The following is a 121896-nucleotide window of genomic DNA, read 5'->3' as shown; positions in this document are numbered from 1 at the left end:
GACGTCATGTTTGTAACCACACCTGCACACACCTGTATTGTTATTCTTTTGTGTATTTAAACCCTTGTTGTGTGCAGTGTTGTCGGTTATTGTTGGCATAATGTGTGAATGTAATGTGTTAATGTAAGATGTATTCTTGTTTATCGTGTCTGTTTAACATTAACCATTTCATGTTGTTTGAAATATGTGAGTGCCGTTGTGTTTGTATGGTAATAAATGTTCGTCCACATCACTGGAGCCTGTGTGTCCTACCCCTCGCCCTTCAGTACTTGGGCCACATGCGTTACAAGGGATAAAAAGGAAGAGCAATTGAGTGTGTTTGTTTGGATATCTGTTGTTTGTGCTCCATTATGGATTAACCTGTTAGAGAGAGCACCCAGCTATAGTTTTCTCTGTAAAATGATGACTGGTGTGCTGGGAGTGGTTTGCTGGTGAGAGCATGACAGACACAAAGCATGACTTAGTCACTGTCATAGTCAAATTTATTTATAATAGCACTTTTTACAACAGCTGTTTGCAGCTTTACACATGTCTAAGTCAAAGTCCCCAGTGAGCAAGTCCAGGGAGAAAGAGAGGTGAAGTGACAGCATGATAACCTCCCAGTTTACCATAACTCTAAATGCCCATGGACCCTCAGATCTACACCTTTACCTAAGATGGGAAGTAGTTAATAAAATGCTTGACTATACAGTCTTCTACCTAGGAACTGTTGATATATCTTACACATCATCGTTAACTGCTAATATATCTTAACACAACATCAATAAACTGCTAATGTAACTTGTGAAAAATCACTAAATTGTGCTAGATAAAACATAGATTGGAAAAAGTGTCCAAAGCAGCATGCAGTAATAAATTAGTAAATTGGACACTGAATTTACAAGGTCTTGTTATGAAAGGGACTTTATTAATGTATTATTTTTTGAATTTATCCTTGGTTTCAAACTACATGCTCTTCGTGTAAACGCTTAAAAAAAGTTAACAAGCACCATACTGGTTATCTTTCTGTCCATGCATTAGTGTGGCTTCTGTTCTGTGCTTGCAGTAATTCACCCACTTTACTATTGTAACCTTGCACCTAATAAAGTTCACCTAATAATTCAAATTTGGTGTTAGAAAAGACCCATAGCTACAACCCCATAGCCAGATCCTGTGCATGCCACTGCTGCCTGTTGAATTCACTGAATGTGTCACACATGCTTTTTGTAGGCTGTCCGTGCCTATGAGTAAAATAATTTGACTGCTCCTGCCCAAAGTGTTATCTAACCAGCTGAGCAAGCTAGCAACATAACAACACAGTTGTGCAAATCAGGGCTGACGACTAATGCGACATCTTGCTGGCTCGTCGTGCCGTAGTAGATCAGTTTGAACTCATCGCTTTTGTCTTTTCCACCATGTTTCCTGTAGGCAGGCAATATCCATGTGACGCCATTTGAGTATTTTGGCAAGCTCATGGCTGCGTGCAGTTAGTGTTCCGATGTTGATCATGGCAATTTAGATTAACTTCGGTTTCATTTTCAGTTGGGCTAGCGTCTTTGGCTGATTTCGGTAACCCTTGCATATTTCTCACAACTGGTCGGGCGGGGCCAGCGCGCGTCGCCTCCGGGGGATGCCCTAGCATTCGACGGTGATTTTACAATTTGATGTTTTGACATTTTGATCCTTTGTGTTGCGATGAAAGTTGACCGACTTGTCGCCACAGCCTGACATCGGGTCCGTGTTCGGCTCAGCACCACCTTGTAGGTGAGCCGTCTCCAGCGGCCCCACTAGGAGAAATGGATGCCACCGCCACCTATTTACTGATATAAAAGATAAAACTTTCTGCTTTTTAAAATTGATAATATTGATCTGTACTTTTTATAGTGTCAAGTTAGATTTTATACCTTCACCAGGAGTTTCCCAAGTTAATTACATTTTATTTAATGTGAATATGGGTTCTATAGATCCTCCCATGACATTATTTAAATCCTTATAATTATGAGTTTAGCCTGCTTAAGCTCATACTGATCATTTCTATTTAGCCTGTCTAGTTATTTTCTTGGTTTTTGTGTTTTTCCTTCATCATATATACTGGATCTATCCATGCTGGCTCCGGGACTGGGCTAACGACTTTGATTATGGATTTGCCTCAAATAAATCTTCTCTGTGTATGCGTCCGCCTCCCATTCACTCTACGTTACAGAATGACCAACCTACTAAGGACTCAGCAAGTGAGCAAGACTAAGTGTGGTATGTCGGTGTTCTGCTGGGACAAACTCTGGCTGTTTCTACACATTCCGAATCCGCCCCGTCTCAGCACCAAAAAGATAGAGATAGCAAATCCAATGTCTCTGCGGGTTCAAGTGCATCTTGTCGATCGCATAAGGCACCATAGGTAATTTAGTTATTCACATAGGAGCTAAAGATATACGCCTTTGTCAGTCAGAGATTACTAAAAATAATAAGTGTCTATTAGCAAAGGCGATGTCTGATGCTGTAGTATGCTCGTCCTATCTCAATGCGGCATGGCGATATAACGTACAGCCGGTTATCTTTGCTGAACTGCTGGATGTCCAAGTGTTGCTCACAAAACAATGTGCCATTTATAGATAATTGGAATACATTTGAGGGCAAGCCTGGCCTTTTAGGTATGCATCCTACTAGGGAGGGTGGCTGCTCTCCTTTCTTGTAACATAAGACAGTCTCATGACAGACGAAGTTAATCTATGACAATCCAGAGAGAAGCCAGGCAGCAGACAAAGAGGCTAAACCAACCGTCTGCTGGTCGCTACTTAACGTCACCCGAGGTTCATATATTGACACTATGTCTGTTCCCTGAGCTAATCAGAAATACAAAAAAAAAACAAAGAAAAACAGGCCTTAATAACATAATTAGTATTAAAATAACTGATTCACAGAACACTGCCTGCAACTTTTATCTAAAGCTGGGTTTACTAAATGTTATATCTCTAACATCTAATGCACTCATGATAAATGGAATCCTAACAGAAACTTGGATCAAGCCAAATGAGTACATAGCTTTAAATGAAGTATGTCTTTCTGGCTACAGCTATGTACACCACCCTTGTTTAACTGGCTTTGGAGACGACATTGCAGTTATTTATATTGACACACTAGGTATAAATCAGAAAGCTGGTTATGATTTTGAGGCCTTAGAAATTATTTTTATTAGCATAAATGATGTAGCCAACTGTAACGGTGAGTGGTAAGTGGTAAGTGGCATGGGTGGAGAAAAGCAAGACTTATTGGGGGCAAATCTAGAGTCATAGTCATTGGAGTAGTCCTGGGTCATAGAGCCAATACGTAGAGTACTTGATGAAATAAAAACAAAAGTACATGAAGGCAAACAGGGGAAGCAGACTATAAGAAAGAAGCTAGGAAAAAACACATAGGTAAGGAAAAGCAAATGGCTAGAATCACAAAACAAACAAAGGCTTCAAAATACAGACATTCAGACAATCAAACATCCATTCAAACAAACATTCAATGAACAGCCAAGACAAAGGGAACAACACAACGTTTAAATACATGAACTTAACAAGACTAGAAACGAGGAACAGGTGAAAGTAATGATGGGCGTGGAAAACCAAATGAGGGCTGGAGAAAATGAAACTAAGGAATGGAAACAAGACACACAATACAGGGGACTAACCATGACAGTATCTCCCCCCCCCCCCAATGTTTGCAACACTGGGGCACACAAAAACAGGAACCACCAAAACCAAAAAAACAGGACCAGGACAAGACACAAACAGGAACAGAACGGGAAAGACGAGGAGCAGGGACAGGACCCAGATGATACACAGGAACAGACAGGCCAGAATCAGGGGCAGAATATTGGACTCGACGAGGAGCAGGCACTGGAAGAGAATACCCAACAGAAGCAGACAAGGGAACAGACACAGAAACAAGAGACACAACAGGAGTGGACAGAACAGGACAAAAACCAGGAAAAGAAGAGGGAACAGACAGAAACCGAAGGAACAGGACAAGAACCAGAAGCGGACGCAGAAGCGGGAGCAGGAACAAAACCCACAACAGAAACAGACCAAGGACGAAAAAAGAGCCAGGAGGGAGGCCAAGAAGACACAACAAAAGATGACAAACAACGAGGTACAACCGAAGGCACGAAAGGTCGAAGAAAACAAAAATACAAAACAGACTAGGCAAGGGACAAAAGTACGGGAACAAAAACAGACACATGGACGGGCACAGGGACAGAAACAAAGGCAGACACAGAAACTGGAACAGGCACAGAAATGGGCAAAGGGACAGACAACATAACATGAGCAAAAACAAAACCAGGCAACGGAGAAGGCAAAAACAACAGCGCAGCAGGAGCAGGCAACAATGGAGACGCAGGAGGCACATGTGAACAGGAGACACCGGCCAGGGTGGGATGGGCGGGAACCCAGGGGCAGAGGTAGCAGGAGACACAGGCCAGGGTGGGATGGGCGGGAACCCAGGGGCAGAGGTAGCAGGAGACACAGGCCAGGGTGGGATGGGCGGGAACCCAGGGGCAGAGGTAGCAGGAGACACAGGCCAGGGTGGGATGGGCGGGAACCCAGGGGCAGAGGTAGCATGAGACACAGGCCAGGGTGGGATGGGTGGGAACCCAGGGGCAGAGGTAGCAGGAGACACAGGCCAGGGTGGGATGGGCGGGAACCCAGGGGCAGAGGTAGTAGGAGACACAGGCCAGGGCGGAACAGGCAGGGAACATGAAGTCTGGGAGTCAGAAGGCAGGTCCAAGGACTTGGAGGAGACCGGTGATGAATCCAGGGTGCTGGGAGGTGTGGCTATGGCATTCAGCAGTGGGTCCAGGGGCACAGCTGCAACATTCAGTGGCACGTTAGCCACTGCATCTAGATTTATTGTGAATCTCCCAGATTTATCATTTGTGACTAGGATACCCTCAAAACCCATGGAACTCGATTAAAGAACTGAATCTATTAGAATCAATATTCCACTGCACACTGCTCCCCTTAAGAATAAAAAATTAGGGACAAAAAATTAGTACCTTGGTATAATGATCATGTTTGCAATTTAAAACAAAACACTCAAAAAAATAGAACGTAATTGATGCCACAGTAAGCTTGTAGTCTTCCAGCTTGCATGGAAGGAGAGCCTTCTCATTTATAGAAACACGCTTATTACCGCTCAAACAGCTTCTCTCTCGACCCTAACAGAAATTATTTTTTTGGTTAAAACACTATTTGCAATTATTTATGTTTTTTAAAAAAGTGTACAAAATTACCTATAAAAACAGATTTCCAGTGCCAACCAAGACATTTTGGATAATTGACTGTAAATGTTTGGCAGGCTATTAGCTACAGATATACAGCAAGCTACCCCCTAAGTGCACATCCAGTTTACTTGTTCACTTTAAGACTAGTTATCTGAAATTATATAGCACAATGATCAATGACTGCAGATGAATTAGACACTTGGGCCAAGATATTCATTCACATCCAGGTTTATTTTTCCATCATTTAGGTTCCATTTGAGCTCATCTAATACAGAAAAAATGTTTCTTGTATATATTGTCCTGTGTGTAGTTAGACACTCTTGGTAGGGAGTGGCTGCCATTTTGTTTGGGTGTGGGTTGATCTCTGTTTATAACAGTATAGTCATTGTATGTTTCTTTTTGTTAACCTAGTCACTTAGCCTAGTCTTTTTGTTTGTTGTGTTTGCTTGGGATGCTCCTGATGCTATTGCATGAGTTGCTTGCCTTTCAACACCAAAACTTGTAAATACACTTGACCTTTTGCTGTCAACATTTGTCTTGTTTGCATTCCATTACTAATTTCTATCACTGTTACACTCAAACCCCATGTTACAGCCTCCCAGCCTAGAGGGTCTTGCATGGTATCATAGCTGTTCCCAGGACTGCACTCTTCTAGACAGAGATCTCAAATGTTCCTGGGATCTCCTGGAGCCATTCTGCCAGTTTGAGGGACACAGCTCCTAGTACTCCACAAGACCACTGTTGCCTTCACCTTCCATATCTTTTCTAGCTCTCCTCTCAGCTCTTGATATTTCTTGAGCTTTTTCCTTGGTCTGGAGGTCTATTGCTATGGCCCTGTTCTGCTGTTTATCCACCACCAATATGTCTGGTTGGTCAGTCAATACCATTTTGTCTGTCTGTAGCATAGTCATTCTCCATCACCTTTGGGGGTGTATCCCACTTTGACATTTGAACTTTCATCTTATACTTGGCACAGATGTTTCTGTATACTACGCCAGCCTCTTGGTTATGGTGTTCCATGTATGTGCTGAATGCTTGCATCCCACTGTTATGTGCTGGATTGTCTCAGCCTGCATCTGGTGTCCTGCCTGGTGTGGTAGACCCCAGACTCTATTGATTTCAAACTCAGAGCTATTTCCTGTGCTGTCAGGATTAGTGCCTCTGTACTGTTAATCCAACCTTTTCCAGCCATTGGTAAGATTTATCCATTTCTTCCCCTATTTGCCAGTGGTGCATACCATGCACAGATTTATCCTCCCATGATGCTGTAGTTCCTGCTCCTCCTCATTTCCTTCATTCTGGAAAGTAGCTCTAATGCTCACTAGTCCTTGGCCCCCTCCTTCTGCTTACCATATAGTCTGAGTGCTAGATTTGGGATGAAATATCCAGCATTTCATGCATTGTGAGGACTTTCTTTGTCTTGATGTCAGTGGCTTTTATTTCCTCCTTAGGACAGCTTATTTTGCTAGTGAGGTATTTGATGACAGGCAGAGCATAGGTGTTGATGGTTCTGATCTTTTTTCTCCCATTCAGCTGACTTCTCAGGACTTGCCTCATTCTTTGTAGGTATTTGGCTGTAGCTGCTTTCATTGTGGTCTCTTCATATTTCCCATTTGCCTGTGGGATTCCATGGTACTTCTAGCTGCCCTCAACACCTGTGATATTACCTTCTGGTAGTACACTCCCCTCTGCTCTAGCTACATTTTCTCTCTTTGCCACCATCCAACCACACTTATCCTTTCACAGTGACATTCCAATGTCATTGCTGTATATCCTGGTAAAATGTATTATTGAGTCAATCTCTCATTCACTTCTGGCATACAGCTTGATGTCAGCAATGTAGAGGAGGTGGCTGCTGGTTGCTCCATTCCATAGCCAGTATCTGTAGCCACTCTTGGTGATCTCACTGAGGGGGTTCTGGCAGGGACAGGGTATCTCCTTAGTAAATCCCATACTTGATGGTGACTTATGTTATTGGCCTGTAGTTGGCCTCTAGAGTTGTCTATCACAGCCTTGTTGAGTATGTGATGAAGGCTTTTAGAGTCCTGTTGATGTTATAAAGCCTCAAGCATTCCAGGATCCATGTGTTGGGTATTGAATCATAGGCTTTCTTGTAGTCGATCCAGGCGGTACATAAATTGGTCTGTCTGGTCTAACAATCTCATGATGGTGCTTGGCTCCTCTGGCATACTTGCCAATACCTTTCTGGGCCCCGCCAAGTATTGAGCTATGTGCCTACTCATCTTAGGAGCTTCCATGTTGTGCAGATGCAGGTTAACGGCCAGTAGTTGGATGGAACGTCCCCTTTCTTGGGTTCTTCAGGATCAATTCAGTCTGCCATTTAGTTAACCATTTGGGATGTGTTCCATCTATTATCAGCTGGTTCATTTGTGCTTTGTGCTGTCAGGTGCTCATAGAGAGTGGTCAGCTTATTCAGCCAGTAGGTGTGGATGATGTGAGGGCCATAGTCTGTCCATCTCTTTAGGCTTGAGACCCTTTCTTGGACATCTGCTAGTGTGAATCCTGGATTCTGTTCAGAGAGCTTGCTGTGGTCTGCTATCAGGTTCACTAACCACTGGGCATTGTTGTGCTTTGCCTCCTTCTCCCATATGCTTTTTCCAGTATTTTGGTGGGTCTGTTCTTATGCTGTTACCCTGCAACTGAGAGTACTTTGGATGACTCATAGAAAAGCATCCAGTTTATTTTCCTGGTTTCTGCTTCTCTTGTGTACCTCTTCAGGCAGGCAGTCAGAGATGTTAAGCTTTGCTTTGCAGTCTCCAAGGCCTCAGGGATAGATGGCTTATTGTACTTCTCAGGTACCTTTATGCCTTTCTGCATTTCTGATAGCTGGCTGATTTCTCTACACGTGGCCTTTTATCTTGGCCTCCAGCCTCCTTCTCCATGGAGGATACTCCTTGATGTTCATCTTGTAGCCAACAACCTTAAAATGTTAATGTACCATCCCAGTCGAGTGCTGATCCTACAGTTTGCACCTGACTAATTCATACGCACCGGTGCTGACGAATGCGTGGCATTCCTGTGCTACAGGATGGAAACAAATTAAGTATCACTTTTTTGCTGTGCCATATCAGCTTGTTGCTTTCAGTAGTGGTCACAGTAGTGATTGTCTGTAGTGCTGCATTCACATCTTCCAGCAGCCTTTCAGGTACTTCACTTGGATTTGGTAATTTTCTATGGGTTCATCCTGGTATCATCTTGCCATAATATTTGTAATATGTACCTCAATCAATCTCAGATAGACAGATGGACATACAATTACACATTCTTATTAAATATCTTGGCTAAAACAACCTTGAATGCCCATACCATTTGGCATTCTCCCAAAATGTGGTTTCCTGTCACAAAGCTCAACACCAGAGCTGCTGCCATGAGATTGAATATCATGGCTAAGCTGGACAGACTATCAAGATGTAAAAAAAACAAAAAACAAAAAAACACAAATCCAAGTGAAGTACCTGAAAGGCTACTGAAAGATGTGAATGCTGCACTATAGAAAACCACCACTGAAAACAAGCTGATATATCACACAGCAACAGTGATTAAGGTGGTTGGCTACAAGATGAACATCATCAAGCAGTATCCTCCATGGAGACCACATGTAGAGAAGGCAGCCAGCTATCAGAAATGCAGAAAGGCATGGTGAAGGTCCCTGAGAAGTACAACAAGAGATGGCAGTCTCCATCCCTCAGGCCTTAGAGACTGCCAAGCAAAGCTTAACATCTCTGACTGCTTGCCTGAAGAGGTACACAAGGGGAAGTAGAAACCAGGAAAATAAACAAGATGTTCTCCCATGAGTCATCCAAAGTACTCTCGGTGGTAGGCTAATAACATAAGAACAAACCCACCACCAGAATACTGAAATAACCTGCATCTGCACATCATGGAAGCTCCTACGATGAGTAGGCACATGGATCAATACAGGAGTGGGGCCCAGAAAGGGATTGGCAAGAATGCCAGAGGAGCCAAGCACATTAATTTGAAATGAGAATATTTGGCATGAGATTCGTCTGGGGGTATGACTGTATGAGACAATTTAATAAATGTATTATATGAAAAATAAAATAATTGTACAGTGAGTCATAACACCAGATCTCCTATCAGACTACAACACCCAGCAACTGGTTCTTCTCCCTGCCAACAACTCCACCAATCAGAGATGCTTAATCAGATCAGCATCACCAGAGTATTGAACTCACCTGTAGATCATTAGTATCAGTGTATTATAAGACTGAGAACTACCGTTCACTGCAAAGTATTGCTGTAAGTTTTCTGAAAGCGTACCGAGCGTTATTTCTTGATTGGATTATTGTGTACCGTACCTTGAGTTGTTTTTTTCCGATATTGAATTTTTGCCTGCTGCCTTTTTTGGATATTCTGTCTGGTTTGTTTGCGCTATTCTGTTTTTTTGACTCAGACTGTTTGATTCTTTATGATTTGGATTCTCCCATTACATTTTCATTTGATCATAATTCTGCATTCTTCTACTCTTGGATTAAGAATAAAGACACCTACTATTTCATTTCCGCAAGCGTCTGATTTTGATCACCACCTAACACAGTGTAATAATCCCCACACTTAACTGAACAGATGGGCACTGCTGTGTGGTATGTTGTATGGAATCTTAAGATTATACCACAAGTCAAGTCTCCTTGATGGACAAATATTACCCTTATGCAAAAACCTGTAAAAACTACGAATATTCACAGAAGCAAAACTTAATTTAATATGTGGAAAAGAAGTAGTGTGTAAATTTCATACTAAAATTAAAATAGTTACTAACAGATATGGTGACTGTGAATTCTATGCCTATGCATAAGGTGACAGGTAGCCTAGTTTGTTGAGTCCCAAGACTGACTGGGTACTTCTGGTGAGTGACTTGACTGCAAACTGGAGGACTTTTAGTACAACTGGTCAATATAGTACTGTTGTGCTACTGTGCTCTTGAAAAAGCACTAATATTCTATTGGCCAAAGCTCTTAAGCCTTATTGCTCCAGACATTGATACCTTATACTGTTTTTCTCCAACTTGAACATTAGGCAGAAAAGGTCAAAATCCTGTTGTGTAAATTGACAGTATAGTGTGACTTAATAATAAAGGAGCAGGAAAGGGGAAACCTTTAATGATGATGGTAATAAACATTGACAGCTCTTGTCCAGAGTAAAATAGTGCTTTGTTTCTATCGAAGAAATATTTATATTAATGCATTAGGCCAGAGTCTAAGGATACCACTGAGTAATACAATGAAGAACATTACACATTTTTGCTGACTAAGGATCAAATGGTTTTAAAGAGTCTATGTATGAAAACAGGAATTGGATGTTCATGGGACTGTCTGGGTACTAGTAGAGAGAAGAGTCTTGAGGCAGGTTTTCTCTTGAGGGGCAGTGGTTCAAGTTGTACTTGAATCACAAAGGATGAAATATACAATTTGAGGTATTTTTATTTATAGAACATATTAGTCAATCTTATTTTAAATAGGCAGCAAATATGAGTTGACTATGGTACATTAATAAAACATTAAAAAAAAGAAATTATAAATGGCTTAAAGATATATTTTAGAACAGGGTAAGACACAGGCATCATAGCCAACAATGTTCAATGCATCAAAAAGAAGATCTCTGTCATTTATGGTGTATAGCCTGTAGGCAAGTTAGTGTGGCTGGAAATGAGGTTTTGCACTGGCACTTTACTGATACTGCTATAATCAGGACACATGGCACATTACAAAAAAAATCCATTTTGAAGTCAAATATAGATCTTTGGCAACTCTGAGCACTCTGTTTAAAATACCTAAACAGTGACATTCATGTGAAACATCACTGCAGCTTCAAGAGTCTTCTATGATAGGGTCTGGAGAAGAAAAAACTATCATTAAATTAATAATTTATGGGTTTCCCATTTTTATTAACACTAAATAAACATGACAATAAGTAGGATAAATTACTTGTTATTAACTACATATACATTTAAAAAATCTGGAACACATCTTTGCTGTTTCTGGAAATATACAATGGCGGAATAACATGAAACATAGGCTATATGAAAACACATGAAACTTGTGTTTTGTTATTTTTATTAGATTTTACTAGTGATCTCAGAAGTTTTAATCATTAGCTATTAGTTTTGAGTTTAGACATGTTGAACAATAGTCTGAGGCTGCACTGAGCACTAACCACTTTAAGCGTTGTACTATATGGTTACTGTATGGCAGAACAGGAAAGTTTACCCTCACCCATGTTGCAACTGGAATGTCTCCCTTTGGCCATGCCGCCATCCCATGTATGTGTTATCTAAAGAGGGTAGTTGCTTATCACTCCTCCTTGAAACCAGTGTAAAACTATAGAGAAATTTAATACAAAATTCAGTTAAAATAAATGTGTTAGTAGATAATTAACTAGATCAACTATATACTTGATCACTTATGCAAATTAATGGTGGTGTAATTATTAACTGAATCAAATCAAGCAGCCTCAAGCAAAAGCAGTTTATGTAGACCTAGACCTAATTATGGAGTGATAGGAATGAATGAAATGTAAACTATTTAACAATTAAATTTGTGCTCAAAAAACAAAAAAAAAAAATTAGCTTGTTGTGTATTTAATAGTGTCATGGTCTGCCCTCTCGCATCACGGAATTGTTCAGTTTTGTCTTTGCTTCTGTTATGCGGTTGTGTTCCTTGTGCCTCACATTCTCCATCTTCTGGGCTTAGGAACGTGTCATCTTGTTTTGAAATATATGTTGGCTGAGACCCATCAGGCTGCAAATGAAAAAAAGTTGCAAATACACATATTATATTTGTCAAAATCACAACATATGCGCTACATTTTGGCAATTTCAGAAAGCATATGCAATTAGATATTTAGACAGTTATACTGGATTTTGTACAGTTATTTAAGTCTGCATTCTGTACAAGTAACGGTAAATACACAAGAATGCAGAGCATGAATAGGTCACTTGTTCATTCTGTATCATATAGCATACCTGTTATAAAACCATGGTAATTGCAAAGATAACGTGGTAATGTGTATCACGATTGGTCTTTGGAGCACAATAGGGGTAGAAGTGGTTAATAGTTGCAGATGTATTAGCATATATAATATTATTTCCCATTGCTCTGGGCAATGCCACCTTTGGCCACCAGAGGTCGATCTCACCCAAGTTCTTATTCCCCTTCCCCAGTGTGTCTTCTCCTCGTCTTTTCCATGTTTTGTCATTATTCTGTGTGTAATTCCCAATTACACTTTGTTTTAAAATCTTGCCTCTATTTTGTATTAATCTATTCTGGGGTTTTCATGTGTTTTTTTGTATAGAGGTTTTGACCATTGCTTTGTTATTTGTTGTTGGATTTTTTTGGTTGCCTGTTTAAGCTCACTTTTGACCTACACTTTTACCCTGCACTATCCCAGCATTTGTGCTCTGGATCTAATGTCTCCCTTATCAACATTAAATATTGTAATTGGTCCTCAAACTCCTGTCTGATCTTGTGAGTGTTGCAATCTCAAGCACAGGCTCTACTGATCATTACTGTTTATACTGATAAATACTCAAGTCCTGGATTTTCAAAATAATTAATCCAATATTTAGTCTTAGGAGGAAAGCAAGAATGTGGTTGGAATTAAATATTAAGTTAATTAAAGTTAATTAAAATATATTTTTAAAAGGTATTTATAAGTAATTAAAAGTAACCATTTATTAATATTTATCAGACAATATAATGAAGATATAATTGTAATACAATTTTATTATTGTAAGAAATGCACTGCAATATACCTAATCAACAATTGTTTAAACATTTATAACGCATTGAGAATAACAGCAGCAGCAGCAACAACAATAATAATAATAATGATAATAAAGTTTTATTTATAGTGAACTTTTTTCCAAAAGTGATGAGTTAAAATTCATGTTATTGACATCTGATAGTAGGAATTTTATGCATTAGATTTTATTATTAGAGATATAAGAGTAAATAGTGTATAAAACTCTAAACTGTAAGCCATATTTATACAATATCAAGAGTACATACATTAAAATTGAAGGTTCAGTTAGGTGTTATTAAGCTCATTTGTCAGTCACCATACATCAAGATTTTTTTGCTAATGACAACTTACTAAAAGACAATATTAGCTTCATTGCTAAAAGGCTAAAGGATATTAACTTCATTGCTATTAGCTTCATTGCTAATAGGCTAAAAGGTTATGCTCGGGAAAATACTGTAATATTGTAAACACTGTAATACTGCAACGAAATAGTATGCTTTCTCTTATGCTCTACTTACGATTTGTAGCAGGAAATATTATGAATTTTTTTCCAGCAGGAAGCCTTTGTGATGGCAACATAGTAAAGTTCTTTATTTGCTTTCTCATGTCTTTGCACAAATACATGTGTTCATTCCCTTTGCAAACTAACACAAAATAAGTAAGCCTTTAGCTACCACACAATGCACATTTGTCACAATGCGAATAGGTCTCTCTGCTGAAAATGTAGACAGCTCACTTGTCTTGTTTGTTCACACACTTAGTGAGCGTGAGCATGAGCAAGGAATAGGAACCTGCTGCGCTCTAGCTAGATCTGGAGCGCTTGCTTGTGACACAGGCTAAACAGCTGCAATCATGGATATTTTTAGTGGATACTTTGATCAATACTTTTGGACATCATGGAAAGGTAGAGACTTACTATAGGTGAAGTTTATGTGGAGTTGTTTGGGTGCAATTATGACCTGGAAGCTGAGATTGATGGTTCAGTGATGTCCAGCATGGTCTACAATGTTTCCATTTTGTGGTGTTTCCTGATGAAAAAAAAACTGTAGTGCATCCTACTAGAAATTTCATGTCTAAATGAATGTTTCTTTACAGTATTACATTATTACAGTATTTTCCCCAGTATAAAATGTTAGCCTATTATCAACAAAGCTAATAACAATGAAGTTAATATTGTTTAGCCTTTTAGCAATTAAGCTATTAACAATGAAGGCACTATTGTCCTTTAGCAAATATTGTTGTGATGTTTTGGCAAAAAAAAAAACTTGCACACTCTTGATGACAGATGACTTTGTGTACATTTGGAGAGTTCTTTAGGCACTTTGCAAATGTTTAGGACACCTAGTGGAAAAGATTGCGTCGCTCCTGAATACTTATATTTATATGCTCCAAATTGTTGACAAGACCCTGGTGAATTAGGTCATGTAGAGCATGACTGAAATTTCATCTCCATCATCCACTTACAGATTTTAAACCCTCAAAATAAAGGTGTTTTTGTTTGTTTGTTTGTTTGTTTGTTTGTTTGTTTGTTTTTTAAATTTTCTTTTTATTAGATAAGCTTATATGGTACCTAAATGGTTGGAAAAAAGTCTGGATGTGAATAAATGTCTTGGCCCAAGTGTCTACTTCAATTTGAATCCTGAATGATCATGGTGCTACATGTACAATTTCAGATAACTAGTGCTAAATAACAAGTACAAGAAGTACAAATCATTTAAAAATGAACTTAAAATTGGATTTGTGCACAGATTTTAACCAGAATGTTCACTATACATTACAATAGACTTTCAGTGACAAACTCTACACATAAATTGAACGAACATCTTTTTTTCCCCTATTTAAAATGTATAATTTTTATTGGTGCTACAAATAAATAGATAAATAATCTTCACTTTTCACTGATGCAAAAGGGGTAAGCTAACTTCCCGGAGAGAGGGGAGGGGAGGCTAGTTTTTAAATATTTAATTCTTTCCTTTTTTATCTGACAAAAAACACCTGGGTCATTGTCTATAATACTTATTGACAAACTAAACCAGACTTTCAGCATTACTTACTACCCCTCACTGTGCTGCAGGAGGGGTCACGATTAAAGTTACATGCATCTTTCTTTCCGCTTGTTAATGCATCTCACCATCTCAGGTTCCCCTTGTGGTATACTTTGCATTGGCAGTTGTTGCTGACTGGGATGCAGTTACAAGCAGCTGCTTCTCTTCCTTTGCCCAGCAGAGGGAAGTAAAAGTGGATCCAAAGCATGTGCTGGTGACAGGGGGCAGCAGTCTGGTGGGGAAGGCCATCGAGTGAATAGTGATGGAGGAAGGGGGTGCTAGAGAAGGATATTAGGGACACTGACATTAGGCTAAAAGGTTCTGCTGGAGAAAATACTGTAATTCTGTAACTGCTGTAATACTGTAAAGAAATAGTATGCTTTCTCATTTATGCTTAGAATTTGTAGCAGGATTATGAATGCGAATGGAAACATCCAGTGATTTGCAATGTAAACATTGTCGCTAGTCCATGCTAGAATTCACTGAACCAGGAGGTTAACAACACTTTTCATTTTAGTTAAAACAATCAGTTTAGGTTCACAAACTGATTTCCATGAGACAGAATACATTTTAGAGTTTATGATGACAATTTTCTAAATTAACACAGTACAAGAAACAAAAAGTAGTTAGTGAATAGGCTACCAAACGTTTACAGTCAATTGTCCAAATGTCTTGGCTAGAACTAGAAGTTCTAATTTCATACACAGATGTTTTTTTAAAACAACAATGATTGCATATAGTTTGTTAACCCATAAGATAAATTGAATGGTTGACATCCTGGAGTCTCATCTGGGTGAGAAAGAGAAAGTTATGAAAACATATTTAGAAAGTATCATGTAGAGTCAGCATTAATTTTATTTTGGAAATGTTTCTTAAAAAAATGTGCAGCTTTAAAGATTTGTTTTAGGACTCAAATAATATATTAGCATCAATGGTGACACCAAGGTCTTTTTTGTAACTTTAGTTGCACATAAACAAATAAAAAACATAGGGTTTAGGTTACAAATGAGCAATATTATTTTAGAATATCACATTTTCTGTTATTGTTGTTTTAAATGGAGAATGATAAGGGGCTTTTTACTCTAAATAGATGATGCACTGTAAGGGGAGAATGATAGAATCTTTGCTAAGATTCTTTTGGAAACCATACTGAAACAGTGCTTGTTATTCCTTAAAAAAGCAGAACTGTTGCGGGATGGTTTATTTTAAGATCAAAACTGGGGTAATCGGAGAGATCCAGGGATGCAGATGCTTTTTTCTTAAGGAGTGCCTAACAATTACTTGGGAGCTGCTGGTGAACTGGAGCTGGAGCTGTTGGTGAATTGTGATTCATATGATTTCTAATTTCTCCTAATAAAACTAGAGTAATCTGAGATCTATGAATGTCCTGGTTATTGGTTAATTTAGATACTGTATGAAAGAAGAATTTTATATAGTTGTATTTTCATATTAAAAAGCAAGTAGCTCTAGTTATAATGACACCTAATAAAACCTTTGTTAAAAATAGTTTGTGCAGACAAAACTTCATCGTACCAAAAACTGATTGACAAAAACGTCTTGGCCCCGCTGACACAGGTCTTCAGATTGCAGTATTCTCCTTTTTGGAGCAGTTGTCTTGAACTGTCTTAAAACTGATGTCACATTCACTTCCCACAACAATGAACTGGAATCTAATTTCCAATTAGAGTCATCCCTAACTAAGTGTTAATGGAATTAATTTTAGTCTAAATACATTGACATTATATTGTGTCTATTGACTGGCTTGTCGTGTGTGTCCCTGTGATGAAAACTGGAGGTTTTCTCAGAGCGTTACACTGCTGCCTCTTGTTTTAGAAACGTGGCTGAGACAAGGGCTATTTTCGACAAGCATCATCCCACGCATGTAATCCATCTTCTTCTGGCACTTGAGACATAACCTGGATTTCTGGGTAACACACTGGATACATAAACAGACACGTATATATGCATGTTTTTTTAGTGTGTTTTGACTGCATTTTAATTTTTCAGAGAGAAAATGTTTCAGAGACAATGATAATGTGCTGCACACAGCTCATGAATTTGGTGTGGTCAAAGTCATCTCCTGTCTGTCCACGTGCATCTTCCCAGACAAAACCACCTACCCCATTGATGAGACTATGGTAAACACCCTCAACATTGTCCTCAACATCCTGACCTTGTGTGGGAATGTTCACCTAGCAAACACACAAAAAGGTAACACATTAAGTAACACATAATACACCCAACTGTTCATCATTCTCCCTCAGATCCACAGTGATCCTCCCCATGGGTCTAATTCCGGTTAGGCTTATGCTAAATGGATTGGTTGATGTCCACATCAGGTGAGTAGTTGTATACAGACACTCTTGTTGCCCTATGATCAGTAGTTACTAGTTACTAGTTTGTTTATAGCAGGGCTGTCAACCTGTTATCTGAAGGAATCCAGAATGATACTTCCTACAATCAATCCTTATACAACACATTTTTATTATGATTGCAAATGCAATTATGCTACTACTATTAATCCAATGTATACTGGGATATGTTGCAGTCAGGAAAGCACTAAACTCTACAGTGATAATGTGCTGTATTGTAATGTGTTTGGGGAACAGAGATGTCTTGGAGGTACACTGCTATAATCCTCTATAATCCTCACAAATATATTCAGTTCCCATGACAACTTCAACATAGAAGATGGCCATGTTCTGCCAGCACTTGTCCACAAGGCCTATAAAGCAAAACATAGGGAATACACACACAGCCACCCTCTCGACACACTCTGTACTTTCAATTTGTAGAGAGGAACATTACCACTCTCTAATGTTTCCCAGGTTTGTCAGGTTTTGTGCTTCAGAGCAAGTCCAAAACAAAGGAGTATGCATGAAGCAAAATGGCTAAAAATGGCTAAAAATTTAAATAGTTTTCCACCACTTACTTTCATTTTGGAAAGTAGCAGTAGGTATTATTGTGACAGTAGTAACGGCACAGAGGAAGCAAGAAAGCAAAGGAAGCAAAGTCGAGCTAAAGAGCTCTTTATTTTCTATGATCTAAAAAAATCAACTCTCAAAATCCACAAAAAAACAAGTATCCTAAATCCAAGGATCTTGGTTAGCGATGCACGGGATGAGTATTCCATTTGGCATAGTCAGCTAATGTGCAGCGCCTACTCCAGAGACCTGTAGGTTTAAATAACAAAGATAAGTATGAACAGGTGTACTTGATTAAAAACTCCTGTGATTGGAAACAAGGTAGGGGTGTAGGATGGTCCCTGTCTAAAGTGGGTGTGTCCCTTCTGGCGGATGACTGGCCAACCGTGACAATTACACTAAAAATAGCTAAGAAAGCTTTTGAAACCCTTTATTCTGGTTGTCTTCTTGTCATGGAATGCTCCTCCCCTCACAAGTCATGTGGTATGGCCCGCCATATGCAAGGAGGATTCATGAATACTGATTTGTAACTACACCCCCCAGGATTGCACACACCTGCACAGGGTTTACTGTTGAATGTTTGTCTGTCTATTTAAACCCATGTCAGTGTGTGCACCCTCGTTGGTCATAGTTGCTACTTTGTGTAACTGCCGATATTTGTAAATGACGCTGCCGCCGTAACATCTGTTTGTGTTATCACCATTTCATGTGTATGTGTTAGTCGTCAAATGTTCAACGTGTTATCATGTTCATCGTAGATGTTGTATGTGAGTGCCACCTTTTGTCATCTATGTTTAATGTTTATAAACGTCTTACACCATCGAGGAAGTCTGTGTATCCTGCTCCGTGCCCTGCGGCTCTTAGTAGAGGCGCTTAGATAAAAACATAGATACCTCACTTGCCATATTTTGGCAGCCATTGTATGAGTTACAATATTGTGTTGATACTGCATAGGTAGAAGGTTTTGGGTACCGCAGGTACTATACTGGCTATACTGGCCAAGGTTTGTCATACTCCACCCAGCTGTATAGTTTAATGTTTATGAGGAATTTTCAAAATATTTAAGGGTATAAATATTTCTTACTCTTTCACATTTATCTAATTATCAAAACTTGATATTCTGATGTTTAGTTCTAAGGTAAAACAATATTCACTTTGCACTTTTCCAGGTGGTCTTCATTCCTTCATTCTAGTGTCACAGCATGGCCCCTTCCTCATATTTTCCTCAAGACAGAAAATAGTTTCAATGCTTGTCTTCCATGAGACCTGAAGCATGGTATTTCAAGCGGAGCCGTACTTGAGGTTCAAAGTACTTGAGGTATGGATTGGGCTTTGACCATTGACTTCATGTATGAATGGGCTGGTCCATTTTTGGCTTTGCAAGCAAGAATCAAGGTTTTAAATCTGATGCGGGCAGCAACTGGAAGCTAATAGGATATACATATTACAGTCAGGTTTTAATTTATCACTGCTGGCACACCTAATGTACTCTAAACTCAGCTGTCTGACTGCACCCAGGGTCCTTTACCTTGTGTACATTATTTGTACAAATAGTCTGGTTTTGACCAAAGGAACTTTCTGTATGACATTATTAATGCTCTTGAAAACTTACACCAAGTCACTGTATTTATTGTTGTTTAGTTCAAAAGGGCACACCTGAAAAAAATCTCTGTGCCAAGTCTTTTTTTTTCCCATTCAGGCTGAGCAAATGCTGGATTACTATTGCATGACAAACAAACACAGCTACAAATCCCCCCCCTGCCCTGACTTCAAACACACCTCCATTCTTCTTCTGCCTGCATAAACAAAACCACATACAAGATAAACAAGTTCTCAGGTCAATATTATCAAAGGAGTGAGGAGGCCATCCTCATTTTTCAGGAATGTTTCTAATCCACAGATATTCAGTTTGTCAGCAGGGCAGCAGACTTGGAAATTGATGCATATAGATACTGTGACTGATTACATCAGTATGTGCACTGACAACATTGTCACACAAATCCTCATCAAATCCCAAACCTGAAACCCTGGGTAAACCGCAGATGTCAAGCTGAGATCTTTAAGTCCAGTCTACAACTCTGTTAACCTGGTGGCATTCTGGAAAGCCAGGTACATTTACATTTACATTTATGGCATTTAGCAGATGTTCTTATCCAGAGCAACTTGAAAAGTTCTTTGATGTTTACTCATAAAATATATCCTAGTACAGAACAGTAGGTTAGAATCAGACATACCAATGAACTAGAATACTGTAGAATACAGGGATTAATGCTGATACCTAGAAGTACAAAATACATAAGGTCTTTCTTAAACAATGATACGTGCTATAAACAATAAGAGCTAGAGTTTGTTAAACAACATAAACGATACTCTACAATAAGACGAGCCATACTTGAGGTTCAAAGTACTTGAGATACAGATCAGGCTTTGACCATTGACTTCATGTATGAAGGGGCTTTTCCATTTTTGGCTTTGTAGGCAAGCATCAAGGTTTTACATCTGATGCGTGCAGCTACAGAGACCCAATGAAGGGAGCACAGCAGTGGAGTAACATGTTTGAACTTCGGAGGATTAAAGACCAGTCATGTTGCTGCATTCTGGACAAGTTGTAGAGGTTTGATGGCTCTTAGAGGAAGACCAGCAAGTAGCGAGTTGCACTAGTCTAGCTTTGAGATCACAAGAGATTGTAGTCAATCTAACTGTTCTGCACACAGGCCCACCATTGTTGGAGCATGGTTGCTCACCCAGTAGGCAGTTGGTGTCATCACCTAGCTGACCTAAGTTTAAGCCCACCTTACATATAGAAACAAGTCAAGGAAATTGAGACACGTGAAAAACCATAGTTTGAGCTGAGAGGAGATGCGAGGGGATGCCGTCCCCCAGTAAAGAGACACAAAAGCATCCCCATTGTAAAACTGCTGTCTCCTCTTTTCATACATTTTTATATGATATCAGATGCCTAGTGTTGGTATTGTAATATATCCCTCCTGTCCTAGTTACTGCATCATGCAGTTTTCATGCAGTTTTCCACCAACCCAAACAGTTTCTCCCTCTTTCATCAAAATCAAACCTGTGTGGGAATAGACCAGAAACAGAAGTAGAGTAGTTGGCAACAGAAGTAGAGATGTTTGCCATTGATCTAGTGTTGATCCGATTTCTTTAACAGTTAAATCAATTAATAAAATATTTTTTTTAATTTAAACTTGGCTGAAATTGTGAGCAAGCAGATGTTAGTAAAACCACTTGACAGCAACATAATCAACAGCTAATGTGCCCTTTCATTATAACCAACATAAATAAAGAACTTAAGAAAAGACGAAGAGTACGAGGAAACATGGGACAAGGGCTAGGGTACACAAACAACTAATAAACACAAACAGCAGCTAGAAGGAAACACACCCAGGGTTGAATAAACAAAGGCTAGACTTAACATACAGGCTGGGATAAATAAACACAACTCTACACACATGGAATACATACAGAGGTTAGACTTGGATAAACAATGAACCTACATACATACAATGAACAGCAGAGAGACAGGGGATCAGACAGGGTTTAGACATATCACCAAATCAACTGCAAACCAAACACAGGTGAAAGTAATGACAGGTGTGGAAAAACAGACAAGGGGGCAGAAAAAACTAAGCCAAGGAACGGAACAAAGAAGCAAAGGAAAACAGACACGACAAGGAAACTATGGAAACAGAGATGCCAGGAGGGTGGCCATTCATGACAGTTGCCTTATAAAAAAATTAGGCTGCCCATTTCTCTCCCCTTATCCTACTATGGAAGACCTGTACACTAATTTCAAATAGTAAGTTTAAAATGATTAAAATGTTTAAAATGCTAAAACTCACCTTTATTACACCTTACATTCTTTTCAGTACACTCACCTACTTTTCAAGCAAATATACTGTGATAACAGCAAGACTGAGGCTTGGTTTAAATATTAAAAAGATTAAGTGTTTTTATCTGATGAGGGCAGTTTTGCTGGTCTGTCAGGTCTTGCATGGTTGTTAGGAGTCCTGATTTCTCTGTAACTTTGAATTATAATCTGAACTTTAGTTCTGAAAACTCCACTTGTTTTTCCACAAAAGATTCCTCATGAAAGATTGTCTTACATCTAATCTAAGAAAATCTGAAAAATTAGTAACTTGTACTTAATTACAGTTTTGATTGGAAATTAAATTAAATGAGGGTGGTTTATGACATTTGTACAGCACTGTGTGCTTATGTAAGGTAAAGGGAGACTAACCAGTGAAAATGTTATTGATTTTTTGCCATGTTTGTATAAGTAAACAGATGTAGCTAAGCCTGCTATTTCTTTAAGAGCCAGTGTGAATGTATTTGGTATATCTATTGTTAGAGTTCTACATGCAGGAGTAGGTTGTAACAATTAAGCAAAAGAAAGAAAAACACTGGCCATACCATTCCATATGTTTCTAAAAGAGGTTTATTGAAATAAAAGAATAATCCAGAACAATGTCTCTCACTGTGTGTGTGTGTGTGTGTGTATTCGTAATCGGAGTTACAATGGTGACAAATGAATGTTGGTAATCCTGGAGTGCAGGCTTGGTGGACCCAGAGACTGCATAGGGCATATTTCACCCACCCTTTGGTTTTGAACTGCCAAATGGCTCCATACAAACAACACAAAAGTTTTCATCATTGGTCAGGGGGGTCTCAGAATCCTCAGCATTAGCTTTCAACTTTTTCTTGGTGGGCTTTCTCTTGGCTTTATTCTTTCCTAACATAGTCTTGCCAAGTGAGCAGTATTGGGGCTCAAACCCAAGACCCTAGTGCTGAGAGGAAAATGTGCTAACCATCAAGTCTACATGGCCACAGCCAGCTTTTGTTAGTTGGTTGCTAAACCTGTCCCTCTATAGAGTCATAGTTAACATGTATACTTAAGTCCTTGTGTTTGTCGGTGTTTGACCTTGTGCATGCTACTGTTCAGCTGTCCCATTGTGTTCTGAGTCCATTCTATTGCCTTTTGTCTTGTTTTTGCTTAGTATTGTTCGTGTTTTGGTTCCAGTTCAGTTACTTATCAAAATAAATATCTGTGTCTGTTTTAAATGATGGCTTGTCTCTGCATCCTGCCTCACCTCCCGTCGCACAGAAACAGCAACCACTGAGGGATCCCATGAGCTAAATCAAGAGGGAAGGAAGCGTCCCAACCTAACCCGTGTGGAGGAAACCTTCATCCTGGACAAAATTAGCAGTACCCATTTCTCTAATTAACTGCTACATTCCTGCAATTTCACCCATCTTCCCTATAACAAGAATATGATTTAAGGATGATTTCACTTTAGTTTCATGATTTCTTCATTTCCTGGAAATAAAAATACAAATGGAAATGAGTTAATTTTGTCATTTTTCTTTAGTACGATAAAATTTTTATGACACCCACAGCACCTAAAAATGAGATACTTTCTAACATCATCTTGTAACAATGATTTATTTTATTACGAAAAGGGTATTCAAACCCCTTAGTCAGTCTTATCCCTAATGGGTTGATAATAATAATAATAATAATAATAATAATTTATATAGTGCCTTGATGTTGATGTTTAATAATTGTCATTTACAAACTGTTGAATTCTTTGTAATTGAATTCCCATGTTGATTTAACTGCCAGATCGACATTCTCTTTGGGGGCTGAGCCGCCCTAAGGGTGAAACTTTGGACTCACCCAAAGGGTTTGTAACCAGCCAAAACATAATGTAATGAACTGTGCTCAAACAGGGTGTGACCATAGGCTTAGCAGGACTGCTGAAGCTCAGAACAAACACAGAAAGCACTAACAAAAAGTCACCACTTTGTTTCTAGCTCTTAATGACTCAGTAACACTGGTAGGTATTATTACGTATAATTGAAAACAGGGTGCCATGTATTGTTTTAAGGGTTGGCACCAGTCATGCAATTGTCATGCAAATAATACATGCAGTAAAATATTTTTTAAATGTTAATATAACATTGCTGAACACAGAAACAGGTGCTCTGCAAATTTAGCTAAAAGATGAGGAAAATGTAATTATTTGCTGATTAATAGCATTATTCACTCCTCTCCAAATGTCTTCCTAATGCTGAGATTTGTTATTCATGCTCACATTTTCACACAAGGATTCCTTTCCATACCACTGTAGCCATTTTTCTTCTCATAGTTTGTCTTTCCATTGTGTTCAGTGTGAACCCGCATCATTGAGAAATACAGAATCAACACATTTCACCCCTCCCCTAACTTGCCTGTTGTCATTCACAGTTTGTCATTCACTCCTGGCACACCTAAAAGTGATGCAGGCGGCTCAGAGAAAGGCGGCTCTATCACGAGTGGGTGTCCCCTTCCTGCTGGCAGGCTGGCTGGCCTCCTGTGACAGAACCCCCCCTCCAAAGACCCCGCTAGCCTCCTGACACGCGGCCAGCCTGGTTTTCACAGAGCAGGCTTCCCCGGGTTCTGAAGTCTCTTCCCACTCTGACGTGAATCTAGCAGTGCCCTAAACCTGTACACTGGCCCTCCTTCAGTGTCGATGGGGGGAGGTGGAGGATGGGCACCGAGCATGGCCGTACTGTGTGTGTATGGCAGCCTGGAGTTGCTACCCTGGAAAGGGACAGCGTCAGGAACCACGCTGTCATTGGGGAATGTCTCCCCCCCCGCATGTTGCTAAGAGTTTGCCAGACTACCCTAAGGGAGGCAGAGATCCTGACTCACTTCCTCCTGTTGAGAGGTCTCCCGGACTTCCGGTTCCTAGCCCGCCTTATGTTGGGTAGGCACTGGGCATTGCCGTGTAGTATGTTTATGTTTGTACACGGCAGCCTGGGGTTCGCTGTCCTGGGATGGATGCGTCGGGAGGTGTGCCCCTTGACAGGGGGTTCTGTCACGGGACACTCCCTCCCACGGGTCATGTGGTATGGCCTGCTGCATACATTGTTTGTGGCCATGCCTTTTGTGATTATGCGCAGCTGCACGGGTTTAATGTCGTGTCTATTTAAATCTCAGCTAGTGTGTGTATGGTGTTGGTCATTGTTAGTCTGCTGTTATATGTTAAACACGTATGTAGTCATTGTTAAGTGTTATTGTGTAATGTGTTGTGTTGACTATGGAAGTCATGTCTTTTGTTAGTATTGTGTATCAGTGCCACCAATGTTGCTTGTGTCTTTCATTAATAAATGTTTCATCATATCGAGGGATTCTGTGCATCCTGCTCCACGCCCATTGGCACTCAGGCCAGCAGATTCAATTCAGTACATTGTTCCCAATCTCCTCACAAATGCCCAGTACATCAAGTTCCCTGCTGCCCCTAAGTCAACAAGGGCTGAGATGGATAAGATACATCCCTGGTGTTTTAACCTGGACCTCACACATCGAGAGCGCACGAGAACCAAAATAACTGGCAGTAACGGCTTGTAGCATAGCCATGCAAACAAGCAGCCTCCAAATTTGGCATGTCTTGTAGGTGCTATACTAGCAAGCAATACACAGCAACCAAGGCTCTACTTAAGGCTCTGCCCAGCGCAAGGCGGTCTAGGGGGAAACCCCCACCGCTCCGCTTGACATCACGGTCTTCGAGGACGATGAGCCCCCAGCACCGAAGGCTCCACCTAAGGCTCAGCTCAGAGCTAGGCTCTCTGGAGCCAGCAAGCAGCAGACAACTCCATCTCCTCCCCCCAGGGTGAGGACCACCAAAGCGCAAACACCTACGCCTAAGCCTCGGGGAAGTAAAAAAGCAGCGGCACTGGGGTCTGCTCCGCCAGCAGACAACACAACTTGTGTGCCTACCCAAGCACATGCGCCCTCCACAAACATCTTGGTGTGTGTGTGTGTGTGTGTGTGTGTGTGTGTGTGTGTGTGTGTGTGTGTGTGTGTGTGCGTGTGTGTGTGTTCATCCGTCTTGCCACGCCCTTTTGTGTCATTCACCTGTTCTGTATTATGTGTAATCCTCTTGTGTGTATATATGTCTCTTGTGTATGTGTTGTTGGTGTTTGAAAGGTGTTTAGTGAGGCGTGTGGTGTTAGATGTGTCGTCTATGTGTTAAATAAAAATGTATATTTGAACATACCCCTTCTCCGCATCCTGCTAGCCTCAAATCATCACAGACAGTTAATTCCCCGTTGCCCTTAATTGGCGTTCTCTTACACCCCATTTGCCAGGGATTAGCATGTAGCTCTGGCAATGTGCTAGGTTTTATCTATTGATTCATAACTAAAAGGGAGGGTCTCAGGGTGACCACAGTCCTGAAGGCTTTCTGAGATACTCCATTCCACCCACATCATCATCATATGAAGTGGCTGCATAACAGCATCACCATCTCAGATTACCAGAAGAATCTATGACCAGGGCTTCCAGTCTCTGCACCTTGATATGCAGAATGCTAAAGGAAAGTTTGAGTAAATACATTTTATGCCAAGATTTAAAAATAGGATCTTGGATTGATGCTGGAAGGCTGTTCCATAACTGTTGGGGCTTTATAGAAGTAGGCTGTATTCTTACAAATTTTGGGGGATTAAGAGCATCCCCACATTTTGACAGTGTATTTTGCCATTTTCATTCCAAGACTTTCATTTCACTTGACTCATTTGAGATTACGTGCATGATTGTTGTACCTAGGTGTCACGCAACCCCAGCCCATGACTACAACTCCTGTCTTCCCCGACACAATCGGGGTACAACAATCAGATCCTCATCACCGGTTTACTAGTTTCACCTGTATCACATCTTTGTTATATTATTTAGCCTCTCCTGTTCCATTCTTTCTTTGCAAAGTATTATCATTTTTCTTTCGTGAATGCTGAACACATCCCACTGTGCATGTCCAATATATTTCTGGCTACTACCCTCACCTGTTTTTGTTTTTGTTTATTGCTTTTTTTGCTACAAATAAAACCCATCCGGTCGGTCTCAGATGTCACAGAATACTTCGCCCCTCGTACAAACGGCAGAGCCGGATGCGTTGCTCAATGCAGTTGCTACCCAAGCAAGGATGCTAAGGCAACATCAGCAGATATTCGAAGGCTTCATGCACTCGCTAGATCTGCAAACGGAACAACAGAGGCAGATGACAGAACTCAGCAGGAACTTGAGTCATGTTTGCTCTCATTTACAAGCTCTAGACATGACACCCCAATCCTTCGTATGTTATGCCCAACAACTGGCTACTCCTGTTACCTGCCCATTATATCTGGTCAGTAAGCCTGATAAATATGATGGTACACCTGATGGGTGCAGAGGGTTTGTATTAAAATGTGAACTATATTTCACTAGTACCCTGCCTCGCATGGATCAGGCCAAGATAACCTTTTTTATATCCAGCCTTACCTATGCAGCTCTGGAGTGGGCCACAGCAATATGGGAAGGGATTCAGGGGTTGTGAGGGAAAATGCTTAATGGTTACTTAAAGGAGGACTAAGGAATATATGACCTTTATGTCACCTTTGCCCTCATCTCGACCAGTCTGCAAGAAAGGCTAATAGAGAAGTGATGGAGTATGACATTTATCGTTTAACTGTTGCTGGGCAGGGGTGCAGCAACAGGGAGTAACAACTTGTTTTTAGCAGGAAAGAATGTTCAAGTACGATTGAGAGGCCTGGCACCTGGAATCACGAGATTAGCTCATGAGAGAACAACGGGGAATGGTGGGGGTATATATGAACTCATGTTAGAGAGAAGTTTGAGGCCTCTCTCCCTTGATGCATAAGGGACAGAACCAATAAAGCTCACTCATCTGCACATCTGGCTCGAGTCCTATTGATTTTTCCTCCACAGGGGTCTACGTATGAACACTTCCTACCACAATTCCACTCAGTCTTTGATAATCCATGAAAACACAACTTACTCCCTCACCTCTGTAAGTGTAACTGGTCGGTCGCGGAGTACGCTTGCGAATTCCGCACCATGGCAGTGGGTAGCGGTTGGAATGAGGCTGCTCTGCTTGTAACGTTTTGTAACAGGCTAAACACAAATGTATTGCAGGAACTGGCATGCAAGGATGAGAATCTCGATCTGGACCAGCTAGTTACCCTGGCCATCAGGTTGAATCATTTACTCCAGGAGTGGAGACCTCACAGAACCAGCAGAGGTTATCCAGCACCCCGGGTTAACACTGAGTCATACAGAGAGTCTTCAGAGGAGCCTATGCAGTGCAATTCTGCACATCTGACTCCTGAGGAGAGACTCAGATGCATTCAAAATGGTCTTTGCCTGTACTGTGGTGAGATAGGACATGTAATTCGTGAATGCCGGGTATGACCCCGTTCTACGGCAACTAACGGAGAACGTGGAAAACCCACTTTACAAGCTAATGAGGTGAGTCGTCCAATGAAAAAGTTGGTATCGAGTTCGTCCACTATCCCAGTCTCCATCTTCTCTCTGTCTTCTCCATTTGTGTTTTCAGCATTAGTAGACTCCTGGGCAGAGGGCAATTTTATCCACAATCACCTCATTTAAGACCTGGGGATTCCCGTGGTGCCCCTTTCCAGACCATTCTGAGTAACTGCCCTATACGGTGTTTCAATAGGCGTTGGATCCATAAGGCACAGAACAAAGCCCATCCCTCTTGCTACAAGTGCTCTCCATTCAGAATGCTTATCTTTTCTGGTTATCAAGTCCTCTGAAGTACCTATAGTCCTGGGCCTATCCTGGTTGAAATGCCACAATCCACATATCTCTGGGGTGGATCAGGAGATAATTTCCTGGTCACCATGCTGAATCCAAAATTGTCTTAGTCTTTCAAAGTCTCGGATCCATGCCACGGCTATCGACAGCCCAGAGTGTGAGGACACAAATTGGTTTCCCCAAGAGTACCAGGATCTCATGTTGGTGTTCAGCAAAGAAAGAGCTACTCAACTCACCCCTCACCGATCGTATGACTGCGGCATAGACCTAATAGAAGGAGCAACACTGCCCAAAGCATGTGTTTACCCACTTACTCAGGAGGAGGAGAGGGCAATGGAGACCTATATAAATGAGGCTTTGAAATGGGGCTTTATACAACCTTCCACTCTCCCATTGCTTCTTGTTTCTTTTTCATGAAAAAAAGGACAGAGGTCTGCGACTGTGCATTGACTATCGGAGCCTCAAACAAATCTCCCAAAGGTACACTTACCCTTTACCTCTAGTTCTGGTGGCACTGGAACAACTTAGAGATGCACGATACTTTACAAAATTGGATTTAAGAAGTGCCTACAACTTGATCAGGATCAAGAGGATAGATGAGTGGAAGATGGCCTTCATCCCCACAAGGGGGCATTATGAACACAGAGTTATGACGTATAGCCTCAGCACCGCTCCTTCTGTGTTTCAGGCATTCATTAATGATGTCCTATGCGAGTATATCACAAAGTTTGTGATTGCCTATATGGATGATAGATCTTGTATCCCACATCAAGCATATATGTTTAATATTACAGTGTTTACTTGACCACCAGCTGTGTGTTAAAGGTGAGAAATGCATCATCAATCAATCTCATTTCTAAGGTATGAGATTAGTCATAGCAGTATAACGATGGACAATAGGAGACAATAGAAGATTGAGGCTATTCTCCAGTGGCCAATAACCATGACTATAAAGAAGTTGCAGAGCTTCCTAGGTTTCACCAACCTCTATCATCACTTCATCAGAAACTTCAGTAGAGTGGCTACCCTTCTTACTGCTCTGCTCAAAGGGGCTTCTACTAAATTACGTTGGACTCCCGAAGTAGAACAATGCTTCAGCCAACACCTGAAGGCCTTCACTAGACCGCCTGTTCTTAAGCACCCTGATTCCTCAGCTCCCTTCATAGTAGAAGTAGACGCATCTGAGGTCATTGAGGGGTGGTGCTGTCTCACAGAGCCAAGGATTCCAAGTTACATCCAGTAGCTATTTACTCACACAAACTAACACCAGCAGAGTGTAACTACAGCATCAGAGAAAAGGAGCTCTTAGCAGTAACACTAACTCTGGAGGAGTGGACACACTGGCTTGAAGGAGCTAACCCTCCTTTCCTAGTTCTCACTGACCATAAAATCTTAGAATACATGCGCAGTGTCTCAATTCTCATCAAACCCACTGGTCTATTTTTTTTTTCTCATGGTTTTACTTTTAAATTGCTTACTATCCAGGCTCTTGCAATACTAAGGCTGCTGCCCTATCACATATGCATCTAGGGGAAATGGAGTACCTTAAGATGCCTAACACCATTGTTCCTACACAAATTAAAGTCACACTCATCTCTAGTGACTGGACATCCCGGAGAGACCCACACACTGCAACTACTTTTAAACCGGTAGTGGTGGGAGTTGCTAGCCAAAGATGTTCATAGGTACATTTTGTCTTGCTCCATTTGGTCGCAGTGCAAGATCCCCAAAACTCTCTGTGCAGTTAACCTCATGCCACTCCCAGTGCCTGAACGACCTTCAACACACATAGTGAATGACTTCATTACTGACCTGCCTGAATCTTTCGGTCACACCACCATTTTTACAGTAATTGATCGGTTTTCGTGGGCAATTCGCTTTATTCCCTTTTCCTGTCTGCCCACAGCTTTCCAAACTGCACAAGCCCTCTTTAATCATGTTTTCCACAACTTCGGCATCCCAGAGGATAGCTTATCGGATTGAGGCAACCAGTTTACGTTGCAGGTCTGGTATGCATTTTTCAAGTACTTGGGAGTGACCATGAGTCTTATCTGGCTCATCACCCTCAATCTAATGGCCAATGTGAGAGAATGAATACCCCATGGATACCAGCTAAATGTGCAGTGTCAGAAAGTTCTTATTGTAATCTAATGTTCTAATCTACCAATTCTGGAAGATTGGTTCTCATAAGCAGAGTATAGTGCACAGACTGGCAGTTTGGCCTTGACTTTCTTTGTTCAGTATAATACCAGCAAGTCCAATGGTCAGATGAAGAAAACAGCAAGCAATGCTTAGCTCCTCCGATACCATGTTGATTTCACCACCATGTCTTTCCAAACAGGTAAACATCTGCAATCCCAATAAATACTTGAGATACTCACAGTACCTCAGATTCTCACAATACTCAGGCTCACACCTGTTGTGGTCTTTCTTCAGGAGATGTGCAATTGGTTTGCACCCAACCATTATGGAGCCAGGAAATGAGGATTCTACCAATCCACTACCAGAGAGTACAGGAGACAAAACAAGGTTGAAAGATGCAATGCCTGTGATCTTCAGAAACACTAAATGTCCTTCTACACACTGTAATTAAAAAGGTTAAAGTAACCAGATTTGTTTACAAGCCTATTTCTGAACCAGCTGAGCTGAATGTCTTTTTGCACCAACATCTACCATCACAACTACTGAATAATAATCTTCAGTAAGGTTACAGGAGAAAGATGTGCATTTGGGTTATAATCCTAACAGTTAAACTATGCTTTTCCTATAGATATTCTGATTATTATTCATTTGTTGGGGTTTAATATTACAGGTTATTTGTGATATTTAATGTAATCTTATTTGAAACATTTTTTTTAAATTTCATCTGTTCATTGTTATATTTTTACTATTTTTTCATATTAATCAAAAAATAACAAATTTCTCATGAGTGAACAAAATGTTAGGCTTTGAGATAAGGTTAAACATACTGGTGCTATTGCTTCAAAAGTGAACCAGGCCAAAACAACAAACAAGGCCCACACTAATGAAAGAAATACACATTAAATGAAGCTAAAAACAAAAGAAACATACAAAAGACTACCCTCACTAATTAACAGAGGCAAAACCCCACACCCAACAAAAATGGCAGCCTATTCTTACCACCAGTATCCAACACCAAAATTCCATACACAAAACAATACACTAATGCACAACAGCAATCCAAGCAGAAGGGATGAAGCTACAATGCAAGGTCCAAAACACACACACATCCACATGTCCACCTTTCCGTAACATAAGAGGCTTCATTCAGAGCCATATCATCATCTGGTCTGATCCAGGTTTCATTTAAGCAAAGCATGCCGGATCATATGTTATTGGGGAATTCATATATGTACAAAAGGCAAAAGGCTAAAGGTCAAAATTGTTTATTTGCTTAAACATATGAATTTAATTGAACTATTTTAATCATTAAGTTAATTTTCAAGATTGCACAAGTATTTAGCAGGCCTTTAAAACAACTGTACATTTTACAATAGATTAAGGGCTCTGATCTACCATTCATAATAGATGCAATGAACACCACTCTGTACTCATCAACAAAATTGTGACATACCTTGCCTTTGCACTTGTTCATTTCTCAAGCATTTTATCAATCAAAGTTGACCATGTCAATTTTTGTTCAGCTGAGGTGGTTGCCAATAGGGTTAAGCATTCATTGCTCATACTCAAATGAAGGTATGTTTTGATAAGTTTTAGTTTGCTGAAGGATCTTTCTGCAGAGGTAACTGTCAGTGGCATCGTCAGAAACGATTGGGCTAAGCTCCGTTTAAACAAGTCCATGAAATTTGAGAACAATCAAATTTCCAGATTTTCCTGCAGTATGGAATTTAACTTGGAAATATTTGGTATAGTCATGCCAACAAAGCTATCTTGATTGGGTTCTTGATAGATAGATAGATAGATAGATAGATAGACAGACAGACAGACGGGCAGAAATACATGCATGCATGAGGGACCCTGGAATATCAGTACTCCACCGCTATCAACAAATTTGAGTGACATAAGAGAAGTGAAAGTTTACTATAACTTTCAATGTCCATGGACTCCCAGATCTACAGCATTACCCAAGATGCGAAGTAGTTAATAAAATGCCTGACTATACAGTTTACTAACTAGAAACTGCTAATATATCTAACACATCATCTTTAACTGCTAATCTTACAGAACATCACTGTATTGATAAGGTAATTTGTGCAACAGCAATAAGTTGTGCTAAATAAAACCTAGACTGGCAAAAGTGTCCAAGGCAGCATGCTGTAATAAACTAGTAAATTTGACATTGCATTTATAAGGTGTTGTTATGTAAGGGATTTTATTAATTTATTATTTTATGAATTTACCCTTGGTTTCAAACTCTATGCTGTTTGTGTATAAGCTTAAAAAGTTAACAAGCACCATGCCGGGTATCTGAATATCCTTTCTGTCCATGTAAGGGTTGGCACCAGGCTGAGGCCCCCTCTGGCCACCAGAGGGAGGCCTCAAGTCAACCACACTACTAATCAGGCTTGATAACAGCTGGGCTAGATCTATAAAAGCCCAGTGACCCAGTCATTCAGTGCTGAGTCTTTGCCAAAGTTCAGAGTTGAGTGCCTAGTCAGTAACTTTGGGTATTGAGGTCTGTGAGCCCTCGTACTACACCTCATTTCTGCCCTGTGAGGCTGTTTGTCTTTTTACATGTCCCCTCTCCAGTTTTCTTTCTCAAGTCTGTCGCTCTCATGAGGCTTCCCTTAGCTATTAAAGTTCCTCCCTGTTTTCTGGTTTTGTTTGGGAAGTTTTAGTTTGGTTTTCCCCAATGCATTGGGGTTGCTCTTCTTCTCATGGTGTCCTTTGATCTCCTTTTTTCCACGCTTGGTGTGGTGTTTAGTTTTTCCTCTTGTTTTACCTGAGCCAAGATCTAACTGTTCTGCACATGGGCCCAGTCTCATTAGAGCGTGGTAGAGGGTTCCTCCTTCAATGCTCACTGGCGTTCATGCAGCAGCCCTCTCAGTTCCCCATTGAGCAAGCTAAAGTGGCATACATCATCTCCTTTCTGACTGGGCAGGCTCTGGCATGGGCCACCCAAGTCTGGGAGCACCAAACAGATGTATGTTCCACTGTGGCAGAGTTTGCTGTTGCCCTTAAGTGGATTTTTCACCATCCAGTCACTGGAGGGGAGATGGCTGATTATACCATCGTATTTCGCACTATGGTGGCCGAGAGTGGATGGAACCCCACAGCACTGATGGCTGCTTTCCACCATGGCCTCAGCGAGGAGCTTAAAGATGAACTGGTCCACCAAAATACTCCTGCCTCTCTCTAGTATTGTGAATTGACAATCACGTATGGGAGAGGCACAGAGCATGGGGACCAGAGATCAGTTGAGGCTCTCAAGGAGCTCCGTATACCCTTAGCCTTGTTCATGTGCCTTATGAGCAGAGGAAGTCCTGATCCCAGCCAATGCAACTTGGACACACCCACCTTTCCTAACGTGAGCACGACGCTTAGATGCGGGAAGGGAGGTGTCAGTACTGTGGAAGCTCAGGTCATCTCCGCCCAGCTTGTTCTGAGCTCCGGTGGAAAAAACAAAATCAAGCAGGGAAGGGAGGACCCCTGACTGGCTCAACCAGTCCTCCCCGAGCTCAAGGGTTGTTCCTAAGTACCACAATTGCTTGGGGAAAGTCTGAAACACATCTTCAGGCATTCATGGACTCGGGAGCGGTGGGCAATTTTCTCGACGCTGGGTTAGCCAACAAGTTAGCCCTGCCGCTGGTCCCACTGGACGAACCCTTACCTATTGCCGCTATTGATGTTTGGTCGCTTGAGCCAGGGGTTGTTAGCCATCAGACTCATCCAGTCGTGTTGTGAGTCGGCCCATGCACTAAACAGATTTTGCTGTATATTATCCATGCTCCAGACTTGCAATTGATTTTGGGGTACCCCTGGTTTCAGCGACATAATCCCCATGTGGACTGGCTGACCTTGTCAGTGCTGTCTTGGGGTTTGACATGTTGGACCTCCTGTTTGCAGCTACCCAAGCCTCGGTCTGGGTCTGGCCATGGTCCTGGCAGTCCAGACCTGTCTTTAGTCCCCCAGGAATACTGGGATCTTGGGGAAGCATTTAGCAAACAGAAGGCCCAACTATTGCCTCCCAGCCATATGACATGGTCATAAACCTCCTCTCGGGCTCCAGTCCCCCTAGTGGCCACCTACTCTCCCTTTCAGGGCCCGAACGTCAGGCAATGGATGAGTATATACAAGAGTCCATGGCCCTATGGTTCATCTGGCTGTCTACTTCCCCAGCTGGCGCAGGGTTCTTCTTTGTTAGGAAGAAAGACAGTGGGCTACACCCCTGTATAGACTACTGGGGGCCTTAACAAAATAAACATCAAGGACTGATATCCATTGCCCCTCATGACATCAGCATTTGAGATACTGCAGCAGGCCTCCGTTTTTACTAAACTGGACCTGCGTAGTGCCTACAACTTGGTGAGAATCCGGGAGGGAGGCGAGTGGAAGATGGCATTCATCACCCCCTCTGGGCACTACGAATACCTCATCATGCCATTTGGGTTGATGAATGCACCTGCCATCTTCCAACAATGAGGTCTTAAGGGAAGCCCTTGACAGGCACAGATTCTTCTACTTAGATGACATATTGATATGTCATGCATACAACCAAACGGTAGACAAACATGTTACCAATGTTAGGCGGGTCCTCTAGCTTCTACTTGAGAACCCCCTATTTGTCAAGCTGGAGAAGTCCACATTCCATGCACAAATCATCTCCTTTTTGGGATTTATTATCTCCTACAATGCGTTATGCATGGACCCGGCCAAGATGTGGGCTGTAGAGAACTGGCCTAGACCCACCTCGGTGCATCTGGTCTAACGCTTCCTGGGCTTTACAAATTTTTATCACAGGTTCATTAAGAACTTTAGCACAGTCGCAGCCCCACTGATCAAATTGACCAGTAAGGCGTCAGATCAGTTCTGCTGGTCCACCAAGGCCCAGCAGGCATTTGATGAACTGAAACGCCTTCTGATCAAGGCCCATATTCTTCAGCTCCCTGAGGCCGAGCTTCTGTTTGTCATTGAGGTGGACGCATCTGAGCTTGGCATTGGTGTAGTTCTGTCCCAATGGTCTGGATAGGACAAGAAACTGCATCCCTATGCCTACTTCTCTCAACTTCTGTCCCCAGCAGAACGGAACTATGATGTGGGGGACCATGAATTACTGGCGGTCAAGCTTGCACTCGAGGAGTAGAGACACTGACTGGAGGGAGTAAAACACCCCTTCCTGGTCTGGACAGACCACAAAAACTTGGCCTACATACGGCAGGCCAAGCGACTTAATCCATGCCAGGTCATATGGGGACTGTTCTTTGCCCGGTTGGATTTTACCTTATCATACCAGCTGGGCACTAAGAACATTAAATCCAATGCCCTCTCCCACCAGTCGGAATCCTGGCCGCCTTCTGCTCCACCCTTGATTGTTATCCCCAGGGCCCACGTCATAGCACCAATCCAGTGGGGGGTTGAAAGGGCAGTACGTCAGGCTCTCCTTGCTGAACCAGACCTGGGTGGAGGGCTGCCGGGATGGCTGTATGTACCTAAGGCATTTAGAGCTCAGGTCCTCAAGTGGGGACATGCATCCCCCTTTTCAGCACACCCAGGAGTCAGATGGATGCTTGAGTTTCTCTGTCGGTGGCTTTGGTGGCTAAGCATGGAACCCGATGTCCGAGCGTTTGTGAACCCCTGTCGCACATGCACTCAGTGCACGGACCCCAGGACAAGACCCGCTGGTCTGTTGCACCCTCTGGCTGTCCCTTCGTGCCTCTGGCTGTCCCTTCATGCCCTGCTGAGCAGACAGTCAGGTGCTGCTGCCTAGCCTGATGAAGAGCACACAGGGCTCTCTCATCTGCTGCTGCTGCTCAAAGGCATTATGCTGACAAGAGGCATAGGCATTGAGGTTTATGGCAAACTGGGATGTTGCTCTCACTTCACCTCTCTTTTGTGACTCAGGTTTGTTGACTGAAAGTAATGGAGAGCTGATGTTTGAGAGAGCCCTTATGCCTGTGTCTCCTTCTGGCTCTGTCCTTTTAGCCATGCTGCCATGGCTAGATCTTTGCACATTATAGTACTCTAATTTTCACACCTTCATACCTGGACATGTCTAATAATCTATTCTCTCCTACTGCCAAAGTAAACCTAGTCCTGATGTCATGTTGTTACTGAGCCTCAACCTGTCTCAGTTGTCATGGCTACTCCCACCACTGCCTGATGACCCCCTGCTTACCCCGATGTGCAGTGAACCAATCTGAAATCATTTTATTAACTACTTCACTTCTTAGATCATCTGGTGTAGATCTGGGAGTCCATGGACATTGAAAGTTATAGTAAACTTTAACTTCTCTTTTGTTGCTCAACTTTGTTGATCGCGGTGGATTGCTGATGTTCCAGGGTCCCTCATGCATGTGTGTGTATGTATGTATGTATGTATGTATGTATGTATGTATGTATGTATGTATGTATGTATCTATCTATCTATCTATCTATCTATCTATCTATCTATCTATCTATCTATCTATCTATCTATAAAGAACCCAATCAAGATAGCTTTGAACAAAGCCATGAAATTTGAGAACAATCAAATTTCCAGATTTTCCAACAAAATTGGCTTTCCCAAATGTTTCTGATGATGCCACTGGCTGTTGCCTTTGCAGAAAGATCCTTCAGCAAACTAAAACTTATCAAAACATACCTTCATTTGAGTATGAGCAATGAATGGTTAACCCAATTGGCAATCATCTCAGTTGAACAAAAATTGCCATGGTCAACTTTGATTGATAAAATGTTTGAGAAATGGACAAGTACATAGGCAAGGTATGTCACAATTTTTTGATGACTACAGAATAGTGTTCATTCCATCTATTATGAATGGTAGTTCAGACCCCTAAATCTATTGTAAAATCTACAGTTCACACCACAATTCACACCAGCAACGAATATAAGATTCTATCCACTCCAAAGTCTAACACCACATCTGTAAATACTAAGATACCACACTACAAAATAATGAATCGTTTTAAACCCTTCTGTCCCTACTGTATAGTCACAAGCAGCAATTCAAGGTATAAGCACAGTCTCACAACTCTGATGTGAGGAATCTTGAATACAAAACCATCCACCATGGATGCATGACAAAATGGCTGTTTCATGAAAATACCATTAAAATGTGTTTGAGATTAGGTAACAATGGGACAAAGTGTTTTTGATGTTTTGGCAAACATACTGGAAATTTGAATGAGCTTACATAGTTAAGAAGACTGTTACGCATTTGTAACAGGGCCGGCGCAACATGCAGAAATAGGCCAAGCCTTGCAATTACTGTTATAATATGGCATAACCAAACTGACACATACCAAACAGTATAAGTGGATATAAGTATTATAAAGTGTTGATGTGACGCATGGAGGCAAAGCAGGATGCGGGGACGAGTCGTGTCAAACACAATGAAATGTTTATTGTGACACAAAACAAAGACAAATGTGTGGCTAGCAGGTTAACCGGGTTAACACTCATATTCAAACACAAGACGTATGTACATGCACACTAACGATGCACAATGAGGAGCAGGTGTGAAACACAGGGAGGGTGTGTCCAGACAGATGAATGCACACACACATGGAGACTTTTGGGAGGAGGGGCCATACCGTGACAGTTGGATTAGACTGAAGTAAGCACTATAATTTTTTTCTAGTGAAAATATCTGAAAATCAGATGTCTGACAGTTTTGTGAAAGTCTGTCATGTTGCAGCATTTTTAAAGATGTGGTGTTACAATTTTAAGCATATAAAAATCAACTTCCTACTTCCTACATTCCTACTGTTTCTTTGATGACACAACTTGGCAATCATGTACATTTATGTTGTTCTATCTTTTGTCTTGTGTGACTTGGCATTTTCATTTTTGTATTTATTATTATTTATTATGTTCTGCCGTGATCGTTTACAGTTGTGATTCTCTACCGCCACTTAGCCCTGTGTTCTGTGCTGCTGAAAGGTAAAAGAAAGTAGTAAGACAAATATTATCCTGTTTTCTGTGATTTGGGATCTCGGTATAGTGGCCTATAGTGTACCAGATATAGAGTGTTGCAAAAGTGTGTTTGAAAGCATAAAGATTTATAATGTTTATGTGGGACACAGTGCAGAGAGCTTCAAGGTCACTGAGTAGGAGTAAAGTAGATTATTCAGATTATTCTAGCAACAGAATCCAAGTGGTACAAGAAACAATGTTATCAGTACTAGGTGCGCAAAATGAGATCACAATTCCAAAAAAGAAAAGTCTCTAATTTGAATATAATGGTACCAAACTCTAACTGATAATATGACATTAAATTCCACTACCTGTTACACTGAATTATAACATGCAGACTTAGCTGAGGAGTTCAATTTGATATGGTGGACAAATGTGTAAAGTTTATTTCTGACTGGATTAAGTGAGTAAAAGGATAGGAGAAAATTTCAATGTGACAACAGTTATCAATTCCAACCTATATTCCATTGGCTGATTCAGTCAGCAAGTATTAACTTGTGGACTGATATTCTCTTAGAGACAATGGTTAGCATGCTGCTAAAGACTCTGTTATGCTGCACCTGCAGCTGCTGGGATGTCCCTGGATTCAATCCAGTCAATTTTTTTTTTTTTAATGTATACACTCGCATTTCACCTGTGAAAAGTTGGTGACTGCATTTTTGATAATTGTCTAAAAATGTGAGAAACGTTCAGTTTGCACTATTGCTGTGTGTTGCACCACATTACATGCCTAGCAGCTAGTGTTAATGTGTGCATTACATTCAAGTAAATATTTAATTGTGATGGGACTGACTTTTTCCAGTTCTTTTTATAAAAACATTGTCACTATACAACATTTTAAAAACTAGGTTGTTTAACCAGAAAACAGATAGAGAACAAGAACAAGGAGAGGTCTTAACCAGGAAAATGTATAGAGAAACAAAACAAGGCAGAGGTCATAACTGGGAAAATGTATAGAGAAACAAAACAAGGCAGAGGTCATAACTGGGAAAATGTATAGAGAAACAAAACAAGGCAGAGGTCATAACTGGGAAAATGTATAGTGAAACAAAACAAGGCAGAGGTCTTAACCAGGAAAATGTATAGAGAAACAAAACAAGGCAGAGGTCATAACTGGGAAAATGTATAGTGAAACAAAACAAGGCAGAGGTCATAACTGGGAAAATGTATAGTGAAACAAAACAAGGCAGAGGTCATAACTGGGAAAATGTATAGAGAAGATTAGCAAAGAGTAGGAGAGGCTGGACCTGTGAGGTCAAAGATACTCACCAGCATTTCACATTAGATTCAACATGCAACAACAAAAAAAGAAGAAGAATTATGCCTGATGAAGGATCTCCCAAACATCCTCACACCAGTGTGTACTATTCTGCTCTATTATTTGGTCTACATAGATGTACGTAATAGGATATACATATTACAGTAAAGTTTATTAATTTATCACTGCTAGCACCCCTACTGTGCTCAAAACTCAGCTGTCTGAGTGCACCCAGGGTCCTTTACCTTGTGTACATTGTGTGTACAAATAATCTGGTTTTGACCAAAGGAACTTTTTGTATAACATTATTAATGAAAACTTGAAAACTTACACCCAGTTACTGTATTTACTGTTGTTGAGTAGTTCAACAGAGCAAACCTGAAAATGTTTCTAGTCCAAATATAAACCACACTTTTCCCCATTCAGGCTGAACAGATAATTTGCACAGTAAACAAACACAGCTACAAATCCTCCCTCTGCCCTGACTTCAACAAAGGTGAACACACCTCCATTCTTCTGCCTGAATAAATAAAGCCACAAACAAGATAAACTGGTTCTTGGGTCAATATATCAAAGGATTGAGGAGGCTATCCTCATTTTTCAGGAATGTTTCTAATCCACAGATTTTCAGTTCATTTTCATCGGGCTTTGACCATTGACCTCATGTATGAAGGGGCTGGTCCATTTTTGGCTTTGTAGGCAAGCATCAAGGTTTTAAATCTGATGCATGCAGCAACTGGAAGCCAATAGGATATACATATTACAGTCAAGTTTTAATTTATCACTGCTGGCGCACCTAATGTACTCGAAACTTAGCTGTCTGACTGCACCCAGGGTCCTTTACCTTGTGTACATTATGTGAACAAATAATCTGGTTTTGACCAAAGGAACTTTCTGTATGGCATTATTAATGCTCTTGAATACATACATCAAGTCACTGTATTTATTGCTATTGAGTAGTTCAACAGGGCCCACCTGAAAAAGTTTCTTTGCCAAACCACATTTTTCCCATTCAGGCTGAGCAGATGCTTGATTACTTTTACATGGCAAATAAACACAGATACAAATCCCACTCCCCACCCTGTCTTCAACAAAGGTGAACACACCTCCATTATTCTTCTGCATGCATAGCCAAAACCACATACAAAATAAACTAGTTCTCAAACCAATATTATCAAAGGATTGAGGAGGCCATCCTCATTTTTCAGGAATGTTTCTAATCAGTTTGTCAGCTGGGCAGAAGATGTGGAGACTGATGTTTGTACATACTGTCACTGATTACATCAGTATGTACACTGACAACATTGTCACACAAACCCTCATCAAATCCCAAACCTGAAATCCTGGGTAAACTGCTGATGTCAAGCTCAGAGCTTGAACTTCAGTCTACAACTCTTATCCTGGTGGCATTCTTGAAAGCCAGGTGCAATCTTCTAAGGGCTCCAGGTGGTAAAGATCCATGACAGCACCTCTGAACACAGGCGCTCCTCGTGTATATGTCAGCAGCCCTCTCCTGTACTTCCTTTACACACACCACTGTCACCATGTACAGCTCATAGAATCAATTTTGAGAGACTTGCATTTGTTGTACTAATTTAAAAAAAAAGCCTAGTCAGAATATTAATAGTTTACAACAAAAATACAAGTGATAAAGTGTTTTAGTAATACTGGAAATGGTGATTAACAAAGTAACTGAATACATTTGTTGCTGTTTGAAAACAAGGCCAAACCCAGTCTCCACAGATAGAAGACAGACAGTAAGATCATCCTTGAGCTCTTCAAATCTGCTGCAGTGTACACCAAATGTGAGATCAGAATAAAGCTGAGGAAAATTATTGCCAGTAAAAGTGTAACATTAAAAAAAGCTTTGGTGGTGAGGTCTCTAACCTCCATAACATGGCTGTCTGGCCTTTGATTGCTATCTTGCAATCAAACTAAACAACTAGAATAAAATTGTTTTTTACCATTACTTCAGTAATGTTACCTTGTATTTACATGCAAAAAAAACTTGTTGCCAATAGCAATAGAATGTTACTACAATGTGGAATAATAGTAATAATATTCTTTGACTGCTACCTTACATGGAATATAGTTTTACAGACTAAATAACTACATACTGTCTCTAATTATGTATTTCTAGTAACCCCATCATCATATTATGGGCTACTCCATGCAGTCGTAGACCATGACATCATGTCACAAACAGAGTAAAGGCAGGATGCATTTGTGGAGATGTGCATGGTTTAGTGAGGGCAGTATTTTTTCCATAATACCTGGTATCAGAGAAACAAATCGAGGTATACTGAAAAGGAGAGCAATGTAAACAAAAAGATACAAAGTGAAACACAGAGATGAAAACAGCTCTGATAATGAGAGCTACAATGGGGACAACAATAAATCACAACAACTGACAAACGAGACAGGAGGACATGGGTATAAATATAGAACCAAGTCAGGAAAATCGAGACACATGAAAACCAGGGTTTGATCTGAGGGCAGATGCGAGGGGATGCCGTCCCCCAGTAAAGAGAGACAAAAGCATCCCCATTGTAAAACTGCTGTCTCCTCTTTGCAACCCCTTTTCATACATTTTTATATGATATCAGATGCCTAGTGTTGGTATTGTAATATATCCCTCCTGTCCTAGTTACTGCATCATGCAGTTTTCATGCAGTTTTCCACCAACCCAAACAGTTTCTGCTTCTTTCATCAAAACCAAACCTGTGTGGGAATAGACCAGAAACAGAAGTAGTGTAGTTGGCAACAGAAGTAGAGATGTTTGCCATTGATCTAGTGTTGATCCGATTTCTTTAACAGTCAAATCAATAAAAGTAATTAAATTAATAAAATATATTTTTAGTTAAATAACTTTTGCTGAAATTGTGAGCAAGCAGATGTTAATAAAACCACTTGGCAGCAACATGATCAACAGCTAATGTGGCTTTTAACCAACATAAATAAAGAACTTATGAAAAGTAAACTCATATTAAACAGATTCATTTTAAATGACTCTTCATACAACTTGGGAACAAATTATAAAGTAAATATGTTCAATGTTGCACAAAGTTGCTGTAACAATGAGCGGTATGGAGGTTGACGCAAGTATGGAATCCAGTCATGGTCGTTAGGGTAGTACAGGGTCAACACGAAGAGTACGAGGAAACATGGGACAAGGGCTAGGGTACACGAACAACTAATAAACACAAACAGCAGCTAGAAGGAAACACACCCAGGGTTGAATAAAGAAAGGCTAGACTTAACATACAGGCTGGGATAAATAAACACAACTCTACATACATGGAATACATACAGAGGTTAGACTTGGATAAACAATGAACCTACATACATACAATGAGCAGCAGAGAGACAGGGGATCAGACAGGGTTTAGACATATCACCAAATCAACTGCAAACCAAACACAGGTGAAAGTAATGACAGGTGTGGAAAAACAGACAAGGGGGCAGAAAAAACTAAGCCAAGGAACGGAACAAAGAAGCAAAGGAAAACAGACACGACAAGGAAACTATGGAAACAGAGATGCCAGGAGGGTGGCCATTCATGACAGTTGCCTTATAAAAAAATTAGGCTGCCCATTTCTCTCCCCTTATCCTACTATGGAAGACCTGTACACTAATTTCAAATAGTAAGTTTAAAATGATTAAAATGTTTAAAATGCTAAAACTCACCTTTATTACACCTTACATTCTTTTCAGTACACTCACCTACTTTTCAAGCAAATATACTGTGATAACAGCAAGACTGAGGCTTGGTTTAAATATTAAAAAGATTAAGTGTTTTTATCTGATGAGGGCAGTTTTGCTGGTCTGTCAGGTCTTGCATGGTTGTTAGGAGTCCTGATTTCTCTGTAACTTTGAATTATAATCTGAACTTTAGTTCTGAAAACTCCACTTGTTTTTCCACAAAAGATTCCTCATGAAAGATTGTCTTACATCTAATCTAAGAAAATCTGAAAAATTAGTAACTTGTACTTAATTACAGTTTTGATTGGAAATTAAATTAAATGAGGGTGGTTTATGACATTTGTACAGCAGTGTGCTTATGTAAGGTAAAGGGAGACTAACCAGTGAAAATGTTATTGATTTTTTGCCATGTTTGTATAAGTAAACAGGTGTAGCTAAGCCTGCTATTTCTTTAAGAGCCAGTGTGAATGTATTTGTTGGGTTCAACATTCAGGAGTTATAACAATTAAAAAGAAAGAAAAACACTGGCCATACCATTCCATATGTTTCTAAAACAGGACAATCCAGGACAATGTGTCTCTCTCTCTCTCTCTCTCTCTCTCTGTGTGTGACTGACCATAGCTCAAACCACTTTCTCAAACTCAAGAGTTTGTTTGCTTGTATGTGTAAATTAGTCTACTAGAACTCCCTTAATGGTATGTATGCTTAATGAACAATCTACTACAATGTACCCATGTAAAGAACAGGTAGGTCTAATAAACCAGGTCAGTTTGTGTGTATATTTGTGAGTTACAATGGTGACAGATGAATGTTGGTAATCCTGGAGTGCAGGCTTGGTGTACCCAGAGACTGCATAGGGCATATTTCACCCAGCCTTTGATTTTGAACTGCCAAATGGCTCCATACAGACAACACAAAGGTTTTCAGTTTTCATCATGGGGGGGGTCTCAGAATCAGCTTTCAACTTTTTCTTGGTGGGCTTTCTCTTGGCTTTATTCTTTCCTAACATAGTCTTGCCAAGTGAGCAGTATTGGGGCTCAAACCCAAGACCCTAGTGCTGAGAGGAAAATGTGCTAACCATCAAGTCTACATGGCCACAGCCAGCTTTTGTTAGTTGGTTGCTAAACCTGTCCCTCTATAGAGTCATAGTTAACATGTATACTTAAGTCTTTGTGTTTGTCGGTGTTTGACCTTGTGCATGCTACTGTTCAGCTGTCCCATTGTGTTCTGAGTCCATTCTATTGCCTTTTGTCTTGTTTTTGCTTAGTATTGTTCGTGTTTTGGTTCCAGTTCAGTTACTTATCAAAATAAATATCTGTGTCTGTTTTAAATGATGGCTCGTCTCTGCATCCTGCCTCACCTCCCGTCGCACAGAAACAGCAACCACTGGGGGATGCCATGAGCTAAATCAAGAAGGAAGGAAGCGTCCCAACCTAACCCATGTGGAGGAAACCTTCATCCTGGTGGGCACACTCCCTGCCAGTGCAGAGGTAGAGAGTTTACCTGGTACATTATGAGGGGGGCTGGTGGTCCAGGGTCAGACTCCGCTGAGTCCTACCAGCCTTCCCCGGACTACTGGCAGGGTTCTCCACAGGGTCCTACCTGCCCTCCCTGGTCTATTGGGAGGGTTATTCCACAGGGTCATACCTACCCTCCCTCGATTACTGGAATTGTTACAAGAACTATGGCAAGGATGAGGTCTACAATAACTTCAGCCTCAGGTTGGACGTGGACTCCAACCACTCTATGGCTCCATCAAAGGAGGTTGAGGAGGCCCTTAATGAGGATCCTACTTTCGGGTCAGAAATGGGGTCAGGGGACTTTGATAATGACCCTGACCCTGAACCTGGACCACAGTCATGTTACAACCTGGCTCCCTGCAGAACTGGAGTAAGGGTGGAAATTAGTATAGGGATCCTCAAGGCCAGGTTCTAATGCCTGTGGGCGCTCAGGGTCACCCCACAGAGGGCATATGATGTTATAATGTTACATGACCTCTGAATAATAATACCATCAGAGGAGAGCAACACCCTCCCATACCCCAAATATTTGCTGATGAGGAACATCACCTCCATGTAGCTAACCACAGAGTTAGAGTTGTCATAGACACAATTTGCAGTACCCATTTCTCTGATTAACTGCTACGTTCCTGCACTTTCACCCATCTTCCCTATAACAAGATTATGATTTATAGTTAATTTCAGTTTCATGATTTCTTTTATTTCCTGAAAAAAAAATACAAATGGAAATGAGTTTTATTGTCATTTTTCCTTTGTACGATAACATTTTTATGACATCCACAGCACCTAAATATGAGATGCTTTCTAACATCATCCTGTAACAATTATTTATTTTATTATGTAAAGGGAATTCAAATCCCTTAGTCAATCTTAGTCAATCTTGATAATAATAATAATAATAATAATAATAATAATAATAATAATAATAATAATTTATATAGTGCCTTGATGTTGGTGTATAATAATTGTCATTTACAAACTGTTGAATTCTTTGTAATTGAATTCCCATGTTGATTTAACTGCCAGATCGACATTCTCTTTGGGGGCTGAGCCGCCCTAAGGGTGAAACCATGGACTCACCCAAAGGGTTTGTAACCAGCCAAATCATAATGTAATGAACTGTGCTCAAACAGGGTGTGACCATAGGCTTAGCAGGACTGCTGAAGCTCAGAACAGACACAGAACGCACTAACAAAAAGTCACCACTTTGGTTCTAGCTCTTAATAACTCAGTAACACTGGTAGGTATTATTACGTATAATTGAAAACAAGATGTGCTGTATTGTCAAGCAAATAAATCAGAATACATGCAGTAAAATGTTTTTAAAATGTTAATATAACATTGCAGAACACAGAAACATGTGCTCTGCAAATTTAGCTAAAAGCTTTGCTATTCATGCTCACATTTTCACACAAGGATTCCTTTCCATACCACTGTAGCCATTTTTCTTCTCATAGTTTGTCTTTCCATTGTGTTCAGTGTGAACCCGCATCATTGAGAAATACAGAATCAACACATTTCACCCCTCCCCTAACTTGCCTGCTCCACAGTTTTTCATTTTGTCTTTCATTCCTGGCACATCTAAAAGCAGTGGAATATCTCAGAGTTTTGTAACTTAAAATTGGAAACCATTGTGCCTTTAATATTATGAATTGGTAAAACTATAAGATGACTCCTAGAAGAATTTGTGGACTCTTTGCCTGAAGACTTAATTACTGACATAAAAGGTAAAAGATTATATTGTTCTATAGTTTCACAAGTGAAATAATTTGATTTAATGTCATTGACTTGTATAACTCCTCCAATAGTTTCCAAAGTGAATTCAATTTTATTAATGTTAAAATGGATTCTACAGATCCTCCCATGGTATTATTTTTAAATCCTAATTGTGCTGAGAACACTGGTATTGATGTGGCTGGGAAAACTCTTTCAATGCACATATTCTTAAGTGACACATTTCATCTTTTTAAAATTGTGCTATAAATTATTCCATACATTTTCCTCGATAATACATATTGTTCATAGCTGAGAGTGAATCTAGTTGGCTTGTAGGGACCGTCAATGCACTGGACTTTGGCACCTGTGGTGATTAGATAAGTGAGAACAAATGAGAAGATGATGTTTGCAATAATCAAATAAACCAAAGATTGTGAATGGGGAAGTGGAATGGAGTAGAGATTGGTGTGACATGAAGGAAACCTTTCTCTTTGGAAATTTTGTGTACTTCACAGCTTTTCTACCTTTATATTAAAAAAAGCTATCAATCTATCTCTCTATCTATCTCTATGTATGTGTGCGTGCATGTGTGTGTGTGTGTGTGTGTATGTGTGTGTGTGTGTGTGTGTGCGTGTGTGAGTATGAGAGAGAGAATGTGTGGAATGTGTGAATGCCATTTTTCTTTGCATTTCTGATTAACATTAGGCAAGTGCATAACTTGCATAATGAACATGCAAAACTAAAAATGAATTACAGATTATTATTATTAACAATACCCCCACAAAAATGACACAGGTGAGGATAATCAGGGAGGAGGATAATCTAACAAAACACCCACCCAACCACCAGAGGGGAAGACTGGGACAAGATTAACGTTGCACTGAACACTAATACCGGTCACTGTTACTGCTGTGGACATTTTTTGATGAGAGATTGCCATCAGTACATTCACTCAAACTAGTGAAACTTGCCCAGGTTTATGTTTGTTGCATTAGATGTGTTTATTGCCTAAGATTGTATTATTTACCTTAGATTGACACTCACCAAACACCTTCCCATGTGTGCCCTCTCAGGGACTCTGCCAGGGATTTAGACCCCGTGAAAAAAATGTACTTGAAGTTCTAATACTTTTTTCAGGACCCTTGTCAGTCACAGGCCCTTGGAATTGTCCTAACCCCTCACGCATATGGTGTCACTGTGCCTCCTCAAAAACAGATGGATGCATGATGACCCTGATAAAAACCAAACTATAGACTAATTTAAGATGTAGATTTCAATGTGTATGATCAGCTAAACACAAATAAGGAAATAGATAGATTATTAGAATTATTATACAATTAATCATACAACTGAGTACAATGAAATGAATAAATAAAATTAAAGCAGTCTAAATTAAGTCAAAGCAGTTTACAGAAAAATAATGAAGTGATAGAAAATGATTGAAGTGTGAACAAAAAATACGCACATAGTTTTGCTTCATTTTAAAAGGTTGCAAGTGCAGTAGGGGTTATAAGGAATTAGACATTATGGAAAATTCTGGTAAAAAATGGGTAGACAGTGAAAAACAAAGGGAATAGGAAAAAGTGGTGTAGTAGGCCTATATGGTAGTAGGCCTGTATGTGTATGGTAGTGTGATTTTTTACTTTATGTGGTCCTATTTCTAATGCAGAACCCTTGGATTGGCAATAAAACGAGAATTCTTTAGTTCCTTTCTATATGAAACTGAGGAAGAAAAGAAACTTACAATAAGAGTAGACTGAAGCAGATAGATATTTTATTGAACATGCAGGATAACCAGGACAATGCAAAACAATATATAACTTATTATTAAGGAAAAATTTTTTTAAAACTACTACTTGTTTACATAGTAATATTGTATTGCTTTTAAGCTGTATTACATTACAATAGAAAGCATTACAAAACAGCACTTAAATTCTGTCTCCAGAACTATTACAATGTGTGCACAGAGTAAATCAAATCATCTTTGTATTTTCTAACATGTGCTTACATTTCATTTATTTAACTAAATGTTAGAAATTGAGTAGCTTTAGCTATACCATTAGAAATGTAAAATTTGTCACTAGTTTTTCAGTAATGCATTAGAGGTGGAATTTCATTGCTACCTGTTACTTTCTTTATCTGAATCTGCCACAGGCATGGAGGCTAACTGCAGATTATTCAAGAAAAGCTTGAATAGGTATGTAGGAAATTGAGAGCTCCTCTGGGAACATAGCACACATATACAAAGTATGTCCATAGTCCTATAATTGAACAAATTGTTTTGTGATAATTTCTCCCCTTGTTGTGTAAAGTTTTTCTTTTTTTTTCACTTTCCAATCAGGTGTTACTTGTAAATAAACTAAAATGGGTATTATGTGCTTTCAGCTTGAACTTTCCTATTAACCCCAACATGAATAGCTTTAAATATCTGAATATCTTAAAAAGAACTTGTGTGAAAGGAGATCCTATTTATGTGTGTATTTAGAAAAAAAAATACTGCTTGTTCTAATGCAATTACATAATATTTCGTTGTTGTTGTTTTTTTAATTCTACAGGTGTCAAAATGGGCATTGGATTAAAATGAAAAAGGCAAATATCAAACTATTTGTTTTGCTTTCACTTTTTGTGATTCTAGGCTTTATCCTGGTTCAAAACATTTATGGCTATATATGTACAGGTACACTTATTTACAGATATCCTATGCTGAATAGATCTGAAACAAAGAAAGTTTTTTTCACAAAAGATTCCATAATATCCATTAAACATTCAGAACATTTTGTTGTATCTGCATTCATCGATCACAGAATCAATAAGGCCATTCGAGTTATCAGCATAATCAAAAGGGACAATCTGCAGCCTCTTTACTGCATCTTCTGTAACGATGACCATGACTGCCAGACTGCTGAGGCTGAAGTCCAGATACACAGTGACCATTTTGGCTTTCCATTTGCAGCTTCAGATGTGCTGTGTCATGATGCACAAACTCAAAATGCATCACGTGTAGCCATTTCATGCAGTACAAACATCTCAGACATTCACACTGAAGATCTCTTGCCCATAAAGAATAAAGTGACCCATAAATCATTTAAGTTCAATTTCACTGTCTGTATCTCCAACCTTTTTGAAGGCTATAATAATGTTCTTCAATTTGTCCAAACAGTGGAAATGTACAAACTTATAGGTGTGCAACATATAGTGATCTACAACACAAGCTGTGGTCCTGACCTGGAGAAACTCTTACAGCATTATAAGAGGGAAGGAATAGTAGAGATTGTTTCATGGCCTATTGATAATTTCCTTAACCCATCTAAAGGATGGAACTTTGTGGAACATGGTGGAGACCTCCAGTATTATGGCCAGTTGGTAACACTGAATGAGTGCATTTATAGAAACATGTATCAGTCCAGATATGTTCTCCTGAATGACATTGATGAGATCATCATGCCTTACAAACATGCTAACCTTCCATTACTGATGGAGGATCTTCAACAAGAGCACATAACTGTGGGTGTATTTCTCATTGAGAATCACATTTTCCCCAAGACACAGTTTGAAGAGACTCATCGATTCAGTCGACCAGAATGGAGAAATATATCTGGCATCAATATTATGGAACACATTTATAGAGAACCAGATAGAAAATATGTCTTCAACCCGAGAAAAATGATCATCAACCCAAGGAGTGTAGTACAAACATCAGTACACTCAACCCTGGCACAATATGGAGATGTGTATTATGTACCTTTTGATGTGTGTCGAATTGTTCATGTGAGAACACCACTACAGGGATATCTTACCAAAGAGCAACTGTTTGTTGACACAAGGGTGTGGGACTTTGAGGCAGAACTGATATCAAATGTTGATAAAACTCTAAAGGCTTCTGATTTAACATAAATTACAGATTATTATCAACTTCATTATAATGCTCCTTTTACTTCTGTGGTATTATCCCTGTCATAAATGTATGTAAATGTCTAGAATTAAAATATGTACAATTGTGATTGAACAACATTTATATACAGCATGTTTTGTGAACATGTTTTTATAACTATGGTTTTACCCTTTATCATCAATCTTCCTGCTGCTATATATAGATACTCCAGCCTTCCATAACCTCAGCAGGCTGCTCCACAAATATTAATAAATTATCTACATTTTTTTCAAAATCAGGTTTTTGTGTATTCATTGCCTTCTCCTGTTAGCAGTAGAGATAATGTTATATCACCATAAAATTAATCATTTAATGAAAGCCAGACAGCGGACATTTCTCTTCAATTTCTTAGGCAATAAGTAACAAATAAATAAATGAGCACAGCAGAAAGCTGGCTAATAAAAAACAGGAAAGGAACAAAACCAAAACACTGGCAATAATGGCTTGTGGCATAGCCATGGAAATAAGCAGCCTCCAAATTGTCTTGTAGTCACTGTACTAGCGAGCAATGCACAGAACTGGAGAAGAGTACCTGTGGGCTTTAAATAAGGGAGAGAGCAAACAATGCACAGGAGCTTGTGTTGAATAGTTGGTGATTGGAAGCAGGACAGGTGCAATGTGTTTGTGTGTGTGTGCCGGTGGGTGTGTCCCTCAGGTTGGGTAATCAGGACACCTAGATTGTGTTTTAGTGGGATGTACTGCTGGTAGAGCATACCCGCCTTCATGTTCTTGGATCCTGGTCTATACATCACCTGGAACAAAAAGCAAGAAAGCAACACAGACCATTGAGCTTGCCTGGAGTATCATGCTCCCTCCAGCCAGTACCTCCACTCCTCAAATGTGAATTCATGGCTAGTAACTCCCAGTCACTGACCCTGTAGTTCCATTCTGTAAGGGTCAGATTTTGGGAAAAAAGGCCACTGGTTTGAACTTGGTATTTTCCCGACTGCAGACACTGGGATGTATTGTTCCATAACCTTCTCGGAGAGTGGGTAGACCCTGCACACAGGGGGAAAAGCTCCTACATTCAGAAGGCAAGGTGTGGAGGGAGGTTGGTGGCCTTGGAGGGACTAAAAACCTTAGCCAGGTCTTTGTAGGGTGTAGGGATTGGGATAGGCTTGTGCACCTCCAGGTGTTCTATACAAGTGGATAGGAGGGCTAGTGCTGCCTCTTGAGGGTTTTCTTTACAAATTACTGATGTTTATCACTGATGTTTTTACATATTTCCAGTTCTTTACAAGTGCTGCTACCACTTCTAGCCAGGAGCACAACCACCTTTTGTTGAGGGGTATACAACCTCAAAATTGCCCTCCCCAAAATTTCATTAGAGGAGATTGGGGTAAGGTAAGTTTTTTTTTCCTTAAATCAATATATAGCCAAGGGATTAAGATACAGGGATACAACTCATGCATAAATAACAATTTCAGGGTGTGTGCCATCATCTGAAACATTTGCAGTGTACCTAACTCAAATAGATAACAATATCTGGAGCACCCCAAAAAAGTGGTCTTGTGGTTCGATTTGCCTAATGGCAGGGGTATCCTGATCCAACCAACAGTGTATTTTGAGCCATAAGAGAAAACAGTTACTAACTATTGTATCAACCAGATTTTAATTTACATTTCCAAATATTGTTATAAATAAATGCCTCATGGTACTGATTTTATTGGTGTTCATGAAATAGTATAAACTGCTAATTTGTCTGCAGTTGTCAAACCTGAAGCTGGTTTGTCAAGTCTTTAAGATTAAGATATAGACATGGCAGTCTTAAATTCAGTTAAACTTTTAATGTTTTGAACAGGAAGCTTATTTGTTTTTTTTATTTTTCAGTGTGTGTTTGAAATAATACTTTTTTATCCCAATTCTTTAACAAAACTTAGACCTACTTGGCAATGACAGCAATCAATTGTGGAAAATTATAGAAATTAATTAACATTCCAGGTATAGGTTGTAATATGAAGTGTTGGGGACATATGAAGGGTAGAAAAAAAATGAAGTGTTGCTGTCCAGGGATGTGGAGCCCCTATCTGGTTTTCTTCTGTAATTACATGGCAAGACAAATGTGTAGATGCTACATCTAAAATATGAAATATCAGTTATTCATTGTTGCGACACATTAAATATTTGACTTCATTTAAATCTGTGGGTGTTTTTTATACATTCTCAGTTCATCAACATATCTGATATAATTTTTTTTTAAACTGATAATTTACTTTTGATGTGAGACAGATTATACTTGATATAAAAACCTTTGAAATGCAAATACATTTTATTTTGTGAAAATTTTGCCTGCCACTTCGTCCACATTGTTGTTCCTTCAACAGAAAGATGAATATGGAGAATGCTAAATAAATTTAGGGTCATATGACAAAAAATTGTTCATGCTTCCCCAGATATGGGTGGGGGATCAATTTACCCACTGGCTCCTCTTATCCTAGAAAAGCAGTCATATTTCAAGTCAAGTCAAATTTATTTAGATAGCACTTTTAGCAACATATTTTGTCACAAAGCAGTGTTACAAATATAAGAGTGAACAAGCCAGGGGTAACAGTGATAAGGAAAACTCCCTGGGCAGGATTTAGGAAGAAAGCCTGGGAGCACCAAGACTCAAGAGGGAACCCATCCTCAATTTGGCAGCCCAGCTAGTATCAGCCCCGCTAGTATCACCATACACTGTTATTTTTAGTGTGAATAGCCACTTCAGTGTAGATGTGGAGCCTCAGTTTCTCCAGTTGGTCTAGTGTGGGTAGGCTGTTTCTGAGATGTTGACATTGGCACATCCCCTGCAGCATTGGTACATCCACTGGTGAAACCAGATCATTTTTTAGGTGCTTTGTCGCAGATGAACATGACTAGACCAATGATGGCACCATCTTTGCAGTAGCATACAAGAAGACAAAAAGTTGGGTTACATTTGTAAGGATGAACACGACATGACAGTTCATTTCTCTGTTGACCTTAATGGACGTTCTCTTTTGGCATGTCATGATGTTACTGAGCCTCTACCCATCTCAGCTGTCGTGGCTACTCCTGCCTCTCCATGATGTCCTTCCTGTAGTGCACCACACTGCCACCCTTAACTAAATACTTCTCTGTTTCCCTTAATGGACGGGATGGGACTCAGACACATGCACACCTCAGGAAAAGACTAGAACCTCTAGAAAGTCGGACTAGACATTCATTTCTTATTTTTTTCATTTTTTACATTTATTTTTCTCTTTACATTTTTTTTTTCTTATTGTAGTAACCATTGTCAGCCAGAGGAGGATGGGCCTCCCCTTTGAGTCTTGGTTCCTCTCAAGGTTTCTTTCTCATGCTCTGGGGAGTTTTTCCTTGCCACTGTCATCCCTGGCTTGCTCACTGGGGGCTTGGACTTGGACACTTGTAAAAATGCTTTTTGACATCTGTTGTGCTATATAAATAAATTTTGATAAAAAAAAAAAATCATTTATAGCACATATGCCTGGCTACGTGCTAGGTTTTATCTATAGAATCATAACTAAAAAGCCTAGACACAATACCCCAATCCTCCATATCTTATGCCCAACAGCTGGCTACTCCTGCTACCTGTCCATCATATCCTGTCAGCAAGCCTGATAAATATGATGGTACACCTGATGAGTGCAGAGGGTTTGTATTACAATGTGAACTATATTTTGCTAGTACCCTGCCTCGCATGAATCAGGCCAAAATAGCCTTCTTCATATCCAACCTTACTGATGCAGCTCTGGAGAGGGCCACAGCAGAATGGGAAGGGATTCAGGTGTCTTTGTATGAACACTTCCTAGCACAATTCAACTTGATCTTTGATAATCCATGAAAAGACAAAACCTGTGGGGAGTTACTCCCTTATCTCCGTCAGTGTAACTGGTCGTTAGCGGAGTACGCTCGTGAATTCCGCACCATGGCAGTAGGTAGCGGTTGGAATGAGGCTGCTCTGCTTGTAACGTTTCATAACAGGCTAAACACAAACGTATTGCAGGAAGTGGCATGCAAGGATGAGAATCTCGATCTGGACCAGCTAGTTACTCTGGCCATCAGGTTGGATCATTTACTCCAGGAGCAGAGACCTCACAGAACCGGCAGAGGTTATCCAGCACCCCGGGTTAACACTGAGTCATACAGAGAGTCTTCAGATGAGCCTATGCAGTGCAATTCTGCACGTCTGACTCCTGAGGAGAGACTCAGACACATCTAAGATGGTCTTTGCCTTTACTGTGGTGCGACAGGACACGTAATTCATGAATACTGGGTATGACCCCATTCTACGCCTAATGGAGAACACGAAAAACCCACTTTACGAGCTAATGAGGTGAGTCGTCCAATGAAAAAGTTGGTATCGAGTTCTTTCACTATCCCAGTCTCCATCTTCTCTCAGTCTTCTCCATTTGTGTTTTCAGCATTAGTAGACTCCAGGGCAGAGGGGAATTTCATCCACAATCACCTTTTTGAAGACCTGGGGATTCCCGTGGTGCCCCTTTCCAGACCATTCCAAGTATCGGCCCTATATGGTGCTCCAGTAGGCATTGGATGCATAATGCACAGAACAAAGCCCATCTTTCTGGCTACCAGTGCTCTCCATTCAGATCTTTTCTGGTTATCAAGTCCTCGGAACTACCTATAGTCCTGTGTCTACCCTGGTTGAAACGCCATAATCCACATATCTCCTGGGCGCATCAGGAGATCATTTTCTGGTCGCCATACTGTGTCCAAAATTGTCTTAGTCTTTCAATGTCTTGGATCCATGCCACAACTATTGAAAGCCCAGAGTGTGAGGACACAAATTGGATTCCCCAAGAGTACCAGGATCTCATGTTGGTGTTCAAAAAAGAAAGAGCTACTCAACTCACCCCTCACCAATCGTATGACTGTGGCATAGACCTACTAGAAGGAGCAACACTGCCCAAAGCATGCATTTACCCACTTACTCAGGAGGAGGAGAGGGTAATGGAGACCTATATAAATGAGGCTTTGGAATAGGGCTTTATACAACCCCTCCAATTGCTTCTTGTTTCTTTTTCATCAAAAAAATGACAGAGTTCTGAGACCGTGCATTGACTTTCGGAGCCTCAAACAAATCTCCCAAAGGTACGCTTACCCTTTACCTCTAGTCCTGGTGGCACTAGAACAACTTAGAGATGCACAATACTTTACAAAATTGGATTTAAGAAGTGCCTACAACTTGACCAGGATCAAAAGGGTAGATGAGTGGAAGATGGCCTTCATCCCCACAAGGGGGCATTATGAATACAGAGTTATGCCATATGGCCTCAGCATCACTCCTTCTGTGTTTCAGGCATTCATTAATGACATCCTAAGGGAGTATATTGCAAACCTTATGATTGCCTATATGGATGACAGAACTTGAATCCCACATCAAGCATGTACGTTTGATATTACAGTGTTTACTTGACCACCAGCTGTGTGTTAAAGGTGAGAAATTTGTATCATCAATCAATCTCATTTCTAGGGTATGAGATTAGTCATAGCGGTATAATGATGGACAATAGGAAGATTGAGGCTATTCTATTAAAGAAGTTGCAGAGCTTCCTAGGTTTTGCCAACTTCTATTGTTGCTTCATCAGAAAGGGGCTGCTACTAAATTACGTTGGACTCTGGAAGTAGAACAATCCTTCAGCCAACTCAAGAAGGCCTTCACTAGAGCACCTGTTCTTAAGCATCTTGATCCCTCAGCTCCCTTCATAGTTGAAGTAGACACATCTGAGGTCGTTGAGGGGTGGTGCTGTCTCAGAGAGCCGAGGATTCCAAGTTGCATCCAGTAGCTATTTACTCACACAAACTAACACCAGCAGAGCATAAGTACAGCATCGGAGAAAAGGAGCTCTTAGCAGTAAAGCTAGCTCTGTGTGGAGACATTGCATTGAAGGAGTTAACCATTCTTTCCTAGTCCTCATTGACCATAAAATCTTGGAATACATGCGTGCCACCAAATGTCTCATTCTCGTCAAACCCGTTGGTCTATTTTTTTCTCACGGTTTGACTTTTCGATTACTTACCATCCAAGCTCTCACAATAATAATGCTGACGCCCTATCACTTATGCATATGGGGCAACGGAGAACCCTAAGATGCCTAACACCATTGTTCCTACACAAGTTAGTCACATCAATAAGGTGGGAAATTGAGGAGGAATTTCCTGACAGACACAGGAGCTACTGACAGACACAGAGATTCCCGCAGAATGTCCAGAGGGTAAATTCTTTGTACCCGTTAAATGTCGTGATAAGCTATTAACCTGGGCACACTCATCCCTGGCGACTAGGCATCCTAGGGAGACCCACACACTGCAACTGCTGTAAAACCGGTATTGGCGAGAGTCGCTATCTAAATATGTTCATAGGTACATTTCATCTTGCTCCATTTGCTTGCAGTGCAAGATCCCTAAAACTCTCCCTGCAGGTAAGCTCATGCCACACCCAGTGCCTGAACAGCCTTGGACACACATAGCGATTGACTTCTTTACTGACCTGCCTGAATCTTTCAGTAACACCACCATTCTTATTGATGGATTTTCATGGGGAGTTTGCTATATTCACATTTCCTGTCTGCCCACAGCTTTCCAAATCGTGGAAGAACCTCTTTAATCATGTTTTCCACAACTTCAGCAGCCCAGAGGATAACTTATCAGATTGAAGCACCCAGTTTATGTAGCAGGTTTGGTCTGCATTTTTTGAGCACTTTGGGAGTGACTGTGAGTTTTACATCCGGCTATTACCCTGAATCTTATGGCCAATATGAGAGAATGAATCAGAGAGAATGAATACCCCATGGATACCAATTAAATGTGCTGTGTCAGAAAGTTCTTATTCTGTTATGGAAGACTGGTTCTCATATCCAGAATATAGCGCATGGTCTGGCAGTTTGGCCTTGACTTCCTTTGTTCAGTATGATACCAGCAAGTCCAATGGTCAGATGAAGAAAACAGCAAGCAATGCTAAACTCCTCCGATACGGCCCTTCCACACATGTAAACATATCCAATCCCAGCAAATACACATTAATGTCTACTTCAGATTCTGACAATACTCAGGCTCAGACCTGTTGCTGTCTTTCTTCAGCTGTGAAGGAAACGTGCAATTGGTTTGCGACCACCCATGACGGAGCCTGCAAATGAGGATTCTGCCAATCTAATACCACAGAGTACAGGAGACAAAACAAGGTTGAAAGATGCAATGTCTGTGATCTTGAGAAACACTAAATGTCCTTCTACACACCGTAATTAAAAAGGTTAATGTAACCAGATTTGTTTACAAGCCTACTTCTGAACCAGCTGAGCTGAATGTGTTTTTGCACTAACACCTACCTTCACAGCTACTGAATTATAAACTTCAGTAAGGTTGCAGGCGATTATTATACATTATAGATTATTATACATAGAGATTATTATACATTTCTTAGGGTTTAATATTACAAGTGCTTAGTGATATTGAATGTAATCTTATTTGAAACTTTTTTTTTAAATTTCATCTGTTCATTGTTATATTTTTTCATATGAATAAAAAAATAACAAATTTCTCATGAGTGAACAAAATGTCATTTGATTCATGAGCCTTTTTTTCCTTATGAAAAAATTGATATTCTCAAGAACATTGTACACCGCATTTAAAGTCTACATTTGAAGAACCTTGTCTACCTTTAAAGTCACTGAAGTCATTTGTAACTAATACAGTACAATGGCATTATTTGTAAAGTGGTCAGAAAGTTCACAAAATTGGTGACACTATATTTTAAGTGGTCATTTTTAGATTAAATAAATATTCAACAGACACTCAGTAACATATCAATAATCACTTTAATCACAGGAACACACAGCACAAGCCACTCAATATACAGAATATAATATCAATGTGTCTTGACTAAAATGAATTCCATCAACATTTACTTCCAGTTATGACTCTTCCATTGAAAAGTGTCTTGTATGGCATGACTCTAATTGTAAATGAGATTCCAGTTCATTGTTGTTGGAAATAAATGTGAAATCAGTTTTAAGACAGTTCAAGACATTTGCTCCAAAAAGGAGAATACTGCAACCTGAAGACCTGTGTCAGCAGGGCCAAGAAGTATTTATCAATCATTTGAAGTACAATGGAGTTTTGTCTCCTCAAACCTTTTTTAACAAAGGTTTTTACAAAGGTCTCACTATCAGTATCAGCTATCAGTGTCATTATAATTAGATCCACTTGCTTTTCAATATGAAAATACAACGATATAAAATTCTTATTTCATACAGTATCTAAATTAACCAATGATCAGGACATTAATAGATCTCAGATTACTCATTTTATTGGAAGAAATTAGAAATTAGAGATCATATAAATCACAATTCACCAACAGCTCCAACTCCAGTTCACCAGCAGCTCACAAGCAATTGTTAGACACTCTTTAAGAGAAAAGTATCTGGATCCCTGGATCTCTGTGATTATCCCAGTTTTGATATTAAAATAAACCATTCCACAACAGCAACAGGGAGGGCAATGTGCAGAGCAAAACATTGCTTGTGCTCTGTAACAAGATACATTTTTGCATGTCTGTCACACTCATTGGCAAAACTGATGCAGTCATGGATATTGTTTTTAGTGAATAATTTGATCACCAATACTTTTGGACATCATAGAAAGGAAGAAGCTGGAAGAACCAGCAACCTTCCATTTACAAGTTAATCACTGAGCTACCACTGCCCCAGTCATTTGTTGTTGTGATGTTATTTGTTGTTGCACAATCTTGAGGTATAGTAACTGACTACTTTTTGTGCATTTGGAGAGGTTTTTGGGCGCATAGTGGAAAATACTATGTAGCTCCTGAGTATATGCTCAAAATTGTTCACTTTATTTGACAAGAATCTGGTGAACCAGGAAATGTAGAGCATGACTGAAATTTCCTCTCCAGCATCTAAATACACATTATAAACCACCAAAATAAAAGGCACTTTTTTGTTGCCATTTTCTTCTGTATTGGATCTGAATGAATGTCTTGGACCAAATGTCTATTTCAATTTGAATTCTGAATGATCATTGTGCTATATGTATAATTTCAGATAGCTAGTTTTAAAGTACAATTAAAATCACTCAAAAATGATCTTAAAATTGAAGCTGCACTTAGGGATTAAATGTTTCATGCAGTTGATTTGAGATGGTAATTGATTTTTCTTTGACAAAATCTGAAGTTAGCTTATACCGGACACTTTTTTAAAATGGCCATTTAAAAGGACACACATCATCGATGTGAAACAAGGAAAAACATGGGATTCATTTTAGCATGCCAGAATGCACCTGCACTAGGGGAGTGGGTTCAGAATCAGGCTAATGTGTGTACTCTGATATTTTATAAACATTGCTTATAGAAAAAGTAGGCTTTTAATAATTGAAGCCCTGTAGGTTAGGCTGTTATGATGAAAGAGAGAAAGAGAAGATGATAGACCATTCCTGTGCTGGTTTAATAGAGTTTTGTATAATATTTACTTATATGTCTAATAATATACATACAATCCATGCTATCAGATATCAATAACATGAATTTCACATCATCACTTTTGTAAAAAGGTTCACTACAAAAAACTTTGTTGTTGTTCCTGCTGTTATTTTTGATGCATTATAAATGTTCAAACAATTGTCAATTACGTATATGTCATGTTACAGCCCATCTCCCCAAACGTCTCCCTGTGTGTGAGTGTGCGCGCGTGTGTGTTTGTCTGCATGACCACGCCCTCCTTGTGTTTCGCACCTGCTCCTTATTGTGTGTCACTACTGTGTATGTATATAAGTCCTTTGTCTATGTACTGGTTTTGTCATTGTTTGAACTGGGTTAGCTTGCTAACCAAGTTGTCATCTATGTGTAAAATAAAACATTGTTGTTGTGTTACACAGCTCGTCCCCGCATCCTGCTCTGTGGTATTGGATTGGCAGAATCCTCATTTTCGGGCTCCGTCATGGGTGGTCGCAAACCAATTGAAAAATTTTCTTTAAGCCATTTATAATTTACATATAAATATGCAAAACCTCATGTCCCAGAAATACTAGCTGAATAAAGGCTATATTTTGTCAAAATTAACACTTTTTTGTGGTTTTTTTAAAAGTGTTTTATTAATGTAGCACAGTCAACTTATAATTTATGTCTATTTAGCATTAGATTGACTAATATGTTCCATAAGTAAAAATACCAAAAATGTGGTTTACCTTTAATTAGCTAGCTAATCAGCGACATTAAAATAGCATATTAACATACTTTGTATCACTTAAGATTCACAGCGTTGCTTAATTTGATTTATTCTTTCTTTCTGTCTTTCTTTCTGTCTTTCTTTCATTCTTTTTCTTCTTTCCTTCTGAGAGCACATATTGCTAATCATCCCCTTCCACCCAGCCTTTAAAAAATTATGCTCACTGGGAATTGTGAAAATAAAATAAAATTAAAATGACTGGACACTGTGTATGCTTTATTTATTAAGTGAAATGTTATAAATGTTATAATTTTTTAGGGTTTTAAAAATTATTTACAACTTCTGGGAACTGCAAAGTTCACTAAGGTATGGCAAACACTGATGCTCTGCTGCAGCTTCAAATTGTGTAATTCATCCTTTGTGATTGAAGTACAGCTTGAACCACTGCCCCCGTCTCAAGACTCTTCTCTTTACTAGCACCCAGACAGTACCATGAACGTCCAATTCCTGTTTTCAAACATAGACTGATCTTTTTAAAAGCATTTGATCCTTAGACAGCAAAAAACCTTGCATGTAATGTTCCTCATTGTATTCTATCTAACAGTGTTCTAGCTGCTCAGTGGTATCCTTAGACTCTGGCCTAATGCATTAACATAAAGATTTCTTTCATAGAAACAAAGTGCCAGTGTAAGTCACTCTGGACAAGCGCTGTCAATGTTTATTACTATTATCATTAAAGGTTTCCCCTTTCCTGCCCCTTTGTTATTAAGTTATACCATATTGTCAATTTACACAATAGGATTTCGACTTTTTCTGCCTGACTTCCAAGTTGGATAAAAACAGTGTAAGGTATCAATGTCTGGAGCAATAGCGCTTAGGTCAGTAGACTATTAGTGCTTTTTCAAGGGCACAATCACATAATAGTACAGTATTGGCCAGTGGTACTAAAAGTCCTCCAGTTTGCAGTCAAGTCACTCATCAGGAGTACCCAGTCAATCCAGGGATTCAACACACTAGGCTACCTGTTACCCTCCATGAAGTCCTCATGCATGGAATTCACAGTCACCATATATGTTAAGGAACTATTTTAATTTTACTATGAAATTTACACATTACTTCTTTTCCACATATTCATTTATTTAAGTATTGCTTTTGTGATTATTTATAGGTGTCACGTTCAGTCCCTTCCATGTTCCGTGTTTTCCCTGTCACGTGTAGTTCCGTTCCATAGTTTTGTTTTGTCCTCACATGTTTGATTGCGTACACCTGTCCCTCGTTTCAAGTTCATGTATTTAAACCCTGTTGTGTGCCTTGGTCATGGCTGTTCATTGTTTGTTTGTTTTGCTGTTTCATGGTTTGAATTAATGTTTGTATGTTTGAGGCTTGTTTCTTTGTGCTCTGTGTCTTTGTGTTTATCTTAGCCATTGTGTTCCCTAGCCTTAGTTTCTAGCCTGCTTCCCTACTTAGCCTTTGTGTGTTTTTGTTTTGTAATGTTTCCCAGTACTCTCCGTGTTGGCTCTGAAGCCCTGGACTGCCTTAATGACCCTGATTTTGGATTAGCCCCTATTAAATCTCGCTCCTCTCAGCATATGCGTCCACCTCCTTACCGCTCAACATTACAATAGGGTTTTTACAGGTTTTTGCATAAGGGTAGTATTAGTCTATCAAAGAGGCTTGGCTTGTGGTATAATCTAAAGATTCCATCCAACATACCACTCAGTGGTGCCCATCTGTTCAGTTAAATCTGGGGATTATTATACTATAAAATTATTTTAATTTTCATATAATACATTTATAAAATTATCTCATACAGTTATACTCCCCAGACAAATCTCATGCCAAATATTTTCATTTCAAATTTATTCATGTGTTCATTCATGAAATGTGTTTTAACTGGAAACAAATACTGCACATTTTGTGAGACCTCTGTCACTAATTTGCTGAGTCAGCAAAATATTAAGCATGTGTGATGCATTTTCCACATTTTACTGAATGCCATGGGTGATCTGACTGTCTGAACCCTCAGAGCCCTCACTGCATCAGTGATTTCAGCATTTTTAAACTTTAGCTGTTAATTTCAGGTTTAAATAAGTTGAATATTTGGATAACATTTAGGAAATGCACCTGTCTAAATTAAAACTATATCTGCAACATGGCCTTGTTTGTTGGTGTGCGGACATGCAAGTAGGAGTGGTGAATGTATATTTATTTATTTATTTATTTTCCTTCAAGCTTGGGTCCTCTACAAGTCACCTGGGAGTCCTGCATAGTGTCACAGTTAGTCCCTCCCAGCTTCCATGTTCCATGTTTCCCTGTCTTGTGTATTTTAATTCCATTCCGTAATTTTGTTTTCTCCGCCACTCATTTGATTTTCCACACCTGTCCTTTGTTTCTAGTCTTGATAAGTTCATGTATTTAAATCCTGTTGTGTTCCCTGTGTCTTGGCTGTTTATTTGAATGCTTGCATTTATGTGGTTGGTGGAAGTCTAAAAGTCCATCTGTGTTTCAAAGCCTTCGTTTATGTTAGTCTGTTTTGTTATCCTTGCATTTCATGTTTCATAGCCTCTGTTATAGCCTGCTTCCCCTGTTTGCCTTCGTGTGTTTTTGTTTGTTTGTAATGTATCCCCATACTCTCCGTGTTGGCTCTATGACCTTGGACTGCTATAATGACTATGACTCTGGATTTATATATATATATATATATATATATATATATATATATATATATATATATATATAGAGAGAGAGAGAGAGAGAGAGAGAGAGAGAGAGAGAGAGAGAGAGACATAAGATTACTCATATCATTATTTAATATCTTGGATAAAACAAAACCTGTCACTTACCAGCATTTTGACTGGACATTCTATGGACATTAATCCCCATTATGACATTACCCTAGCTTTTATGTTATCTTTGTTAATATAGTGAATGGGGAAAAAAAATGGTTAAATTTTCTTAATTGTCCCAAAAACATAAGTAGACCATACTATTCAGTTGTTGCATAAAATAAGGAAATGTTTAGTGCTACTGTCACATAACATCAGGAGGATGCACAGAAAACCCTGATGCTGTAATTTGTATGTTAATAAAGCAAAAACTCATGATACTGTCATAACAAAGATAAGTGACTTGCATAAAATACAATCTGGCTTGATATGAAATATTTAGCAGGTGTAAAAGCCTATATAGTTCATATTTGTTACATTAATGGACTTGTTTAGCATTCATAAAAGCAGCTCAACTCAGTTCAAGTGGATTTTGAAAACAGGTATTGTTTTTGGACAATTATTACGTCTGCTGAAATAAACTATAAGAGTAATCACAAACAACATTCAACAAAGCAATACAAGATAATGAATGGTCAAATTCCATTTTGTCATTAATATCAAATTTATAGTACAGTTTAACTTAATCTATGGGCTTGCTGGAATCAAAATCTGATTAAAAAAGGGTACCTTTGGCATGCATATACTAATGACAAAGGGTTCTGTCCAAGTTGGCACATAATAGGTGGATAAACAAAGAACAGATTTATCTGTGTCAAGAACAGATAAACCTGATACATTTGAATGGACTTATGTGTGATATGAAACATAGGTTGGCAAACACATGACTGTAAATCAAATACAGATAGTTGGTGATATTTATGAAAGACATTAAAATGTGGCTAACATCGCTAAATAAAAAAGAGATATTAATACTCACCTTTATATGTTCTCAGAATAGTGAGATTGATGAAAACATATAACATCTTGCAATGTTGTACTTGTGTTGTGCTCACTCACGAGGTGGTTTATTCATAACGTTAGGCTGGCATTGAGTAACAGCTGCACATTTGACTTCTGAATGTATTTGGGGTGAAAGAAAAAGCCCTAGCAATGGCCAATGTAGAGTTGGGTTTTTTTTAAATATTTGCATACACAAACAAGCATGGTTCATGGAATCTGTGTCAGGCTAACAGAGCATAGGAATTATTGTTTTTATTAATAATCATAGAAAAGTATGACTAGCTGGCTTTGATAATATTGAAGACATTATTTGTATACATCATATTAGTAAATCTAGAGTAAATCATTTTTCTGCATTTTTGTGCAGCTTTTCTGCACTGCCTTTTTGGGGTTTTTACTGTTTTAGTGTTTTTCCATGGAAAATTTTCTTTTTCAAGTGCTAAAACATAATTTACACTTTTTAAGAGAGGTTTAACAAGACTGATTACAAATCCAGCCAGACACCAAGATTGTTGAAAACAAGTGTTATTTTATGTTATCAACATTTTTCATGGCATTTTTGATGAACAGTAGGCTTATAACAGGAAGCGAGGAGAGGCAGGATACAAGTATGATTAAGCAGTTTTTGGGGACTGCAATAATTGTGATTGTAAGATGCAGAACTGAAGAATAAAAACCATTTATTTTCGCTACATTGTTACTACAGTGATGACTGTGATGAAATTTAAATTTCAATGCAGTTAAACCAGAAGGTCTGGTCCTTGCTTCTTCCTGAGGTAAAGAAGCATTAATACTACTGCTGCTTGGGTTTGTGTTTGTGAAAGGTGTGAACTAAGTTCTGTCCCTGTTTTGTTTTTTTCTCTGTCTTTGTTGCTTCCTTGTTTTTGTTTTGTTTTTCTCTGCTTCCTTGTTCAGGTCTCTGCTCCTTTTATAGCTGGCATGCATATGAAAATCTCAAAGATTTGTATTATCTCTGCAAATATCCATGACATGGACCTAAAAATCAAATGAGATGTGTACCTGTCAGTGTTAAACCAAGCTGCTATGTTGACTCATTTATAGATTTCTCATGATGCTGCCTTGTTGGTATGAAGACATTTAAAAATAATAATCCAAACAAATCATATTTACCTCAGTGAATATATGTAAGTGTGGATGCTTTTTATGCCATTTTTCTTAAATAATGTTTTCAAATATGTATCAAATTGTTTCACCCCCTTTTATTTCCAGTCTTTTTTCTCAACATTGAACATAAGAGAAAAATAATGAAAAAAAAGAGAAAACAACACTTTTCAAACTAAATAAATTTGTAGAAAGTCACTGAAAAACTGCTGTTTTGTAAAGCTTAGATCCATAAACACAGAGAAAGTAATAAATGCGACAACATTTAAATGCCCACTGCATTCTCAGAATGTTTGGTTTCTCTTAGTTCCTAAAACATTTACATTTACATTTAAATGTACATTTATGGAATTTGGATGCCACCGCCACCTATTTACTGATATAAAAGATAAAACTTTCTGCTTTTTAAAACTGCTAATATTGTTCTATACTTTTTATAGTGTCAAGTTAGATTTTATACCTTCACCAGTATATTCCTAAGTTAATTCAATTTTATTTAATGTGAAGATGCATTCTATAGATCCTCCCATGACATTATTTAAATCCTTATAATTATGAGGAGTTTACTGGTATTTCCATTGCTGGGAAAATCCCGTCTTTCAATTTTCTCCCGAAGATCACACATTCCAGATTTTTAAAATTGCATTATGAATTCATTTTCATGAATATATTTTCCTCAATGATGTGTAATGGCCATTTCTGGCACCATTATAAGTATTTTGTTATATTTGGGGCATTTGTGAAGAAGATGTGTGCAATCGTGTCAATATACAGGTGTTTTTTAATGTGGAAGAAGAATGGATCAACGATTAGTGTGAGAGTTCTGGTTGGGTACCGGCCGGAGCATGACAGTATCACTTATGTGCAAGCAAAATAGCAAAGTTCAAATGAAAAAGGAGCTCCAAAACCTTTTCCTTTGGAAACCTTAATTGCACTGCACATCTACCTACACACACACACAGACACAGACACACACAGACACATATATACAATTCATAAAGAGTCATTAGATTAGTTGTTTTAGCAATGGTATACTGACCATATATAATTATTTTTGTCTCTTTATTAAGATACATAAAGAAAATATATACACAAAATTAAAAACAAAACAAAAAAACCCTTTTTTAATTGCATGATAATAAAGAGACTAACAATACCCCCCCCACCCCCCCAAAAAAAGAGACACAATTGAGTGTAATCAGGGTTGAGAGCAACCTAACAAAACAACCATCCAATCACCAGAGGGGAAAAACGTGACAAGGCTAATGCTCCACTGACCACTAATAGCAGCTCATTGTTACTGCTGTGCCCATTTGTTGATGAGTAATTGCCATCAGTACATTCAGTCAAACCAGTGCAACTGGTCTTGCCTTCCTTTTGTGGTAAAAACTGTGTTAATACTGATTCTGCCTGGATTTATCATTATTGCATTAGTTGTGAGCTATCACGTTATGGCCCTGCCCCCTCCTCAAACGTCTTTGTGTGTGTGTTCATCTGTGTTACCACGCCCTCTCGTGTCATCCACCTGTGCTGTATTATGTATAATCGTCTTGAGTGTATATATGTCTCCTCTGTTGTAGTATGTGTTGTTGATGTCTGAAATGTGCATAGCTAGTGTGTGTTGCATTATATGCATCATTCGTGTATGGAATAAACATCTGTTTAATCATGCCTCTTCCCGGCATCTTGTTTACCTCAAAATGTCACAGAAACACCAACCGAAGAAGGATGCTCGGGAAGGGAAAGAAAAAGGGGAAGAAGGGGAGAAGATGCACTTCCCCAACTCGTGCCTGCAATTCCTCCTTGTTCTTGGGTACCTCCTTACTCCCAGAATAGGGGAGTGGGGTCTGGGTGTGAAGGCAGAGTAGTTACACGGGACTATGTCTGACCACGATGACTGGTATAATGATTTCCAGTCCTCGGAGTCGGACCCTGTGGACTTCTCCTGTATCGCTATGAGACCATCACTCTTTCTGACTTTGCTCCATGGGACCAAAATCGGGGAGAGACCTGCTGGGTGCTATGGAGACCAACCTGACTACGAGGACCGGTATTCGGAGGCGGATTCAGCTGAGTCCTGCATGGACTTTACAGAGGGCTATGCAGAGTATGGAGAGCGAGGGGAGTGTAGTGACGTCACTCTGGAGTTGGACTAGGGAGCCAATCGTGAGGACGACCCATCAATGGAGGCGATGGAGGTACCTCAGGGGGATCCCTCCTCTCAGACTGACGTCACGGACTTCGAGGAGGATGAGGCCCCAGCACCTAAGGCTCCACCTAAGGCTCCGCCCAGGGCAAGCTGCTCTGGGGCAAGCAAGCAGCCTCGGGCGACTAGTAGAGAGGCCGCATCGTCAGCAGAGGAGGAAACTCCTCCCCCAAGGAGGAGGAGCACCAGAGCACATGTGCCAATATCTAAGCCTCGGGGAGGTAAAAAGGCAGCGGCACTGGTGCCTGCTCTGCAACCGGGCAACACAACTGGTGCACCTACATATGTGCATGCACCAGGGTCTGGACAGCCTCCCTCAACCGAGCCAGCGATAGATACTCCTTCCCAGGCTGGTTGGCTCCCCCACTCTTCCCTGGACTGTTTAATTTGTGTGGTGTAGTGCCTGTTCCCATCACCGTGTCTGTCCCCGTTACTGCAAATGTGCCTGTCACTTTGTTCCCCTCTGTGTCTGTCCCAGTTAGTATGTGTGTTCCTGTATCTGTCATCGTGTTAGTCCCAGTATTCCCCCCCGCACTGCTGCTCGCACTGGCCCGTGGCGGACTGCCCGGTCCTCTGGCCTCGCTGTTTGGCATTGGTCTCAGGTCCGCAGCCCGTTAGGCTGGTGTGCCAGGAGTCACGCCTTTGAGGGGGGGCTCTGACACATTATGGCCCCGCTCCCTCCTCAAACATCTTCGTGTGTGTGTGCTCGTCTGTGTTGCCACGCCCTCTCGTGTCATCCACCTGTGCTGTATTATGTCTTGAGTGTATGTATGTCTCCTCTGTTGTAGTATGTGTTGTTGGTGTCTGAAATGTGCATAGCTAGTGTGTGTTGCTTTATATGTATCATTCGTGTATGGAATAAATGTCTGTTTAATCGTGCCCTTTCCCCGCATCTTGTTTACCTCAAAACGTCACATGGGACATGAGGCTTTACATAATTTAAAAAAACAAGACATTTTAAAAGAAATTATAAATGGCTTAAAGATTTATTTTAGAACAGGGTAAGACACAGGCATCATAGCCAATAATGTTCAATGCGTCAAAAAGAAGATCTCTGTCATTTATGGTGTATAGCCTGTAGGCAAGTTAGTGTGGCTGGAAATGAGGTTTTGCACTGGCACTTTACTGACACTGCCATAATCAGGGCACATGGCACATTACAAAAAAATACATTTTGAAGTAAAATATAGATCTTTGGCAACTCTGAGCACTCTGTTTAAAATACCTAAACAGTGACATTCATGTGAAAAATCACTGCAGCTTCAAGAGTCTTCTATGATAGGGTCTGGAGAAGAAAAAACAATCATTAAATTAATGATTTATGGGTTTCCCATTTTTATTAACACTAAATTAACATATGACAATAAGTAGGCTAAATTACTTGTTATTAACTACATATACATTTAAAAAATCTGGAACACATCTTTGCCGTTTCTGGAAATATACAATGGTGGAATAACATAGGCTATATGAAAACACATGAAACGTGTGTTTTGTTATTTTTATTAGATTTTACTAGTGATCTCAGAAGTTTTAATCATTAGCTATTAGTTTTGAGTTTAGACATGTTGAACAATAGTCTGAGGCTGCACTGAGCACTAACAACTTTAAGCGTTGTACTATATGGTTACTATATGGCAGAACAGGAAAGTTTACCCTCACCCATGTTGCAACTGGAATGTCTCCCTTTGGCCATGCCACCATCCCATGCATGTGTTATCTAAAGAGGGTAGTTGCTTATCACTCCTCCTCGAAACCAGTGTAAAACTATAGAGAAATTTAATACAAAATTCAGTTAAAATAAATGTGTTAGTAGATAATTAACTAGATCAACTATACACTTGATCATTTATGCAAATTAATGGTGGTGTAATTATTAACTGAATCAAATCAAGCAGCCTTAAGTAAAAGCGCTTTATGTAGACCTAGACCTAATTATGGAGTAATAGGAATGAATGAAATGTAAACTATTTAACAATTAAATTTGTGCTCAAAAAACAAAAAAATTAATTAGTTTGTTGTATATTTAATAGTGTCATGTTCTGCCCTCTTGCATCATGGAATTGTTCAGTTTTGTCTTTGCTTCTGTTATGCGGTTGTGTTCCTTGTGCCTCACATTCTCCATCTTCTGGGCTTAGGAATTTGTCATCTTGTTTTGAAGTACATGTTGGCTGAGACCCATCAGGCTGCAAATGAAAAAAGTGCTGCAAATACACATATTTGTCAAAATCACAACATATGCGCTACATTTTGAAAAATTCAGAAAGCGTATGCAAATAGATATTTAGACAATTGTACTGGATTTTGTACAGAGATATTTAAGTTGTTTGGGTGCAATTATGACCTGGAAGCTGAGATTGATGGTTCAGGGATGTCCAGCATGGTCTACAATGTTTCCATTTTGTGGTGTTTCCTGATGAAAAAAAAACTGTAGTGCATTCTACTAGAAATTTCATGTCTAAATGAATGTTTCTTTACAGTATTACATTATTACAGTATTTTCCCCAGTATAAAATGTTAGCCTATTATCAACAAAGCTAATAACAATGAAATTAATATTGTTTAGCCTTTAGCAATTAAGCTATTAACAGTGAAGGCACTATTGTCCTTTAGCAAATATTGTTGTGATGTTTTGGCAAAAAAAAACAAACTTGCGCACTCTTGATGACAGATGACTTTGTGTACATTTGGAGAGTTCTTTAGGCACTTTCCAAATGTTTAGGACATCTAGTGGAAAACACTGTGTCGCTCATGAATAATTTCATTTATAATCTCCAAATTATTGACAAGACCCTGGTGAGGAAATGTAGAGAATGACTGAAATTTCATCTCCATCATCCACATACACATTTTAAACCCTCAAAATAAAGGTGTTTTTTGTTTGTTTGTTTGTTTGATATTAGATAAGCTCAAATGGTACTTAAATGGTGGAAAAAAAAAGCCTGGATGTGAATGAATGTCTTGGCCCAAGTGTCTACTTCAAATTGAATCTTGAATGACCATGGTATACATGTACAATTTCAGATAACTAGTGTTAAATAACAAAGTAGAAGAAGTACAAACCATTTAAAAATGAACTTAAAACTGGATTTGTGCACAGAGGTTAACCAGAATGTTCGCTATACATTACAACAGACTTTCAGTGACAAACTACACATAAATTGAATGAACATCTTTTTTTCCTATTTAAAATATGTAATTTTGTTGGTGCTACAAATAAATAGATAAATAATCTTCACCTTTCACTGATGCAAAAGGGGTAAGCTAACTGCCTGAATTACCAGGGGAGGCTAGCTTTTTATATTTCATTCTTTCCTTTTCTGACTGACAAAAACACCTGGGTCATTGTCTATAATACAAATTAAACCAGACTTTCAGCATTACATACTACCCCTCACTGTGCTGCAGGAGGGGTCACGATTAAAGTTACATGCATCTTTCTTTCTGCTTGTTAATGGATCTCACCATCTCGGGTTCCCATTGTGGTATACTTTGCATTGGCAGTTGTTGCTGACTGGGATGCAGTTACAAGCAGCTGCTTCTCTTCCTTTGCCCAGCAGATGGAAGGGAAAATGGATCCAAAGCGTGTGCTGGTGACAGGAGGCAGCGGTCTGGTGGGGAAGGCCATCGAGTGAATAGTGATGGAAGAAGGGGAAGCTAGAGAAGGACATTAGGGAGATTGACATTAGGCTAAAAGGTTCTGCTGGAGAAAATACTGTAATACTGTAACTGCTGTAATACTGTAAAGAAATAGTATGCTTTCTCATTTATGCTTAGAATTTGTAGCAGGATTATGAATGTGAATGTAAATGTAAATGTAAATGTAAATATTGTCACTAGTCCATGCTAGAACTCACTGAACCAGGAGGTTAACAACACTTTTCATTTTAGTTAAAACAATCAGTTTAGGTTCACAAACTGACATGAGACAGAATAAATTTTAGAGTTTATGATGACAAATGTATAAATTAATACAGTACTAGAAACAAAAAGTAGTTAGTTAATAGGGTGCGAAACTATTACAGTCCATTGTCCTAATGCCTTGGCTAGCACTGGAAATCTAATTCTATAGTTCTAATTTCATACACAAAGGTTTTTTTTAAACAATAATCATTGCATGTAGTTTGTTAACCCATAAGATAAATTCAATGGTTGGCATCCTGGAGTCTCATCTGGATGAGAAAGAGAAAGTTATGAAAACATATTCAGAAAGTATCATGTAGTAGGGTCAGCATTCATTTTATTTTGGAAATGTTTCTTAAAACCACCTACTCCATTGATGAGACTATGGTACACATTATGGTAAACATCGTCCTTTTGCCAACCTCATGTGGGAAAAGCACACAAAAACACACAAAAAAGTACCACATTAAGTAACACTTAATACACCCAAATGTTCATGTTCATCATTCTCCCTCAGATCCACAATGGTGCTCCACACTGGACTAACTCAGGTTATGCTTATGCCAAACAGATGGTTGATGTCCACAACAGGTGAATAGCTGTATACAGACACTCCTGTCTCCCTATGATCATTGGTTACTAGTTACCAGTTTGTTTATAGCAGGGCTGTCAATCTCTTATCTGAAGGAATCCAGAATTATACTTCCTACGATCAATCCTTATACAACATACTTTTATTATGATTACAAATGCAATTATGATACTACTATTTAGGATTAATCCAATGTATACTGGGATATGTTGCAGTCAGAGAAGCACTAATCTCTATAGTCTGTTTGATTCTGATAATGTGCCATAGTCTAATGTGTTTTGGGAAACACTGATGTGTTGCAGGGCTTGTTTTCAGCAATACGCATGGAGGTCACTGCTATAATCCCCACAAATATATTCAGTCCCCATGACAACTTCAGCATAGAAGATACCCATGTTCTGCCAGCACTTGTCCACAAGGCCTATACAGCAAATGGTAGGAAATACACACACAGGCACCCTGTCGACAAACTCTGCATTTCAATTTGGTGAAAGGATAATTACCACTCTGTAATGTTTCCCAGGTTTTTCAGATGCTAGAGGTGCTTCAGAGCAAAAATAGTTACCCACTGTCATGATCAGTCCCTTCCATGTCTTGTGTTTTGTTCTGTTCCATAGTTGCATTTTGTCCTCACATTGATTGCTTACACCTGTCCCTCGTTTCTAGTTTTGTGAATTTCATGTAGTTAAACCCATATTTGTGTATGTTTTGTTATGGTTGTTTCTTTGTACTTCATACCTTTGTGTTTACCCTAGCCTTCGTGTTTCCCTCGCCTTAGTTATAGCCTGCTTTCCCGTGTGCTTTCGTGTGTTTGTTTTGTTTAATCATGTTTCCCCATTCTCTCCGTGTTGGCTCTATGACCTTGGACTGCCTAAATGACTCAGAGTTTGGATTTGCCCAAAATAAATCTCGCTCCTTACAGCTCATCGCTACACCCACCACTTGGCCAGGAGTTTCTTTCATTTTGGAAAACAGAAGTAGGTATTATACTAAAAATAGCAAAGATAACTTTTGAAACCCTTTATTCTGGTTGTCTTCTTATTGATTGTCCCCTCATGATTTTATGATCTTTTGTTTACAGTATAAGGAAAACGTGTTTTTTAAGTGTTTTGTAAATAGAGGTTTTTTTCTAACAGCAATGATATATTGCTAGGATATAGAAATGCTTGAATGAGGACATTTTTTAAACCACGTTTCTGTGTACAGCCCTCATTGTAATATACTTTTTTTTTTTCCCCATGTTGACAAGCTTGTATTTAAACTCCACCCAAAATGCTTCAGCTGCTTCCATAGTAGGTTTTTAATTATTTTTTTTTAATGTGATTTGTATACTATACCCCGTGGACCAGTTATCCAGTTAAATGTGCAGTGTCAAAGTTATTCTGTTATTGAAGACTTCTTGTCAAAACCAGAGTATAGTGCACAGACTAGCAGTTTGGCCTTGACTTCCTTTGTTCAGTACGATACCAGTAAGATCAATGGTCAGATGAAGAAAACAGTAAACAATGCTAAACTACGCCGATACCGTCCAGACTTCAGTCATGCCCTTCCACACAGATAAACATCTGCAATCCCAACAAATGCACACAAAATGTCTACTTCAGATACTAACAGTACTAAGGCTAACACCTTATGCTATCTTTCTTCAGCTGTGAAGGAGACGTGTGATTGGTTTGCGGCCAACCATGACAGAGCCCGCAAATGACGATTCTGCCCATCCACTACCAGAGAATACAGGAGACAAAACAAGGTTGAAAGATGCAATGCTTGTGATCTTGAGAAAAAGTAAATGTCCTGCTACACACCATAATTAAAAAGATTAAAGTAACCAGATTTGTTTACAATCCTACTTCTGAACCAGCTGAGCAGTGCTATACTTACATTTATCTGATGCTTTTGTCCAAAGCAACTTACAATTATGACTGAGCACAACTTGAGGGTTAAGGACCTAGCTCAGGGGCCTAACAGTGTCAACTTGGCAGTAGGGAGGCTTGAACCAGCAACCTTCCAATTACAGGTCAAGTAACTTAACCACTGAGTTACCACTGCCCAACAACAATCTTGACATCTACTGAATAATAATCTTCAGCAAGGTTACAGGAGAAAGATTGGTTCTAATCCTAACAGTTAAACTGTACTTTTCCTATAGATATACTGATTATTATAAATTTCTCAGGGTTTAATATTACAGGTTCTTAGTAATTCTGAAAGTAATCTTATTTGAAACATTTTATTTCATCTGTTCGTTATATTTTTACTGCTATTTTTTCATATGACTCAAAACCTTGTCTACATTTAAAGTCACTAAAGTAATTTTCAACTAATACAATACAAAGGTATTGTTTGTAAAGTGGTCAGAAAAAGTGATCCTTTTTAGATTAAATACTGTTAGTAACATATCAATAATGTAGCAGTAGTGAAGCATATGAATACTTTTACTGGTCTAAATCAGATTTGTTTCTAATCTGAATTCAGTTGTTTCTCCACATTAATCGTAATTAATCTAAGCTAGCTTTATGGCCAGGATGAAGGTGAATGTTAGGTTTTGAGTTGAGGTTAAGGTTGGGGTTAGGGTTAGAATTAGATTTAGGATTAGGTTTTGGGTCTACTTTAAGGTTAGTTGGGTTAGTATGATGTGTTATTGCTGATGTCTGACCCTTGAACTGTTTCACTTATGAACAAACTTCACTCTGATTGCCGCCAAACTTATTTATAAAGGGCCAGTCAAAGTGTTTTACTGTGTGTTTTGATGAACTCATGGGTGTTTTTTGATGATCATTATGTCTTCTGTACATTACTCATCACTGTCCAGTGCAAAGAAATTTGATAAATTTGTCAATACAGTTGATAAAATTAATTGGGGCACCACCTTAACAGGGAAAATCTATTAATCTTAATTGATTTAGCTCATGAAAGTTGGCAAATCAATAATTAATTGAATTTTAATTATTTAGCTCATGAAAGTTGCCAATTTGATATGTGATTACTTCTTGTCTACCAAACATTAGAATATCAATCTTGACTCACACATGTAATAACTATGGAATGTTTATTGAATAAGCAAAGAGAAAAAAACAAAAACAAGCAAACAAAAAAATCCTTTCACAATCATTGACTAAGATTCTATTAAACACCAGGAGTATGAGGCAATAAAAAGAGTGTTTACATGGAAAAGAGGCTTAACATTGCATTAGATATATTAATAACATTAAACATAAGGGAGTATAGGGATTCTGTGTCCTTTAAGAATGATTTACATACAGGGCAGAGGCCTCTCTATATGTATAAAAATGTGGTTTCTTTGTTTGAGTGTTAGACATTCTCCAGAGGATGCTTCAATAATCCTTTTTAACATTAGCCTGCATCGTTAACGTTAAGTCTGCATCTTTATTTTATATTTGAATGTTTAACTTTAAGACTATCTGACTGGGGATTTAGGAATGATATTTCTTGGTGGCCTGTACTAGGGGAATCTTTGGCTGTGGACCCACATTGTTATCAGCACCAACTGACGGATGCCCTAAAAACTGCATCGTACTGTGTGTGAGGGCTGAAATTTCCAAAAGCGCACATTTGGACGATAAGTAGATGCCTTTTAAAAGTTCTCCATAGTTGGAAATTTCAGATCTTAGTTCACAGAGTTTTGTAGTGGTTAATCAATGTTGGTGAATGAGAATAGACTGTTAAACATACCAATTAAAAAAAGAGTAATAGTTAGAAAAATGAGAAAGTGAGAAAAAACCCATATTATAAAAATGAAAATAACTGTATGAAAAAACCATGCTATAAAAATGAAAATACGTGATAGAAAAAAACCTGGTGGAAAAAAAAACCCCAGTTAACTATGAGATGAGAAAATGTGCAGAGAGTGAGAGAGAGAGAGAGATAAAAGACAAAAGAGCTCTGAGCAAAAAGGAAAAAAGCATGCAAAGAGATAAATGTTAAATGAAGTTGTTTGTCTAAAGTGTTGGTCTGTTTGTTGTTTTGTTTGTCTAAAATGAAGTAAATGGCATTTTGAAGAACACATTAAATAAACTTATGGATAGAAATGTATTGAATTTGAACCCATTTCTGGTTTGAGAGAACTCCATAGGGATAGAACTTTGGCAGTCGTTAGAATTGGTGAATAACAAACTTTGGCTATTTACTGAGTGAAATAACATGGAAACTGTTTTTCCTCACGAGATTAAGGGAGTGAATATACTATTGATACCAATATTTATATGGCTTTTTAGTCAGCTATCATTAAAGGCAATATTAGGTTTGGAACTTTTGTCATGGGGGCAGGTGAACCGTTGCCAACACCAAGAGATGGTTGGCAGCTCAGGGAATTGGAAGCGCACGTAACAATTAAAAAAAAAGAGAAGTGATATGTGAAAGAAGACTAGCTATAGCCTTAATTAATTCATTTAGCCCAGGATACTGTTTGGAATTGCCTAAGCAGAAAGCTGTGACGGTGAAGAAAATAGTACCGGTTTTAAATTGGAACGAGTTGGCTGTGTTTAACTCTTGAAATTTGCAGAGATAAACAGCTTCAGGAACATAGCGATTGGGAATAAGCATATAAAGTTGAATGGCAAACCAGAGTTTTACAGGGTATAAGGGCATTAGTGTGTATAGATGTAGTTCTGTAGTGTATGTTGTATGTTGTAATGTGTATATTTTTAGTAAAGAGGAAAATTGTGGACACAAAGGAAAGTAATTGCTTGGAGGTGAAAGTTGTTGGGTAGATGAGATAAGATAGTAGGGGCTGATCTGCTGTATGACATTTTATCAACAGATATAAATTCAGAAGCAACTGTAATAGTAGGTTTAGAGATGGAAGTTCCGAGTGCAACATGTTAACATTACTTTAAATATGTCCCTGTAAATTAGATATTGTTAAGATGTAAAAAGGTAGAAAATGTATTTCCAAAGCAAAATACTGTCACTGATATGTTAGATATAAAATGCCAATTTCTTACACATGAGCAGCTAAGTGTCTGACTTCCCAATGGGGGTGGCTATTAATTCAGGACAGTTGAATAGTGAAGGAAATTATTTAAATGGGCTCTATTTGACTAATGGCAAAAGAGGAGCATGGCTGTTGGAAATTTAATGTTCTAAATGTAATGTTATATAAAAAAATAATATTTGAAATGATGAACATCTTTTAAGATAATAACAAGCAACAAAGTGTGAAGTGTAAAATGCATGAGTATTAATATTGTATTTTAGCAGGCTACTACCATAGAAGCGAACTGTGGTAGGGAGAGGAGAGTGAGAGTTCTAACAGCAGGAAAGAAGCGCAGTCAGGAGAGAGAAAGTGAGCTTCTTCAGACTCACCCACATGACTCCTACCAGCCGAGGAATAGGGACTCCCTTACACTCACACACATGCAGCTCCTCCCAACTGACAGAAGAGGAAGTCACAAACACACACACAGCTCCACCCAACTGGCAGAGAGGAACAGCAACACCTAATAGATATTAGAAGTGATTAGAAAATAGTAGTAACTACTTTATTTTATTCTTATTTTTGTTTTATTTTTGTTTTGTTCCATTCCATTTATTTTATCATTCCACTCCATCATTTAATCAAATAAATAATTATGGAAAAAAAATCAGTAAAGCAGAAAATAGAAGAAGAGACAACACCCCTCATTTAATATTATCAGAGGGAATAAGGACTAAAGAAGGGATTGCAAGGTCTTATGAAGAAATGGAACAAAATGACTGCCAAGGAAGATAAGCATTGGCCAATGAGAGGATCCTTTGATGAAGAATTATGTGAAATAATAAGAGACATTGAAAAACAACAGAAAATTAGAGCAAGAACTCAATTAGCTGAACAACAGAGTGAATTAACAGTACTTGAAGCTTTTGAAAAACATGCAAAACTGTTACAAAACCCAGGAACAACCCTCAGCCCTGCACAGTCACACCCACTTGCACACACACCCCCGGGCTGACTCACTGGAATTCTAGCATACACCAGATTCCCATTCCCCTCATTACCTAACCCTTTATAAGCTTCCCTTCTCAGAGTACACATCACGAAGTATTGCTTTACCTATGTGACGTACTGAGCATTTCCTTATCCTATGTGTTTTCCTGGATATTGACTCCTGCCTGCTTTCTGGAACTTGTCTCCTGCCTGACCCTTGGACACCTCCCGGACACTACCCCGTGTTTCGACCCTGGACTGACGCAGAAGAGTGAAGCAGAGGAGAAATGTGAACAGCCTTTTCGACTACAGAAAGAGATACCATCAGCATATGCCCCAAAACAAGAAGCTTCATCAAATCTATATCCACTACTCATTAAAAGAGAATAGACAGAAGCAGAAGTACAGATGGAAGGATAAGTGAAGATAAGAGCTACTGATAAAGAACAGAATGGAGGCCTGCTGAGAGAAGGAATTCTAACACCAGACTCAACAAGAAGTAGACCACCTTCCGTGATCCGGGAAAGTGTAAGTAAAGGAAATCCCTTTATAGGTCCAAACTCAAGGTTTAACCCAAACAATTTATCAACTATCTCAAAAGATATGATTTGAGAAAGGATTCCACCAACCCAAGAATCTGGGAAAATGAGTTGAGATAAGAAACAAGCAATTAAGGAGTGAGCTATACAAAGAAGAAAAAGGCCCATTTCACTGATGAATTGAAGGAGACATAATAATAGAATCAGAAGAGCAGGCAAAAAGAAGACATGATGTATAGAAAGAGTTGAAAGAAATGCAAGAGCAAATGAGGAAGAGACATGAAAGCATGTTGAGAGAGTTAGATCAAGTGAAAGCTCATGATAAAGAATAAAGAGGACAAGAACTTCAAAGACAGCATCAAAGAGGAAAAGAGCTTCAAGAATTCATTCACAACAGAGATGACCAAAAAGATTGCTGGAAGGGAACAAAATGTCAAATGTCAAATACTGCACTCAGATCAAGCAATATAGGCAAAGACACAAAACCCTGGTCAGAAGCCAACAACAGGTGAGTAACTACTTTAATTAGTGTTGTTTCTGAACTGAGATTAGGCCTAAACCCTGACCAAAAGAATTTATGTATCTGGTTCCAATTCAGATATAAGCTTATCTGATGCGCTACAGCCTTTTCTAGGATCTTGGAAATAAATGGAAGGTTTGAGATTAGCCTGCAGTTTGACAGGTGACATGGGTCGAGGTAAGGTTTTTTGATAAGTGCTCTGATTACTGCTTATTTTAATGATTTAGGAATGCAGCCATGGTTCAAGGAGGAGTTTATTAAATTTACTAAAGGTTCAATTACTTCAGGTAGGATTTCTTTAAGATATGTGCATTTGTAGAATGCACAGCAGGGCATCAATTGGACACTGGAGATATAAAAGCTACCTTGTCACAGAAAGTTGGAAAAGGAAGGATGAAAAACATTTTCTCGATGACACAAATGGAGAACTACATCAAGAATGGATGGGATGATACTCCATTCAACCCACACAGAAACAAGATGCGGGATGCTATCACACAATAATTCCCATCAAAGATGGATCCCAGTCAGGTAGAAAACATGGAACTGAAGTCAGGAACATGTGTCAATAAATACACACAGAAAGATAGATACATAGATACCTCACCTGCCATATTTGGGCAGCCATTGTGTGAATTACAATATAGTGTTGCTACTACATAGGTAGAAGTTAAATGTCCTAAAGTTCATAAGGTTTTGGGTACCGCAGGTGAACGAGATTCACTATGTTGGTGTACTGCCAAGGCTTGTCTTACTCCACCCAGTTGTATAGTCTAATGTTTATGACAAATTTCCAAAATATTTAAGGGTCTACATCACCATGCCCCTCCCTTATTGACTGGTCATTACATGCAACATGCTAATTGCTGTCAGGTCAAACCAAATTTATTTATAAAAGGATTTATACAACAGCCATTATCACAAAGCAGCTTTGTTTCTCATGTGCTGCATAGCATGTTTGGACCTTGTAGACACAAAACAGAGAACTGTAATTATCAGACACTGTTAGATCATTTGCAATTACCAGCCACTTATCAGGTAGTAAATAAATATATTAATAGTTCCACACCATACACCATGCAAGCTCTGTAACCAAGACAACTCATTCAGAGTGAAATTCTCCTGTGAGAATGGGTGACGCCCTAGCCTTCTTTTGAGGAACTTACTGCTGCAGTTTACAATAGGTATGCTCAACACTATAGATGAGTCCACAAGACTGTGTGGATCAAATGTAGATACATTGCTAACCAAGTTACTTGCTAGTTACTGAGACAAAATTTTTGAGTACTGTCTTGTGCAGGACATGATTGAGTGGTAGTGCCCAGTTGTATACTCTACCCAATTTGGTTCAGTGGCTTGACAGGAAATCTGAAGACATACAAATTTCATAATGGAGGTGATTTCAGAGCCTATCCAGAAATACCAGAGACCATCAAAATTATCACAATTCACGCCAGCAACTATCTTGACTAGCAGTGAGCATAAGATTCTATGCAATCCAATGTCTAACACCACATCTGCACATATTAACCTGACACACTGCAAAATAATTAATCATTTTAAGCCCTTCTGTGCCTATAGCCTATAAAAGATGTGGTATTACAAGTTTAAGCATGTAAAAATCACACTTATCATTTTGCAAAATCCTAGAGGATTTACATTTTAATAACATTTGATTACCCACATTCCCACTGTTTATTGGATGATACAACTTGGCCATCAATATGTGCATTTATGTTGTTCTCCCTTTTGTCTTGTATGACTTGGCATTTTTGTATTTATTGTGTTCTGCCGTCATCATTGTGATTCTCTACCTCCACTAACCCTGTGTTCTGTGTTGCTGAAATGTGTTAAGTGAAAGAAAGTTAAAGTAGTAAGCCAAATATTATCCTGTATTCTCAAAAGGTGATTTGTGATCTCAGTATAGTGGCCTTAGTGGGTCTCTGTACCAGATCTAGAGTGGTGCAAAAGTATATTTCAAATCATAAAGATTTATAATGTTTCTGTGGGACATGGTGCAGAGAGACTCAAGGCCACTGAGTAGGAGCAAAGCAGATTATTCTGGTTTGTCTTAGCAACAGGAACCAAGTGTTACAAGAAACAACGTTATCAGTAGTAGGTGGGGAAAAAAAGAGAAGTCTCTAATTTGAATATAATGGTACCAAACACTAACTGGTGATATGGCATTAAATTCCACTACCTGTTACACTGAATCATACTGACTCATACCATGCAGATTTAGTTTAGGAGTTCAATTTGATATGGTGGACAAATGTGTAAATGTGTAATGTGTAAATTCTGACTGGATTAAGTGAGTAGAAGGATAGGAGAAATAACAAATGAAATAAAGGAATTCAGTAATTCAGCTTTGATGATGCAGCGCTCCTTTGCAGCCTGCTTGTAAAACTGACATTGAACCTGGTGAGAATTTTGTCTCATCTTTTTGAAAGAGAATGACTGTGGTATTTGAATGTTTTTTTCTATATAATAATTATGCCATTTTACACTGCATTGATTTGATTGAGGATTTGATTTAACATATTAAACAAAACCAGGGAAATGTGCTACAAAGTAGTCAAAAGCATTTTATATATATTGTATTCTTATAATCCAAGCTAATAACTATATTAAGCAATAGTCCTGATAAGAATAAATTGCCTTTTTTTTCTTATTTGTGAGCAATTTAATTTAATATTTAATATTCATATATGCAAAATAAAGGTATTATTGGTGTGGGGCCATTGTGAATTGGCTTTGAGTTTTTTGTATTTCATGCTGAATGAGTTTTTCAACAATGACCTGACCCATGTGGTTTTGCTTGTGTCTGTGCAAAGAATGTTCTACAGTATAAAGACTGGCCTTTACAGGAACAGTAAATCCATGCAACACATGCTGCATTCGAACATCAGTACCCAGGTAAGTGCTATCACGCTTAGATGGCAAAGCAGGATGTGGGGACGAGTCCCGTAAAACAGAAACATACGTTTATTTATACATATAACACCGTAGATGTAGCTCGCAGGCTATCAGGGTCAAACACCGACAACAGTCACACATAAACAACAGACTTTTATAAAGGCATACTAACGACACACAACGAGGAGCAGGTGTGGAACACCTGGAAGAACATACACACACAAACACACACAGGGAGACATTTGGGAGAAGGGGCCATACCGTGACAAAGCCCCTCCCCAATGGTGCGACTCCTGGTGTGCCAACCCTATTGGGCTACGGCCCCGAAACCATCTCCAAATGGCGAAGTAGCTGGACCGAGCAACCTGACATGGGCCAGAAGGAGCAGGACAGAGGGGGGAAGGACAGGGACCAGGATGACCACAGATACAGGGACAGACACACTGACAGGTACAGGCACTGACACACTGACAGATACAGGCACTGACACACTGACAGGTACAGGCACTGACACACTGACAGATACAGGCACTGATGCACTGACAGGTACAGGCACAGACACACTGACAGATACAGGCACTGACACACTGACAGATACAGGCAATGACACACTGACAGGTACAGGCACAGACACACTGACAGGTACAGGCACTGACACACTGACAGGTACAGGCACAGACACACTGACAGGTACAGGCACTGACACACTGACAGATACAGGCACAGACACACTGACAGATACAGGCACTGACACAAAGGGAAACAAAGCAACTGGCACAGACAGCATGATGGCGTCAGTCAGAGTGACAGGGACAGGTTTGATTAAGAGTCTAGGTAAGCTGGCAAGAGCTCTGGCCTGTCCCCCAGTTGTTGGCTGGGCTGAAGTCCAACCTGCCTGTGGGGGATCTCCCCTCGCGGTAACTTTTCCTGAGCCGTTTCAGGAGGCGCACTAGCTACTTTGCCCATCTCTGGGATGGGCACTGGTGTCGCTTCCTTCTTGCCTCTACGAGACTTAGATAGAGGCGTATGAGTTCCGGGGCTGTGTGCCCTAGAGGAGAGAGTGTCGTTCTCGAACGAGCTTGCCGCTATGTGCTCAGCAAGGGATGGCTTGCTTGCTCCCGAGCGGCACCTCCTGGACGGAGCCTTGATTGGTATCTTAGGTGCCGGAGGCTCATCGCTCCTGGAGACTGCAGACTCAACGTCACTGTCAGTGGGAGGATCCCCATAGACGACCTCCTCCACTGCCATTGACGGATCCTCCACACAGTCGAACCCCAAGTCTGACCGCAGACTAACGTCCCTGCACTCCCTATTCCCTCCATAATCTGTGTAATCCAAGTAGGGGTCATAGAACCCAGCGGAGTGCACTTCAGAGTATCTCAGAGTACCTCAATGTACTGCTCCCCATAGTCCGGCTGGGGTTTGTAGGACTCCGCAGAGTCTGACCCTGGACCATACGCAGGGCCCCCCCCAAAATCCACCAGTGGCCTTCAGCCCTTTTGTGGGAGTATGGAGTGAGGCCAGGATGATGGAGGGTCTCTCTGCGAGGGTTGTGGAAGGGCATTTGCTTACTTTCTTCCCCTTTCTTCTTTTGCTCCCCTTCCCAGGCATCCTTCGTCGGTCAGTGTTTCTGTAATGCTTGGAGGCAAAGCAGGATGCGGGGATGAGTCATATAAAACAGAAAGATACTTTTATTAATACATATAACACTGAAGACGTAGCTCACAGGCTATCAGGGTCAAACACCGACAACAGTCACACATAAACAATAGACTTTTATAAATGCATACTAATGACACACAATGAGGAGCAGGTGTGGAACAGAGGGCAGGCATGGCGACACAAACATACACACACACAAACACACATGGGGAGAAGTTTGGGAGGAGGGGCCATACCGTGACAAGTACAAACTTAATGATACTGCTCTGTTTTTTTGTTTTTTTGTTTTTTAATCAAAGAACAAAAGATACAGCAGGCTAATCTGAACTCTTTAAATAAATTTTTAATCTATATTTGTAAACAAAAAAATGTCAGCAAGTACACTTTACTGTTGAATTTACATACATAAAATAAGTAAACAGTAATAAAGGTTGGGGGTGGTCAAGCATTCTTTTCCTGGGAATAGCAACGACAACAAAAACAACAACAAAAGAAGAAGCTGATGAATCTGATGAAGGATCTCTCAAACATCCTCACTCCAGTGTGTACTATACTGCAATTTCTTATTTGGTGTGTATGCCCAGAATGCCCAAGGGCGAAGAGCAGGACGCACAGACTCCCTCGACTTTGTGAGACATTTAATAACATTTAACAGGGCGCTCACACAGAACAAAACAGTGAATGTAAACACATCTGAACAGTACTACACAGAGTGAGTGTTTAACACAGTCTGTCTACACAATGATGACGACTGACTTACATATGCATGCTACATTAACAATGACCAACATCCTACACACTTTGACGAGGGTTCATATACATAAACAAGATGAGGTGCAGGTGTGTGCAGGTGTGTGCAGGTGTGGACACAAACACAGATCATCCCACTGCATGTGGCGAGGAGGTGAGCGTTCCATGACATGGTATACATAGATGTACCTAATTTACGTTTACATTTACGGCATTTAGCAGAGTTTTTATTTATCACTGCTGGCACACCAATTGTACTCTAAACTCAGCTGTCTGAGTTTAGAGTACAATTGTCTGAAGCAAGAGGCAGGGCTGTGGGAAAATGCTTTTTATTATCCATAGACAATAAAAAAACAGAAGAACTAAATAAACAAAATACCCAAAGTATTCCTTGAATCGACAGCAGCACAACAACGTTCAACAGTGATGCTGAGGGATTGGCAGTTAATGTACAGCACTGTCTTCATGTACCTGTGGGTTTAAATAGTCACACACTTAGCAGGGACAGGTGCATACAATCAATACTCCAGGGATGGGGAGCGAGGCTGGGAAGTGGAGTGATCCCTATCAAGAGTGGGTGTCCCCTTCCTGCTGGCAGGCTGGCCTCCTGTGACAGAACCCCCCTCCGAAGACCCCGCCAGCCTCCTGACACAAGGCCAGCCTGGTCTTCGTGGAGCAGGCTTCCCTGGGTGCTCTCTGTGGAAGGAGATGATGCGGTCGGAGTCCAATACCTGGGAGACCGGTAGCCAGCTTCGTTCTTCTGGACCATACCTCTCCCAGTCAACCAGGATGTGAATCTAGCAGTGCCCAAATGGGTAAGGCGGAGGACCCAGGGGGCAACCCTCCTCTGCAAGGGCACCCTCCACCACTGGTTTCAGGGCAGACATGAGGAAAGCTCAAGATGTCTTACTGCTTCCTGGCAAACCCACATGATACGTGACATCATTAACTTGCTCTAGTGTGTTGTATGGGCCTTCATATTTTGCCTCCAGCTTCCCCGAGGGGCCTGCCCAGCCGTCTTTCATGGAAATCTCTTGGCCTGTCCCCAAAAGTACCTAGGAAGCTCACCTCCTGGTGGTGGAACTCACTCTTTTCTAGTTTGCAGTACAAGTGATTACGCAAAAGGACCTGGAGGACAGCCCTCATGTCATGCACATGTTGGTTCCAGGAAGAAGAATAGATCAAAATGTCGTTGATATAGGCAATGACGGATTTATTCAGGAACTCCCTTAGAACCTCATTAATGTAGGCCTGAAATATAGAGGGAGCTGTGGTGAGACCGTATGGCAGAACCAAATATTCATAATGTCTGGAAGTTGTGCTAAAGGCGATCTTCCACTTGTCACCTTTCCTAATCCTTATCAAGTTATAGGCACATCATAGGACCAATTTTGTGAAATAACAAGCTCCCCTTAACTGTTCTAATGTCGCTAAAGTTAGAGGGTAAGTATAGGGTACTAATAACTCATTAAGGCCCCAGTAATCCACATACTGTCTCAGTCCCCCATCCTTCTTCTTCACAAAGAAGACACTCACCAAGGCTGGAGAGGTGGAGGGATGGATGTAGCCCTGCTGCAAAGCCTCTTTTATGTATTGACCCATGCTCCTCTCCTCCTCCTGAGATAGAGGGTAGATTTTACACCAAGGTGGAGAGGGACCCTCCTTGAGCGTAATGGCGCAGCCCCATTTGCAGTGAAGAGGGAGCTGGCTGGCCATTGTAGGACTAAATACCTGTGCCAGAGCACTATACTCCCAGGGTACTTGGAATAGGTTGTTCGCCTCTGGGTTCTCGATGGTCGTAGGCCGGAGAAGTATGGCCAGGGTACAGAGGCATTTACCTTCACAGAAACCTGCCCACTCAAGTATACGGCTCCCGGAACAGTCCATATGAGGGTTGTGTGGGTGCATGAACCAGCGATTTCTTCCTCTAAGGTCCACATCAAAGAAACTTGCTGGTTCCCAAACTATCAGAGATGTGGTCACGCTTGAATCTTCCTGGGTGTATGCACTAAATATGATACAGCACTCAAGTATCACAAATGACAGCACACCCATCTTATAGGTTTCTTCACAGTTCTGAGTGTCGAAAGGGTAGGTTTTACCTGCAACACCCTACTCAACACAGACAGCTTTTTGCACTGAGTAGTAAGAAGTTTATTGAGTTCTGTTCCCTGTATCACAGAGATAGAGAACTGTCTCACAGTGCAGTTCTCTTCCTTTTATACACCGACAGTGGCGGTAACGCCTAAAGAAAGCAATGAAAAACAATTCCTTAAAAGGATCTTATCTAAATCATACATATGCTGTCTAAGCAAATAATGCTTCCTCTTATTCTGTCGCTGAACCCCATGAACAGAGACAGATATGCAAGCATCATATGATGCTTTTGACACCACGCTTCCTCTGTAGCAATGCAATGGTCTGCTGGCTTATCCTGTTTACTGCACAGAAGGCTTGTGTAAGGTTAACTGTTGCATTATTACTGCCTGATCATATGCTGTGACTATAGAAACACACAAAGCTCATTGAATTCTATTACACCCGACAAATGGTAAGAGTGGTGTGTTGTCCTGTGTCCACTTATATCAAAGGTGTATGTATGTGTATGACTGTGTGGAAAGGTGTGCTATTCGTTTTTTCACATTCAGGTCTGTTCCATTTTTTTCCCCTTCTGTTCCCTCCCCCCCCACCCAACCCCAACCTAGTCCAATGTTCCTTCACAGATCTTCATGTTATGTGATATGTGGCTCGTGAGGTGTTCTGGGAATTGTTTGCTGGAATTGCAAAGCGTGACAAACCACTATTGTATCTGACACAAGATCATTAACTACTAATGTATTTTACACAACATCACTAACTAATTTAACTTGTGCGACATCACTAAGTGGTGCTAAATAAAACTGTAGAGGAGACTCTAGCCCCTGCTCTTGTGACTGCAATCAACCCTGAGTTAACTCCAACACCCCTCTTGGAAGATCTCCTTATCAAGATGCATTGGGATACCATCCTTTGTACTCCTGCTCAACATGACCCTCACCTCAAGGACAAGTCATAACATTAACCCTTGTAGTCCTCTATTATCAACTCCAGAACCCTTTTGGCCTTGCCAGGATGGCAACTCAACCCTCTTATCAGGTCTTCAAAGCCGCTCTATAAGAAAGGTTTATCACTTCTGCAAGGAACATAAAATACCTCACTTGGAATTTATGGATGAGTTCACAGCCAAGAATACCTAGATCTGTAAGACTTATTAAAAGTCCATCTAAAGGACGACTGGATTTTACTATTTCCCATTCGAAGGGTCTTCTCGTGAGCAGAAAACCTTGCTTTCTGTCTCTAAGTAGTGCGTCACTAGTGCGTCTGTGTAGCGGACAAGGCAGTTTGAAAGTTTGGAATATGTTGGTATACACTCGTCCGGAGTTCATTTACATCGAAGCTCTCTAACCCTCTCCTGTGAGCAGACTATCCATCTTGCCATCACATTCATATGCTAGCTCTGGATACCTGTCCTTCCCATAGATAATTTGGTACAGATTAATATTATCACGATTGGCCCTCCCAAACATCCTATAACCATGGTTTTCCTGTCTCATGTCTTTGTTTTACTTCTGTGTTTCTTTATCTCTGCCCATCATTTGTTACACCTGTGTCTTGTTAACGCTTATTAGTACATGTTCTCTGTTTGTGCACTGGTCATATGTTATTCCTTGCCTCTGTTTGTATTCTAAGCCCTTATTGTTTTACTCTACCCATTTTGCACAGCCTGTTCATGTTGCTTGTATTTGTGTTGTAGCCTGCATCCCCTTTTTGTCATTGCATGTTTTATTTCATGCACTTTATTATGTATTCCCAAACTCTTCATATTAGCTTTATGATGCTGAACCATGACCACAACTCTGATTACGGATTTGCCCTTAATAAATCTTGCTCTTCTCAGGATATGCATCCAGCTCTTGATTGCTCCACGTTACCGATATTTCTCCCCCTCTTTAGATCAGATAGTAACTGCACATCTAATTTCCCATTAGGGAACCCCCTCTCAGGCAATTTTCTTTTTTACCTATAGTAGCTCATTATATAAGCTACCATTATATTTAGGTCTAGGCCCTCTGGCTTACTCAATTGGCTTTGAAGTTACTCTACCCTGCTTATCTTATTTCATTTTTCCTTTCCTTTCTCCGTCCGTTGTCATTTGTTAGGGATTCTGTAGACCTGAGCCAAGTCTGCTACAGTACTCTACCTGTCTTATGATATCAATGATTTGTTTTATTCATTAATAAATAAACTTTGCATTTATTCATTTGCTGGTCATTTGGTATTTGAAGTATATTTGAAGCAATGGTATTCGGTCACTGCACAAAATATGAAGTCATATTTACTTTGTTTCTCTAATTTTTTTTTTTACATTTTATTAGCTTAGCTAGCTACCTGTATCCACCATGAATTGTTTATGTTAAATTTAGCTTGTTTACATTGTTAGTCTTGTGATTATAATGATTCTAATGAACTAGACACTCCTGGTCATTAATAGAATCCACAGTTCCTTGGGGTTGATCATTTTTATAAGTGGTTCATGTCGTCCTTCACCAACCTGGCCAAGCTCCTGATTGACCAGGTCTATGGGCAAACTACCTGCCTGAAGTGATGCCAGCAGTGACTGAGGCCTTCAAAAACCTCAAGGTTGCCTAAAATCATGCTCTAGTACTGCAGCAGCCTGAACCCAAGAAGCACTTCTTTGTGGAGATCGATGTCTCTGATTGGGGGGTGGGGCTGTCTCTTCAGTCAGGAAAATACCAAGTTCAAACCTTTAGCCTTTTTTCCCAGCATCTGACCCCTGCAAAATGGAATTACAGGGTCAATAACTGGGGGTTACTAGCCATGATTTCACATTTGAGGAGTGGAGGTACTGGCTAGAGAATGCATGACACACCTTCATAGTCATTACGGACAACAAGAACCACCAAGAGGCGTAACACCAGGCAAGCTCAATGGTCTGTATTCTTTTCCAGGTGCTGTATAGCCTAGGATCCAAGAACATGAAGAAGGGCATGCTCTCCCGGCATTACATCCCACTGACACACACTCAAGGTGTCCTGTGTACCAAACCTGAGGGACACACCCACTGACAAACATACAAACACACCGCACCTCTCCCGCTCGCCATCACCAGCTACTAAACACAAGCTCCTGTGCCTTGTTTGCTCTCTCCCTTATTTAAAGCCCACAGGTACTCTTCTCCAGTTCTGTGCATTGCTCGCTAGTACAGTGCCTACAAGACATGCCAAATTTGGAGGCTGCTTATTTGCATGGCTATGCCACAAGCTATTACTGCCAGTGTTTTGGTTTTGTTATTTTCCTTTTGTTTATTAGCTTGCTGCAGTGCTCATTTATTTATTTGTTACTTATTGCCTAAGGTATTGAAGAAATGTCTGATGTCTGGCTTTTGTCAAATGATTTATTTTATGTTGGTGTAGCATTGTCTCTACTACTAAGATGAGAGTGCAATGAATACACAAAAACCTGATTTTGAAAAAAATGTAGAATATTTATTAAAATTTGTGGAGCAAGCCTGCTGACATTATGGGAGGCTGGAGTATCTATGTGTAGCAGTAGGAAGATTGATAATAAATGGTAAACCAACAGCTATAAAACTGCTGTATCACAAAACATGTTGTATATAAGTATTGTTAAATCACAATTTTACATATTTTTAATTCTAGACATATACATACATTTATGACAGAGATAATACCACAGAAGAAAAAGAAGCACTACAATGAAGGTCATATTAATCTGTAATTTATATCAAATCAGAAGCCTGTAGAGTTTTATCAACATTTGATATCAGTTCTGCCTCAAAGTCCCACACCCTTGTGTCAACAAACAGTTGCTCTTTGATAAGATGCCCCTGTAGTGGTGTTCTCACATGAACAATTCGACACACATCAAAAGGTACATAATACACATCTCCATATTGTGCCAGGGCTGAGTGTACTGATGTTTGTACAACACTCCTTGGGTTGATGATCATTTTTCTGGGGTTGAAGACATATTTTCTATCTGGTTCTCTATAAATGTGTTCCATAATATTGATGCCAGATATATTTCTCCATTCTGGTCGACTGAATCGATGAGTCTCTTCAAACTGTGTCTTGGGGAAAATGTGATTCTCAATGAGAAATACACCCACAGTTATGTGCTCTTGTTGAAGATCCTCCATCAGTAATGGAAGGTTAGCATGTTTGTAAGGCATGATGATCTCATCAATGTCATTCAGGAGAACATATCTGGACTGATACATGTTTCTATAAATGCACTCATTGAGTGTTACCAACTGGCCATAATAGTGGAGGTCTCCACCATGTTCCACAAAGTTCCATCCTTTAGATGGGTTAAGGAATTTATTAATAGGCCATGAAACAATCTCTACTATTCCTTCCCTCTTATAATGCTGTAAGAGTTTCTCCAGGTCAGGGCCACAGCTCGTGTTGTAGATCACTACATGTTGCACACCTAGAAGTTTGTACATTTCCACTGTTTGTACAAATTGCAGAACATTATTGTAGCCTTCAAAAAGGTTGGAGATACAGACAGTGAAATTGAACTTAAATGATTCATGGGTCACTTTATTCTTTATGGGCAAGAGATCTTCAGCGTGAACATTTGAGATGTTTGCACTGGTTGAAATGGCTACACATGTTGCAATTTGAGTGTGCGCGCCATGACACAGCACATCTGAAGCTGCAAATGGAAAGCCAAAATGGTCACTGTGTATCTGGACTTCAGCCTCAGCAGTCTGGCAGTCATGGTCATCATTACAGTAGATGCAGTAAAGAGGCTGCAGATTATCCCTTCTGATTATGCTGATAACTCGAATGGCCTTATTGATTCTGTGATCGATGAATGCAGATACAGCAATATGTTCTGAATGTTTAATGGATGTTATGGAATTTTTTGTGAAAAAAACTTTCTTTGTTTCAGATTTACTCAGCATAGGATATCTGTAAATAAGTGTACCTCCACATATATATCCAGCAAATTTTTGAACCAGGATAAATCCTAGAATCACAAAAAGTGAAAGCAAAACAAATAGCTTGACATTTGCCTTTTTCATTTTAATCCAATGCCCAGTCTGACATCTGTAGAATAAAAAAAACAACAAAATATTATGTAATTGCATTAGCACAAGCATTCTTGTTTTGTTTTGTTTTGTTTTCTGAATACACATATAACTAGGATCTCCTATCACATGAGTTCTTTTTAAGATATTTAGATATTTATGTTGAGGTTATTAAGAAAGTTCAAGCTGAAAGCACATTGTACCTGTTTTGGTATGTTTAAAAGTAACACCTGATTGAAGAGGGTAAAGCTTTACACAACACTAAAACCATCCATTTAACAGCATAAGGGGAGAAATTATCACAAGACAATTTGTTCATTTGCAGGACTTTGTACACACTTTGTATAGGTATGCTATTTTCCCAGAGGAGCTCTCAGTTTCCTAAATACCTATTTAAGATTTTCTTGAATAATCTGTATTTAGCCTGCATGCCTGTGGGAGATTCAGACAAAGAAAGTAGCAGGTAACAATGAAATTCCTCTCTAATACTTTACTGAAAAACTAGTGACATTATAGCTAAATCTACTCAATTTCTAACATTTAGTTACATTTTTTTTTAAATGTGAGCACATGTTAGGAAATACAAAACTGATTTTATTTACTCTGTTCACAAAATTGTAATAGTTCTGGAGACAGAATTTAAGTGCCATTTTCTAAAGCTTCCTATTGGAATATAAGAAATCTTAAAAACAACACTTAATATTACTATATAAACAAGTAGTAGATTTAAAAAAAAAATTGTAATTCTCCTATTTATACTTCATGTGCTTCAATATCTATCCCCTTCAGTCTTCTCTTATTATAAGCTTCTTTTCTTCCTTATATTTTCACATAAAAAGAAACTAAAGAATTATCTTTTCATTGCCAATCTCATAAGTAAAAGCACATTTACATATTCCATATACACAGGGCCATGAACATTACTGTAGAAATACATGCATATAAAATAATAAATCACACTGCCATACACATACAGGGCTACTACACCACTTTCTAATTCCCTTTGTTTTTCACTATGTCTACCCATTTTTTAAAATCATAATTTTCCATAATGTCTATTTAATTTTTTATAACCCCTACTTCACTTACAACCTTTTAAAATGAAACTCAAAACTATGTGCAATTTTTTGTTCACACTTAAATCATTTATCACTCCATGCTTCTATAAACTGTCATTCTTTTTCTGTATACTGCTATGACTTAACTTAGACTGCTTTAATTTTATTTATTTATTTCATTGTAATTAGTTGTATGATTACCTGCATAATTATTCTAATAAATGATCTAGTTATTTCCCTATTTGTGTTTAGCTGATCATACACATTGAAATCTACATGTTAAATTAGTCTATAGTTTACACTGGTTTTGATCAGGGTCATCATGCATCCATCTGTTTTTGAGGAGGCACAGTGATGCCGTATGGGTGAGGCATTAGGATGATTCTAAGGGCCTGTGACTGAACAAGGATCCTAAAAATTATTAGAACTTCAGGTACTTTTTTTTTTTTCATGGGGTCCAAATCCCTGGCAGAGTCCTTGAGAGGGAAGGTGTGTGGTGAGGATCAATCTATGTCATCAGCCTATGTTCAGAAATGAAAGAAAAATGGCATACACACACATTCTCTCTCTCACACACATACACATTACATCTCAGGATGTAATAAATGTTATTCTTCTTCTATCATATGTGATTGAATATATGTATACACACACACACACACACACACACACTACTACAAAGGTTTTAGGCAGGTGTGAAAAAATGCTGTAAACTGAGAATCCTTTCAAAAATGGAAGTGCTAATAGTTTATTTTCATCAACTAACAAAATGCAGTGAACAAACAGAAGAGAAATCTAAATCAAATCAATATTTGGTGTCACCATCCTTTGCCTTCAAAACAGCATCAATTTTTCTTGTTACATTTGCACACAGTTTTTGAAGGAACTTGGCTGGTAGGTTGTTCCAAACATCTTGGAGAACTAACCACAGATCTTCTGTGGATGTAGGTTTCCTCAAATCCTTCTTTCTCTTCATGACTCAATGACTCGATAATGTTGAGATCAGGCCATACCATCACTTCAAGGACTTATTGTTCTTCTTTGCGCTGAAGATAGTTCTTAATGACATTGGCTGTATGTTTGGGGTCGTTGTCCTGCTGCAGAATAAATTTGGGGCCAATGATATGCCTTCCTAATGGTGGATGATGGATAAGTATATTCCTGCATTTCTCAGCATGGAGGACACCATTAATCCTGACCAAATCTCCAACTCCATTTGCAGAAATGTAGCCCCAAATTTATAAGGAACCTCCACCATGCTTCACTGTTGCCTGCAGACACTCATTATTGTACCATTCTCTGGCACTTCACACTGCCTTCTGCTGTAGCCAAATATTTCAAATTTTGACTCATCAGTCCAGAGTACCTGCTGCCATTTTTCTGCACCCCAGATCCTATGTTTTTGTGTATAGTTGAGTCACTTGACCTTGTTGGAGGTATGACTTTTTGGCTGCAACTCTTCCATAAAGACCACTTCTGGCCAGACTTCTCGAGACAGTAGATGAGTGTACCTAAGTCTCACTGGTTTCTGCCAGTTCTGAGCTGATGGCACTGCTGGACATCTTCTGATTTTGAAGCTTGATGTGTTTTTCATCTGCTGCATTATGTTTCCGTGGCCGACCACTGTGTCTACCATGCTCAACGTTGCCCATTTCTTTGTGCTTCTTCAAAAGAGCTTGAACAGCACCTCTGGAAACCACAGTCTGCTTTGAAGTCTTTGTCTGGGAGAGCCCTTGCTGATGCAGTATAACTATAACCTTGTGTCTTGTTGGTGTGCTCAGTCTTGCCATGCTGTATGATCTGTGACATGAAACTGTCTTCCACAACCTCACCTTGTAGCAGTTTGGTTGTTCCACACCCAGTTTTAAGCCTCCGACACATCTGTTTATGTTTCAGTTAATCACTGTGTTTCAAGCTACATGTGAAATTGATTATCATTAGCACCTGTTTGGTATAATTACTATAATCCTGACTATAATCCTACAAAATCCCTGACTTTGTGCACGTGTACCTAAAATAATTGATGCTGGTTTGAAGGCAAAGGGTAGTAACACCAAATATTGATTTGATTTTGATTTTTATTTTGTTCCCTCACTTTGCATTTTGTAAATTGATTAAAAAAAAAAATAAATAAATAAAAATTGAAAAAAAAAAATATAACATATGTTTGAAAGGATTCTTAGTTTACAGCATTTTTTAGCATTTAAAAATAATACCATGTAAAATCCATTTTAACATTAATAAAATGTAATTCACTTGGGAAACTGTTGGAGGAGTTATAAAATTCAATGGCATTAAATCAAATTGAATTCATTTGTGAAACTATAGAACAACATTATCTATTTTTAAAATAAGAGTTTTACCTTTTATGTCAGTAAACAAGTCTGCAGGCAAAGAGTCCACAACTTCTTCTAGGAGTCCTCTTATAGCTTTATCAATCCATGATACTAAAAGCATAATGGTTTCCAATTTAAGTTACAAAACTCTGAGATATTCCACTGCTTTTAGGTATGCCAGGAGTGAATGACAAACCGAAAAACTGTGGACCAAGCAAATTAGGGGAGGGGTGAAAAGTGTTGATTCTGTATTTTGCAATGATGCTTGTTCACACTGAACACAATGGAAGAAAGACAAACTATGAGAAGAAAAATGGCAACAGTGGTAAGGAAAGGAATCCCCATGTGAAAATATGAGCATGAATAACAAACTTCAGCATTAGAAGATATTTGTAGAGGAGTGAATAATGATATTAATCAGGAAATAATTACATTTTCCTTATCGTTTAGCTAAATTTGCAGAGCACCTGTTTCTGTGATGTGTAATGTTATATTCAGATTTTAAGAACATTTTACTGCATGTATTCAGTTTTATTTACTTGACAATACATGGCACCCTGTTTTCAATATGTAATAATACCTACCAGTGTTACTGAGTCATTAAGAGCTAGAAACAAAGTGGTGAATTTTTGTTAGTGCTTTCTGTGTCTGTTCTGTGAGTTTCAACAGTCCTGCTAAGCCTATGGTCACACCCTTTTTGAGCACAGTTCATTACATTATGTGTTGGCTGGTTACATAACTCTTTGGGTGAGTCCATGATTTCACCCTTAGGGCGGCTCAGCCCCCAAAGAGAATGTCGACCTGGCAGTGAAATCAACATGCAGGGAATTCAATTACAAAGAATTCAACAGTTTGTAAATGACATAATTATTAAACATCAACATCAAGTTGATATAGAAATTATTCGTCTTCTTCTTCTTCTTCTTCTTCTTCTTCTTCTTCTTCTTCTTCTTCTTCTTCTTCTTATTATTATTATTATTATTAGTAGTAGTAGTAGTAGTAGTATTAGTATTATCAACCCATTGAGGATACGACTGACTACAAATTCAAACAACACTATCTTCTGCCAGAAAGAGGCAGTATCATTGTGACATTTTGTCATGAAATCTCCAGAACATCAACAATAAATAGACTACTGGTACAATCACAACACACTGAAGTATGACAATTTAGCAGTGTTTTCAACCTTATATGTATTATTTAATGACTTTAATACATAATGCTATAGCCATGTCCATGTTCCCATTTATAAATAAAAACTATTGAGTGAAATGCTTTATTGAGTAAATGTTTATTTCTTCAGCAAGAGCTTCATCTATTCTTCATTAGATTAACATTCTGTGACTATTACTTTTGGGATCACAACTAAAATAGTGATGGCAAACCAGGCAGCATGTCTCTTATACTGGCATTCATATAAATACAGCACTAACATCTGCCATAGGAAATTATCTTGCAGTACATTAGTTCATTACATTTATGGTGAACTATGGATAACAATATAATGAATTGGATTCTGAATTGACCACTGAAAATTCGGACAACACTACAAAATGGCTGACACTCTAAATAGGAAACTAAACAGTAAATGGGTGCGGACACACTGTGGCTCATCCATACTGAAAATCAAAAATTCTTCCAGGATACACAGGAAAACATTGACCACTTTAGCTTAGATAAAAAAGTCCCAAACAGCAGTTGTTCTAGCAAAGTTGCTCTGTTGTTGTTTCAGACGGTGCCAACACAGAAGAGCTTGTTTGACAAGGTGGAGGAGATAAAGCTAGTGTTTTCTGTTAGCTCTGACAATTAGCATATATAAATTTTGTGTATTTGCGTATTTGTGTATTTGCTTGAATATTTTGTATTATGTCTATAAAGTGTTGGACTTGTGGAATTTTTGTCAGATACTGACAATGGATACGTTTTCAGGACTTCAGTATAAGGGGGGTGGTGAAAGAGATGTGGACAAGAAGTAGAGACATGTAGTTGTGGCACAGAAATTGCAAGAAGTGGTGTAGGTTTCATTTCACCTTTGGGAGGGGACACCACTCACACTACCCTACCTAACACGTTATATGAGAAGTGTGAGCAGGATTTATTTGAGTAGACACGTCTCCCTATCCCCCAACAAAACTACACATGTGCTTGCAAGAATAATTTAAAGGAATGTAATTATTTTCACTGATAAAATTTGTAGTGCATTTTCCAACTTCCAGTTATTGGTTTGGTAAGTTGTCTTAACTGTATAGGCAGCAATGTGGAAATACAAATGGAGGTTAAGTAAGGCATAATCCTGCAGCATCAAGGTGATGATCTTCAAGCCTAAAGGAGCAGAATCTTTCCTGATGGGTTTATTCCTTGTGGTACTGAATACAAAACTAGATTTGACCATGTCTAGGCTCCAGGCTGTAACAAGAAGTGTGAGAAAAAAAAATGGCTAAAGATCAGATCTCAACAGACCAAAGTAGTTCAGTGATAGCTAGTGTATTGTAGAAGAGACAGTGTGACACTGGAGTATAACATCAGGAGTGACCCAGGCCAAAGTAACAAACAAATCCACACAAGAAACAAAAATCACTCACCTACACAGACTAAAGAAAATACACAAACAACTACACTTACAGTGGAAAACACAGATCAAACCTACACCCCAAACAAAATGGCAGTCACTCCCGACACACCAGTGAACACACAACAATAGGAACAAAGTGGAATATATACACATATACAACTGGAAACTAAGTATTAGAGCAAAGGTAAGAGCAAAGTTAAAATTGGAAACAAGGTCATAAACCACGTCAAACCTTTATTTCCTCCCCATAAACTCTGTACTGGAATGTGGAACACAAGCAGACTCCACATGCAACACACACACACATACCAAAAACAAACACAGGACATAACAACGTGGTACATGTGTCTGAGCGCACTGAGGTGAGGAGGCTGGTCAACCCATTCCTCACCGGGGTCTGGAACCTGCAATACAGGGGAACACAGAGCACAGAACACATTAGTCCCTGCACAGTCCCTTTGTCCTCCATACATGTTCCATGGAGCAGGCCTGCTGGGCCTTAAGAGCCTGATGCAAGTGCCTAGAGACAACCCCTCAAAAATACTTCGATTCCTCCACCCCAGACACCAGGGTCTTGGGCTGAAGGGCAGGAACATGCTGGGACCCAGCTAGGTTGACAGCAGAAAGCTCCACCACTTCAGCCATTGGACCGGTGTCTACAGCCCATTTAAGAAAATGGTGAACACTGCAAGTGATGCCTGGATGAAGATAAATCCTACCATGACAATAAGGATATATTTGTTCCAAGTACTGTGAAAACCTGCTCTGCCTGTTGCTGCAACACCCAAAAACATTCAAGCTGGTTTCATATCCACAGGCATTTGACCCTCCAATCCTGACATTTTTGAGGAGTGTGACAATGTCCCCTCGCAAGTCATTCACCATTCATACCTCATTGACATCTGGTGCTTTCCAGCTGCATTCTCCAACATCTTGCCTGGTGACTCTCCTTACCTGGCAAGACTATGTTAGGAAAGAATAAAGCCAATCAAAAGAAAAAGGAGAGAAAGCCCACCAAGAAAAAGTTTAAAGCTACTGCTGTAATGCTGAGAATTTTGAGATTCCTCCAATGATGAAAACTTCTGTGTTGGCAGCTGTTTGACAGTTCCAAACCAAAGGATCTGTGAAATGTGCCCTATGCAGTCTCTGGGCACACCAAGCCTGCACTCCAGGATTGCCATCATTCATTTGTCACCATTGTAACCATTACAACATACACACAAACACATACACTGACATTGTTTATTAGACCTATCCATTCTTTACATGGGTACATTGTAGTAGAGTGTTCATTAAGTATACATACCATTAAGGGTGTTCTAGTGGACCAATTTACACACACATGCACACAAATTCCTGAATCAAATAGAAAGTGGTTTGAGTTATGGTCAGTCAGAGAGAGAGAGAGACATTGTTCTAGATTGTTCTTTTATTTCAATAAACATATTTTAGAAACATATGGCCTGTGTTTTTCTTTCTTTTGTTTAATTGTTACAAGTTACTCCTGCATGTTAAACCCTAACAATGGATATACCAAATACATTCACACTGGCTCTTAAATAAATAGTAGGCTTTGCTACACCTGTTTACTTATAAAATCATGACAAAAAAACAACAAATTCTTCACTGGTTAGTCTCCCTTTACCTTACATAAGCACACAGTGTTGGGCTAATGTCATAAACCACCCTCATTTAATTTCATTTCCAATCAAAACTGTAATTAAGTACACATTATTAATTTTTCAGATTTTCTCAGATTAGATGTAAGACAATTTTACAATCTTGCAATCTTACATCTTACAATCTTACATGAGGAATATTTCATGGCAAAACAATTGGAGTTTTCAAAACTAAAGTTCATATTATAATTAAAGTTTACATAGATTTCCCTGATTTGGTTGTATATTTATACCCTCGTATCTGGTTAGCAGGTCGTTGTGATTGTTATTGTTGTTGCCATTGTAGCTCTCATTACCTGAGCTGTTTTCATGTCCTTGTTTCTCTTTGTGTGTTTTATTTTACATCCTTTTCAATGTACCTAGATTTGTGTCTCTGATACCTGGCCAAACAACCATGGATTTTATTATTGATAAAAAATACGGCCCTCAGTAAATCTTACACATCTCCACAAATGTGTCCTGCCTTTCCTCTGTCTTCGACACATGATGTCATGGTTTATGACCCATAATATGATGATGAGGTTACTAGAAATAAATATTTAGAAACAGTCTGTAAAACTATATTCCATGTAAGGTAGCAGTCAAAGAATATAGTTATTATTACTCCACATTGTAGTAACAATGAAACACATGTTGTAATACAAGATAACATTAGTGAAGTAATGGTAAAAAACAATTTTATTCTACATTTAGTTTGATTGCAAGATAGCTTTAGCAGGATATTTATTTTTCTCCATTTGCAGAGTCAAAGGCCAGATAAACCACCAAGTATGTTATGGAGGTTAGAGACCTGAGCTCCAAAGCTTTTTTTTTTAATGTTATTCATTTATTATCAATCATTTTCCTCAGCTCTAGGCTGATCTCACATTTGGTGTACACTGCAGGAAATTTGAAGAGCTCAGGGATTATATTACTGTCTGTCTTCTATATGTGGAGACTGGGTTTGGCTTTGTTTTCAAATAGCAGCAAAGGTATTCAGTTGCTTTGATAATCAACATTTACAGTATTACTACAACACTTTATCACTTGTATTTTTGTTGTAAACTATTAATACTTGGACTAGGCTTTTTAATACATAAAAATAGTATTCTAGAGAAAATGCTGATTAGGACAATAAATGCAAGTGTCTCAAAATGGATAAATATAATGACTTCCAAGAAGGTTGAATACATTCATGAGTGGCTGTAAATATGTTCCTGTTTGATATAGAGTATTATGAACTTTGTACATATGTTAATTGTCTTTTACTTCTCTGTGTGTTTGTCTTATTCCAGAACAATGTTGTAGAGCTACCCAGTTGAACTGACCAAAAAATATCCCAATACCAGGGGGAGTGACCACTCCCTCCTTTGTTTTTCTGATGTTGAGACAAAGGTTGCTCACATTGCAACACACTGCTAATACTCTAAACTCAACTGTGTAGGCTGTTTAATCAGCAGCTGACTGGCACATTTACATTTTATGGCATTTAGCTGACCCTTTTATCCAAAGCAACTTACAATTATAATCAACTACAACTTGAGTAACTGAGGGTTAAGGGCCTTACTCGAGGGACCAACAGTGGCAACTTGGCAGTGGTGGGGTGTGAATCAGCAACCTTCTGATTACAAGTCAAGGTACCTTAATCACTAAGCTACCACTGCCCCATCCCACATGCATTCAGGATACAGCAAGTGAAATACGTAGTATGACTCAATCTTGTTCCTGTAGTCTATCAGTGCCATCGTGATGGACCTTATTGGCCCTTAGAAGATTGTACCTGGATTGGACCTTGCTATTTAATGAGGATTTGTGTGACAATATTGTCAGTGCACATACTGATGTAATCAGTCACAGTACATATAAACATCAATGTCCAAATCTACTGCCCGACTAACAATCTGTGGAATAGAAATAATCCTGAAAAATGAGGAGGGCCTCCTCACTCCTTTGATAATATTGTCCTAAGAACCAGTTTATCTTGTTTGTGGTTTTGTCTATGTCTAAAGAAGAATGGGGGTGTGTTCACCTTTGTCAAAGGCAGGGCAGAGGGGGGATTTGTAGCTGTGTTGGTTTGCCACATAATAGTAATCCAGCATCTGCTCAGCCTGAATGGTAAAAATGTGGTTTATATAGAACAAGGCAGAGTTAGATACACAAACTGGCTGGTGAGTATCTTTGCCCTCACAGCTCAGTCCAGCCACTCTTGCTCTTTGTTAATCTTCTCTATACAGTTTCCCAGTGAAGCTAGATCAAGTTGTGATGATGAAGCTGGCCTATGAAGCTGTTATAGTTGAGTAGTAGACAAAGGCATACATGATCTTCTACAGGTTTTCATGTTTGATTATGTGTATACTTGGAAGAATATTTTGACCAAAACACAGCAATTGACAGGATTTGAGATATCAAGAACTATTAAAGTCGGTCTCCCATAATTCAAGAAGTTGCAACAGTGACTAGATAGTTTAAATTTGTTGGTTAACTTGTTTCATCAAATTCAACCCTTGCAGATTTGAAGAGAAGCATTATTTGTACAAAAGAGGTGTTAAAGACTCTGGAACATATACAAGAGTCTGTGCTGTTTATAGTAAACAGATGATGATGATAATGATGATTTTCAAGCATTGATGCCAAATTTGACTGTGTATGCAGTGCAAAATTGTTTACATAGCACTTTTTACAACACATATCACAATGCAGCTTTAGAAATGTATGGTTCCAGATCCCTAATGAGCAATCCAGGGCTGACAGTGGCAGAAACCAGTGGCAGAAACCTAGGGAGGACCCAGGAGGGAACCGATCCTCCGTGGGGCAGCCCAGCTAGTAGCCAATCATTGTTTTATTGCATAAGATCAGCTACTGGCAGCACTGACCCATCAAACTGTAACTGGAATGAGTTCAAACTGTAACTGGAATGAACAGTTAATTATATTAAACATAGGTTTTATGCCCATGGGAAGCAATTATTTGAGGATTTTTTGCAAAAATTGATCAAGGTGCTTGTAAATGTTTTCACACTTTTCTGAAAAATTCTCTATTAAGAACAAAGAATGCTTTCATGCATTTAGTAGAAGTATGGCTATGAATTCATTCTGGGATGGGCCACAGTGGCAACTCTTTCATTGTGTGCAATGAGGACACATGCCTTACAGATTAAGTGCATTTTCTTCCCTCAGAAACAAGTAAGCCTTTGGGTATTTTTCTCTTAAGAGAAGGACAGACAACCCTTGCCTTCCTTTTGATTTATGTAGGAAGAGAGGTGCTTTTGTTTTCAGAGGATGTTCAAAGTCTTGAAAAGATGGTGTTGAAATTAAAATGAAAGGTAAATGTGTACACTTTGGAACAGGCTTCCTCTTAATAGCAAACACTATAAAGAGTGTTTGCTATTAAGAGGAAGCCTGTTCCAAAGTGTACACATTTACCTTTCATTTTAATTTCAATTTATTATCCACTCTGTGGTTATCTTGAAATATTTTCTGAAAAAAAAGATTTTGTAATTAGTAGATAGACAACTAGGCAAGGGATAATGCAGAGACAAGCCAAGTTTCAGACAAAATAGATGTTTATGGATACAACAACAAACTAAACATAAAGCATTAGAAACAGCACTAAGCTAACAAAATAGAACACAACAAATGGAAAGACACAGTATAGGGGCACAATCACAAAAATATATAACAAAGTGGCTGAATTATAGGGTCAAACACTGTAACGTTTTAGCAGGGACAAGGCGATAGGCAGAATGCAAATGCACGAGGTTCTTTAATAAATGAGGGAAACAAAACACAGGAGGCCAGGAAGCTGAGACACGGGGGAAAGCACTGAGGCAAATTAACATGCAAACTTAGCAAAAAACAAAACAAGCACGACAACAACAACGACTCTGCACATGACCAAACTTACCAAAATAACTGACAACATGGGAAACAAAACACAGGGCTTAAATAACCAAGACAACTAAGGACTAACCAGACACAGGTGAACATATGAATAGGGAAAATCAAAACAAGGACTGGAATCGAGGAACACACGAAGGGCGGAACAAGGAAGTAAAGGAAAACAGACATGACAGGGAAACTATGGAAACAGGGATGCCAGGAGGGTGGCCAAATGTGTCAGCAGGTCCCACTAAAGCGTGCAACACAAGGGAGTGCAAAACCAAAACACCAAAAGCCAAAAACAGAACTAGGAAAAGGCACAGAAACAGACAGGAGCCAAAGAAGGAACACGACCAGGAGCAGGTACCAGGACAAGGAGCAAAATGGAGCAGAATGGAGATACAAAAGCCAGAGACAAAAAAAGGGACCAAAACAAGAACCAAGAGCGGAATTAGGAATATACAAAAACCAGAGCAACAGGAACAGAAGCACAGAACAAGAACCAGCAACAAACCCAAAGAAAGACTCAGGACAACAAAAGTGCCAAGAGGGAAAACGAGGAACTGCAACAAAAGACAACCAACAACGAGGGACGACTGGAGGCACCAAAGGAGGAGGAAAACAAATTGCAGAACATAGCTCCAGCTCCAGTTCACCAGCAGCTCCCAATTAATTGTTAGGCACTCCTTAAGAGAAACACATCTGGATCCCTGGATCTCTCTGATTATCTCAGTTTTATTATTAAAATAAAACATTCCACAACAGTTCTGCTTTTTTAAGGAATAACAAGCACTGTTTCAGTCTGGTTTCCAGAAGAATCTTAGCACAGAATCAATGCAGAGAATCAATGCAAAGTTATAGATCATTCTCCCTTTACAGTGTATCATCCATTTAGAGTAAAAAGCCCCTTATTCTCCCTTTAAAACAACAATAACAAAAAAACTGATGCAAACTAATTCTGCTAAAATAATGTTGCTGGTTTTTAACCTAAACCCTAGATTTTTTTTGCTTGTTTTTGTGCAATTAAAAAGTCCTTGGTGTTATCATTGATGCTAATTTGTTATTTGAGTCCTATAAGAAACTGCACATTAAGAAACATTTCCAAAATAAAATGAATGCTGACCCTACATGATACTTTCTAAATATGTTTTCATAACTTTCTCTTTCTCATACGGATGACACTCCAGGATGCCAACCATTCAATTTATCTCATGGGTTAACATTGTTTTAAATTATTGTTTTACCATTGTGTATAAAAGTATAAACTATAGAAATAGATTTCGAGTGCCAGCCAAGACATTTTGACAATTTACTATAAATGTTTGACAGCCTATAAGCTACATATATAAAACAAGCATACCTTAAAGTATTTTCTATTTTTGTTTATTGTACTGTGTAAATTTATAAATTTCTTATCATAAACTCTAATATTTAATCTATCTTATAGAAATAAGTTTGTGAAGCTAAATTGATTGCTTGTAACTAAAATGAAAAGTGTTGTTAACTAAACGGTTTATTGTTTTAATAATTCTTAAATTTGAGAAACTGAGACTCACATTAGGTCGGCATCTTTGGAGGACACAAAGATCCACTCCTCTCCTTTTCTACTACCCCCTTCCTCTATCACTATTCGCTCGATGGCCTTCCCCACCAGACCGCTGCCCCCTGTCACCAGCACACACTTTGGCTCCATTTTCGCTTCCATCTGCTGGGCAAAGGAAGAGAAGCAGCTGCTTGTAACTGCATCCCAGTCAGAAACAACTGCGAATGCAAAGGAAACCATGAGGCGAACCCGAAATGGTGAGATGCATCCAGGGGTCTATTCTTTGGTCAGTGCCCACGCTCACTCAGTGTGCGACCAAACAATGCAAGTTAGCTGTCTACATTTTCAGCAGAGTGAGCGTTACATGACTAATGTGCATTGTGTTGTAAAGCCTTGCATATTTTGTGCTAGGTTACAAAAGAAATATACATATTTTTGTTCAAAGACTCGAGCAAGCATATAAAGAACTTTACTAATATTCTGTATACTGTTTAAATGTTTCATGCTATTGCTTTGATGGTAATTGAATTTTCTTTGACAAAATCTGAAGTTGTCTTATACCGGACATATTTTTTAAAAGGCCATTTAAAAGGGCAGGCCTTAATTGATGTGTAAACAATGAGGAAAAACATGATGTATTAAGTGTGGGATTTCTGGTGAATGGTTGCATGTAGACAGGTGAAACCTTGTATGCAGGTAGTTCTAAGAAATTTTATGTGGATGGAATATTCGATGCTATTAAGTGATTCATTTCAGTATGTCAGAATGGACCCGCACTAGGGGGAGTGGGTTCAGAAATAGGTTAATGTGTGTACTCTGATATTTTATAAATATGGTTTATAGAAAAAGCAGGCTTTTTAATATTTGAAGGCTTGTAAGTTAGGCTGTTATGATGACTCTAAAAGCTTGCATATTTTGTGTTAGGATTCAAAGAAAATGAACATTATAGTACTTGTGCTAAAAGTAGTTTTAATTAGTCAGTAATATAAAAATGAAATGTTTTTGTCATTCAGAGAAAGAGAAGATGATAGACATATAAAAGTAAATATTGCATAAAACTAATAAACCAGTATCAACAATAAGCCTTTTGATCTAAGCAGACATGGTGGGTCGTAAGGTACTGTGGGGCAACACCATTCAGTGCTTTGTAGGTCATTAGAAATATTTTATAATCAATACAATATTTTACTGGGAGCCAATGTAAAGTAGCTAAGATAGGAGAGATGTGATAACATTTTCTAGTTCTCGTAAGAACTCTGGCTGCTGCATTTTGACCTAGCTGGAGCTTGTTTAGGCACTTAGTTGTACAGCCAGATAGTAAGGCATGACAGTAGTCCAATTTTGAAGTGATAAATGCATCAACTAGCTTTTCTGCATCATGTGAGGAGAGCATGTTCCTAATCTTTGCATTGGTCCTGAGATAGAGAAAGGCAGTTCAATTAATTACATGAGCTTCGAACAAGAGACTGGGTTCTATAATCACTCCAAGATCTTTAACTATTAGAGAAGATGTGATTGAGAGACCATTGAGGTAATTATGGAATTATGTAATTAGAGATGAGGACCTAGCTGTCTCTGGGCCTAATAGACGCACATTTGTTTTTCCAGGATTAAGCGAGAGAAAGTTTCTCAACATACAGTGTCTGACGTCCTTTATGTATTCCTCAATAATACTAAACTGACATATGTCCTCTGGTTTGGCTGAGACATCTGCATCTGCATTTAACTGAGTATCATCAGCATACAGCATACTAGCACAGTGATTATGTACTATGTTATAATGTCACCTAGAGGTAGCATATATAAAGAAAAAAAGCAAAGGCCCTAGAACAGATCCTTGTTGGACACCAGAGCTAACCTTGTTAACAAACTGGTAGCAACCGGCTAGATAAGATTTAAACCAACAACATTTTTGAGTTTATCTAGTAAATTATTTTCATCTTTAGTGTCAAATGCTGCACTTGTTTGTAGCAATGCCCCTCTTGCACCTTGTTCACATGTCGCTGTATGTATTTAAAACCCTGTGTGTGTAGAGTGGGTTGGTCATTGAAGGTGTAAGTGTGCATGTTCATTGTTCCATGCCCATATTTGCTGTTCTACTTGTGCTTGCGTTATTGTGTTTATCATTCATCATCTTTATCATGGTGTACTGGTTTGTTTTATGTGAAAGCCATTACCATTACCGTTTCTGTTTTGTCTTGTTAATAAATGTCTGTCTGTGTCAAGAAACTCCTGCTCTGTGGCACTTGGGTCACAGAATGACCAACCTCCACAGGATGCCAATGCACTCAGCACTAGGACTACTCCAAGGGGGTGCGCCCATGGCTGAGCATGCTCCAAGAGGAAGCATGCTACTAAGGTAGAGGATTTGTCACGTCTAGTGTGGAGGGCTCCCAGGCTGGGCTCATAGGATGCAAACTGGCTCCACTGGGACCACTATGTGTGTGGTCTAGTGGCTGTGTTTCCTGCTGTTGCTTCCTTAATTTCTTCTCTCTCTATTCCAGGTGTGGGTTATGAGTACGTGGTGGATCCATCCAAAGCCGAGGAATAGGACTGCCTCAAGGGCTTCACCTCCATGATGGGCTCTCCCTGGGTGGCTTGTGACGTGTGGGGGAAAAGTCTGTCTCGGCATGTCTGGATTCAAGGCAGACCTTTGTGTGTCCTTCAGGGCCAGGGACATGTATGTATGAAGAACAGGGAGGGCTGGGAGGGTGGACACTTGTGTTTGTGTGCCTACTGTGTCTGTGGGTGCACTACCTCATTTGTCTCTGTTTGTGGCCACTGTCTCTGTGGGTGCGCCAGACTGTGTGTCTTGGCTGGGTCCTGCTGAGGCTGCTGGCGTTGCTGATCGCTGCAGTGCTTCTGGTCCTGTTGAAGTTGCTGCCGCTGCTGATCTCCACCACGCTTCTGGAACCATCTCTGCTGCACTTCCGCCCCTGTTAAGGCTGCTGCTGTTGCTGAACGTTGCCGCACCTTTGGTCCTGTCAGACCCACCATGGAGCGTTATGAACTCCACCTTTCCCCCTCATTCATGACATCTCCCTTGGGGGTGGCTCCCAGCCTGTCTTTCACTGTGCATGCACCAGGCTTGCGGTTACCATGGTGGCCTGGGGTTCACAGTCCCGATGGTGGACATGTCAGCGCGGGGGGGGGGGGGGGGGGGTTTACTGTAATGGTACACTACAGCATATATGAAAAATATTATTGTGTAAATGTAACAGATATAGAAATATTATTTATAATAATATTATTATTTCATATATTATATTATATTATATTATGTTGTTGTTTTAATACTTAATGTCATTGGAAAGCCTTCTTTTTTTATTATGCTATCTTGTTTGTTTCTATGGCCAAGGGGAGTACAGATGCATTTTGTCATTTCTGGGCACCCATAGTTTGGTTGCATAATTATTTTATAACACGATTTTTTTCCTCAGTCTGTGGCCAAGCCAGATGAGAGTGGTACATAACACTCGGTTCTGTCTTGTTAAATGATTGATTAGTGATTAATGTACATATCACAAATGGTATAATAATCTACCCAAATATAATTCGATCCAAATGTTTTGAGAAGTTAAAGTAGCTTTTATTCATGGGCAAAGCTATCTTATGTTCCCGTTAGCAGGCTAATATCTTAACCTTTAGTCTGAGAAATCTCATTCCGAACATTCATTTTATTTTTAACTTAATGTGTTAAGAATTTGAAGAATCTTTTATTCACTTTTGTTTTGTTTTAATTCTCTGTATCCAGGTGAGTGCTCCCATTGCCATATTTTTAACCATTAGCTAGTTTCTGCCACTTAAATGTACTTGATATGTAATCCAAATGACAAAAGCCATTTGGTTTCTTTTGCATGAAAATTGTATGCCTCAATAATTGTGGCAGATGTTATTTTGTTGACGTCAGAATTACGAAGAAATTAATCAGAAAGTTATTTTCACTGCAAATATCAGTATAATATAATAGTGAAGTTATATTTTATTATTATTATTATTATTATTATTATGTGGATGTGTATATATAATTGAATAGGTTTTAGTATATTTTATAAATACTATTGTGTTTATTATGTATAATATATGAGATTAATAGTGCAGAATTTTAGGAAATAGATTTCTAATTTTTATTCACTTTTTTTGAATGATCTGAATCCAGAGAGAGAGATAAAGAGATTAAGTGTCAGGTTTGAAACCAATGTCCTGTGTCGTGAATCTTAAATTCTACGCAATAGTATAAACGTCTGAGAAATATTATATAGAAAACCTATTTTGCACAATGCTTATTAAACTGTTTAAATGTATTATCGATTGTGATTAATGTAATGATGAAAGTAAACAAGTTCAATAAATTAAACTATATTGTGCATTTTTAAAATGCAGTAAAAGTGTGTGTCTCCACCAAATCTCTTCAAATAATACGAAAGTCTCTGTCCTCTTTGCTTGTTTGCGGTGAGCAGCACTGTTAAATCACAATATTGCACAATAGATATTATGATAATCTTGCAACTTTTATATTACCAAATATTTTTTAAAAGATTATAAATAGCTCTTCGAAATATACGAACGTTTGTTTCTCTTTACTTAGGGAGCGTTAGTTTGCAATGAGAAGCGAAATACCGTAAAATTGCGCATATAGGCGTTTTCGGATTTAAAGCGCGGATGACTTGACCGCGAATCGCTAAAGCGAGGATATCTTGACCTCGGTAAAGGCCATAGGTATACCTACATTGGGAGTTTTCTGAGCGACGAACTAAAATTAGTCTATCCATTCCCCAAACAAAACCAATTAAAATGTACATAGCAAATATAACAGGATACAACAATTAGACCAAGTTCTAATCACAAATATTTCGCTTTTATAAAGCTTTAGAAAGATTATATAGCTAAAGTTTAACGCGACACAATTTGCTGGTAGTTCAGTTAGTAAAAGCTTTGACTCGCGTGCATTCGAACGCTCCTACATAACTGCTCCGAACGTGCCCGCACGTACCGCATAACACACACAGGTAGGAGATACAGATGTAAAATTAAGGACATATTGAAATGAATTGTTTTGGTGAACTTCATAAAACAAATATTAAAGTTTCTTTAATGTTGAAAATGTTTTGGAGTTGTAATCGGAACATAATCAGTGTTCTCGGAAATGTTCGAGTGCTGGGTATTTTTTTCTGATATTTCAAACGATGTTAGTGGACAAACGATAATGAGTGCGAAACTTTGAAACTGCAGATCACTTTACCTAGAATAAGAGGTGAGACTCTCATAGCCATTAAAAGGAGAAAGTAAGTTGGTTATTGAAATTTCACGGGAGTTGTGATGATTCTGAATATGTAATTAACATCAACATACGTTTTGCAAAAGTGTTTTTTTTTTTTTTCTCAAACCAATTAACAGGAGATTCACCCCCAAAAAAGAATCCCTTCAAATCAGGTAGAATAACTGGTTATATGTAGGTGTGTGAAAGTAATTTGTCATTCATTGATGCTATCTTGAACCAGTTAACAAGAGTGTATGAGCAATAAGTGATTGGGACAGTAGCATGTGTGGTGTGTGTGTGGGAGTTGTCCCTCTCTCTGGGTGCTCGGCCCACTGTGACACATGCAAATGAAAATCAACACATGCAGTAAAATGGTTTAAAATGTTAAAATATTGAACACAGAACACAGAAAAGTGCTAAATGTTGTTAAAATATGAGAAAAATTATTTCCTAATTATGAATAATTGTATAATTAAATATTTATTTCATTATTCACTATTCTCCAAATATCTTCCTAATGGTGAAGTTTGTTAGTCATGCTCACATTTTCACACAAGGATTCCTTTCCATACCACCTTTCTCCTCATCATTCCATTGTGTTCAGTGTAAACTGGTGTCATTGAGAAATACAGGATCAACAGGATTTCACCCCTCCCCTAGACTGCCTGATCCACAATTTCTGAGTTTGTCATTTACTCCAGGCCAATGTAGTGGTGTGTTGGTGTGAGAGTTCTAAGATAAAATTTTAAAACTTTTTTGTGGCTTTATTATAATAGTTTGCTAAATTATAAGAGGACTCCTAGGGGAATTTGTTGGTGTTCTCATTGAAGAATTATTTACTGACAAAAAAAGGTAAAACTTCCTTTTTATCATCTTAGTTTATTCAATATTTAATGTAGTCATTAACCGTTTACCGTTTAAAAAAACATTTCAATTACTTTTTAAGTTTCACAAGCAGTGTAAATCTTATTTGATGTATTAAGCACATTTTTAAATCCTTATAATTATGAGGAGATTATTGGTGTTGATGAGGCTGGGAACCCATGTAATCTGGCCTTCAACTCATATTTCCTCCAGAATGACACATTTCAGGTTTTTAAATTGTTCCATAAATTATCGCATTAATTTTCTTCAGGAATGCTTCATGAATGTACATTGTTACATCTTATCACTTAGCAACACATTTGTGTTTAATTTGAAATATAAGCATGTATAATGATCAACGAGATAAGTTATTGATTACCTTTATGTATCCCTCAACTTTGTTAATTGACAGTTGTTTGCAGAGCCGTATCAGTCTGCCACTGATTGTGCTTCTCTGTTTTTCCACCAACATTTTGTGTTGATGAACTGTTGTGAGTTTACAGTTATAAACATATCAGCTGTAATTAAGGTACTCAGATGTTGGCATCATCACTACAAAGGTATATGCAATCTCTGTTATGGGAAATACAAGCAGTGTGTATGTGCGCCTCCTGTTTTATATGCCAAGAAGCAAGATTAAAAGACTGGTTATTAAATATGTAACCACTGAAAATTACCTATCTGGAACATTTCTTTGCTATTCCTTGAAATATGCAATGGCAGAGTAGCATGAAACATAAGATACATGAAAACATACTTGAAACGTGTGTCTTGCTATTTTTGTTAATTTTTACCAGTGATCTTGATGGTTTTAAATGTTAGTTTACCTCTTAGTTATGAGTTTAGACATGATGAATAATGGTCTATTGCTGCACTGAGCACTAATAGCTCTAAGCGTTGTACTATTGCATTGTTCTTGTTATATGTCAGAACAGGAAAGTTTACCCCTCACCCATTTCACTATGGCAATGTTCCCACAATGGCATGCATGTGTTATCTAAAGAGAGTATCTACCTGATGTCTATCCTCAAAACCAGTGTAACGACTGTAACATATCTTTGCAATTTCTTGAAATATGCAATGGCACAGTAACATGAAACATAGGCTACATGAAAACATACTTCAACCTGTGTTTTGTTATTTTTGTTGGATTTTACCAGTGATCTCAGAGGTTTTAAATGTTAGTTTAGGTATTAGTTTCGTGTTTATACATGTTGAGCAATGGTCGATTGCTGCATTGAACACTAACAGCTTTAAGCGTGGATACTATTTGGAAAAGCAGGAAAGTTTACCCTTATCCATGTCGCAACTGGAATGTCTCCCTCTGGCCATCCCATGTATTATCTATAGAGTTGCTTGGCACCCCTCCTCCACTGTTTAACACTGTTAAACTATAGACAGATTTAGTTCAGACTTCATATTATCATCTAAAATAGATGTGTAAATAAATAATTAACTAAATTAACTAAAACAACTACTAAAATAACTATACAATTATTAACTAAATAACTTAAGTAAAATACGTTTATGGAAAAGTAGACCTAGATCTAATTATGGAGTGAAACGAATGAATTTTAAAAATTGTAAAATACATTTTTTTAAAGTGTAAAAAATGTAATAATTAAAATCATCTCCAAATAACTACAAAATTAATTTGTTTATTTAATCGTGTCATGGTCTGCCCCCTCACACTGTGGTTTTCATTGTTTTTTGTGTTATACGGTTCCTGTTATACGGTTGTGTTCCTGGTGGCTCACTTTCCACATTTTCTGATGTGCTTCATTTTGGTATTGCTAGGTATTTAGACAATTACTAGGTATTTAGACATGTTAAATGGGATTTTGTACAACCTAGTAATGGTAAATATGCAAGAATGGAGAGCATTAATAGGTCAGTTGTTCATTCTTTATCATATAGCCTATCTGTGATAAAAGTGTGGTAATCGCAAATATAACTTTTCCCTAGGTTGTTATAAAATGTCAGAGTGCACCCATTAACTAGCACATTAGCTATAGTTACAACAGACCTTCAGTGACAAAGGCTCTATGTCATAGATAAGCTGAACGAACTTTTTTCCCCATTTCATACATGTACAAATTTTATGGGTACTACAAATAAATAAATTCTTCCCTGTACTGATACAAAAGAAGTAAGCCTACCTAGATCACCAGAGGAGGCTGGTTTATCATTTCTTTCATTCCTTCCTTATCTCACTGACAAAAACATCTTGTTTACAGTACCCACTGACAAACTAAACTAGATTTTTTTGCATTGCTTAGTATGCCTCACTGTGCTGCAGGAGGGGTCAGGATTAAAGTTGCATGTATCCTTCTTTCAGTAACTGCTTGTTAATGCATCTCGGGTTACTCTCATGCTGTACTTTGCATTGTTAGTTGTTGCTGACAAGCAGCTGCTTCTCCATCTTTGCCCAGCAGATGGAAGTAAAAGTGGATCCAAAGCGTGTGCTGGTGACAGGAGGCAGCGGTCTGGTGGGGAAGGCCATCGAGCGAATAGTGATAGAGGAAGGGGGTGCTAGAGAAGGAGAGGAGTGGATCTTCCTGTCCTCCAAAGATGCCGACCTAACGTGAGTCTCAGTTTCTTAAATTTATGAATCATTAAAACAATAAACCGTTCAGTTAACAACACTTTTCACTTTAGTTAAAAGCAATCAATTTAGCTTCACAAACTGATTTTCCAATAATTCTTAATACAACAAACCATAAGGTTCAGTTAGTTTGATTGCAGTTTCAGGAATAAATGTAAATTTGTCTAAAGGGAAAGAACTCGGAGAACGTGAGCTGGAGTTTTGGCTCAGCCCCCTGATCAGCTAGTGGAGTAGCAGCTGTGGAGAACAGTAAGGACCTGGGGGTGAAAACCTGTTGCAGAGAAATAGGAGTTGCTGCAGTCATTGCATAAGTCCAATGTCAGGGTACTGTCCCCCTGCCTGTAGACGTTAGAATAATGTGATGACAGAGCACATGGAATTTTGGTTATGTTGTTTTATCACTTTTGTTCTTAGATTTGCTTTCACAACACTTCCTTCAGCTGGTGTGTGTTGTGCCTTAAACTGGTGTTTACTTCCTTCACTTTTTCTGCAGTTCTTCTCCTGTGACACCAATTTTCAAAGTCTCTCACAAAGAAATACAGACTGAAACAGTGCTTGTTATTCCTTAAAAATGCAGAACTGCTGCGGAATGGTTTATTTTAAGGTCAAAACTGGGATAATCAGAGAGATCCAGGGATCCAGATGCTTTTCTCTTAAAGGAGTGCCTAACAATTGCTTGGGAGCTGCTGGTAAACTGGAGCTGTAGCTGTTGGTGAATTATGATTCATATGATCTCTAATTTCTAATTTCTACTAATAAAACTGGAATAATCAGATCTATTTTTGTCCTGATCGTTGGTTAATTTAGATACTGTATGGAATAATAATTTTATATTGTTGTATTTTCATATTGAAAAGCAAGTGGCTCTAGTTATAATGACACTGATAGCTACTGAGACATTTATAAAATGGTTTGTGCAGACAAAACTTCATTGTACCAAGAACTGATTGGTCCCGGTGAAACAGGTCTTCAGGTTGCAGTATTCTCCTTTTTGGAGCAGTTGAACTATCTTAAAACTGATGCCACATTCACTTCCAACAACAATGAGTTGGAATCAAATTTCCAATTAGAATCATCCCTAACTAAGTGTTAATGGAATTAATTTAAATCTAGGCACATTGATATTTTATTGTCTCTATTGAGTGGCTTGTGGTGTGTCCCTGTGATGAAAACTGGAGGTTTTCTCAGAGTGGTACATTGCTGTCTCTTGTTTTAGAAATGCGGCTCAGACGAGGGCTATTTTCGAAAAACATCGTCCCACGCATGTAATCCATCTTGCGGCCATGGTGGGTGGCCTCTTCCGGCACTTGAGACAGAACCTGGATTTCTGGGTAACACACTGCACACATAAACTTATATAGGCAAATATACAAATTATTTTGTTTAGTGTGTTTTGACTGCATTTTCATTTTTCAGAGACAAAATGTGGCCATCAATGATAATGTTCTGCACACAGCTCATGAATTTGGTGTGGTCAAAGTCGTCTCCTGTCTGTCCACGTGCATCTTCCCAGACAAAACCACCTACCCCATTGATGAGACCATGGTACACACCCTCAACATCGTCCTTTTCCCCCAACCTCATATGGCAGTGTTCACCTAGCAAACCCACAAAAAAAACCCAAAAAAATATATAATACACCCAACTGTTCATGTTCATCATTCTCCCTCAGATCCACAATGGTCCTCCTCATTGGTCTAACTCCGGTTATGCTTATGCCAAACGGATGGTTGATGTCCACAACAGGTGAGTAGTTGTATACAGACACTCCTGTCTCCCTATGATCAGTGGTTACTAGGTACTAGTTTGTTTATAGCAGGGCTGTCAACCTGTTATCTGAAGGAATCCAGAATGATACTTCCTACGATCAATCCTTATACAACACACTTTTCTTATGATTACAAATGCAATTATGCTACTACTATTTAGGATTGCAGTCAGGGATCTCTGCAGTCTATTTGCTTTTGATAATGTGCTGTATTCTAATGTGTTTGGGGAACACTGATGTGTTGCAGAGCTTGTTTTCAGCAGTATGGACGGAGGTACACTGCTATAATCCCCACAAATATATTCGGTCCCCATGACAACTTCAGCATAGAAGATGGCCATGTTCTGCCAGCACTTGTCCACAAGGCCTACAAAGCAAAACGTAGGGAATACACACACACAGGCACCCCCTCGACACTCTCTATACTAATTAATATAGTAGCCACATTACAGGATAAATATGTAATTTTAACTTGCAAAGTGAATTAATTTAGAAATCTGCTTAAAATTTATATGAATAAGATGAAATGAAACTGCTTTCAGTCTTCTATTTTCTTTGATGCCTCAGGACTAAACCAGTGTAGCATAACACATTATCATTATTATATCATTGTTTTCAGATGAAAACATCATATCTCAGTTTTTATAGTTTTCTTTTTTCCGCCATTTGAAAATGCCTGCTCTTTTACATTGTGTGAAGATTTCACTTCAGTTTGTAGAGAGGATAAATTACCAATCTGTAATGTTTTCCAGGATTGTGAGATGCTAGAGTTGCTTCAGAGCTAGTCCAAAATTAATGAGCATGAATAAAGTGAAATAGCTAAAAATGAAAAATTAAAAGTTTCTTACCACTTACCACATTTCCTTACATTTTAGAAATTAAAAGTATGTATTATATTAAAAATAGGAACGAAAACTTTAAAAAATATTTATTCTGGTTGTCTCCTTATTACTGATCTCCAGCTATGCATTTCTGACAATGGAGATTTATTTGAAACTCGAGTTTATGTATGGTTTTATTGTGTTCTTTAAACAATAAAAGTGGGTTAAAAATTAGAATGCTTAGCTTGTGCATTCATGTGTATGTTAGTGACTGGGACACCTTTAGAGGTGTGTGGCTCTGGGAGTGGCCTTCGGCAGTTCATCTACTCCCTGGATCTGGCTCGCCTCTACCTGTGGGTGCTGAGAGAATATGACGAGGTGGAGCCCATCATATTATCAGGTGGTCAATCTCTCCACATGACACAATTCAGCAATATTTTAATTAAATCTCTCCGTGTATTTTCTCTCTAAATCACACATTCTGTTTCAGTTGGAGAGGAGGATGAAATTACCATTAAGGATGTTACTGATGCGATTGTTGAAGCCTTTGAGTTTACAGGACCTGTGGTTGTATCCTTTCAGGCATACTCACACATAAATCAGTGAAGAATTTTCCCCAACTGCTACTACAGCAAATAGCAATATGCCAAACAATGAGTGAATACATTTCTGACTGATTTCCATGGATCCTCCTGATTAATTTAGCTAGTAATCATCAAGGTCTTCATAAATGAATAGAAATGAGATGTTTCAAAATAGGAAAAGTACTGGTAGCAGTGCTACAACAGTATGTCTACATTAAGTGGAGGACTAGAGTCTTCTGTTGTAATGAAGTAAAGAGAATGCAGTGTAATACAGTGCATTTGTTTCCTCTTGTAATTTTTATGTATTATGTATACAACATATGTATATACTAGTGAAATGGGCAGTGTCGGAAGGTTCGTACTCTGTTGTGGAAGTTTGATTCTCATAAAAAGAGTACAGGCAGTTTGTTCTTGACTTCCTTTGTTCAGTACGACACCAGCAAGTCCGATGGTCAAATGAAGAAAACGGCAAGCAATGCTAAACTCCGCCGATACCGTCCCGACTTCACCTTCACGCCCTTCCGCACAGGTAAACATCTCCAATCCTACCAAACGCACACAAAATATCTAACTTCAGATACTCACAGTACTCATGATAACACCTTCTGCTGTCTTTCTTCAGCTGTGAAGGAGACGTGTGATTGGTTCTCGGCCAACCATGACAGAGCCCGCAAATGACAAGAGTACAGGAGACAAAACAAGGTTGAAAGGTGCAATGTCTGTGATCTTGAGAAACACTAAATGTCCTTCTACACACTGTAATTAAAAAGAGTAATGTTTACAATCTTACTTCTGATCCACCTACCTTGACAACTACTGAATAAGGTTACATGAGAAAGATATGCATTTGGCTCATAATCCTTACAGTTAAACTGTGCTTTTCCTATAGATATTTTGAATATTAGAACTTTCTCGGGGTTTCATATTACAGGTTTGTAGTGATACTGAATTTTTTTTTTTCGTCTGTTCATGGTTATATGTTTACAAGTCTGCTATTTGAGTGAACAAAATGTAATTTGATTCATGAGCCGTTTTTCTTATGAAACATTTAATGTTCTGAACAACATTAATGTCATTAATTTGATGGCACTAATTTAAGTGGTCATTTTTAGATTAAATAAATATTCAGCAAACTCTCAGCAGCATATCAATAATGTAGGAGTATATCAATAATGTAGGAGTATACAGCAAAGTGTTTTGATGAATTCATGGGTGTTTTTTGATTATCGTTATGTCTTCTGTACATTACACTCATCACTGTTCAGTGCAGAGAAATTTGATAGAGTTGTTGGGTGCTGCCATACATTGTCCTAAACCCAGCACACAGCTGTACTGGGTCCCATCTTTGGGTGTGACTGATATTTATTTTCTGGTGGGTGCTTCCCTCTTCAAAAGTGTGGGAGAGGTTATGTTCTGGTTAAGAATATGTACATATGAATATGCATACCCATGGATTTGCACAGCAGGTAGTATTTATCAACAAGGTTTCTGAATGCTGGAGAGCAGAAGATGAAGAGGAAGAGGAAAAGGAGAACTGTAATCAAGCCCTTGCTTGGTTTATTTAATCAAACACATCCTAGGGAACAAGGAAGGAAAAGGATACAGGTAGGCCAGTATGTAGCCAACATTTTTTAAACAATCCCTTACTTTCAGATGAGAAAAAAACAAAATACAATGAACCCAAGTGCTGAATAGTGGTATGCAAACTTCAAGAATTGACGGGATGGTTGAGTGATAATAGGAATGTGAAATTTTGCTTCTCTTCAAAAAACAAAGAACAAGAATATTAGGACAGCCTATGCCATCCCAAAAACTTTGGTACATTCAGTGCAAGTATAAATCCAAAAATAAAATATCATAAGGGATGAAATTAAAATGAGCGGGGCATAAATTGGAGCGCTATCATCTGATTCTAGGTACACTAGCTACAAAAGAGCAGTAACTGTAACAAGTTCAAGTACTTTTTTCCTTCATGCTTTTGCTCTTTCCAGCCCATTTCAAATCTTTCCAGTGATACCCGGGCTAACAAAGAGAAAAAAATAACAAGCTCAAATCTGTGAACGCTGGAAAAAAAACACATTCATGAAGGGCTGTGAGTGTACAATCCGAAGGTCGGTGCAGCGGCAGAGTCACTGAAAGATGTGAAACACAATTCAAGTAGCTGTGGTGAGAGAATGTGTGTCATGCAAACATTTCAGAAAATGTGAATGTGAAAAATGAATGAGTGAAACTTTCAGACAAAAAAACAAACAAACAAACCTGTATTTCTTACAAACAGCAAGCAGCATTCTGAGGCCAATCACTCAATGTTTTGTTCAGAATATTATTTTTTAAAAAAGCAAATCAAATCACATTACTCCAAAGGTCCACATTAAGAGTATTTCAATTGGGTAGAAAGAGTGTCCAATTTAATCTTCCAAATCTTCCCGTGCTTTTTAAATATCTTTGAACATGATTTTGAGGAATCTTCATGTGCTAAAAACCAAATGAGGGCTGGAAATACGACATAGTAGGACCACAAGTTCCTGGCTTTTTTGTTTTCCCGGCTACATAGACAAAGGGTTGATGACTTCCTACATCCTGTACGCCATCTGAAAAGAACATGTGTACTAGACACTCATGTGCATAATTCATACTGCCCCTTATTAATCCTTTTCTAGAATCATTCCTTAAGATGTTTTTTTTTCATTCTTCATAGTGGACACATTACATTGGTACATTCAAGTGCAAATTGTGCCACAGGCTTACATGTTAATTGCAGACCATATGCCTACTAGAATAAGTACAAACACAGCAATGTATAAATGCAATAAAACAATGATTGTGCATTTGGAATTTTCAGTACATTATGGTGTATGAATATATGTATACGTATATATGTGTGTGAACATGAGTGGTCAGCCTCATAAGTCAACAGTGATTGTGCTTTAGGTGACCCAAAAAAGCACTGGTAATTTAAAAAAGCCTACATCTTTGCAACATCATGAACATTCATGCTGCGTTGTTGTGACTGATAAAAAACACACACAAACAAAAAAGACTTTTTGCAGAAAGAGTGTACAACATTAGGCTGTTACAAAGTTAAAATCCATCACATGTCTGAGAATGTAATCCAGCAAGGGTGTGCAGTGGAACATCACTTTTCCCTTGCCATGAAATAATTGGTTAGAAGGTGCCCAAGAGTCCCATGTTTTTTGTTTTTTTTTTACAGCACAGCCGCTTTGATCTTGACTCATTTTGTCCATTACATGGTGGGGACTGGCAACAGCCTAGATGGGCAACAGGTGTCATCAGATGTCACTGATCATACAGGCCCACTGGTCTCATCTGCAAGGGCCCATGTTGGCAGAGGTCACAAAGTGAGACAGTGCAACAGTTAAAATGGGTTGTAAGTGCTTTCAGTGACTATGCCAACAGGCATCAGGAGTTCGAGGCGCTTGACTTAGGCCTGAGTGCCCAGGGGATGAGTGAAGGGTCACTCCAAGCCGAAGGTGCTAGTCTCCTCCACCGCAGTTAGCATCTTCTCATACAGCATGGAGAAGGAGGGGTATGGCGGGAGATCAAGCCGGTTAAAACAGGTGTGGGCCCTGTCCAATCCAGCACACACACACACACACATGCAAGCAAAGGATATTTTTAGTTCAGTGATGTTATGGCATGCCCACCTCTGCCATCTAGTGGATTTCTTGAACAGTGCAGATCAAACTAAAATCAACAATCAAAGTTACTTCCAAAATACTTGACATTTTACATTTAGCTGACATTTTTATTCAAAGCAACTTACAATCATGATTAACTACAACTTGAGGGTTAAGGGCCTTGCTCAGGGGCTCAACAGTGGAAACTTGGCAGTGGTGGGGCTTAAACCAGCAACCGTGCAATTACAGGTCAAATACCTTAAGCACTAGGCTACCACTACCCTACCACTTGGTGGGCAACCTGACAAGACATATTAGCTGTAGGAAACTGTTAAGCATCCTTAGCAATCCAAATAGGTTTACCTGGGTAAGGAGGTAATTTTGCCCCACTTTTCCACACAGAAACGACGAGGTCCGTTGCTGCCTCTAAGGGAGGCAAAGCCTTCATAAGGAATACTGGATGTCCCTGTCACAAACTGACAATGGAAAAGCACCTTGTAAAGCACTGAAGCACAAAAATGTGTGTTATTTGTTGTGTGTATTTTTTTCTCAGCCAGTAGTGTGGGTCTTTGGGGGATGGCTTACCTGAAGCAGCCTTAATCTCTGCTCATTATTGAATCGTTCCACTGCAGCCCAGAACCAGCGAATAACAATGTGGTTGTCATGATAACCTGTAGAGAATCACCAATCAGGTGACATCAGTGTCATATATTATATATATATATATATATATATATATATATATATATATATATATATATATATATATATATATATATATATATATATATATATATATATATATGTGAAGGTAAAATGGTTATTAAGTATGATGTAACCAAACAGGCTTGGTGAATTGTAACCCAGCTATTACATCACTCACATACTTCAGCACTGCATATATTTGATTATAGTTTCAAGATTATCCCTCATGAGCTCACAACCTCTTAAATGCAAAAGTTTTACATAATATCTATAAATCACGTTACCTCCTCTGTATTCAGTATTGTTTCTCCAGTCCACCAGATCAATCTCTGCTGTGCCCGCAATCACCAACTCAAGCTCCCTTGCATCGAACACGGAGACCAGCCGTGCATCCACAACCTGCACCCATAAGTACTGTTAGTTTTTGCTTTTGTGTACAGCACAGGAAATACAGGAACTGTACGTTTTTATTTCAGCGGTCTTCAAAAACTAATAAAGCTTACTCGGCTTAGTTTATACTTATTATTCAACGATAGATTATTTAAGATTGAGGCAAATAATTATTTGTAACTGCTTGTATGAAACAAATATATATGAATATC

The 121896-nt window shown here is 39.1% G+C and overlaps 3 protein-coding genes and 1 pseudogene across 3 annotated transcripts in view; 2 read left to right on the top strand and 2 right to left on the bottom strand.

The window, feature by feature from the left end:
- The first annotated feature begins 4603 nt into the window (after window positions 1–4603).
- LOC118242747 lies at window positions 4604–74276 on the top strand (annotated as a pseudogene).
- A 16408-nt stretch (window positions 74277–90684) lies between these two features.
- LOC118242746 lies at window positions 90685–98615 on the bottom strand. The gene is made up of 6 exons (XM_035535091.1): window positions 98515–98615; window positions 98280–98374; window positions 95426–95509; window positions 95319–95326; window positions 95059–95122; window positions 90685–91943 (listed from the first exon to the last, which is right to left on the bottom strand). The coding sequence occupies exons 1-6, from the start codon at window positions 98613–98615 to the stop codon at window positions 90685–90687; spliced, it is 1611 nt and encodes a 536-aa protein (XP_035390984.1).
- A 12539-nt stretch (window positions 98616–111154) lies between these two features.
- On the top strand, window positions 111155–118012 carry LOC113590186 (GDP-L-fucose synthase-like). The gene is made up of 10 exons (XM_035534982.1): window positions 111155–111161; window positions 113609–113757; window positions 114995–115109; window positions 115195–115323; window positions 115451–115524; window positions 115794–115927; window positions 116636–116767; window positions 116858–116937; window positions 117381–117480; window positions 117574–118012. The coding sequence occupies exons 2-10, from the start codon at window positions 113609–113611 to the stop codon at window positions 117627–117629; spliced, it is 969 nt and encodes a 322-aa protein (XP_035390875.1). The 5' UTR covers window positions 111155–111161; the 3' UTR covers window positions 117630–118012.
- A 468-nt stretch (window positions 118013–118480) lies between these two features.
- Window positions 118481–121896, bottom strand: part of hecw2b (HECT, C2 and WW domain containing E3 ubiquitin protein ligase 2b) — a 49145-nt gene continuing 45729 nt past the window's right edge. Inside the window, exons 27-30 of the mRNA XM_027030209.2 lie at window positions 121579–121693; window positions 121175–121260; window positions 120953–121065; window positions 118481–120538 (exon numbers count right to left, since the gene is read on the bottom strand). Coding sequence (XP_026886010.2) covers window positions 120427–120538; window positions 120953–121065; window positions 121175–121260; window positions 121579–121693 — 426 coding nt within the window. The 3' untranslated portion in view covers window positions 118481–120426. The remainder of the gene's footprint in view (window positions 120539–120952; window positions 121066–121174; window positions 121261–121578; window positions 121694–121896) is intronic.

Source organism: Electrophorus electricus, chromosome 16, assembly GCF_013358815.1.
Source record: "Electrophorus electricus isolate fEleEle1 chromosome 16, fEleEle1.pri, whole genome shotgun sequence".
NCBI lineage: Eukaryota > Metazoa > Chordata > Actinopteri > Gymnotiformes > Gymnotidae > Electrophorus > Electrophorus electricus.
This window is presented reverse-complemented; position numbering and strand designations above follow the sequence as displayed.

Bases quoted from the DNA above. Each gene is read 5' to 3' on its own strand.
- LOC118242746 (XM_035535091.1), bottom strand. From the start codon at position 98,615: ATGGCTGAAGTGGTGGAGCTTTCTGCTGTCAACCTAGCTGGGTCCCAG. The intron at 98,375-98,514 runs GTATTTTTGAGG...CCTGTATTGCAG, and splicing joins TCTGGGGTGGAGGAATCGAA to GTTCCAGACCCCGGTGAGGA. The intron at 91,944-95,058 runs GTCAGGGATTTT...TTGTGATTCTAG, and splicing joins TTTAGGTACACGTGCACAAA to GATTTATCCTGGTTCAAAAA.
- LOC113590186 (XM_035534982.1), top strand. From the start codon at position 113,609: ATGGAAGTAAAAGTGGATCCAAAGCGTGTGCTGGTGACAGGAGGCAGC. The intron at 116,768-116,857 runs GTGGTCAATCTC...ATTCTGTTTCAG, and splicing joins GGAGCCCATCATATTATCAG to TTGGAGAGGAGGATGAAATT. The intron at 116,938-117,380 runs GTATCCTTTCAG...TCCTTTGTTCAG, and splicing joins AGTTTACAGGACCTGTGGTT to TACGACACCAGCAAGTCCGA.